At 42.3% G+C, this 117614-nt stretch overlaps 6 protein-coding genes across 9 annotated transcripts; 1 reads left to right on the top strand and 5 right to left on the bottom strand.

Annotated features, from left to right (window-relative positions):
- The first annotated feature begins 1006 nt into the window (after positions 1 to 1006).
- On the top strand, positions 1007 to 47977 carry LOC101482755 (regulator of G-protein signaling 6). 4 transcript variants are annotated; one of them, XM_004540746.5, is made up of 17 exons: positions 1008 to 1475; positions 3896 to 3991; positions 27571 to 27670; positions 29628 to 29678; positions 29765 to 29871; positions 31222 to 31273; positions 31784 to 31848; positions 33007 to 33083; positions 33629 to 33710; positions 34092 to 34166; positions 40950 to 41051; positions 41181 to 41353; positions 41667 to 41792; positions 42020 to 42206; positions 42769 to 42858; positions 45456 to 45512; positions 45810 to 47977. In XM_004540746.5, the coding sequence occupies exons 2-17, from the start codon at positions 3908 to 3910 to the stop codon at positions 45858 to 45860; spliced, it is 1479 nt and encodes a 492-aa protein (XP_004540803.1). In that variant the 5' UTR covers positions 1008 to 1475; positions 3896 to 3907; the 3' UTR covers positions 45861 to 47977. The 4 variants fall into 4 exon arrangements, with proteins under 4 accessions (XP_076734011.1, XP_004540803.1, XP_004540802.1 ...); XM_004540745.5 differs by having other exon boundaries at positions 1009 to 1475; positions 45453 to 45512; XM_076877896.1 differs by lacking the exons at positions 45456 to 45512; positions 45810 to 47977 and adding an exon at positions 44568 to 45290 and having other exon boundaries at positions 1007 to 1475.
- A 2105-nt stretch (positions 47978 to 50082) lies between these two features.
- On the bottom strand, positions 50083 to 74788 carry LOC101482268 (zinc finger protein DPF3). The gene is made up of 11 exons (XM_004540741.5): positions 74694 to 74788; positions 63725 to 63885; positions 62856 to 62963; positions 60625 to 60752; positions 59670 to 59765; positions 59430 to 59490; positions 56148 to 56189; positions 55412 to 55552; positions 54883 to 54996; positions 53927 to 54785; positions 50083 to 52095 (listed from the first exon to the last, which is right to left on the bottom strand). Exons 1-10 carry the CDS (start codon positions 74723 to 74725, stop codon positions 54625 to 54627), a joined length of 1044 nt encoding a protein of 347 aa, XP_004540798.3. The 5' UTR covers positions 74726 to 74788; the 3' UTR covers positions 50083 to 52095; positions 53927 to 54624.
- Positions 74789 to 75036: 248 nt separating this feature from the next.
- Positions 75037 to 84541, bottom strand: LOC101481978 (zinc finger FYVE domain-containing protein 1). Its single transcript, XM_004540740.3, has 11 exons — positions 83061 to 84541; positions 82467 to 82971; positions 81281 to 81495; positions 81061 to 81167; positions 80851 to 80959; positions 80630 to 80727; positions 80332 to 80449; positions 80056 to 80226; positions 79661 to 79841; positions 79426 to 79539; positions 75037 to 77544 (listed from the first exon to the last, which is right to left on the bottom strand). Exons 1-11 carry the CDS (start codon positions 83568 to 83570, stop codon positions 77312 to 77314), a joined length of 2361 nt encoding a protein of 786 aa, XP_004540797.3. The 5' UTR covers positions 83571 to 84541; the 3' UTR covers positions 75037 to 77311.
- A 3098-nt stretch (positions 84542 to 87639) lies between these two features.
- LOC101476365 (rho-related GTP-binding protein RhoV-like) lies at positions 87640 to 91162 on the bottom strand. Its single transcript, XM_004540884.3, has 3 exons — positions 88593 to 91162; positions 88454 to 88512; positions 87640 to 88369 (listed from the first exon to the last, which is right to left on the bottom strand). The coding sequence occupies exons 1-3, from the start codon at positions 88750 to 88752 to the stop codon at positions 87920 to 87922; spliced, it is 669 nt and encodes a 222-aa protein (XP_004540941.3). The 5' UTR covers positions 88753 to 91162; the 3' UTR covers positions 87640 to 87919.
- An 8359-nt stretch (positions 91163 to 99521) lies between these two features.
- LOC101481696 (glutathione-specific gamma-glutamylcyclotransferase 1) lies at positions 99522 to 101620 on the bottom strand. Its single transcript, XM_004540739.3, has 3 exons — positions 101192 to 101620; positions 100988 to 101023; positions 99522 to 100342 (listed from the first exon to the last, which is right to left on the bottom strand). The coding sequence occupies exons 1-3, from the start codon at positions 101360 to 101362 to the stop codon at positions 99926 to 99928; spliced, it is 624 nt and encodes a 207-aa protein (XP_004540796.1). The 5' UTR covers positions 101363 to 101620; the 3' UTR covers positions 99522 to 99925.
- A 2109-nt stretch (positions 101621 to 103729) lies between these two features.
- Positions 103730 to 109143, bottom strand: LOC101481403 (delta-like protein 4). The gene is made up of 11 exons (XM_004540738.4): positions 108716 to 109143; positions 108384 to 108635; positions 107871 to 107928; positions 107038 to 107301; positions 106203 to 106263; positions 105852 to 105982; positions 105549 to 105718; positions 105068 to 105287; positions 104234 to 104975; positions 104037 to 104145; positions 103730 to 103935 (listed from the first exon to the last, which is right to left on the bottom strand). The coding sequence occupies exons 1-11, from the start codon at positions 108767 to 108769 to the stop codon at positions 103930 to 103932; spliced, it is 2067 nt and encodes a 688-aa protein (XP_004540795.1). The 5' UTR covers positions 108770 to 109143; the 3' UTR covers positions 103730 to 103929.
- Positions 109144 to 117614: the final 8471 nt, after the last annotated feature.

Here is a 117614-nt window from a genome sequence, read left to right as displayed (position 1 = left end):
TATCTGTGACCTCAGTTTCCCTTGGTTACAACATTTACAGAGAACAGTAGCAGCTTCGGGTTGTTCAAATTTTAATCTGCTCTTTGCCTGAAGAAACACACACCGAACAAATTGTACTTCTAATAATGAGAAGTGCGGCTTTTTATCTCTCAGGCTTGATTAAACCTGCGTGTTGTGAAGAACATTTTGAAGCTTCCTCAAATATTTTCAAAAAGCAACGAGGAGAGGTCCGTGCCAAACAGCACGCTGTGGAAAAAACAGAAGGAAAAGTGCAGTGAAGAGGAGCAGGCTACACAATTCCTTGATAGCTGGTGAACCGGCTTTGTCAAACCCAGGCATCTGTGTGTGTGTGTGTGTGTGTGTGTGTGTGTGTGTGTGTGCACACTCTGCACGCGTGCACTCACAAATTGGCCATGCCATGTATTTCTGGGCTGTGTTTCTCGGGGGCTTTCGGGATCTAATTTATGGCGGACGGGGGGAAAAAGAAAAAGGTTCATTCGTTTGGGTTTGCCATTTAAGCTTGAATGAGTGTACATGAAGAGAGGACGGGAGGAGAACATGCATTTAGAATGGGTTGAATGGGTGGAGGAAGAAACATGAGAGGATGTTCGGCGTACTCGAGGACATGGAAAGTGGACTTTGTCCGTGATAAAAGAAACACACCCCCACCCCACTAAGAAATACAAGAAAAAGTCTAATTTTGGGACCCGGGCGGCTTCTCATACATGAGCTTTGAATGCATAATGAAAGCATTTTCTCTGAGGTTGCTTGCTCAAAGAGTCTGGGATATGTATTTATAGCCAGCGTGTGTGTGTGTGTGTAAGTGTGTGCTCACTAACTTGTTTTTATATTAGCATTTCAATATCCGCTTAATGAAATGTTTCTTATTTTCAGCATCAGTGGGCGCTGCTGCTGCTGCAGTGTGCATCTCTCTGTCCTCCTTTTCTCTGTGCTGTGCATCCACTTCTCTCTCTCTCTCATGCACGCACACCCTCTCTCGCTCTCTCTTCCTGCCCGTCTTTCTCCTCCCTCTGTTTTCCTCTTTATATTCTCTTTAATTCCTTCATCCCTCCCCCCTTTTTTTCAACTTGATCTCCCTCCCTCCCTCCCTCCCTCCCTCCCTAACACACTCTCTCTTTTGCTCTCGCTCTGAGTCGTGCACATGCAGACAGAGGGAGAGGGGGGATGAACGAGGTGCACACATGAGGATCTCCTGAACTGCCGGGGCAAGGCAGGGCTGGTGAAGAGAGAAGAAGAAGAAGAGGAGGAGGAGAACTAGAGGAATACTGCAGTGGCCAACCAGCTTCTTTTCCCTTCTGTATTTCTTTCTCTCTCTCTCTTTTCTCGCTGCTCCACTGCTTCCATCCCCTTCTCTCTCCCTGTGCCAATTATACCATGAACCTGCCTGCTGCTTGTTGCTAAGGGGAAGCCAGCCAGGGGGAGCCGAGTGGACCGGGCGATATTTTGTTGTTAAGGTAATAAAACGCTTCAGTATCAGCAACTGTCAGGTGTCACAGATGTTGCACTGCAGACGTTCGCCTGCCTCAAGTGAACAGGGCTTTGGGACTCGCTGTTTTTATGGCTCTGGCTGTAACTGGAGCACGGCTTGTTGCGTGGCTCTTTCTGCAAGCTCTCTGCCAGTTTTATTCCAGTTTGTTTCAGTTGACCGGGCATCTGTGGACTCACAGGGGGTCTGCCTCTGTGAATATGTGTGTGTGTGTGTGTGTGTGTGTGTGTGTGTGTGTGTGTGTGTGTGTGTGTGTGTGTGTGTGCAATGTCCTTTTGTGTTTCCTCATGAATTGGATTTTGCTGCGTGCTTAGATTTGTGGATATGCATGGGTAGAAACACACGCACACACACATACACACATGTGGTGTACATGAGGGCATATGTGGCCTACTTGGGTTTCTTTCAGCAGCTCTCAGTATGCCTGTTTCATCTGTTTCTCTTGGACAGGCGTCTGTGGGTTTGCATGTTTGAGCAGCTTCATTAGAAGGAAGTTGCTCTCCAGAATTACAGCTTTGAACTACTGGTACACTATTGTTTTCTTCGAACAGGTGCTATGCAATCCATACCTCCTCTGTCTGTATACGACCCTTGAGGCAGGCGCAAAGATTAGCTGTCTAATGTGCTCAGACTCTAAAAAGAGCACAGACGTGTTAGCCAATGAGGAGTGCTGCACTCTGCACTTCTGGTGGCAATAACAAACAGTGAGGAAAGAGCGGATGATTACTTATTCACTCATGCGCATCACCATGCTCTACGGTGTAATAAATGAAAGCTACAGTGACGAAGCCACCTTGCACGGCTGCTGCCGTTCGAACCGGTAACACCGATGATTCCCCCCCCCCCCTGTCTCCGTCACGGCTATTGTCTTCAAAAGTTGAAGTAAGTTGTAACATTGCGAGTTGCAATTATATAATACAGCCACTCCAAATCCCCCATGCCAGCTGCAGGTTTAATGTATGAAGGTTTCATTTGAGCACGCTCACGTGTCCCTGTCATAAAATGCCATCTGTATCCACTATTCTTTGCCCCTCGGTAGCTTATCACAGCTCTGTTTAAACACGAATAACTGTCAACAACAATGAATTGCAGCTTTCTTCTCTCACACCAAAAATTAAGGATGTGTTAAACTATGTGATCTACTTCCTCACCAGTCTCATCTCCCAATTAAAGGACCAGCAAATGGTTAAAAAGCCATTTTACATTTTACAGGTACCTCGAATGCAAAAGGAGCTGAGAGGGCTTGTGAAGCACCAGTCACCAGGTTATGAAAATCCTTACTTAAGCAGAATTAATTCCGTGTGTGTGTGTGTGTGTGTGTGTGTGTGTGTGTGTCTGCTTAGAGAAAGTAAATAAATCCCTTAACAGCGGCTCTCAAAGCATGAAGCCTGGGGGAGGTTAATGTTGGGAGTGCAGGCAGATCAGAGGTAACCATTGTATGATTGCAGCTAATGGAGTCAACATTTACTTATGCTTAGCATAAAAACAACAACAAACACAGTGGCCAGCGCTAACCACGCTCAAAGCCACTATCGGTATCACCTCGGTGAAGGTTCATTCATTATGAACATCAGCTTTCTGTTAAGATGAGTCATCAACGTCGCAGCCGCACTCAGTGTGTGCTGAGGACACCGACATCTGTGCTTTATACATAATTAGTGCCTTCCTGATTCCTCCTTGCTGACACACTTTACTGCAGTGGCAGTTTTATATAAGATGAACTCAGATGAGGTTATCTAATAGTGTTAATTGCAAATATCTTGTGCATCTACCTGTCTGCATACGTCAGTGTTTTGTTATGCTATTGAGCCCACTACTCTTCCACATCAGCGCTTCTTCATTGGGCTACTTTGAGTATTTCCTTTGAGGTAATTATTAACTATTCCAGTTGTCCTTCCATTATTTCCAGCTATTTATTTCAACCTTTATCCACAAACTGTTGAGCATTCCCAGCTCAACTGTTACCACATCCTTAGCACTGACTTTATTTATGTAGTTACAGTCTTTATTTTTCAAATTAAACAGAGCTACACGGCAACCTCTCGCACAGCCCCTGGCAACTGCAGAAACACCCGCTGAGGTTAAGGTATTGTGTGTTCACGATCTGGCTTTGTGGCTTATTTATTATTCATCCTACATCGGCCTACCTGGGCCCTTTTATCTGCCTCTGCTATGACAGGCGTCCTCTTTTCTTTCTTTTTTTTGCTTTTGAGACAGCAGCATGCGTTTTGACAGCTGAATGTCACTCCGATAAAGGCTGGAGAACTTTTGGTTCTCGGGGGAAATGCAGTTATCGTCTGATGTTTGTCGTTTTTCATTTTGTTTTCTTCGACCCTTCAGCGGATGCCGGATGCTGTCTTCTAATGGTGCGTTTGCTTTTCTTGACAGGATTTAGAGAAAATGGCAGAAGGGTCCAAAGACCAGGGAGGAACGGGCACCGCTGATCCCGAGGAGGACTCCCCCAATATGATCGTCTACAGAAAGGCAAGTCTGCGTGTGCTTTCTGTGAGATGGGAAAAAGACTTTGCTGAGAGGCAGTGACCCGTATACGGGCTCCTGACAGCTCACTGGTCTGTATGAATGTGTATCTACCTCACACACACTGGTTTCACTGTCAGGTGTCAGGAAGCCTCTTTCCACTGTCTTACAACAAGCTCCTGTCTCTTCGGGACCCACTTCCTACTACTGTATCCCAACACTGGCAAACCCGAGCCCAGCAAAGTTTTAATAAGTTTTCAATCCCTTCGGTGGATGGTTTTGGCAGCAAGAGGGCCTTCGGTGACATGTGTAATTACCACATCCCCATAGTGCCTTCACTTCCACTAGCTGCTGTTTGATTGGAAAGGTTCAGCAGTATTGGAGGTTAATGGTGTCGAGTTTTTCGGCTGGGGAGAAGCGGCTGATTCTCCAGGGCTGGTTCTTTCTCCTCAACCCACGAATTACTTCTTTATTCCTTTGCGAGCACTATGACAGCCCACTCAACAAAAAAGAAAAAAAAAAGAATTATACAGCTTCTTTTGATCATTTGATCAGACTTTAACTACAGGATCGGTCTTGGTTATGGTAAAATATGAGCTACGAGCCTGCCTCTGTAAGCTGCCCCCAGTCTCGTGTTTCATCCTGCTTTTAATCACCGTCCCTTCATATGTCCAGGCAAACAGATTAGGGAAGAAATCCAGAAGAGCAGGTGCGAAATAGATGTTGACAGTAGCGGCATCGCTTGATAAAAATGTTTTCCTTTTAGGCATGTTGTTAACTATGTGCCACTGTGGAGCTTTAAGGCCTGGTGACAGCCTGAGGAAATCTTTGTAATAAACACTCGAGTGTGCCACTCACCTGGAAAAAAGTGTCAGGCTGAATCTTGATGAATCACTTCTCATAATGATGCCGTTGGCATTTTGTGCTATGATGGTGTCACATGCATTTGGCGAGATAAGAGTCGGTGGAAGTGCATTGCCAGCAACAACTCGGTCGTACTGTAAACACTCTGCCTGCTCGGATAGCAGCGGGGGCGTTTTACAATCTCCCATAATGATCGTCAAATCAGCGCTACCAAACCTAGATTTCATGCCATGTGTCATAACTGTGGCTCTTCTACACGGCAGCAGGTTATTTATGCAGCGTTGTTCATGTTCATCCATTCTGAGAGGCTCTCGAGTTGGTAGAGGAGAACATATAGCTGCGGTAACACCGGGTACTTCCACGGATTTCACTGTACAGCTTCGTTACGTAATGCTACACATGTCTGGAGGCGGCGTATTTAAGAGGCTTGTTGGGATGCTGCCTTAGGGAATATTCATCATTCCATGTTTTACTCACATGCAGTGACAACAGACAGATGATTCAGATGACAGGATTTTCCGCCTTTCCTGTTTCCTTTTTGAAAAGGCGATTTTTGATTTGAAGCTTTTGAGAAAAAAGCCAAGCAGCCGGATAATCGAAGGTATCTTTGACAAAATCTTGGAAAGGATTAAATACTAAAAGCATTCGCTGCGGTCTAAACCTGGTGGAGTTTCTTGCATCGTTGCTTTACCTACGTGCCTGTCTAATTTAAGATGTCGAATAGGTCAAGCAGAATAGAGAGGTGCTGGGACTTTGAGGGCTCAGCACGCATGGCCTCTGGACTCAGTGGGTGGGCAGCCTGGCTCAGTGTGAAGGTGCTGCATGCAGAGAGGCAGATGGCCACCAATATGTTGCGCCGCCTGGGAAAACACTGGCAGCCTCATCCTCAAGGCTCAAACCCACAGCTGGGAGACATCAGGATGTTTCTGCAAGGAGGACTGTGCAGACTCGATCAAAGGATAAAAATATCGCAAAGAGAAAGTGCAAAATGCATGGATGCTTTAAAACGCCTTCCCTTCTGCTGCCACATCTACTGCAAAAAGTGTTAAGTTATCGGTGTGGGCAGTTAGACAAAGGTGAAAGTGATGTATTTAGCCATTAGAGAGGCTGAGTGCTCGCAGAGAAGAAGAGGAGGTTGTCTCTGTCCGTGCGGCGTAGGTGCTGCAGTACTATCTTACTCTGTCTCTGTCCTCCTATGAAAAGAAGGGGAAGTGAAGCAAAACAATCCAATAACTGCAGAATGTCTTATTACCTCGGGAGCTCGCAGGAAAGGGGAAAAAAGACGTACACACCCTTGGAGACAGCTTGATGCACGCTACCTGTTCATTGTTGTGTTTTCCTCTGCCACGCTCATATGGTGGAGATGAACAGGACTGGCACTGAGGGGGGGGGGGCACAAAAATGAAACTCCAAGCGCCACGAGAAACACTACAGTGCAGGGAAATGCAATTACTCTGAGGAGAGAGGCCACACACTGCTCGCAAACTATTAATAGCCAACATCTCTCGTCCCTGAGCGTGTCGTTCGCTTCTTCTCCTCCACGCTTCGGCCCGAGACTCTTCCGAATTGTGACGCCTGCCTGGCTTTTGACACACGCAGCTAATTAGACGAATTAAAGTACCCCTGTCCTGCCCAGGGAGAGTCAAGGATTTGACTGCTTCCCACCTCCCTCTTCGCTTAAGTCAGGCTATTAAATGTTAGATTGGATAATCCTTGGCAGTCTACATGTACCCAAAGGCGAGTTTTACAGCTTTTTGTGTGTGTTACAGCCCACGAGACTTATATCTAGATGGAATTAAGGGTGGCTTAGTGGGGAAATATTAGTAATGAACCATCATACCAGGAAGTTTAAAGACACTACTTGGTGTCAGTGGACTTTTGGGATGTGCGTGTAAGCTTTAACAGTCTGTTAAGAGACAGTGCAGTCTGGTTCCCAATTACAGTGGTGAAGACACTCCAAAAGTTTTCATCATTAGTGCGAGAAAAGCCTCACATAAGATAAAGTACAGAAAATCTACACTGTCAAGGACAGTGAGGGGTGGGTTAGTGAATGGATGAACTGTCTGTCAGATATTTTTGGTCACCTGAAGCGCTGCCTCATGGTGATTGTAGCCACAGTGGTCTCCTTTCTCTTCAGTGGTCTAGTACTGATCTGTGTCCGATCAGTTATTTAATCACTGCATCTACAGAGGTGGATGAACCTCAGATACTTGTCTACACTGGTGGCAGTACTTTTATTGTGCTGATGTGTTTCTTTCAATCAGCCGGTGCGCTATAATCTCCAAAGCAGCTGTTAATTTTCCTCCATATGGTAAATGGTAAATGGCCTGTATTTATATAGCGCTTTACTAGTCCCTAAGGACCCCAAAGCACTTTACATATCCAGTCATCCACCCATTCACGCACACATTCACACACTGGTGATGGCAGCTACATTGTAGCCACAGCCACCTTGGGGCGCACTGACAGAGGCAAGGCTGCCGGACACTGGCGCCACCGGGCCCTCTGACCACCACCAGTAGGCAACGGGTGAAGTGTCTTGCCCAAGGACACAACGACCGAGACTGTCTAAGCCAGGGCTTGAACCGGCAACCTTCCGATTACAAGGCGAACTCCCAACTCTTGAGCCACGATCGCCCCAAATAGATCACTGGGTGCTTTGTTTTTAATTTTGAACATCTGAGGTCATAAGTTGTTTATATGTACTACTTGTGTTTATTATCAAATACCAGAAATGTTTTCAAAAATATTAGCATGCTATAATACGAAACTACAGTGAAAGTGCCACTTAGCCCGGCCTAGCAGAGCTGCAAGCATTGCCGTAGACTGTCGACTTTCTTTTAGTTTCCACTGTCCCTATTTCTTTATTTCAGCCTTTCTTTTGCTTCTTGATGATTAATAATTAAAGTCCATTTCAAGCATTCCATCTTGGAAAAAAAATCGGGTCCTCTGAGACATCATATCCCCTCTCTCACCGTTCATTTATTCATACCGAGCACATTTTTTTGTGATGGCTCTGTATTTTTGTTCCTGTGTGTGCTTCTAAACGTGAGGAGAGTCGGACCGCTGGGGGAAAAGAAGAGAGGCTGGAAAACAATATATGTATAAGCATGAAGTAGAGCTGGGCGATATATTGAGGTTTTTTTTAAAAAAAAAAATCGATATATTTTTATACGAGATATAAGATGTGACAATATCCTTTATATCGATATAGTCTATGTTACGTTATAATTATAGTTGTGGAGCCGCAGGTTTGCCTCTCTTTCGTCTCTACGCAACGTTACTCTGCCTCGCCCCTCCTTCACTGAACACAGCTCCCCCTCCTCCCCCATCGCTTCACCTGCAGGAAGCGACATGATGGACACGGCAAATCTCCGTTAACGAGTTATTGCGCATCGCCCCGTGCGTGGGGCTGGACGCCGTCAACGTGTTAACGAGCTAACCACGCTAACGCCATGCAGCCCAGAGGGGCTGCACGGCCTAAAATCCTTGCATTCTCTCAATAGTTGACAGCGCGCCTTTTGTATGAATTCTGGTTGTGCTTGATGGCCGCGAACCGATCTTATGTGGTACACGGCGCTCAGCAATCTGTCAATAAATGTTTGAGTACGACTTTGCTAAGCTACGGTGCTGCACCGCTTGATGGATTGTCGGAGCATTACGCCTACCGAGGAGCTTCGCGGAGTGATACGTACTGTGCTTCAACGTAATATTACCCTACTGTGTATAAGGACTATAAATGGCACCTGTTAAGAGACGTGGTTACGAAGCGGATTTCAAACTCCAGGCTGTCAGTCACGCAGTACAAGTTGGGAACAGAGCAGCTGTGAAATCTGTCTTTGTTATTGTGCTCAGCGTCTGTTAGTTTACATTCTGACTGCACAATTGTGAGCTCTTTGTTATGCACAAAAACAACATTGTTTTCTTTTATTTATGGAGCATTATTATTTAATAAATGCTCCTAATTTATTTTTGAGTAGTTTTTTTCATGTACATCTACGCTGTATGTTAATAAAAGTGCCTGTGTGACATCTGGGACACAGCTTTGACTATGAACTCTCTTTTTGTTCTTACTGTATGGCTTTAAAAATTTATATATATCGAGATATATATCGTATATCGCCATCCAGTTAAAAAAATATCGAGATATGAATTTTGGGTCCCAGCCCTAGCATGAAGGGTTAGAAACTTGCGTATCTGGATCGTTTGGACACATCTTCACATTTGCTTGCACGTGTGCAGCATTACGATACGTCATGATGGGAGCAGTAACAGAGTAATGTCCGGTTTAAGACCTTTTAGAAACAGGACAGGGGGTCTGCTCCACTCCTACATCATCAGTGTAAAATTACACTAATCACACGACTGGTTGGACATTAACTTTCCCTCAGCTGGCAGAAGATGAAATTACTGTAAATGGCAACTTCCTGAACTACTGATTCCCGAGCTCTAGCAGGGAATTACTGCAGCTTGGATCTGAAGGGGCACGAGGACACTCTAGTTGCACTGGTCAGAAGGTAGCTGCCCGTGCGTCACACTCTCTTGGCACTCTTAAGTGCCCCTGGGGGCCCGTGAACGGTATATCTCTCCTCTTTTAAAGCTAACCTCCATCCGAAGTGTCTAGAGCCACTATTTACTGTTCCAGTATGCACTCAAGATAGAAAGGCCCAGCCAAACACTCTGGATATCAACTACCATTTTTAACACTGTCTCCCCTTGCAGCATGGGAGTCTTTATCTGAGGCGCTGGCATGGGCTGAACTGTCAGGGTCACGCTGAAGCCCGTGTGCCTGTATGCTAAGTGTCAGTGTGGGTTGCTTTCCTAGTTGGGTCAATAACATAAAACAACAGTAACAGCACAAAGCTTTATCTCTTATGTAACCAGCTCCGGTGTGTTTAATACGTAAGCCAGTCTCTTCTTTCCAGTAAAGCAGATGGAGCAACACATGAAAATCCACCGAAATCAAATCATAACTGGATAATAATTTGGCGTTTTTGGCAGTCTGCCCCTCGTGTTGACAGGATTATTCACCTCTTCCATAGAAAAATCGCTGTGACTAAAATAAAAGGCTTTTCTCCAGTGAGGATAGTCCTCCCTGCGCCAGTGCCTCTCCTGCTCTGCCCGTCTGTTTGAACATCGCTAACAAGGTGCTCTTAAAGAAGCGCATTTAATAAATGCGGCCGGCGTTGAGGTTTTTTTTTTATTGGGCTCGCAGCATAAAGCTGTGTATACAGAGTGACGTTAATAGTGAGTTTGATGGGGTGGATCGGCTGGCGCTACTCACAGCTCTCTAGCAGAGCGGATGACATGGAAATACTGGAAATATGAATAAAATTACAGCAATTGACTCAGAGAGGATTTCCACAATAGATAAAATTCCCATTAAGTGGGGGTTGATGGTTAATGGCATCAGTGAGGACACTGTTGTCCAGTTAAACCGCTTTTAATGACACTGATATATAAACTTAGCATAAAAAATAAGGAAATTTGCTTCCTTTATGGCGATAAAGCTTATATTATATAATTGGAAAGTCTGTCTATGTCCCCTTAAATAGTGCCCCATTTGTAAGAAATAATCGACCAAGCACAAATTTCCTTACGTTTTCTGCTAACTTTAGAATCAACTGATGTATAATCACAGCTGTAAATCCTAGTGGGTTACTGAAACCAGCTGTGACATTTGTAAGCTGCGTGAAAAGTTGCTGGTTCTCCACTTGATAATCAAGCTGTAGCCCCACGGTAGCGCTGACACGCTTAATTAGGAAAATGTAAAGAGAGAGCAGGCTATTACTGCACAACATGGTTTTGTCACATTTTTCAAAACAAATGCATTCATTGCGGCAAAAATAATAATTTCTGACACATCTGTATTAATATTATCTTAAGTGTGCAAAGCGCTTGTCAGGAGGACAAGCGATTAAAAGGGATGTCGCAGATGAGAGACACATTAAACACAGACTCAAAGACGATTACTTCTAAAGTCATGGTAAGAGCCCTCTATTTAGGGATGTCCTCCTGAGAAACATCACACCTCATGAGGGTGGGCTGAGAAGCAGCCACGGGGATCTGTAGCCGGATTCTTGCTGACACAAAAGTAAAAAGTCAGCTGTGGATTGATGTGGTCAGACTGAGCCATGCTCGATTTGAGATGATGTTGCCAAGAGGTGAAGCGGAGACAACAAAAGAAGCAGAGAGACATGAAGGATCCTGACAGGTGACATCTGCCCTGTGAATTTGTTTTTTCTTACTTCCTTTTGAAAGATCAAAATGCATTTGTAGCAGTAACTTATTGAATTTTGCTTTTATGTGCTCTTATTTTTACAACTGCTGTCATTAAGCCAGTGATAGATTCACTTTGTTAATTTGTTGAGCAAAGGTGATTCAAATGTCTCACCAGACAAACAACTCACAGGCTATTTTATTAGGTACATGTTGCTGGTGCTTAATTCTTCATGACTGAGATTCAACAAGGTGCTGGAAACACTCCTCAGAGATACACAGCTGCAGCAGGTTTGCTGCTCTCATGATGTGAATCTCCTGCTCCAGACTCAGGTTGGCATTTAAATAATAGCCAATGCGTGTCGAGAAATTATCCTCTACATTATTACACCAGCACCAGCAGCCTAAATGTTGTTTATCCCAAATTCTGACCCTGCCATCGGACTGTCAGAGCAGAAATGGAGACTCATCAGACGAGGCAACATTTTTCCAGTCTCCTGTGTTACTTGTAGCCCCAGTTTCCTGTTCTTAGCTGACAGGAGTGGCAAGTGTAACAGGTCTTATGCTGTTTCTGTTTTCAGAGATGCTCTTCTGCACACTTTGGTCACAACGAGTGCTTTATTTAAGTTACTGTTGCCTTTCTATGTTGCATCTGTTTGGGAAAATCAAAGTGGATCAGCAGTTCCTGAAATACTTGTGTCATGTGATTGGTTGGACAGTTATACCTGTATTAAGAGGTCAGTGAGTACATTTGTGCATGCAGCGTACAGAATGAGAATAATTAGCCATTGGTCACATTTGACTTAAATTAGCCAGCTGATTGGCTAATAAGGATGCACAAGCAGACCGCTCATTTGTCCGAAACGATCTTTAAAGCCACATTAAAAATCAATGTCCATAGTCCACTGTGGAGATTTTCCACATTTAAAGATGGAAAAAGGATCTGAACATTTCCTATGAACGAGACCCTGCGACTGTATTCTTCTACCGCTCCATTCTTCCTTTTTTACAACGTTATCTTCTGCATGTGTCAATTTCAGCTGTAACTGTCACCTGACTTTTTCTTTAAACCCAGTGAGACCTTCTCTAGAACTGCTCCATGCTCCATCTTGTCCCATTTTCACGTCTCATCAAAGTGGAATGAGGATTTTATCACTGCAGACAGTTTTTCTTTTCCACTGATGGTGTATTTAATCCTTGTGCCGGTGGATCGGCAAGTGATGAATATGTCCTCAATATGCTGAATCAAGCTGATGAAGTACGGCTCCCTGATGGAAAAAAACGAAGCTCGCTGCATGTGCCATTTCACTGAATGCTTCATTAGACGCCTCTTTCTCTGCTCAGACTCTTAAAAGAAGCGTTCAAAGAATGAAAAACAACAAAAGAAGGCACATCTTTCAAATGGCCGTTAATTACTTCTGACAAAGACGAGCACAATGCGGCACCTTTCAGCCTGCTGCACAATTACAACTTTGACATATACCGATCGACAGCACTTTGAGCAACCGTACAAATGTACTCCAATTGTGGCACCATCTGCACACCCATTTATATTGTTTACAGACACATCTGATGGGTCGATAGAGAGACGCGTTGCTCAGAATAAAAGCTCTGACTCAGATGAGCAAGAGACAGACGGCGAGTATCATCTGTGTTCTGCTGATTCGCAGGTAATGATGGAGTGTCAGTTGGTAGAGTGGTGTGACTCTGTAATTGTCTCTGGGTAAAGGCTGAAGCAGGGATGAGTCACCCATGCCCCAAGTGTTAATTACCCTGGCTAGCTCGTCTGACTAAACATGGCTTGGAGGTCGGACCAGACCATTTAGTTCTGTTCCAGAGCAGGGACCTGCACCCCCCAAAACACATTCCCCTCTACTTGGGTTCACTTTAGACCACCCCGATTCAGTAACTTTGCCTCTTGGGATGCCTGTGTTGAGCTGTGCACTGTCACGACACTTCCCCATCACTTAAAAATTAATTGGCCAAACGACTGAGATGTCCTTGCACGTCTGTCCGTTGCAGTTGCCGCCAGAGTCATAAAGGTCTAAATAACCCATTTGTCAAAAGCGACTCTGTTGTCCCGCGGTACGTGGGGGGATTTCAAACTGAATCTGTGACATTAGGAAGGCTGTACAAGTTTCCATTATGTTAGATAATCACTGGCACATTTCTCCTTGTTTCCTTTTTTCAGCTCGAAAATAATAGAAATGTCCTTGCGGGAGACCTTGCTGTGTGCTGACTCCTATTTCCACTCCAATTGTTCTGTCAATAACTTATACAGCAGAGGCCCCCGGTGCTTAAAACAAAGCTGTGATTACTTTTATCAAACTAAGTGAGAGGAGGGAAAGTGAACCTGAATCTGAGGCTTGGGTGAAAGTTAAACCTGCTCTTAAACTTTGGTCTTTCAGGGTTTTTAAAAGTAGTTGTTTTGATCTGCTTCACGCCTTCCTTTACAACCAGTTACTTGGATGCAGTGTGAGCTTAATTCATTTAGACACTCCGGCATCCTGCCTTTAATTTGACACCGCGGCATTTGCTTTAGTTGCAGATTGGTCTTTATTAGCAGAAAAGAGAGGAAGGGAGTGCCGAAGCTTTTAAGCTCGTCGTAATCATCAGAATCGATCAGGCTCGGGGCAAGAGGGACAAAGGCGGTGATGATGGTGGAGTAGGATGGTATCACCAGAGGAATCCAACGTGGTTACTCCCACATTTTGGAAGTGCAGCTGGTGGAAGGCAGAAAACGTGTATTGATAAATGTGTGGATTTGTTTTCCACAAAAAGAGCTGTCGGCCGCTGTTGCTTTTGCTGTGACGTTAATGTTCTCCCAAAAGAATCAGTCACACAATGCTGTAAGAATTACTCTCAGGGCAGCTAAGAACATAGCAATGTACTTTAAATCATGCAGTCTGGCTTCATCGCAGTGGCTGGATGTTCAGAGGCTTTTTCCTAATCATAAAAATGTCATTGCCGTCTACTCACAGCACTGCCTCCAGACCTCAAGGACCGGTGACCTGCAAGGTTTTAGGTCTCACCCTGGGTCAACGCACCTGAATCAAATCACTAGTTCATTCCCAGGCCTCTGGAGAACTTCAAGACTTGTTGAGGGGGTAATTCAGCCATTTAAATCAGCTGTGCTGGATCAAGGACACATCTGCAGAACACCGGCCCTTGAGGCCTGGAGTTCCCCCACCCCTGCCTTATGCGGTTCAGGCGACGTGTTTGTCATTTCTAACAGCTACAGTGGAGGAATCACAGTGACTTGAAAATAATGAAGAGTCTACTAATCCATGCTTACTTCACACAATGACAAGCCAGGCGCGAACATAAGAAAAACAGATATAGTTTTGAAAAATAGTCGCAATCTGTTGTAGATCAGCTTTATTCAGCTCCTTCCATCTGTTTTCGCGTGCATAGTTGACAGCAAACCTATGAATGCCTTGTCTAACAGTGTGCATTGTTATCACCAACTGCATAATTTATCTCCTCTAAGATATGCAGAAGAGTTCTTGGCGAGAGTTTGCGGAGGCACGGGAACGCAGCCAGAGAGAGGCTTCATTCAAAAGATTTGTTTTCCTTTTGGACATAGCTGAGCCTATAACACGATATAGCAGAAAGATAAAATAAGCTTAAGCTTTTTTTTTTTTTTGTGCATGGTGGCACAGAGAGAACAGCTGTATGCAGACGAGGCCATGTTCACATGCAACATGAATCACTTGTACTTTGATTAGTGGACATAAGTGGACTAATACAAGCTGGAAGAGGTAAAACAGCGTTTCCTTTTTCTTCTATATAGTCTTTAATCTGTTTTATATGTATATAAGTTTGAGGCAATAAATAAATAAATAAATATAACAAGCCTGAAAGAATAGTGTCCAAAAAAGAAAAGGCGCACCTCTCCAAGGTGTTTCCATGGAAATGACGATGGTTAAAGTTTAAACAAAGTTTAAACATCAACATAAAATAATTCATAGCCGATTACAGCATGAAGTTACTTTTAGCTGCTCCCTTATTCACATGAGGTTACCACAACAGGTGACTCCGCATGTTTGCAGATTTTTATGCTGGGTGCTCTTCCCCGACGCAACCCCCGAAGGGATTTGTGCGTCCTCTCAGGATCATACCGGGGATCTTACGCTTGTAAGGTGAACGTGGAAGCCATTGCACTACAGAGCTGCTAATACCCTAAGGCCTGGTCAAAGAAGAACCTTCATGATTTAACACTGTCTAGGAAATAGTAAGACAATTCTGATGTCCTCCAAAGCAAGTGTGGCAGAGCAATCCCTCCACAATCCTTCTCAGCATTACAGCCTGCTGTCACAAGCAGATAGCGTGCAGTGGGGGGAAAAAACACTCAAACGGACACCACTCTTCATTCTGAAATATGTTGAGAGGATTTTAGATCACAAAGCATGCCTAGTCTCTTCTTAAGAAGCCTATTCAATAATTCAAGGGGGCTGTGATGGTAAGGTTGCAAGTTCTAGCTTTGCAGGCGTAATAGATGGTTCATTTTTGGCTCGCCTGGGGTGAAACAATAAAAGATTTATGAGAAAATTTGGTTGCTTCCTATTAATGCTTTGGTTAGCAGTAAAGGTGGTCTGTTGACGTTATAGACAATCGATGAGCAGTAAGTAAAGATTTGATGCTATAAAAGACTGGAGCTTCTGTGTTTTACTATCTATTGATTTCATTATTCAGTCAATTAGCCAACATAGCTCTGTGACATATCCTTTTTTGCCTGCAATGCAGTTGTGCGAGCTTCCTCAGGACTCATGTAGTTTCATTAAAAGTCATTAGTGGATGACAATTGGACGAGTGGTGTGTAAGAGCGAGGATGACAGGGTGACAAAGGCCAGAACTGTGAACATCTCTGTGGCAGCTCCTTATCAGGAAGAGGAGGCATGGCCTCAGGGACTGAGTGCAGCAAAGAACATTACGAGTGTACGCCGCCGCTTGATGCCCCACGGCACTGCGAGATGAGATTTTATCACCACATGTACGCCCAGCTGCCTGGATTTCATCACCTGTAGCTGCAAGTTGGAGGTAACAAGGCTTTATTGCCAGCGAGAGTCGAGTTGTTTTCATAGCTCTTCGGCAAACTTGAAATACTCCTCTAAGAAAAATGGCCTAATGTTGCATGATATTACAAATAAAACTGCTGGTGAATGTGCTGTCTGATAGCAGGATGGACTTGTGTGAGTGTCTCAGCATCTGTGTGGGTTCTAAAGTTCATTTCCGCCTCCACTGTGTTCCACAACACCTTCTCTTTCCTTTATGGTCCTTTTTCAATTTGTCCCTCTGTTGTCACTGTGACATCCTTTACCTCTAAAAACCCATCAGGATCCTTGTGCATGAAGAGAGGCAAAAAATGTGTGGATGACAGAAGCCAATGAGGAAAAATGGAAGGGCATGCAGGGGAGGGCGCTTAATAAAACAAAGTGCTGTTGTAAAGAGCATCTCCTATACATCTTTAGAGGTCAAGGGCCTCTCTTTCAGGAGAATTTCTTATAAACATAGGAATTCAAAAGGAACAGAGACGAAAAACAGCATCGTTATGAGCCGAGGTATAAAACGTGTGGAGGACTGAGCCATACTCTGTGTCCCTGGAGGGAAAGAATGTGGAGCAGTCGAGCAGATGGCATTATAGAATTATGACATGAAACGAGAAAGGGAGGAAAAAAATCCTTTGGATCAAAACTTGGCTAAGCTGATTAAGATGTGATACATCATTTGGCTGTGAAGTGTTGCTATATGCCAAATGCACATGCATGCATCACTGATTCAACAGTTTTCTGGTGATAGGCTAATACAGAATATGTACGGACGATGTAGGCGTGAGTGCGTTTGTGAATTGGATAGATGCGCATGTGGATGAGATGGGTTTGGATCGAGTTCAGAGAGTCGACTTTTATTATTATACTGTTACTAAAGAACACTATGTAATCTCAACTAAAGCCCCAGGGAGCTGGCTCCATGTCTTTTCTGTTGCAGGTCGATCAAATATCAAATTATCACTTTGAAAAAGGAACATGGAACAAGTCAGTGTTACTTCCAATTTCTAAAGAAGGAATCCAGAGTAAATATTACAAGTAAGGAGGAGGTTCATTGGGGAAATCACAGACTCCCTAATGAATTTGTAAGTTTGCTTATCTGTAAGTTTAATGGCAGTTTCATTTTACTGGAGAGAGACAGAATATCAACCAACATTATATTTTTAAAAACCACACACACCACTTAAAAGTTACAAATTAGTTTGCATGCGGTTGACTGAAATAAGATTTTGATCTCCCTGTATGCCCCAGTGGCTCATATAATCAATTATCAATCAATCAGTCAACCAACCAGTCAATCAATCAATCAATCAATCAAACAACTAATCAAGCAACCAACCAACCAACCTCAGGTGTTCCTATTCTCAGCTTTTGGATATACATAACACACCTGTCCACCAAATCAGTTTCTTCCATTCCAGCCTCTCCACCACTGCGAGCAGGACCATGGATTAAATTCTTGCAGGCCCCCTGTTCAAGAAGGCACATGTACAGGCCCATCATAGGTTTGCCACTGAACATCTAAATGAGTCAAAGAAGGCTTGGGAGAAGTGCTGTTGTCAGATGACACCAGAGATGAAAAATCAAGCTCTTTGGCATCAAGTTGATCCACCATGTTTGCAGGAAGAGAAATGCTGAGTATGACATAAAGAACACCATCCATACAGTCAAGCATGGAAACATTGAGCTTTGGGGCCATAAAAATCTTGGACGCCAAACTCCCTTCCTCAGCCGGAACACTGAAGAGGAGTCTTCCAGTATGACAATGATCCAAAACATACCGCCAAGGTAAAATGGAAAGGGGAAGCACATTACAGAAAATGTGTGGAGGGAGTTGATTTTGAGTTTTAAAAGATTTAGAGAGTTTCTGTAGAGAGGAGTGGACCAAAATCCCTCCTCAGTTATGTGCAAACCTGATGACCAACTTGTTCGCAAATATTGATTTCTCCATCAAGCACTAAGTAATGTTTTGCTTGGGGATCAAATGTTTATTTCACTCAATAACATGCTATGCAATTTATAGATTTTATGTAATGTCTTCTTTCTAAATCTATAGTTGATATTCTGTCTCTCTCGATTTGTAAGTGAGAATAAACCTTCAAATTCAGCACGGGATCAAATGATTACTCACTGTTTTCAACTTCTAAAGCTAAAACATGTCATCAAGGCACCCCCCCCCCCCCCCCCCCCCCCCACGGCCTCTGGTTTCCCCCTGAGAAAGCTTTGCATTGCAAAGTCTCCTGCGTCTCCCACATCAAGAGCAGACCTGTGTGTCCACTGAGGGACAAGGCCAACCTGGGCATGCCTCATCCTTTTCCTATTAACCCAATTCCCACCAGGACTTAAGGAATGGGACTGAGGACTCAAAGAGTGGCATGTCAGGGGGCAGTGACAACATGAATATAGAGAGATGGTACCACCTCAAACCAATTACATGCGGACATTATTACACAGTTGCAGTGCCCCAGATCTGAAGATGAACTGAGGCTATATTGATCAAGAAGATGAGAGCGATTCAAAGAGAGCTCGAATTCAGCACCACCTCTGTCTCACACACACACCAGACCTGAGCCCCTCCACTCCCAGGTGCTTTAATCGCTGCGCACCCTTAGAATAGCGCAACATTTCATACCCTTTTCATCTCCACTTTTACAGTGAACACTCTGTGACATGGAGGCAAGCCTTAGACTCCGGTGACTGAGAAGTTACGGCAGCGAGTGCACGAAGAAATCAAAAGCCGCTAAATGACAGAAAACCCTCTCTTCACAGATCTTTGAAACTAGCAGTCAGGGAGACAGTCGCAGATGCTTTCTGTGTGGTGCAGGCTGTTAGCTTTCTCTGCATTTGTTTGCATCATACCACCGCCCTCTCCGCCTCTCATTTTCATTTCTCACATGCCACAGCCCTGTATTGCTTTTCTGTCTCAATTAGAGACTAGAGACCAGAGATATTCTCCTCTCCTGCTCCCACATTGACATACACCGAGTCCCTCGTTTAAAATGCAGGTGCCGTTAGAGGTGTTTGCATTCAAAGTTGCACCCCTGCATTTAAATTGCCATGAGCAAGTGATCTCTGAGGTAAATCTCGCAAAGGAATGAACTGCAGGTAATACACAGTTCACTCCCAGTGGGGAAAATTACCTTTGCCCCACTGGTCCTGTGGCTGTTGCTCATTTCTGACATGTCTGATCTCATACACAGCAGAGTATGAGCAAGCCTGTGAAAGCAGCTAGTCCAATTCGAGGCTGCTGTTGTCCTTCATTTGAGGCAGTTTTTGTTTTAAAAGTAGCCCCTGTATCTGTGCAGTGCACTTTGTTTTTAGAGTGGACAATCTGTTCAGAGCAGCAGCAGACTCCTTTCCCCCCCCCCCCCCCCCCCCCCCCCCCCCACTGCACTCGAGCCCTTAGCAACCCATGGAGTATCTAACAACAGACATTTACAAGAGGGGAGATGATCTTTTTCTGTCCTCCTTGAGTCTCATCAACAGAAAGGTGACCTGATGAGTCACTATGGTTTGTGGGCAGGCTTACGCTCGCCTGACTATAGGCTGTCTTAGCCAAGCCGTCTTTGCATTTGCAGTTTGCTCACAGCCCCAAAGCTTTGATTTGTAAGCATCTCATTTGACGCTGGAGAACAAAAAAGTAGCTTATTAATTCCTATTAAAAAAAGAAAGAAAACCCAAAAATGTAAAAGAATGATTTGAAAACAAGATTATCCCTCTTGTGCAAAGAAGTGGATCTGTAATTGTAATTTAGTCAGGCTGGCACGCTGCCCAGCATTTGAGCTTAACTTGGCAAACTTTTAATTGCTCTGCTCCTCTTGACACCAGTGTTGCCATAGAAACGTACGCCAGTTTCCATAAGGGATCCTCGACCGGCCCAAACAAGCAGCTAACATCCTCATCAACACTTTCTGTTCCAGCACATGGGTCTGACTGGTTTAAAGTGAAGCTAGGCATCACAGTTGCACACTTCTGGATCTCATCAGTTTCCCTGAAGAGCATCCGGCAGTATGGGCAGCCCAGTACTGGCTAATTGGACTTTCCATACAACCCTATACCTACGTAGTTCTCCTTGACAGGAGCTCAAGAAACTTTTAATGTTTGTTACGTTTTCATTTGCAAATGAATCCACCCAGCTGGAGCAAAAATTCCCCTGAAGGGGCAGGGTGTGTTTGCATGGAGAGAATGTAAATATATATATATTTTTTAAAATCACTAAAAACTAATTGATTAGTGACAGGTTCACAGATCGTTTCACTGATCCACGGACGTGCACACATAACGTTCAGCAGGCTTTCATGAAATAATGTTACTAAGAGTGCAGATTTGAGTGAATAGGGTTCATTTTCTCCGTGTTTAGCAATTAACTTTAGTGCATTTATGATCCATTATCGCTAATGATTACAGGAATTACGTATGAAAGGCGCTGGCAAAAGTGAAAATGGCTTCACTAGGGTGTAAAAAGCTATTTTTTTTCAGCTGCAGGACCTGATGGGAAAACAGTTGTTTATTGCAGAAAAGAAATGGCTTTTTCTGCAGGGCATTCCCATGGAGATGGCAATTTAGAGAAGAAATGGATCGCTGAATATGTCTGTTTCGGGCCGCCGACGCCTCAGTGAATTGCAATACCAGACGTAGCAGGTGATTTGGTGTCTTTCCTGTCCACATGACTGCGCACAGCTATGTGCCAGTGTGTGAGGGAGTTCACTCAAATGTGATTCATTAACACATCTCTAAAACCATCCAAGTTTCCAGCCATCACAATTTCCTGGCAGGGCTTTTCCATGGGAAAGAGAAGGGGCGTCTTCTTTCTCCAGCAGGCTTTATTCTCACCTCGTTCCCCAGGGCACCGCACACCAGCTGGAACTCGCTTAATTATGCACCCAGTTTGGCGCAGAGGTCAAAGTGGCACTCTGAGGAGTATTATATGACAGTCTAAGTTATTTAGCAACATCCACCAAGTTGTGGATGAGAACACTGATTTTTATGAAGAATGTTGCAATTGTTTTGCAGTATATATGTGCTTACATACATGTTTAAATTGTGTTCTTTATTCATATGAGAGCAACTCAACTCTACTCAACCAGCCAATATTAGGTACATCTTGCTAGTACTGAGCTGGACCCATAGATGCCCTCATTGTTTTGGAATAGATTCAACAAGGTGCTGGAAACCTCTTCAGAGATTTTGGTCCATATTAGGTTGATAATATCAGAGAGTTATTGCAGATTTGTTGGCTGCGCATCCGTAATGCTAACTTCCTGTTCCACCACATCCCAAAAGTGCTCCACTGGATTTAGATCTGGTAGCTATGGAGGCTACTTGAGTACAGGGAAACCAGTTTGAGATAGTTTGAGGTTTCTGACATGGTAAAGTGTCCCGCTGGAAGCAGCCATCGGAAGATGGGTACACTCTCATTAGGAAAGAGCCCTAAGTGTGCCAAAAAATATCCCCTGTACCATTACACCGTCTCCAGTCTGAATCAATGATAAAAGGCAGGATGATTCACCATACCAGCTGAATGTCAGAGCAGAAATTGAGACTCATTAGACCAGGCAACGCTTTTCCAATCTACATTGTCACATTTTGGTTAGCCCATGGAAATTGTGGCACACACCAGGAGTACCTGGTGTGGTCTTCTAATGCTGTAGCTCATTTGCTTCAAGATTCAGTGTCCTGTGCATTCAGAGATGCTCTTCTTTGTTCATAGTAGGTGAATATTTGATTTACTGTTTCCATCCTTCAGCTCGAAGCAGTCTGGTCATTCTCCTTTAACCTCTGGTAACAAGGCCCTCACCAAATAATTTCTCTTTTTCACACCATTATCTGCAAACCCCTGAGATGGTTGCACAGCAAAATTGTCAGTTTCTGAAAATCTCAGAACAGCCAACATCACGCCATATCTATTTAAATAACCTGTTGCCCTCATTCTGATGCTCAGTTTAATCTTCAGCACAGGCTTAAATGGTTGGTTATCGTTAGCATTTATTAGCAGTTGAACTAATAAAGCTAACAACTACTAGTCGTAACTGGCAACTAACAGAACTTATTGTTATTATTTGATACTGCAGCTAATTCAGCTCCAGTATATAGGAAATAAAAGTTAAATATTAGAAAATAATTTTGTATTAAAACAATTATCTTACTTTAAATCTTATAAGTCCAAAATACTAAAAGTTAGTGGTAACAGAGATTATATATGTAAAATGAAATGGAAGGATGCAGGCCACATTAATATGCCAGTGGTGTCCTGCTAGCCTGCAAGTGTCTGGAAATGTAGGTACTGCAAAATACAGAGATTATAACAACACAGTTGGAATGAAAGCAGCATGAAGGTCACTGTTCTATGATTCAGAAAAGGGGTCAGTGCAGCCATCTGCTGAGAAGGAACAGAGTTCAAGTTTAAAGCAGTGCACAGGCACACAGCAGCAGAGCGCAATCCAGAACAATATGTCGAAAGAAAGTGTGAACGTAGTAACCGAACGGACACGACAAGTGATTTGGAAGTAAAAAAACAACCAGTATGCTGTGGGGCAATGGCAAATTAGCAGCTTTGAGGGAAGCTCTGTTAGGATAAAAGAAAAACATAATGATGACACGATGGTGGCCATCTTTAGCCTTTTGATGTGCTAATCCTGGCTAGTCATGAAAAAGCTTTGTTTTCTGGAGGTTTGTGAAGAGACAGATGTGGTCTTGACTTTAGATCGGTGGGTGAAGAAAGGACGAAAAACAATAAGGTTTATCGGTTTATAATGTGTTTGTGCTAAGGTCAGATATTTTGTACTATTTCTGAGACATATTCATATTTTTTCAGACTGTTGAGGTCCTGGTAAAGTCAGCAGATTGCCTATAGATTATAGTAAAATAAGTAAAGAAATAAGGAGTGGATTTTTATTTAGTCACATTATAGGAGCATGAAGTTGGCAGTGAAATCCAGCTGCTTTCACTTACAATATCTTTTTTCATAATCTTCTGTAGTGAGAATGTAATGCCATCTCCAAACACAAATGAATGCTTGGATACTGAAAAGAAGACAAAAGCAGGGCTGCTTCAGGGAAAAACTTGAAAACCTGAAAACTTTTCAAAGCCTCATCACTGTTTCATTGTCACACACCCTAACACTGATGTCAGAATCATCTCCAGGCCAGACATTTTTCTTCTTTGCCCACCACCTAGACATCGGTCATTTTCCTCACTGCCCCCAAATCTCTTCCAACAATGACACAGTATGTGCCCGAGTCTCCTGATGACTGCTGAATCTTTAATGGCACTATTACTGCCGGATCCGTCTTTTAACAGCGGCGCTCTTATTTCTCAAGGCTGGGCCAGTTTTAAATAGCTTCATCTCCGGCCATTTTTGGAAAAAGAAAAAAAAATGGGCCCAGATTTTCAATTAGTAGGAGAAATGAATGTTTCCACACTTAAAGCCCAGCAACATATTGCATTCACATGATGGTTATTTATGCCGCTGATGCTCCCATTTGCTTTTATGTCACTTCATTAAGCATGTTCTTTAAATAACGTGGAGTAAATGGGATTTTTAAATTTTTAATGTTTTTCTGATGTTCTTGTTGTGTTGGCTTTGCCATATTTCACCTCAAGCTCCATCGCACTTTCTCCCTTCATCCTTAACCTGCTACCGGTGCCAGACAAATTACTGGTCCTGCCTTAAGATAAGGTGGACAGGTGACAGCATTCATACACTGGCACAAAGGTGCACGCACACACGTGCTGCGAATGCAAACATACAATATGGTGGCAGGATACACAAGATAGTGTTCTCTTGATAATCATTTATAGAGCTCGGTGGCAAGGGACAAAGTGCTGTTATCGCTCGCGAGCAGCAATGTTAGGTGCTAAACAACCCTCCACACCACGCTGCAACGCCATTAGCCTGTGCATCAAGGAGATACAATGTGCACTTTCTGTAGCTGTGCCAAGAGCTTCTTGTCTGCTACTGGGAGGTAATGAGTTCTGTCTATGGAGAAATACTCAAACCAATGCCTGTAATCACAGGAAAAGAAAAGGAATTAACGTGTTGTTGTGCCTCAGTGGATTTGAGGAGTCCTTCAGAGTTGATTTCAAAGTTTTTCTTTCCTGCTCCTTTGAGCAGAAAGTTTCTCTTCAACATTGTGATGTTTCCCATTTCTAATCCCTGCGCCCTGATTGTGCTGTTTGGGCTCACGTGCAGGTAAAAGCAGGTTTAAACGAGAGCAGATGCAGCTCCTCTAATCTCTCCCTGCTCCTTTGTGAGAGATTTATGAACAGAGATGAAGCAGTCAGTCTCCATTGTGGATGCTCAATAATTTATGCCGAGACTCTCTTATACTTATGGTGAGAGATTGGTAATTGTCTTGCCACACAGTCGTCATGCTTTCAATCATCTCTGTGCTCTGCATTATGTATGATATTAATTCATATACATCTGCATCTTATATTGTAGATTTATGGCGTATGTTTATGAACCATCCATTTAAAGCTTTGCCAGGGAGGATGGTTACCTTGTTTAAAGTGGTTGAGTAGGCAGGAAGTACCGTGGGAAAACTCTCTGCTTGTTTTCTTTCTCTTTACACTCCGGGGCACGTTTCTGAAGTTTTGGTGGTAATCTTAGTAAAGATATTCTGCTAAATTAAGAAAATGTCAAGAAATGGTTTTGATCTCACAAAAAGGTGAAATACAAAGTACACAGCCACCTTTATTCAGCTGATGATGGACAGCTGAGAAGATAAAATCTACTATCTGGTTATCCCATTAAAGATTTAATCACTTTGCAAATATAAATTGTGCAAAAGTCTCGTGGCACCCCTCATTTCTTTGTATTTTGCTAGAAAACTGCAAAAGGCTCAATAATGTTTTGATACATTTGCAAATAGAAAAGGAAATACAGCATATAAGATAAACACAAAGTTTGTATCGTTCTAAAGAGCTTCAGAGTCAATATTTGGTGTGACCACCTTTATTTTTCTCACATCCTGAACTCTCTTAAAAAGCTTTTTTGTAGTTTCTTGAAATTTGCCTTCGGGAACAGTTCTCCAGGCTTCTTGAAGGACATTCAAAACTCTTCTTTGGATGTTTGCTGCCTTTTGTTCTGTTCTCTTGTCGATGTTGATCATACACTGCATCAGTGCTGTTTGCATCTGGACTGTTTCACCTCTCTCCCTGACCTCCTCCGTACATAATAATGACAAGTTGAACCAAACTTTTCAAATTTCAGTCTAATTCTTGTGTAATTTGGCGTAAAAGCCCTTTCTCCCCGTTTCTCTTCCTTAAGAAAGCCTTCTTGACAGGCACTCTTCCACTGAGACCGTTTCCGATAACGCTTCAGTGAACAGTAGATGGATTAACTTATGGGTCAGATGTATCTCTCAGGTCCTTTTTTAGGTATTTGCTGGATTTCTTTTTCTTATTTTTAAAGGGCATGACTTTCAGATAGTGTTCATCTGCTATAGATTGTTTTTTAGGGCTACCACATTTTCCTTTGTCCTCCACATGTCTAGTTTCACTGCATGCCATATTGAGATATGCCAAGTTATTGGAAATCACTTTAGTGCTGCAAAAACGCTCATTACGCCTGTCAAATTGTGTTATCTTTGGCATTTTGTTGGCATGTTTGACATACAATTCAAACCAACTCTTTGCAAAGTTGTCTGTCATGTGTAGACACAACACTAGTGTTTCCCTACAATTAGGTGCATTTTTATGATTAAATTATTTATAGCATGTTGACATTTGCTAGCACAAGAGACAAGATATAGCCTAATCTTATAAACTGCATTCATAATAATTTTGCTAAAATGTTATCATGCCTACGAGTTGGACACTCAGAATTCACCTCATCAGCTTTTTTCTTACAGTAGCTGTGTGCATGATTATGTCTGTGAGCATTTCAGTGTGTTTACTTACTAGACAGAAGCTAAGAGAGCCATAAAGAATTTAATAGCCATCTAAACAACCTACATTTGGCTGGTTGCTCATGAACCAGTTAAGTGTGCAAAATCAGCTTCTTTTGGACTCTAGTGAGACTCCACCAGGCACCACAGCACTCACTGCTCAATACATGACCCGACTGTTCCTATAAATTATGGACTCTGTGACTATAATTGACCTTTTTTTTAAATAAAAAAAGAACAGTTTAGTGTAAATTTCAGTTTCTTTAAGTGTGTGTTTGAGAATGGATGTTTGCTTGATTCTGTATATGTTCTCCCTGTGGAGCAGCAGCATGATGTGCTGTGTCGCGCAGTCGAGCGTTCCTAATTATAGGCGGCTGTTATGTGATGTGTTTGGGGGTATAGCTGCGTCGGAGGTGTGATGTTTATCTCTACCTCCAGGAATAGCTGTGACATCCTTTTTCAACTGATCAAAACCTCTGAATAATGCTGCTGTTGCTGCTGTAAGTTTTATCACAGTGTGCTTATATTGCCATTCAAATATCGTGCCTGCATATGTTTCAATAAATACTTGAATTCTACCAAACCTCTGGTCCAGGTTTGCCCTGTTTTGCAAGACTGAGCTTTATAGAGTGGAACATGTCACAGGGTGCCAGTTTATGTCAATGTAAGAACTACACATCTACACATGTGATGATTCATGATCGTGGACTTGGATTAGACTGACCTCAGGTCATTTTCCAGCATCAGTCCTTCCAACAGGTATTAGATGGCATTTGTGTTTGGCTGGTTGTCAAATAATAATAATGATAATAACAATAATAATGTGTTTACTACTACTACTTGTTATGTTGCCCTCAAGTTGCAAAGTGAAGCTTTAACTTATTCATGCTGCCACTTTTAGACTGGTTTTGATTACTGTCCCTTCTAGTACTATAATTATAGTAGTGCTGGAGGCACGCCTCCTTTCTTTACTCTTTGCTTCCAAGAAGCCAGACTCAAAATTTCACTAATTTGGCTGAGGTATGACAACGCCTGGACTGAATATCAGCGGCAAATTTAAATGCTTGGTTCAAATGGTTGTCGCTATGTGCAGAGTACGACACGGAGTATCTACAGCCATCTGTAAAACAGACAGGAAGCTCTGTCATGGTTTGGGACTGCATTCAGCCCGTGATGTTGTAGATCTTGTCAAAATTGATAGAATTATGAATGCAGAAAAATACCATCAGACTTGCATGCTACTCCACCATGCAGTACCATCTGGTGTCCAATTGGCAATGGCTTCATTTTGCAGTATGACAATGAGCCCAAACACACTGCCAATGCAGTAAAAGCATACCTTGATACAAAAACACACAGTGGAACACTATTGGTCACAGACTGTCCTCCCAAGACCTACATTATTGAAGCAGTGTGAGATCATGTTGGTAGAACAAAAGAAGGGAATAGAACAAAAGGCAGCCAACATATTTTCTTTCAAACTGTGTTACTCTATTTTTTGTGTTAATGCTGGCTGTTGTAGAAAATCTATTTCATTGAAATCCTCCATCTGGCCTCCCCACAGATTGAAGACATTGTTACACGAATCCAAGATGAGAAAGCAGGAGGTGTAGCCATACGGACTGTCAAAAGCTTCCTCTCCAAGATCCCAAGTGTGGTATCAGGTTAGTATTTGTGTGCAAAGGTGTGTGTGTGTGTGTGTGTGTGTGTGTGTGTGTGTGTGTGTGTGTGTGTGTGTGTGTGTGTGTGTGTGTGTGTGTGTGTGTGCACGCACCTGTTTAGACATCTTTGTGGGGACCAACAGTCACTTATGAGGACAAAGGTGCCTGTCCTCATGAGTTTAAAGGCATTTTTGAGACTCAAAATGTGGTTTTAGTGTCAGGGTTATAATTTGGTTATGGTTAGGTTTAGGATAAGGGTCAGGGTTAGGCACTCATTTTTGATGGTTAGAGTTAGGGTAAGCGGCTAGGGAAAGCATTATGTCAATTAGATGTCCTCACTAAGATATTAAAACGAGAATGTGTGTGTGTATGTGTGTGATCCCCATTGCTAATCAGCACAAACTTGTCCCAAGTGATTTATTCTATGATCAAACATAACTATCCATCCCAACTCAGACGACAATGTCCACCACCACAAGGCACAATGGTTTGGTGTGTGAGTCACTTTGTCAGATACCAGATGGGACACCATATTGGGGAGTTGGGAGATTTTTGGATCAACCTTTTAGTCAGTACTCTATCACCACCATTAGTGTGACACAACATGAGGGAAGAATACCGTACCATCCTTTCTGAAGAAAGAGGCTCGTAGAGTCGATCCTAAGGTACGATAAAGCTGTTATTGGTGGCACATGGTGGACCAGCATCTTATTAAGACACTTTATGTTGGCTTTTCCTCTAAATTGTCCCCCCATCTATACAAAATCATAAATCAGCAACTGGGGAAAAAAAAAACAAGTAAACGCTTGTTAGTGCAGTCTAACTGGAAGCTGTGTCTGCACACTTTGGCTGCTGTTGACTGATTTCAGATTGTTCAGCTCAAACACAATCAGTGACTAAAAACAGAACATAGGAAAAGGTGGGCTTAGGGATTAGGGTTGGGGCATTTCAAGCAAAAGCACTCCTCCCTATCCACTTGGAAAAATTCGACTAATCTTCCAAGATTGCCCCCAGATGACTTTGCACAGACTTGTATATTTGCCAACTTTACCTATGCTGGGCCTCATTTAGCGGACTTTGGCTTTGCTTTTTTAGAAGAGCATTAGATGCTACCATAGATTTAAGATATAAGAACAGTTGCATAAAATATTTGATATTTTTGTAATTGCAGTATTCACAAATGTCAAACATCCCTTGCAGGAACACAATGCAGACTCGCGCCCTCTCCTCTTGCGTTTTGCACATGAAGGCAGGTGTCAGAGTGAGTTTCTGTGGTCAGGGTGGAAGCAAAGTGTGCCTGCCACTCTGAAATGTCACCTTTTTGGTTAAGTAAGATAATACAGGTTAAATGGATCTGTTTTTTTCAGCGGCTGTTTATCTGTGTGTGAGGCAGTCAGTGAAGAAAGCACGACCTTTTGGGCTCATTTAAATTGCAGCTACTACTGTTAGAGGCAGATGATGTCTTTGCCAATAAGACCTTGGCCATTGAGGAAACTGCCCGTGGTGCCGTGCTGCCCTTGTAACTATCACAGAAAAGCTCCTCTCTTCTTTCTCTCTGTCTCCACAAACTGTACTCATTTACGTTTGTACTCCTGTGTGCCCGTGTATGAAGTGAGTCACCCCTCACGGACGAGGGGGTTGCTCCCTGTCCCGAGGCTGTTTCTGAGTCACTCCTTCACATGGCTCCCCCAGGACCGACAGCCTCGCGGTTTCTCTCTCCAGCCTCTGCTATGTGTAAGACGGGGCCAAAAAACGAGCCGTCCAGGAGCGAAAAGAGAACGAACCGCACCCTGATTACTTAACTTTATATTTACACACCTATTCAGCTTTGACCCACAGCTTCAAAGGGACGTGAATCACAAAGCTTATTTGTGTTTTCCACATTGCGGCTTTTGTTGAAACTGTTGCAGAGCTGGAATTGTGACGCCTCTTCTAACCCGTGTCCTTCTGTGAATAACAGGGGCGGACATTGTTCAGTGGCTGATGAAAAACCTCTCCATAGAAGATCCAGGTAAATGTCAGTACATGTAAGCACAGCAAAGCTTCCAATCGAAGACGACGGCAGCTTCACGTGTCTGCTTTCTTTCATGTCACCAGCTGAAGCCATCCATCTGGGCAGTTTGATCGCTGCCCATGGATACGTCTTCCCCATCTCTGACCACGTTCTGACACTTAAAGATGACGGAACCCTTTATCGCTTCCAGGTACGAAAAAAAAATCCACCTTGGGACTGTCCTTGATATGTGTTAGAAGGCCTTTAAATATAGAATAATGAGCTGATGGCAGTTTATCAGAGGGATGTGTTTATTGCGTGATACTAATGAGAGCAATCCCTCCTAAGCCTATTACTCATCCCACCAAGGTCGATACTGTGTACCCCTGCTGGATGCTTCATCAGAGCAGGAGGTGGCCTGTAGAACTGGGCCGATGGGTCAGTAATGCAGCTTGTCAGTCTGGTGGTTTTGTTTTGTTTTTTTTCCTTTGCTCCTTCTTCTTCTTATACAGCACGAACACTGACAGATCTGTCTGATGGCTACAGACTCTGCTATGACTCATTACTGTGACTGGGCCATTAGCATCTTAATCCAGCAAGCAGGCTACGCCAGGCAAGCTCCCCTATGGGAAGCGCTGAGCTGGCTACACGCTGGCTCTGCACTTTTTGCTGTTGCCAACCGTCCCTCGGCCCCTCCTCAGTCTACCGCTGGATGCATTTATCTTCACCTATTGTTCAAGATTAAAAGCCATTATTGCGGCTGTGCAGCGAGGGCAGCGAATGCCGCGCTTCCTTATTCAGCAGAGGCTAAAAATATTCCCTCTGATGTTGTCGTGATGCAACAGGCTCGCGTCATCGGAACCTCTGAAAAGAGTCCACAGTGGATTTGAAATGCGCTGGCCAGCCTACATTGCAAGAAATAGTGTCAGGGGGAATTTTGAATTGCTAGTCTACAAAAAAAAAGAAATTTTAAATATGTGCTACACCAGGAGAAGACCCAGATTTGATTATGTGCCTTCTGCTGTTTGTCACAAATTCACAGTTTTGTGCACAGAGTGGTGACTTTCTTTTGATTTGTCATAATTTCTTCCTCTCTGAATCCAAATGACACCGCTGAATGAGAGCACGTTAACTTTTCTGTTCATTACATTCAAACCAGCACACTCATCAGTGCCGGGCCTTTGCTCCCGAGCTAATTGCTTTTATGACAAATAGTGCGAATGAAAAATGTCCATGATAAGTTCTAATTTTGCCCTGTTATTAAGAGCGTATGATAGATGTGAATGATCCATTAATAATGGACTTGAGAATGAACTTTGAATGCATAATATCACTTGTAGTAGACTTTAAGATAGAGAGACTGCAGCTACCATTGCCATTGCAGATCATTACCTGGAGCGCGCAGAGGTCAAAGGTCACAATCAAACAAAGAGTACTCATCCATAAAAGGGGCAGGGGTGGTGGAAGTATTTGCTGTTTTTTTACTTGATGATAAAAAAAATTGATTATTTGTGTAAATAAGCAAAATCTTTTTTTTATTTATTCTTCCTGCTTTCATCAGTCTCCATACTTCTGGCCTTCAAACTGTTGGGAACCCGAGAACACAGACTATGGTGAGTCACACGCTATTCCCTGTTTCTCCATCAGTGAGATCTCCCTAATGCCTTCAGCTGTCTCATTTTCTCCACAACTGACATCTGTAGCTCTGTGGCTGACACTCACTGAGTATTGATCCATTCCCTGTAATGTATCTGGCCCCCGAGGAACCCCACCCCCGCACCCACCACCACCCCCTTCCCTCCTAACACCACCAGGGAGAATCCTGTGGGATACAATTAGCTTAACAAAATAAAGGGACAGCCACTGCTTTGACAGCATCTCTGGCTATCTGCATGGCATTTACTCGAGGTTTGGTATTTCAAAAGAGAACACATGGCCTGCCTGGCTGCTCTGGCAGGATGTGCATTAGTTCACACAGCTGCGGCCTTGGTTTAAAAAAAAAAAAGCAAACAAAGAAATCCCACCATGCATTGCAAGTATTCTTTTTGTTGTTGTTTTATTGTAGTTATGACAGTGCTTATTCCCCTCTCTATGTTTCACTCTTTGTCTTTGTCACCCTGCAGCCATTTACCTGTGCAAGCGCACGATGCAGAATAAAGCCAGGCTTGAGCTCGCTGACTACGAGGCTGTAAGTAAACTGTCGTTTTGGTTTAGCGATCGCCAGAAAGCTCCTAATTCAATTCCATCATAGTGCATGAACCATAGTATGATGATGCTCTCGATTTCCTGTTTTCCTTCACTTTGTTGAAAAACCAAAAACGTGCTGAAGCAGTCTCTTCTGGGCTTTTAAAATAACAAAATGTATTTACAAGAGGATAAGAAAAGGAAAACAAACAAACAACAAAAAAGAAGAACAACAACATCAAATTCTGAAAGGTAGATTTCTTTTCCAGGAACACCACTTTGAGGAATACAATGCAGTCATTTACCGGCCCCCAAATGTAAATAAAAATATCTTTAGGTATACCTGCATCAGCAGATCGATACAGTCTCAGGAGGGGCATTGCTGCAGTGCTGATCTCGTTGTTACACAATAGCAATCCGCTACACTTTAATATTCTAAATGACTCTGCAACTATTGTCCAGTGGACTTCCTTTCACTCCTATTCAGGTCACTTTATGCCTTCAGGCCTCATTGCTTTCACTGATAACATGCCTGCTTCTGTAGTTTTTTTTCCCCTCTGATTTTGTAACAAGCTCACATACTGTATTAATGCTTGAATAGCTTTTTGGAACCCAATGTTCACTCACAGGCACCAAAAAATGCAATTTCTACAGGTAAATACTGTTTATGATCATTGTTATAGTAATAAATAAACCTGAGAGATAAACAATCCACAAAAAGCACATTATCACCTCTCTTATTACCACAGGATACCTTGATTGGTTAGGACTGTAAACCCTTAACTCTAATGTTATGTTTTAGAACCAAGCAACTTAAATTTGTTTCATAAAATGTTAAAAATTATTGATGCAAGTTAATTCCCGTGTATGTCAGGTCTTGAGAAAGCATCTACTGTGCCTAATTATAAAGCGCATCTAACTTTCCCACAGTTATCCCTGTGGGGAATGCGTTTAATCATTGCAGTTTACTGGAGATGAAATCAATGATGTATACTGAAACAATATACCTGTGTGAAACTCACACTACATGTGGTATCGGCATCTTGTCATAAAAGTGAAGGCATCAGAGTGAAAAATCCAAGGGCCTTGAAATCAAAGTCAAGCCCTTGAAGATAAACTCCTTAAGTCTTCCTCTTACACCGTGTCTGATTGGCTCCTCCAGGAGAACCTCGCCAGGCTGCAGAGGGCTTTCGCCAGGAAGTGGGAATTTATCTTCATGCAAGCTGAGGCTCAAGTCAAGTGAGTATATCAGTTAATTTTCTAACTTCAGCACTAATGTGACAGGACAGATGTTGATACAATCAGGTTTAGAGAATGCTGAGCTTTGGCTGCCTGCACAGTGTTTGTGTTCTTTGTAAGCCTGACACCTGGTGGCTGAAATGTGCAAGTGCAGCGATAGTCCTGCAGTTAATGGCATACAGTAGCTGTCCTTTCTTGTCTTTTAAAATAGAAAATCAAAGTCTTGGCATCATTTAGTTGTTGCTGCTCTGTGGCTGTAAACGTGAGGATATAAAAAAAAGTCTTCTTATGTCTGGAGAGTAACGACAACAAGCAAATGCCAGCTGGTAAATGTCAGTTATGTAAGAGCTAGGTCCCACCAGGCCTCTCTTGGTGAACTGAGCAGACAGGTTAAGACCTACACTCCTGAGTTTCTTTGCTCTTTTGTCTGGCCTGTCTGTTTTTTTAACGTATGCCGGCAGCAGAGAGCAAGTATGGACCTTAGAGGGTTAATATTTCAGAGCCGTGAGCGTTTTATTTTAAAGACCTGTATCCTCTGCTCTCAGGATTGACAGGAAGAAGGACAAGGCGGAGAGGAAGATCCTTGACAGCCAGGAGAGGGCATTTTGGGACGTTCATCGGCCAGTGGTGAGTAACAGCCAAAATAAGGAAAAGAAAAAGTGCAGAAAGGAAAAAGAGAGTCACATGGTTCAACTAAAAAATGGAAATGAACTCAACAAAAGAACAGAAAAGAAGGGATGTTTTGTAGGTAGACAGTTTTAGCATTTAAACACTGAAAAGAGCAGATTTAGCTCCACATACTGTCCAGCAGATAGCCGTGTTGTGTTGTTGGTAGCACAATCAGATTTGGTGCCAGTCAATTTGCATAAGAGTCTTTTGTGAGTGTGGCGTTGCTCAATAGAGCACCAGCACCGTATTGTGTGAGCAGCACAAGTGTAGACAATACATGATGGAGAAACAGTCTTATCTGACCCAGAAACATGCTTTGTCTGCTGCTGCCTCCCACAGCCAGGCTGTGTCAACACCACAGAGATGGACATCCGCAAGTGCCGGAGAGAGAAGAACCCACACAGGGTAAAAAAGGTGAGAGGAAGAGACAAGCTGCCACCAACCACGTTCATTTTTAAATGTAATGTTTTTTAATAACTCTGCTGCTTAGTCATATATATATATATATATATAATATATATATATATATATTATATATATATATATAATATATATATATATAATATATATATATTATATATATTATATATATATATATATATATATATATATATATATATATATATATATATATATATATATATATATATATATATATATATTAGGGGTGCAACGATACACAAGATTCACGGTTCGGTTCGATACTTTGGTGTCACGGTTCGATATTTTTTCGATACAAATAAATGTTCATGCCTTTTTAATTTGTCATTTATTAAAATTATAAATATATATTTTAACTCAAAAGTACAGTTTTTAAATTTAATGTTGCTGAAACAAAAGTAATTAAAAAAATAAATATATCTCAGGGCTCGCAAAATTTCAAAATCCCTGGTAGCCCTTCGGGCAGGGACTCTTCAGTTTTTGGTAGCCCAAAATAAATGTAAGTAGCCCGAATAAAAAAGAGAGCAATTTTTTGATTGATGTTTTGTTTCCTTTACAATATTATACATTAAAGTATAATATTGTAAAGGAAACAAAACATTAATCAAAAAATTGTTGAAAAACAAATTACAACATTGTATAAAAATTACAATCATCAACTCAAATACTTGGTTCTAATTGAACAGAAATTTCTATGAACTTGTAAGAACTGTGTAGGACATGAATCAGTCTGTGTCAGATCCTGAATTTGAAATTTCCACTGAAGTCACGGGTAAGAGACAAGTGGAACCAAGATCGAGGCCGTTTGCTTTTTGAAGTTTGCAAAGACTGCTAAATTTTGCCAGTGGTAGTTCACTCTTTGCAACATAGTAGCTGTTCTAAACAGATTTTTCAGGTTTATTTTTAGTATGTTATTTACAATTGGTGTTTGTTCTGGGAAAGATATTGCAGACTGAGCAATAATGCATTTCTTGCATTTCTCATGGCTTCTAATGGGGGGCTTTCTTAAAATGACTGGTCCCAGTAACAAAGGCGCTTGTCGACTCAGAAATCGAGAGAAAACCAACAACACACCCGGCAGAACATTATGTTATTTACACGGGTGCACATAAGTGGTCCGCATGTGCGCATTCGCTGTCAAAATAAAAGACGCACCAGATAAGAAGTTGCAACGCGCGTTTGCGTCCATATAAAAAGCACTGTTTTTGTCTGCTAGAGTGGGATTTTCACGGCACATTCCACACCACATCTCTGTGCGTTCATTATTTGTTTGAAGCCAGCTCACCTCCTGCAACCACTTTTCCGAGAATATGCTCTTCTTTTGTGGTTCGGACTCCTTCTGACATTTCTTTGGAGGTGGAGGAACACCAAAGTAATTGGTTAAAGGAGCTTCTTCGACATCTTTAAGAGTTCTAAACTTTAAGAGTCTGTCCTCCTCCAGAAAATCTTATGTATGCAAACACACGTTGCGCGTTTTTGTTTTGTTTTTTTTGACAGCGAATGCGCACCTGCGGACCACTTATGTGCAGCCCCGGTTATATAGCTCGTCATATTGCAGCCACAGAAATTCTTTTGTCCATGAAACCATAAAGCTGCACTTTCTTTTTGCCTCATAGTCTGATTTGTCATAACTTTTCCGTTTTGTGGTAAGCTTTTCTTTGGCTGTCACTTCTTTACCCTGACCTGTCAGCAGAACTAAAATATATATCCTGCTGCTTTTACACGCGCACTCACATAACGCTCAGCGATTCTCTGCGCGATCAACCTCTCACATGTTTAAGCTGCGGGAGATTTCACTTGTCATGTTTGCATAGTAAGCTAACGATTGATAAGACGATGTCAGAGGAATTGGTGCACAAATTATCATCACTCACCAATCAGTGCTGTCGCTCTCTATACACAGTTCATGCGATTGCAAAGTGAAAGCAAAAAACAAGCGCAAATTCAAAGGCGACTTCAATATCAGAATCAGAATCAGAATACTTTATTGATCCCTGGGGGAAATTATTTATGTCACATATTGACAGTGGCTCACCCAATGACATAATTACCCAGCTACATTTCTGAAAGAATGCAAAAGCATTGACATATATTTTTCCTTCCTACAATAGCCCCACGGGCAGGGAAGAGATAGATTTTGGTAGCCCGACTGGAAAAATCGCTAGCTCCGGGATGTCGGGCTAGCAATTTTGCGAGCCCTGTATCTGATTGAGGAATCACTCATCTTTGGAAAAGAGAGTTTATTACAGAGAAATGTCTCTTTCCAAAATAAAAGCTATACTATCCGCTTCTCCTGGGCTATATTCTCAGCAGGATATTGTAGCGGGTCAGGGCTGTTCTGGGTTCTGTTTGTACAGTTATGTTTTGTTTATGTTGCCATAGTGACGGGTGACCCCTTTCGCCGGACGGTGTGTCCTTCCGGGGTCAGAGGGCGCCCTGTGTGTTGTTGTTGTTGTTGTTGTTGTTGTTGTTGCTGCTGCTGTGCGGTTGCTGTGCTGAACAGTTAGCTAGCGGCAGTGTTCTTCTGTAGATGTCAATAAACAGCTGTGCTCCCTGGCTAGCTCACGGGAAGCAAGACCAAACGACACCTCCGTCTCCTCCTTGTTTGAGAATCATGTGCTAACGGCTGTCTAAATGACTCGGGTAAAGTTTGTAGCATGCATGCTTGTTGTTTTTGTCTGCTTCCACTTGTCTTTGCACTAGGATGATGTCGGAGTAAATGTGCAGTCATATTCTTGTGTTCCCACTAGTGCTGTCAGCGTTAATCTCGTTGAAATGACGTTAACGCCACAACACGGCAAATCTCCGTTAATGAGCTAACTGGCTAACACACTAGTTCCCACCCATGTAATTGAGCATTGCGTGGCACATCCAACATACTGTTTTACTTTAGTCCATGACACGCTTACCTTCAGGGTCATGTATCTGATTGAGGAATCACTCATCTTTGGAAAAGAGAGTTTATTACAGAGAAATGGCTCTTTCCAAAATAAAAGCAATACTATACGCTTCTCCTGGGCTATTCTCAGCAGCATAATGTAGCGGGTCAGGGCTGTTCTGGGTTCTGTTTGTACAGTTATGTTTTGTTTATGTTGCCATAGTGACGGGTGACCCCTTTCGCCGGACGGTGTGTCCTTCCGGGGTCAGAGGGCGCCCTGTGTGTTGTTGTTGTTGCTGCTGCTGCTGTGCGGTTGCTGTGCTGAACAGTTAGCTAGCGGCAGTGTTCTTCTGTAGATGTCAATAAACAGCTGTGCTCCCTGGCTAGCTCACGGGAAGCAAGACCAAACGACACCTCCGTCTCCTCCTTGTTTGAGAATCATGTGCTAACGGCTGTCTAAATGACTCGGGTAAAGTTTGTAGCATGCATGCTTGTTGTTTTTGTCTGCTTCCACTTGTCTTTGCACTAGGATGATGTCGGAGTAAATGTGCAGTCATATTCTTGTGTTCCCACTAGTGCTGTCAGCGTTAATGTCGTTGAAATGACGTTAACGCCACAACACGGCAAATCTCCGTTAATGAGCTAACTGGCTAACACACTAGTTCCCACCCATGTAATTGAGCATTGCGTGGCACATCCAACATACTGTTTTACTTTAGTCCATGACACGCTTACCTTCAGGGTCATGTATCTGATTGAGGAATCACTCATCTTTGGAAAAGAGAGTTTATTACAGAGAAATGGCTCTTTCCAAAATAAAAGCAATACTATACGCTTCTCCTGGGCTATATTCTCAGCAGCATAATGTAGCGGGTCAGGGCTGTTCTGGGTTCTGTTTGTACAGTTATGTTTTGTTTATGTTGCCATAGTGACGGGTGACCCCTTTCGCCGGACGGTGTGTCCTTCCCGGGTCAGAGGGCGCCCTGTGTGGTGTTGTTGTTGTTGTTGCTGCTGCTGTGCGGTTGCTGTGCTGAACAGTTAGCTAGCGGCAGTGTTCTTCTGTAGATGTCAATAAACAGCTGTGCTCCCTGGCTAGCTCACGGGAAGCAAGACCAAACGACACCTCCGTCTCCTCCTTGTTTGAGAATCATGTGCTAACGGCTGTCTAAATGACTCGGGTAAAGTTTGTAGCATGCATGCTTGTTGTTTTTGTCTGCTTCCACTTGTCTTTGCACTAGGATGATGTCGGAGTAAATGTGCAGTCATATTCTTGTGTTCCCACTAGTGCTGTCAGCGTTAATGTCGTTGAAATGACGTTAACGCCACAACACGGCAAATCTCCGTTAATGAGCTAACTGGCTAACACACTAGTTCCCACCCATGTAATTGAGGATTACGTGGCACATCCAACATACTGTTTTACTTTAGTCCATGACACGCTTACCTTCAGGGTCATGTATCTGATTGAGGAATCACTCATCTTTGGAAAAGAGAGTTTATTACAGAGAAATGGCTCTTTCCAAAATAAAAGCAATACTATACGCTTCTCCTGGGCTATATTCTCAGCAGCATAATGTAGCGGGTCAGGGCTGTTCTGGGTTCTGTTTGTACAGTTATGTTTTGTTTATGTTGCCATAGTGACGGGTGACCCCTTTCGCCGGACGGTGTGTCCTTCCGGGGTCAGAGGGCGCCCTGTGTGGTGTTGTTGTTGTTGTTGTTGCTGCTGCTGTGCGGTTGCTGTGCTGAACAGTTAGCTAGCGGCAGTGTTCTTCTGTAGATGTCAATAAACAGCTGTGCTCCCTGGCTAGCTCACGGGAAGCAAGACCAAACGACACCTCCGTCTCCTCCTTGTTTGAGAATCATGTGCTAACGGCTGTCTAAATGACTCGGGTAAAGTTTGTAGCATGCATGCTTGTTGTTTTTGTCTGCTTCCACTTGTCTTTGCACTAGGATGATGTCGGAGTAAATGTGCAGTCATATTCTTGTGTTCCCACTAGTGCTGTCAGCGTTAATCTCGTTGAAATGACGTTAACGCCACAACACAGCAAATCTCCGTTAATGAGCTAACTGGCTAACACACTAGTTCCCACCCATGTAATTGAGCATTGCGTGGCACATCCAACATACTGTTTTACTTTAGTCCATGACACGCTTACCTTCAGGGTCATGTATCTGATTGAGGAATCACTCATCTTTGGAAAAGAGAGTTTATTACAGAGAAATGGCTCTTTCCAAAATAAAAGCTATACTATACGCTTCTCCTGGGCTATATTCTCAGCAGGATATTGTAGCGGGTCAGGGCTGTTCTGGGTTCTGTTTGTACAGTTATGTTTTGTTTATGTTGCCATAGTGACGGGTGACCCCTTTCGCCGGACGGTGTGTCCTTCCGGGGTCAGAGGGCGCCCTGTGTGTTGTTGTTGTTGTTGTTGTTGCTGCTGCTGCTGTGCGGTTGCTGTGCTGAACAGTTAGCTAGCGGCAGTGTTCTTCTGTAGATGTCAATAAACAGCTGTGCTCCCTGGCTAGCTCACGGGAAGCAAGACCAAACGACACCTCCGTCTCCTCCTTGTTTGAGAATCATGTGCTAACGGCTGTCTAAATGACTCGGGTAAAGTTTGTAGCATGCATGCTTGTTGTTTTTGTCTGCTTCCACTTGTCTTTGCACTAGGATGATGTCGGAGTAAATGTGCAGTCATATTCTTGTGTTCCCACTAGTGCTGTCAGCGTTAATCTCGTTGAAATGACGTTAACGCCACAACACGGCAAATCTCCGTTAATGAGCTAACTGGCTAACACACTAGTTCCCACCCATGTAATTGAGCATTGCGTGGCACATCCAACATACTGTTTTACTTTAGTCCATGACACGCTTACCTTCAGGGTCATGTATCTGATTGAGGAATCACTCATCTTTGGAAAAGAGAGTTTATTACAGAGAAATGGCTCTTTCCAAAATAAAAGCAATACTATACGCTTCTCCTGGGCTATATTCTCAGCAGCATAATGTAGCGGGTCAGGGCTGTTCTGGGTTCTGTTTGTACAGTTATGTTTTGTTTATGTTGCCATAGTGACGGGTGACCCCTCTCGCTACATCACATGAAAACCAAAATAATTCCAAACGCCAGATCTGAATGAGGGTGGGGGAGGTTTAATTTGCCATGTTGCAAGGAGAGCTTAACTTCTGTCTTGCTAGCTTGCCCTGCGCTCTTCCTTCTGACGATGCTGTCTGTGTTGAACGCTCAGTGGATCTGCGCTCGACAGTGCAGCCTAGGCGGAGTAGTCGAACACAGATTCACTGAGCGCTCAACACAGACAGCATCGTCAGAAGGAAAGGTGATAAAATAAATTACAAATGTTGTATTGTTCGATACATATGCGTACCGAACCGAAAGCACTGTATCGAACGGTTCAATATCGATACGAGTATCGTTGCACCCCTAATATATATATATATATATTTTGCTTGTTTGGAATATTATAAACATGAGAATCAGTTGCTTGGAGTATCATCTTTTGTGTGTTCAAAAAAACAAACAAAAACCTATCGGCTGATCAGATTTTTAATTCAACACATATCGTTATCAGCATCGGTCTCCTAATAAAAAAACTTCTAATAAAAAATTAATGGCATTTTTATTATTTCTATTAAAATTAATCTAAAAATATTTCCTTTTCGGTTTTGTTTCAAAGCTTACTAAGTGGTCTTTGTGTGCAGCTGTGAAAATGTCCTCTTCGACACTTTAGATCCCTTATTCCCTGACACAATACTGAGTCCTGCTCCCAAAACAATCACCAGACATACATCAAAATGGGGTTAACAACATGGCAGCGGTAACAAATTGAAACCGTGTCCCACGTGTGTCTCCACTCGCCCGCTCTAGTCGGTCTATGGAGTACCAGATGATGGCCAGAGCCAACCGAGTCCTGTCCACATCGGCTCCCAGCCGACCAGGAAGACCACCAAAGACGATGTTCAGAAGGAGGTGAGCCAGGGCGTTGTTACCGTCAGCCTGCCTCACTCATCCATCATAACATAGCCGCGGTTGGGGACGTAGACCGATGAGCCGTTCCCTTATTTAACCTCCTCATTACTCCTCCTCCCTCTCCCACAGATTACCTTCTTGAACATCCAGCTGGAGAGACACTGTATGAAAGTTTCCAAAGTGGCCGACAGTCTCATGACCTACACCGAGCAGTTCATGGAATATGACCCCTTTGTGTCAGCCGTAGAGCCTTCGAACCCATGGATCAGTGACGACACTACCTTCTGGGACTTGGAGGCAAGGTGAGGCTTGAAACGGGGAAAGCATGTTGGGATGTGACCTGAGAGTGTGCCAGGAACTAATGATGCTTTAAACCCACACTAAGGTCAGGTGGAGTGTAGAGGTCTCAGTGCTAATGAACTGTTGCTATCCTGAATTAGCTGGGATCTGTCTGTTTGGATCTCATCTCACATGAACACTAACACTGGCATTCCCAAAGGTTCACTCTGTCCTGACTTGCTGGTCGTGACTCTCTGTAGGCCAAGTGACCAGACCTTCTATTCTATTCTATCCCATCTTATTCTGTTTTTTTCGGATGTGTTTCAATGTGAGCAGTCGCGAACCCACCCAGCAGCGTGTGAAGAAATGGGGCTTCTCCCTGGAGGAGGCGCTAAAGGACCCAGCAGGTCGAGACCAGTTCCTAAAGTTCCTGGAATCAGAATTCAGCTCAGAAAACCTGCGGTAAGAATCTCTATTATTTGACTTCTGTAAAGGTTTATGTTTTTTTGCAGTCTGGTATGTTGCAGTAGCATGATGCTGCTGCTATAAAATGCAGAGCTATGCTTTTTAGTGGCTAAAGAAAACAAGGCATGTGTGATAAGAGTGAAAGAAGTCATAAAAAATGTAAAATTGACACTGTAAACACATTTTCTGGAAGTTGTTATTGACTGTGTATGGCACTGTTGTAGGTTCTGGTTAGCAGTGCAGGATTTTAAGCGACGGCCACTCCATGAAGTTCCCTCCAGGGCGCAGGAGATCTGGCAGGAGTTTCTGGCTGAAGGAGCTCCAAGCTCCATCAACTTGGACTCTCACAGCTACGAGCGCACCAGCCAGAACCTCAAAGACCCCGGACGATACAGCTACGAGGACGCTCAGGTGGGGGGGGGACAGATGGACTCACGTGGCTTTACGTGCTCACTTTTGATTTATCTTGGCGCTCTTCTTTGCCCAGATCTATTTTGAGTTCACCTCAAATTTACTTTACACTGCATCCCCAGTGACAACGCACAAACTCGTTTGCTTTCCCTCTAATTGGCTAAACTCTCCATACTCATGTTACACAACGGAATGAATGAGGGCAAGGATGAATAAAAAGAAAGAGGAGAAGGGAGGAATGACAGAGTGTGTTTGTGTGGGGAGCTAATGAGCCGACTAATTCCATGAATAGGTGGTTGAGTCGGTTCACAGTAGATTCCTCTGCATTCAAAGTGCGTCGGTGATGTGTGACGTGCAACGCCTCTCACTGGCAGGACATTACTCAGCTCTGTCTTGCAGGACTTTGTTGCTCATGTCAGTACTCTCGGTTTGCATCACCTCTTGCATGCATTGCATTACCATAATCAGGCCTCTCTTTATTTTATTTTATTTTCTTTACCACACTTTCTCCTTTATCACTCACAGACCAACGCGCGCTTATGTGGCCTTCTTTATCTTGCAGGAGCACATATTCAAGTTAATGAAAAGTGACAGCTATGCACGCTTTTTGCGATCCAACATCTACCAAGACCTCCTGTTGGCCAGAAAGAAGGTGAGCTGCACTCGCTGACCATGATTTCGGCTCCACATTTAACATGATGCAATCACTCTTTTTGCGTTCCTCATATTGGTTTGATTTTATTCTATCATTTAATAAACATGCCAGGTTTATAATCACTTTATGTATATCAATCAAAAAGTAGATATTTTATCTATACTATATGCTGCAAGGTAAATGGAATGTAAATTACTACGTTTACATTTCAGGTTTTCTGCTTCATTTTATATTAATAAAAACACACAATCATCTTTAAATAATGATACAATGTCATGTTATGCAACATTAGTGCTAACTACAAATCATTGGTCCTTATTGGTATTATATCTGTATATTGATACACTACACTGTCAAGGTTTGAAATATAATAAAAATGTCATCTGGCCTTTACCAGGTTTTAGAATTAGACAATACAACTTCAGATAATTAACAACACATGAAATATTACACTGTGCCATTATTTTTTTAACAAAATTAAGCCAAAATGTTGAAGCAGTGAGTGAAAAACTAAGCGAACGCTTTCTGCTTCCATCGGAATTTAGAGGGTAAGTAGCAGCCAGGTCCTGCCAATCAAATATACTCGACTAACTCACCAATCTGCAAGTGTTTTGTCAGTTTCCAGGTCTGGGATGTTAAAGAATGTATTAACGCAATGCCAAGGAAGAAAGGCATGAACAGCGACCTTAGAGAAACAATTCATCAATCTGGGAAGGGCTGTAAGGTCATTTCCTTCATCATAATACAGCGAGGAAGATTATTCACACGATGAAAGCATTCGTGACAGCTGGGAATCTTCCCAGGAGTAGATTCACATTTGCAATGCTCTGAGAAATCTCAAAAAACAAAGAAACAAAAAACATGCTCATATCTAAATGTTCAGGTTCATGGCATACAATCAGAATGAGACTGAACAAGTACGGCTTGTTTCAAAGATTTGCCAGGAGAAAGCCTATTCTCTTTAAAAAGATCATGGCAGCGTGGCATAAGTTTGCAAAGTTGCATCTGAACAAATTGCAAAACGTCCGGAACAATTTCCTTTTTACAGAAAAGGCCGAAGTGGAGATTTATGCCCCTAACGCTCAGCACCGTGCTTGGCCAAGCCAAACACACCACATCAGCACAAACAGCTCATACCAACTGTCAGGCACGGTGGTGGAGGGATGATGTAAGCTTGTTCTGCAGCAACAAGACTTCGAGTCGACCATAAACTCCTTCGTATATCAGAGTATTCTGGAGACAAATGTTCATTTTTGTAAATGAAATAATGACACAGTGTAATATTTCATGTGTAACTGTTCGTCTGGTGTATATTTAATCATTTTACAACCTGTCAAGGACCAGCTGATAATTTTTATTATGCCCTCATATGTAAAACTTTAGAATTGAGGGTGTACTTCGTTTTTTCACATGACTTTAGGTAACGAAGTCTTTGTGGTATTGTTGGATGTAATGATCTTCTTCCACCACTAGTCAGTAGTGTTGGGTGATATTGCACTTTTAAACGTGATGTTTTGTTACTGTAGTTTCTATTAAAAATGTTACTTGATAGGGTTCTTTTATGCTTCCACACAAAACCTCTGAAAAACTTATAATCAGGCAGAATTTACATTATAATGTTCTTCTTGTCCTTTTCACCCATAAAATGACAAAAAAATTTAAATACTTCCTCAATGTAAATGCTGTCCTTTCTGCTATCTTGCTAGCACATGCACACGTATACTAGTCCAGTATGCAGCTCCCTTCCAAAAGCACTAGGAGAAAAACAAAAGGAAATATGCATTTTCTTTTTTTTTATTGTTTTGCAGTAACAAAAAAATTGCAAAAGATTCAGACTGTTTTAAAAAAAGAAGAAGAAGAATATATGCATGGGAAACAAACATATTCAAACAAGCAACTCAAGGTTTGGGACTTACTGAAGTATTTGGATCACATTGAAATAAAGTGGGTCATTTAATGTCACGTAGCAGCATTTCACAGCTCTTAATAAGGTCTTCAAAGCACCGTAAGGCTACAAGCAGAGCCCCAAAAAGGCACAACCACTGTGCCCAAAATGCAGGTGCAAGGAAACTGCTAAATTATTTAAAATGTCAACGGAACAGTCTTGAAAAAAACATGAGATCATATGCCAAACACAGACAAACCGCTGTGTAAAAGAGGAACAACAGCCAGCCTGAAAAAGAAACTTACAGAGCACAAGTATTACCGTGTTATATAAAAATTCTATGCTACTTTTGTCTGTCTCCTTCAGTGTAACCTTTAAATCTCATGTAGCAGCACTCATTTAGCTGTTTAACTGTAATGCAGAGCTTTTCAGCAAATCACAGCTTCTCTGTTCATGCTAGCCTTTCTGCCCTTTCCCCCTTTGGACACTGCTCCTTGTGCTGGCCTGTCACTGATTCCACTTCATTCCCTAAAAATAATAAATGCAACCCCTTGCACTCTCCGTTGGCCCTCATTTTTTATTTTTTATTTTATTTTGCAATGCTTGGCCCCCCTTTTTTCCCTCACTAACAACATCACTCCCAACTCCCTCGTCAACACCCATACCTGACCCAAACACTCACCCTGCTTCCCCCCCTCCAAAACAGCAGCCAGCAGACACTGAACAGGGCCGCCGCACCTCCTTGGAGAAGTTCACCCGCAGTGTGGTAAGTCATGTGGAGCTGGGGGCTGTTCATATCACAAACCACACTGGCTGGCTCACTATCAGTGGCTTGTTTGCAGTTATAACCATGTTACACTCTGTTGTGAATTTTTTTTAGACCTTTAATAGGACGTGTGTGTGTGTGTGTGTGTGTGTCAATAAGTTAACACCCTAGTCACTTTGAATGGTCACAACCTAACACTTTTTGATCAAACCACATTGCTGGTAGAGATTCTTTGTGTTACTTTTGCTGTCGGAACCTCAGACTGGTAACGAGTTTTCGTTTTAATCTACTTTCCAGGGCAAGTCATTGACGGGAAAACGCCTGACAGGCCTGATGCAGTCATCCTGACACAGCCTGTGCTGCAGGGGCACAGCCAGACCCTGTCGGGTGGGTGGCTGCCGCACAGGGGCCGGGGCACGGGCACAGACAGTGGAGCTGGGCTGGACAGGGCTGCTGTGGAGGCTCTCAGACACTGCTCCGAGGACTGCTGCCATATTGGTATTGCAGCACTGGGCTTGCTGGGGTGAACACCCCAAATTGAAACACTGATGATGAGACAATGTCGACAAGGGGAACCTCAGCCAACACACAGCACGGCATGCAGCGTACAGTACAAGCAAATGCAGTGCAGGGCTCTTCATCACTTAGGCGGCAAACTGGTTGTGAGTCTCGATGAAGCTGATCAGTTTATTGTTTTCAGGTTGTTTTATATTAAGCGTTATTAGAAACGAAAAGAACATCTGCTAAATATTCTTTGATAGGACTGCGTGTAACTCGCCACAACGTTTGCAGTGATGACTATCGTCTTATGATTTCGGGATCCAAAAATAGCTGCAGCCAATCCTAACTCGGACATAAATACAAAGTCTAAGAGGCACATCAGCACAGACACAAATCTGTTTGACATTTGCCTCTGTACTCACAAAGCAGCCAGCAATAAATAAAGCCTGTCCAGTTTTTTTTGATTGTTTTGTTTTTAGAAATATCCAACCTCTTTTTATATCTTTCTATTATATTTGTGTCCTAAGCGAAGCACGTGTCAGTTAAACAGCGAGCACAGCTTTAGCACTGTGAAAAGGCGCAGTACAAAGCCTGTATTCTCCACGCTGAGAGGCATCTACAAAATGGATTTTTAGAGGTATAACTTTTCATGCTTCATTACATTCCAAAATTTGACATAAGGGCTTAATGTAGCATTCACACTGCACCGTGGCGTGCTTCATCCAAACGTCTGTGTTGAGAATTAATGTTTCATTTCTACAACACTGCTCTGTAATGAGACGCGTGGCGATGATTAATTTCTTCTGGCTGGCAAATTATTCATTTGCTTTGAGAGGTTCAAAAACGTGGCTGTGCAAACAGTTGTGGTGTGCAGCGCCGTTTAGTCACAGCCATACGTACACAGTCACAGGCCAAATAGCATCTCCGGTTTTTTTTAGGCTTCTGCTGTAGTATTTAAAGTATCCAGTGCCATGGGTCCATCTAGTGGTGGCTGAACCACAGGACCAGAAACCAGAGTGTTAAAAGACTGAACTGTGCTGTCTTCATATCATGATATCAGAACAAGTTGATCTCCCGTCTTGGAGACGTTACAAGGCCTGCTACTCAATATAGGATCACTTATTGCTTTTTTAAAACTGCATGAATATTTTTTAATCACAAAATGTTACCTGATCATTTAAAAAACAAACATTTTTTTTGTTGTCTCCACGAATTATCTGTCGTGTTTTAATGACTATGGGGGGAAAAAAAGAAATATTTGCATGCTGGACTATTATGGAGTGCTAATTTAGGGAAGGATGGTTGGATTCTCCAAAGAGGGCACACAGACAGGGACCAGCCCTGCACCGGAGCAACACTCCTCAGCGAATCAACATCTAAGCCCCGAACTGCAACTGGGAACAATATTTGACCCTCGATAGACGACGCACACCGAAGATAAAAGGCCTCTCTGCTCCACTGTGGCTTCAGACTCCTTCTACATACAGAAAGTGCTTGGACTGAGGAGATTATGGTCTCACAGCTCCCCCATGAGGCCAGTGACTGCTATAGAGATAAACTACGCTGCTGAATGAGTCAATCATCTATTCTTTTGTATTAGAGTCGTTGCAATGCACTGTACAGGTCATATTAGTAATTATTGTTAACATAAACCAGTAACCTCGTTGAGTATAAGGTAGAGAGATATGCTTAACTCGAGTCGATGTACCAAATGTTATCCTCAGCACAAGACACAATGACACTATGTATCGAGTGCATTGTAAATGTAAATTGGCTAAATTTCATTAACCAAAAGCACACTTTATTATGATATGGGCACATTACTATGCATGTAACATATTCAGGGCATTTTGTGCTTTTAGTTTCGCAATCAGCAAGATAACTACTGGCACTCTGAAACACTCAAGCACCTGCTGTCTATTCATGGGTACCAAATAATAAATACTATGGACCTGTCTGCTTTGTGCTGCTGTCTGGGTGTTTTTACTGCCTTGAGCCATAAAGCATAAAAGATTCTGGCAGAGATTTAGAGAAGCAGTTTTCATGCCGTAGATATGTGGAGTCAAAACGAGCCATACGTTTGTTGTAGTTTTGCCTTTATATACACCAGCGTGGATTTTTAAGTCAAACAGTCAAGATGAGGTTGAAGTGCAGATTTTAAAAGGTGTAACAAAAGTGTTACATTAACTGTTTAGGGATTGTTTTTATACGCACTCCCCAATGCACTGTAGGGGTGTAAGGAAACAAAATCATGAAGAAAAAAAACAAACCATTAGGTCCAAAATGGAAATATGGACCTAATATTATAACATCGATTCATCATCTTGACATCACTGAATTGAATTACTAGCTAAAGGAATCTGAAACAGGCTTTTAAAGAGACACTGCATTGGCATTTTTTAAGCATAACAGTTAGTTTAAGTGGTGTTGTGTAATAATAAAAATAATAATAAACTTTATTTATCCCCTCTGGTCCTAAAATTAGTTCATGGGGCCATTAACAGCTGTTGACTGGAAGATCTCAGACGTGTAGGTTCTAGAAGGTCACACAGGGCTACAATTTTATAATGAATTCTAAGATATACCGGTAGCCAACGTAAAGAGATTAAAACTGGAGTGCTGTTTCTTTCGTGTAGCAGCAGCATTCTGTACCAACTGGAGACGGTCAAGATCCTTCTTATTCAAACACATAAAAAAGGCTGCTACTATAATCAAGACAAGACGAAAAGAGGAATGAATAATCATCTCTAAATCCGCTTTTGACACCAGAGTTCAAAGCTTAGAAACATTTCTCATGTGGGAAAAAAAACAGTTTCTGATTAATCCACAAATGATGCCAAGGTTTCTGAGGTTTGGTTCGACAGAAGAGGGCAATAGACCAAGGTATTGCTTGATTTCAGTTATTTGGTTCTCTCGGGGAATAAATAGGGTTTCTTTTTTCTTTTTTATCAGAGTTCACCTACAAGTAGTTTTCAGACAGACTCTGGTTAATACTACTAAAACAGTTTATTACACATCAGAAAATTGCCTGATTATTTGGCCTAGGGGCAAAATAAGAGAATAGGTCCCAAGACTGAGCCCTGTGGTACCCCACACAGCAGGCTCTTGGAGACTGGTTTGCAAAAACATTGAATGTTTTGCCAGAAAGTTAGGAGGTAAACCATTCTAGAGGCCCACCTGATAAACCGACTACATCCCAGAGCCTGTTAATCTAAATACTGTGATCATGTTCGTTATGCTAGAAAAACTGGCAAAACAGAGCACTAAATACTACATCTGGATAGATAACATTCAGTGCAGAAAGTATATGGAGGATCAGCAACAACTGAAAATTATTCATGACTAAAAATCAATGACTGATAGCGATCCATTGTGGGTTTTTCTATGTGAGTATGCTGCTACTGGATTGGCAGTGTTTGGGATCATTGTCATGCTGAAAAATGAAGCTGCTGATAACCAGATGGCATTGCATCGTGCCATCTGAACTGTGCTTTCTGTACACACAGAGGAGAAACCTAGCTTGGTTTCAGCACAGTTCAGATGGCATTAGCATGCACGACACAAGAAAGTAGTATGTTTTGGAGCAACGTGCTGCAATCCCAAAATTTTACAGAGTTCTGGCTTAAAAAAAATAAATATTATTGACGTTTCTCGTATTGTGATCTTATTCCTACCTGCTGCCTAAAACGCTGTTTTACTGCCATTTATTGGAATCGTTTATCTCCTCTGTGTACCACAGTTAACATTCAAATGATGTTTTTGCCACCAGTAAACATTCCTGTCAGGAGACGCTGTTACTCATCCCATTTCTTCAGACTCACTTGTTATTTATCAAGCAGCACCTACTGATCAATAAGATCTCTGTGAGCGAGATCTACTTTTGTTATCTTTGTCTTATACAGAGTCCAGCACTGCCTCCTGCTCTCACACACTCAAGAGATGTTTTTCCTCTCGCTCTGTCTGCTCACAGATTCTGAGTCACTCCAGCTTATCGATCCAGTCTAGGAATCCTGTGCTTATCAGAATGACCCATCTCCCTTTTGCAGAAAAACAGCATCAAGCAAAAATATTCCTTTTTTTGTTTATTTTTTTCAGAACAATAAAAATAGTTTAACAAAGACTTCATTCTCTCTTTTTTGACTATTTACAGCAGAAGATGAAAAAAACAAAACAACCAAACAAATTAAAAATAAACAAACAAAACCCCTAAAACGGTCATGTCCATTTCATCTCCTCTTGGCTCTGTTCCCACCCCGATCCTCCCTCTCCACCCTCCTTTGCAGGCTTGACAAGAGAGTACCAGGGCCTATTGCTGTCTTTGACGAGGTATACAGGCTATTCAATGATTGGTGACACGTTAAATTACGGAGGCATCGCTAACTTTTGCACTCGGGAGCTTCTCCTTTTGTTCAGAACTGCACCGCACTTGGCCCGTTCATGTATACGGTAGGTAACACTTAGCAGATTATGAGTGATGACACATGCTTCAACTTACTGGCATGACTGACTTAGGAAGATAAATGACACGATGACCCACTTTTTTTCAGTTTTTCTTTTTTTAACTGTGGAAACAACACGTAACTGAGGAAAACAAGACAACCGACATGTCTCAGATGCATTCCTTGTCCAGTGGAGATAAACTGCTGTGTGTGGAGGGTCCCTGAGGGAAGTGAAGAAAGATGGTTTGAAGCACTTACGCAAGTCATAACAGACACATCTAAGATTAATGGTTAGCTTCAAAAACGGAGCAGCTGTTATTACATTGCAGCGATACTGAATAATCACATGGAAGAAAACAGACCTCTCAGACAGCATGTGCAACCAGCGGACCTAAAAAAGCTTTTGGATACAGTACTTCAAGCTCCTTCTAAATGTCATAAAGCAATTAGGCCCTCTAAAGCACTCAATGGAAATGTCACAAGTAACTTGGATTTACACTTGTCACTTCTAAGTAAATAACTGTATCCCAGCGGAGTAATGTCACTCTAGTAATGATAATTCCAAATGCAAATCCGAGATGAATCTCACTGTGTCACGATCTCTGTAGAGTTTTTGCATGCCATGCGTGACAGCAGGTAGAACGAGCATAGAAGAGACAGAGCTGAAGCTTATTATTGCAATGTTTTCCTATAGCATGAGACTGCAGTATTCCCAGGCCCTACTGGCAGTCGGGATCCACGTGTGTTACTCTGCCAACTGAGAACAATCACATAAAATCAGGGCTGAGTGGCTGAACAATCAACAGCAGATGAAGTGAAAAGATGCCTGAGTAGTTGTGGCTATTATGCACCTGATCAGGACAGAGGTATCAATACAGTCTGAGCAAACGCAAGAAGTCATACCATCAAACTTTAAAACATAGAAATATTATACAACAGAGAAAATATGCAACAAAAAAAAGTGAGCTAAATCATCCATTTGAGATCAGAGAGGCAGAGGAAGAAGGGAGCAAAAACAGGTTGAGGGCCAGAAGCAGAAAACCTGTGTCCACACCGGGGTATTGTTACAGTAGTCCAGAGGTCTGCATGTAATAGTGGTGAGTTTGAGCACCATCTCTATGGCTGCAGGTCAGAGGGTCACTGGTCCAATCAGGTTGGAGGGTCATGGCTGTCAGAGCTGATTTCCAGTGCAGAGCGGCAAGCTGGCACAGTGATGAGGATAATGACGTCTTAGTGTCACATCGGATCACACAGCAGACACACAGTCGCAGAGCAGGAGTGGGCAGGCTGGGCCGCAGGGGCCCCAAATGCACCCGTTGGGCACAAACAGTCCAAAGGCCTGGCCTTTAGTGTTCCCATAGTTCTGAGAGGAGCTCCAGCACAGTGCAGAAAGGATAAAATGAAGCCGGATACTCACATTTCAAATGTTCACAAGGGGTCGATATATACTGTCAAGGGAGCAGTTGCTTCAATTAAGCCACATGGCTGGGAGAAGTGATGGATGCCTATTCATCCGTTTCAGTCAGTTATTTCAGGCCCAAATCAGGAGGGACATGAAGGCTCATTAGTTTTTGAGGGTTAAAATCCTCTTCTTCACTGGTCACCCCCCAGCCCTGGGCCACATGCCAATGTGCTGAGTGCTCCTATGTAACACAGACAATAACAGTAAGCCTCACGCATAATATGTCTGAGCAAGAGTTAAGATCTGCAGCCATGCTAGCAGCTTTTCAAGTTTAAACTAGCTTAGCACAAATACAACAGGAGCAGGGCTGTCAAAACATCAGATTTCTACAAAAAAATTGTCACGGCCATAATAATTGATAGCGGATATCTATAATAAAAAAGAAACATCAAATCTTAGTTATGGAGGTACCCAAATCATAACAACATTTTTTTGCTATACGCTAATAAGGTGAAGTCCACAGAAAACCTTCAAAAATTACAACCCCAATTCTAAAAAGTTGAGACAAAATGTAAATAAAAACAGAATGCAATTATTTGCAAATCTCATAAACCTATATTTTATTTACAATAGAACACACAGAACATGGGACATGTTTCTCTTTCAAGAAAATTATTTGCTCATTTTGAAAAGCAAAAAAGTTGGGATGGAAGCAACAAAAGGCTGCAAAAATAATTGGTACTATAAAGAAACGGCGACCAATTAGATTCAATGGCAACAGGTCAGTAACATGATTGGGCATAAAAAGAGCATGTTAGAGAGGCAGAGTTCCTCAGAAGTAAAGGTGGGAGAAGTTCACCACTCTGCAAAAAATGATCTACAAGTGAAGATAAAGCATTTCATCATCTGTAATATTTAATATTATCAAAACATTCTGATAATCTGTAGATATCCTCCAAGATTTCAGTATTGGATGCCTGTAACCTTCAGGCACTCAGACAGGCATGACTGTCATGGAAATCACTGCACAAGCTCAGAAACACATATAGAACTCAACTGTTTAGTGTTCAGATGAACAGAAATTTGAATTTCATTTTGGAAAACATAGATGCCGCCTCCTCTCTTCTAAAGAGCACGGCGTTCTAAACCCTGCTGCTCTGATGGTATGGGGCCGCATTAGTGCCTATGTAACACATCTGGAAAAACATCAGCTATGACATATAAAAGTTTTAGAGCAACATATACTCCCATTCAAACAACATGTTTTCAGGGAAGAGCTTGCTTTTTTCAGCAAGACAATGCTAAGCCATACAGAATCTATTACAACGGCATGGCATGTTAGTCAAAGAGTACAGGTGCTGCCTGCAGCTCTGACCTTTCTGAAAACACGGGTTTATGAGATTTGCAAATCATTTCAATCCATTTTTATTTACATATTTCAGAGTGTCCCAGTTTCTTAGCAATTGTGGTTTTACGATTTCCGATAGTCATCAACATAATTACCCTTTTAAATATCACTGCATGTCAAAGAAACATAAGTGGAATATTTGCGCCATCAGCTCTGGTACAATACGATGGGAATGCCATTTATTTTGCATAAAGCAAGTTTTTGGACAAACTCAAAATATGAGGTAATTAAAACTCTATATTACCAGACAAATTTCCTGGCAGTTCATCAAATATTTCTTCAGATAGTTACTAAACACACAAATGTGAACTCATTGTGCTACTACTACTACTACTCAAGGCACCAACGTTATTAGGATTCAACTTCTAAGCGTCATGAATGGATGCATCAAATGTCACGGCAGTACATCTGTGATTTGTTGGGAGATTTCAGTCTGGACCACAAGTGGTGCTCCACTGTGCCGTGTTGCAAGCATGTCTGAAAACTAGACCAATGTTGGACTACAAAATGCTCGTGCATGACCCTTAATTAGTTTTATTGTCCAGTACAATGTGCAAAATGCAGTTTGTCTAAATCAGATTTAAACTGGTAACAATCACTCGCATACCATCTATTCTTGTCTTGTAATCTACTTGTTCTCTGACAAGGTACCACAAACGCTTACCTTCGATTTGATTTGTCCCCCTTGTGTAAAGACTATAAAGGTTTCTTCATCCAAACATTTCCAGTGGCCTGTGGCACTCCTTTCATTGGTTCCTTCATTTTCATACGTTCAATTCAGAGTTAGAGCAGAAGAAGAGGTCTTCATAGTCACACTGACTACTGATTCAAAAATATCCAGTAGTTCTGCAATGCAAGTATGGGTCTGCAATGACATTCAATCATCTACCAAACTTATCATTCACTTAAAAAACAGAAAGTCTTGTCTGCAATTTTCCAATTTCTCCAGTGTTTTTGTTCATAACCCTTCTGCTCCAGTGAGGGAAGAAAAAACAAAAAAGCCACACTCCAAAAACATCTTCCGTTCTGCACGGAGTCACTTGTCAGGAAAAACTGACAGTCCTTTGTAACCTTAAATGTCATATATATATATATATATATATATATATATATATATATATATATATATATATATATATATATATATATATATATATATATATATATATAAAAGAAGGTGTTCATAAATTAATTAACAATGTTCAGTAGATGAAATACCACTTGCTTGCATTTCTGTCCTGAAATCATCACTTTGTGCTTTCCGCAAACAAAAACAAAAAACATTGAAAAAGAAGCAGCAGATTTTTGCCAGAGGTTAATCCATATTAAAAAAAATGTCTCTTTAAATCTAAAAGATTTTCTTTATCTGTGACGGCCGGGTATCCCATTGCCGTTCGCAGCCGGCTCTTCCAGCTCGTCGTCCTCAAAGCCATGAAAAGTGGAAGTGTCGCTCTCTGAGGTGGTGCCGAAGAGCTCCTCAGCTCCAGTAAAAGTCCCGTCTTCCTTCTCTTCTCCACAGTCAGCTGGAACACCGGACAGGAGAGCAACAGAGTCAAGAAAGAAAATCATATGGCAATCATCACAGCATAATAAATCATGCAAAGATATATGTGAACATACTTGTGCACTGGCAGGCTGAGCAGGGAGACACAGATTTACCCGTTTTCTTGTTTGAGCCCTGGCATTTATTACAGTAACTGTTGGGAATGCTGGTCCCACCTGGACCCTTTGGACCTAAACAGGAATTTCCAGAAAGAAATCAAAGTTTTAATGACAGTTGATTTAACCCAGATTATGTTAGGTACCTATACAACTTATACAAACAGAATATAACTTAAGTGAAAACCAGGTGACATTTGTCCTGAAGAAGCCAGTTTGCAGAAAAAAATGTTCTACAATTTTAATTGCATTAAATAAAATTACATTTAATTTAATTACATTTGTCTACACCTAAAAAAAGGATTAGGATTTTGCATTGGGATAAAAACAAACAAAACAACCCCCCCCAAAAGAAAACAACAACTTTAAAATATAACCAGAACAGGGTTGACAAGAAGCAAAATAATCGGGGTGAATATAACTTAAATATAACTTAAAGTGTTAAAAAAGAGGAACCTAAACAGGAGCCACAGGTGTCACATTTACTTACGTTTGTGTCTGTCAGTCTGTGGTGCAGTGGGGGGTTGGGAGGCAACTGTGCTCCTTTCCCCGGCTCTGTCCTCCTCTGCCAGGTGAGAATGGGTGTAGTGGTAACTTAGTCCTGTGCGGTTCCTGTAGCGCTTTGCACAGACTGCAAGAAACACAGGGGAGATGATCAGTCTCACTACTGTGGCTGCGTTTCATTATATAAATATAATTCTGGGAACACAGCATTTCTAAACGTGGAGTTGGGCAGGTGTTTTCCCCCCTGCATCATCTGGCCATTTGTTTTTAGGATTATGGCTGGTTCTCATAGAGACCTTCACAAAGCTTTTGAGTTAAAATTCCACAGAGCATCTGCTTAGATGGTAATAATGTCAAAGAAACATAGCTAGAAAATATTTGTATGTACCCTTTTGTCTTTATAGGCAACAACAAAGTGCAGACTGATAGCATCATTGAGCATAGAAGAAAATGGAAGAAATTCTATCTAATGGAGCTAACTATTCTACTTCTGGCACCAGCACTTTAAGATCTGATTACAACAGTGAGTCAAATAAAACACCAAGCCACACATCATAATAACCGTGGCTCAGATTCAAAGCACCAAGGGCACCTTTCAGCTTGAGAAAAATAACATAATGTAAGGGCTAAATCTATAATGGCAACTCTTGCAACAATACCACTCAACAACCGATCAAAATAAATATCTACAGAACTACAGTCAGAACAACAAATCAACGTACCTGAGGTTGAAGATTTGGAGTTCTGCCTTTGTTTGTATCTGTCTGAAACAGAAAAGACAAAAACACAAGAAGAAAGAGAAAAGATGAGGGTGTGTTTTTCCACACAGAGTCAGCAAATGGAGTCAAATCCAATACCCCTTACTTGGATTTTCCACATGCAACTTGCATGTACAAGAATAGCTAAGACTGCAGTCGCAGTAGTTCACAAAGTTTTATCCTGTTAAGTCCATAATTTGTTTTGCAAAGACACATTTTTTGTAGTTTTGCCTCTGTGCACCATCACCGAGTGGATTTTAAATTAAACAATCAAGATGTCGTTGAAGTGCAAACATTCAGGTTTAAAATAAGCAGGTTTTACAACAATTGTGCATCAACTGTTTAGGAATTACAGCCATTTCAATACATGGTCTCATTGGTAATTGGATAATTGGCTGACAAGTACTTGTCTTGTTATTTTATGACTAATAAGAAAGCAGATATAATCAGGGATGCACATAAGTGGTCCGCATGTGCGCATTCGCTGTCAAAATAAAAGACGCGCACCAGATAAGAAGCTGCAACGCGCGTTTGCGTCCATATAAAAAGCACTGTTTTTGTCTGCTAGAGTGGGATTTTCACGGCACATTCCGCACCACATCTCTGTGCGTTCATCATTTGTTTGAAGCCAGCTCACCTCCTGCAACCACTTTTCCGAGAATACGCGCTTCTTTTGTGGTTCAGACTCCTGACATTTCTTTGGAGGTGGAGGAACACCAAAGTAATTGCTTAAAGGAGCTTCTTCGACATCTTTAAGAGTTCTAAACAAATGTCTGTCCTCCTCCAGAAAATCTTATGGACGCAAACGCGCGTTGCAACTTCCTATCTGGTGCGCGTCTTTTATTTTGACAGCAAATGCGCACCTGCGGACCACTTATGTGCAGCCCTGGATATAATATTGGAAGCTCATTCAAAGTGTTAAATTTCTATTTTTTTTGTTCCACTGTGATTTTAAATGAGATGTTAATGCAAGTGAGTGAGGCAGTCATGAGGCTGAAATACCCCCCCCCAAAAAAAAAAAAAAACATTCAGAGAGATGGGAAAAACTTTCCAAGTGGCCAAATCAACAATCTGGTGCATGATTCAAAACAATGAATGCACTGTACTGGCAGCTCAGCAACACCAAAACCTCTGAAAGAACACAGAAAAGCGCATGATGACAGAATTATTTCCATAGCTCAGAAAACCAGCTTCACATCTAGTCAGGAGGTAAACTAGACACATCGTTATCAAGATCTACGACCATGAAACGCTTTCATGAATCGAAAAATAGCGCAGGCTGCACGCCAGTGGTTACACTCAAGATTACAAAGGTCAGATTAGACTTTGTGAGAGAACATCAAAAAGAGTTTGCACAGTTCTGAAACAAAAAATCTCTACAGATGAAATCAAGGTCAACTTGCACCAGATTGACTGAAACAGAAAGCTATGGAGAACAAGACAAACAACTCATGATCTGAAGCAATCCACATCATCTATCAGTATGGATGGAAATCGAGAACCGGCTCCTAGCAGTCGAATTCCTCGGAATTGTTAGTCTGCCCGCCTATAGATCCCACTTATCAGTTCTTGCACTTCCGCTACAATCTGCTGATGTCAGTTGTCGGAGGAGGTAAATAGTTGAGCAGTTTAAAGAGTGGATATGGACATTACTTTTAATTTTATTGCACTAAAGGACAAGAGTGTAATGGTAAAGAGCAAAGTGCATCCAGGACAGAAGTAACTGTATTAAACTGTTAACACACCTTCGGTCTTAGCAAGCAGCTGTACAGACAGCATGCTAATGCTAAGCTATCCAAAAAACCAGAGTGGTGCTAAAGCCGAGTGAATGACGATCCCAGCCCAGGACTGGAGTCAAGTAATTCGTCATTTGGGAGCAGCGGTGAAGTCAGTCGCCGCTAAACTTCCTCAGGTAACAAAAGGATGAGCAGTCAAGCTGCAGCCTCCGTTTCTACCTGTTCATGGGACGTAAAATCACTGTGGCAATTGCTTTGAAGTCTCTTTGTGCTTCATTTTTGCTTTGTGCTGTTTGCTTTCTGTTCATACCTAAATACTAAGAAAGATCATATGTGTGGCCTCATTAGGACAGGGATTTGTTTTTGTGTGTTGGGCTGTAGCCTCAGGTTTATATTGTTTAATGATAATGAACAGACAGTGTGCTTCAGGTCATTTTACAGAGCAACATGAAAGTAATGTTATAAGTAGTATAGTGAATTATTTTCTCCTTAATTAAGTAATGTACTGCATTACTTTTAATAAAAGTGTTCTGTGTAATATGTGAAATAAATTATTCACAACAAAGAGAGGAAATGCATCCAACACGCACAAACAGTTGATCACACGACATGCAATTAATTGGCACGAATGTAATGTCTTTGATATGATGGCAGTAACTCTGAAAGCACAGCTAGTGAGAGCCCAATGAGAATCAATGGGAGAATTGACAAGGATTCGAATCAATAAGTAATATCGATAAAGGAATCGGAATTGCTAAATTCTTATCAATTCCCATCCCTTTCTGTCAGCTGTAGTGGAGATAATGTTATAGTAGGGCATGTAGAGGTGCTGGTAGTATTGGGTCACTGGTGTTAATTGATGATGTGACTGCTGATACACAGACAGGACGAATTGTAAAGTCCACTGTGGTGGTGTACAATAGCAAACCTACAAAATTGTTAAAGTTTAACAAGTCTAGCTATATTGTTGGTAACTGACTTTGAGGGTTGCTGTTGACCATGACAGAATTTTGAAGAGGAAATCTTGATCTGTAGGTGCTCTTAACAGCCTCACAACCAAGGAAAGCCTTTTTCTTATCCTTTCTCACACACAGCAAGACAATCTCTGCATCAGACGTGTTCTCGCTACTGAAAATACCTAGCTTGGTTTAGGTCAGAGCTCGGATAGAGGGTGTAGGAGGCAGGACACATGATGCCCACTCACAGAATTCATCAAACAATTACCTGCTCCTTTTTTCACATGAGCTCATGAGCAAAGTGTGAAAGCGGCTTAAACATTATTCTTCCAATTAGGTCTAAAATATAAACAGACTCTGTAAAAAGCCTGTCCAATTTATTTTATCAGTGAGGAGTGTAAACAGTAGTACTCTAGGAAACTGTTAGTCTCGACTGTACAAGGTTACAACGTTAGATAACAAAATGAGAAGAAGAAGAAAGAAAAGAATTCAGCAGATTATCTACAAATCATCTGTATGACGGTTAAATGATTTAAGAATTTGTCTCGACTTACTATCACAGACATATGGCTTATCATCATCTAGATCTGTCCTCCTGCGACCTGAACCCCGACCCTGAAGAAAGGCAAAAAAATAAAATAAATTCAATGAGACTGTCTGCTATGGAATCTGTGTTTTTAACATACAGACGTAACACATAAAAGATCAGCCTGAGTTAACTGTGATTTGACTTTTTTGATTTTTCTAAACTGCATCTCCAGTATGTGTCCATCATCGTTTCTCCAGCCACTTACTCTTCCTTTTCCCCGATGTCTCCGCTTGGGAGTGTCCACCTCGTAGTCGTCATCGTCATTGAAAGCATCTTCTGCTGCATCTGCCTCCAGAACCCTCTGGGACAGAGAGAGATAGAGTAATGGATGATCAGTACTGATTAGAGCTTAGCTAGCTAGAGGAAAGGGGGGGAAATAAATAAAAACACTGTGATGAGGCAACATTTTGATTTTGATCACATCAGTTGCAAAGCCTGTGAGGATTTGGGTCAACAATGCCCTCAGCCCTAACCTTGACATCTTAATACATCTCCATTTTCATTTCGATCCCAACAACAAAGCTATACAGCTTTTCAAAATCTTAGTTTAGAACAAACATTTGAAGCATTAACAAAACATTTTAAGCACATTTCTCCCCCCCCCAAAGATTTAATGTCTTTATACGTGCAGTTGTTGTGACTACTGAAAGTTATGGCTCTCCTCATTTATTTGGAAAGGGCTTTGGTCTTGTTCACGCAAAATAGTATTACCAGAGCGGCTGCAGAGTGGCAAGATTTCCTTCTGAAAGGACTTGGCCATTATGCTCCAAGCACCCTCTTTCCATAAATATGAATGTTTCCACAAGAGTATTTTAGTGGAATGTGTGATGCTAGGAGATATACCTGCTTTTGACTTGCAACAAGAAACAATAAAGATACTGACTTTTTTTCACAGGCAGAGCTACTGCATTGAACACTCAAGTTCTATACCTTCCCTTTTCCTAAAATGCCTCTCAGCGAGACAACAGTCATCTAACAAGCACCGCAGGTCAGCTGAAAAAACTTGGCAGGTTGCCTTGGCAACCAGTTGGGGCACTAAACATCACTGTGAGTGCCAAGGCCTTCGATCGTTTAACTGATACCACACAAGATTAACATTTTAAAATGTTTACCGGATGCTATGAACCGCACTGATCCACACGCAGTTTGACTGGACCCACCTGGATCTCCAGCAGGCTCTCCTCGTCGTTCTTGGAGGCGTTCCTCTTGTCTAGGCCCTCTCCACGAAGCAGAGCTTCCAGTGTAGTGCTCTGAGTCGGCAACGTGTCCTTTGACATGAGACCGCCGTCTGCATGAAGACAAATAACAGGCAACATGTGATGAGTCATCACAACACCGGCTTAGTGTTTGTCAACTGTGCGCTTTAAGTGAAAACGTCAGAGTGCTAATACACAGCATGTGCAGTGTATCACCATCAAGCACTATAATTTCGATAGGAACCAGCAGTGTCACAAACTGTGACCTGCATGAGCAGCTTTTATCAGCATAATTCCATTATCTTCCTTCTCTTCCACTCTTACTAGAACTCATGAAAGCATGTGGCAATTTGGTGTAGCATTTGTTTTTTCTAATGCTTATCATCTCTTTGTCCTGCAGCAGAATGTGTCATCACAGCCATTTTTCCACAACAATATACTGCTGGAAAACAACAAAAAACAAAACATACATGTACTGGCTCTGAGGAAGACTGCACAGTCACTGAGCTCTCGGTACTGTTGCCCTATGCGGACATTATGCTGACACAGGAATGTACTTATGTGGCTTATCACTTTAACTTGAACACATGCAGATATCTCCTCCTACACTGACGATCTAAACAAACAATGTAGGAGGCGAGCAGGTTGAGCAGACAAAGCAGAACAAACAAAAGCTTTGACAGCTAGTCGGATCCACACATCTTATTTGCACAATCTCCTCTACAGAGAGCTTCATGATCATCCAGTTGCTTTGTGGGTCTATGAAGAGGACATACTTCAAAGCCCCAGCTTTTGCAGAATATTGAGCACGTAGGACCTGAAACAGCAGGACTGCATAGGTGAGAGGCAGGCACAAAGAGATAGGTACGAGAGGGAGAAAGCTCTATGCTTCTTAAAAATTGGCCCTTCCACCATGTGGCAGCAGCCCCTCACCATTGTGTCTGCACACGTTGACTTTCAACTCTCCGCGACGAGACAACCCCCCCTCACCCCCCTCCCTCCCTCTCTCAACCCATGGGAGCTGGGGGGGGCTAAAAATAGAGCCGGCAGCAGCCTGCAGCAGGGAGCTGATTCTGCATGCAACCCCAGTCCCTCTAGCACACCATCAGACAGTGAGACAGACTCTGGTTGCTGCCCTGAGCTGGCCACCTCTGGCCAGCTGTACAATGTGCTCCATATAAGAGACGCCAGGTTAAATCGGGGTACGTTTCCCCTCTGATGGGCACTCACACACAGCGCATACCAATCCACTTTTTATTGGAGAAGGGAAGGGACAGCAGGGTGGTGGTGTGGTCTCGGCAAGCACAAGCTCAGTGGAAAACAATAGGCTACAATGGGATGTGTTTAGGAAACAAAGGCTTTGTTCACATGCTGTCACTACATCTTGGTTTCTCTTTCCAGTCTCTCTCGCTCTCTCTCGCTTCCTCAACATCCAAACAATTTTTCCTTCTAACATGCAAAACACATAAACACAGCACCACAATCTTGGAGGTTTCTGTCAAAACATTATGCCATTTTCTTTTTGCAGAAACTACTTGAAAGAGAAAGATGTAACCTTGCATTTCTGTGTTTATTCCTTAGGATAGTGTAACCTCCCAGTGGGTATGAAAGCTTTGGGCACAGAATGGACCTGTTACTCGGTGTTGAGAAAGACTGGCCACCAAACACAGACACACTGCGTGGCAGGCTACAGGGAGAGAAAGATGAAAGAGTTGCCAGAGAGAAAGAGACAAACCCAATCAGCAAGGCAGGTGGCAAGTAGAAAATAAGATGGAGTGAGAATATAGAGAGGCTAAATGTGTTGAGTGAGCTGTTTCAAGTGGCAGTCAGAGAAGACCAAACTTCATTCCATAACATTTATTAAATACTGTCTGCAGTGGCCAAACTCTGTCTCGCTGCTCCCAGCAGCGGTAAATCTAATTACATGTTCTACTTCTCACAAAACAAGTTTACCAGCCGTGGTGAACACAGCCACATTTCATCCTCTGAAAAATGACTGGCAGCCTGCTCTGCTCATTGCGCTGAGACTGACTGATATGCTTTTAGTGAGATTATTCCAGATCATCACCAGTAATCACATGAGCTGAAGGAGGTGGGTGGAGATCGAGGGGGAGCCGGCTGAGTGGGAGGAGAAGCTGAGTGGAGCAGAGAGCGGTGGGCAGGTGACATGCCGAGAAGAGGCTGCAGGGTCTTACCGAGCTGGAGGCCGTAAATGCCCAGGCGGGGATCTGTGGAGTTGTGCAGCCGTCTTTTCTTTCGCCAGCAGCGGGCGGGGTACGTGTACATCTGTCCGGCTGCAACACCTGTAGAATGGACGCCATGAATGAAAATTCAAGTCTCATGGCAATTTGTTTGTTTCGACATAAAGTCCTTCAAACGTTTTGTTTTTCTCTATGCCTGCACCAATTTTTCTGTCTGACACTGACAGGACAGTCTCCAAACCACCAAACCATAACAAACTAAACCAAATCATGATCATTTACTAATCCTAGCCAAGTAGTTTTGTTCCCTAAACTTCACTAAAAAGCACTTAATAATGTATTTTATGTCTTTTAGCTGAAGGTTACTTGCCACTCCCAACCACTAATACCCCTTTTCCATTAGTATATACTCTGATTGGCTCGACTCGTTTTCCACCGAATATGCGTAGGGCTCATTACAGTAACGTGACCGAACGTCCCATGACATCATTTGTTTGGGACACAAATGCCACAACAAAGGAGGAAGTCGAGGCGATGGCATAACTGCTGCTCGGTCTGTGGCTTTTTGTCAAACTTTTTTTGTGTAGCCATTTCTCTCACTGCTGGGCTTCAAGATCGCCGTTTTGATTTTCATGAAGGAGACGCTCTCATGACTCATCGAGTGACGTCACTGACTATCTAATCGGTGGAATTCAGTCTGTTGATGTCTCCTTTTCGGATCATCTCGGATCCCTTGGAACCCCGGTCAAGTAGGTACTTGAAAAGTACCTGGTACCAGGTAATAATGGAAACACTAAAAACCGTGTCGAACTGATCCAAGTCTTCTTTCTTTTTGCATGCATAGTGTGGGTGTTTTCACTCACCGGGGCTGCGATGGTGACGTTCCATCCAGATGTAGCAGTTGTTCTGGGCCACCCCGGTTTGAGAGTCCAGGAATGGCAGGCGGACGCTGCGTTCAGCGCACAGGCGGGCATTGTAGCTGCGGCACTGCTCAATGGCCTCTTTATAAAACTGGTCGCCCAACCTGTCAAAAATAAGCAAAGATCAATGACAAGGGTAGATATGGTTGGTTAACTTTAACTAATTGTAAATGACATCACCTGCTGGTTAATGAACTCCTGTTTTTAACCTACGAGCATTAAAACACACCTTCACTACATGGGACTACTAAGGGGTGGATGTGACGAACATTACTTGCTCAAACAATACCAAGCGATCAATCAAAATGTATGCTTGCCTTAAAGCACATTCTGCTTTATCATTCATTTTGACTCTAGGGGGACAACAGACAATGTGCAAACAGACACACCGTGTTGTAGAGATGCACCGACTGATCAGTCAGGGACCAGGATCGGTCCAATCCTAGCATGCTGACCCCTGACTAGGGATGGGTATCGAAAACCGGTTCTTGTTGAGAACCGGTTCCCACTGTTTCAATTCCTTGGAATTGTTTGCCATTTTTGCAAACGATTCCCTTATCGATTCCAGTCGCCCCGAATGACGTCACCACGTTGCGGAGCGTCATTTACCTGGCAGGAAACAAGGCGCCTAAGCGGCTCAAACGCTCAAAAGTTTGATTATACTTTATGAGAACCGATGACAACAGGGCAACTTGCAATACTTGCAAAGTAGATATTTCATTTAAGGGAGGAAACACTACGAATATGCAAAAGCATTTGCTCACAAAACACACGATGACACGTGTTTTTAATTCCGCTCCGGACTCGTGACTCTCAACCCAGCAGCAGCGGTAACGTTTGCACGTCCTCTCCCGTTAATGCGGCAGGTAAATAATCAACTAACAGTGCATATTATGTTAGCGCGATCTGCCTTATTACAAGACCTGCCATTACTGTACATGTAGGTGACCATGATGAGACAGAGTCTGGCTGGCGCTCGCTGGCAGTTCTCGCTGCAGTCTACCGGTAGCGTCTCCTTTCAGGCCAGGATAGACGAATGTCACCGAGCAGTGTCTAAGTTTGTGGTCAAAGCCTTGCACCCATTTGCCACAGCAGATGCCCCGATTTTTGGTAAGTGAATGTGTTTAATTGTAGGCAGGGACATTACTGGATATTCTTGTGTAATTGCTACAGAATAATTTATGTTATACTTTGTTATTGCTACAGAAGAATATTTATTTTATTATTTTACATTTACAATTTTTTTTCCTGGGGACCCTGTGACACCCCATTGAAGAGCCGTAGGCTGGATCTCTTAAGATCTCACTGTTGGGTTTGTAAGGCCATGTTACTCCTAAATTTCTATCTTGTTCAAAGAGAAGATATAAAACAAAGTTCTAAGCTAATCGACCTTAGTGTTCTCCTTTTTTAAAAAGAATCGATAAAGAATCGAATCGTTAAACAGAATCGAAAATGGAATCGGAATCGTTAAAATCTTATCAATACCCATCCCTACCCCTGACCCATCTCACTTATGTCCAATTAGAAGCCGGACTGTTTCGTGCACAACAACATGAGCAAAAAGCAATTCACGTGCAAACTCACAGCCGTGTGCTAAGATGTCATCAGAGTAAACTCACTTCACTGTGAGTGAAGACACAAAATTCACACCTGGTGAAATCTATTGCATTTGCTTTTGTTTGGTAAGATAGAACATGGTAGGTAAAGGTGCATCTCATTTTCAGCACTTTTTTGTCAGGGGTTTAAATGAGAGGAGATCCAGGAAGTTGCTGCAGTTTGGGGAAAACTGTAACGTGTACTAATGTCTTTTAATCTAAAAAAAGTTACGCGAAAGGTTCATAGAAAGAAAATTGGGATCAACAAAAATTGGTACTGACACGCTATCAATTAGGGCTGGGCGATATGGCCTAAAATTCATATCGCGATATAATTTGAAGCACGTGCGGTAACGATATATATCGTGATATATTCTGTTCTTCTGTATAACGTATTTTCCACACTTAAAATCCTTTAATTTTCTCAAAAATCGAGAGTGTGCCTTATGTATGAATTCTGGTTGTGCTTACTGACCTCGAACCGATTTCTGCGTGCAGAAATCTGTTAAAAAATGTTTTAGTACAACTTTGGTAAGCCATGCTGTTTGATGGATTGTCAGAGCATTACGGCTGCCGTAGTGAGAAGCTTCGCGGAGTAATCTGGGTCCAAAACTCCGTCCCTTCAGGTCCCAAAATCAAACGAACACTGAGAGTTAAAAACTGTCAAAATTATTTCATCTTTAATAAAATCATCAGCGTTGCTGCTTTACCAGGTGCAACAATTAAGTTTAACATCCAGGCATCCATGAAAACAGAAGTTATTAAATTTAACGGAGTTAGAAGTTAACAGGAAGTTAGCTCGCTAGTTTCCACCTAAACATTTCATACTATGTTCTAACTGAGAGATTTTTGAAGCTAATTAAAACGTACAGCTCTGCTACAACTTCCAACATAAATGAAGACAGAAACTAAACAGCAGTGACGTTTGCAGGGTTACTGAAGTTGGACTACCTGGTATATAATGTTGTGCTACGTGATTAATGGTTGTAGCCGCTGCGATGCTTTCAACCAGGGGTGCCCAATCCCAGTCCTCAAGATCTACTATCCTGCAGCTTTTAGATGCATCCCTACTCCAACACAGCTGAATCAAATGGTGTGATTACCTCTTTAGCATGCCATCAAGTTTGGCAAAGGCCTGATAACAAGCCATTCAGTTGATTCAGGTGTGTCAGAAGAAGGATGCGTCTAAAAGCTGCAGGACGGTAGCTCTCGAGGACTGGGATTGGGCACCCCTGCTTTCGACCAAAACAGGCACAGCTTGATGACATCATCAACATGCGCTATCGCGGTAGAGCGGTATAGTCAAAATCTCTATATCGTTGGCCAAATTTATATCGTTTCTATCGTATATATCGCCCATCCCTACTATTAATGTTACATTTTTTTTAGAAATTTAAATCAGCCAATAAAAACATATTGTATTCAACAAAAACTAGGGATTGAGACCATAGCCCCAGCAGTAAAGTGTTTCCTGTACATGAATATGGTAGAGCAAATGTGTCCTTTTGCATATGAATTTCCACACAGAAAAAAAACTCAACTGCACATCGCTGGATGTGGGTGACCTGTGTGTTGGTTGAATGCTGAATGAATGACAAGTGGACCCAGACAGGGAAGGGAGTGACAGTGGAGTTCACCGGGGAAAGGCAGTCTAAAAAACTCCATCACAGAGCCAAAAATACAATATGAAAAGTACATACTGTGGCTGCAGTGGACACTTCATTGCTTTTAACAGTCTAGGTTTCACTTCAGTTCTTTGTACAGTGGGGCAAAAAAGTATTTAGTCAGCCACCGATTGTGCAAGTTCCCCCACCTAAAATGATGACAGAGGTCAGTAATTTGCACCAGAGGTACACTTCAACTGTGAGAGACAGAATGTGAAAAAAAAATCCATGAATCCACATGGTAGGATTTGTAAAGAATTTATTCGTAAATTAGGGTGGAAAATAAGTATTTGGTCACCTCAAACACGGAAAATCTCTGGCTCTCACAGACCTGTAATGTCTTCTGTAAGAAGCTTTTCTGTCCCCCACTCGTTACCTGTATGAATGGCACCTGTTTGAACTCATCATCTGTATAAAAGACACCTGTCCACAGCCTCAAACAGTCAGACTCCAAACTCCGCCATGGCCAAGACCAAAGAGCTTTCGAAGGACACCAGGAAAAGTATTGTAGACCTGCACCAGACTGGGAAGAGTGAATCTACAATAGGCAAGCAGCTTGGTGTGAAAAAAATCAACTGTGGGAGCAATCATCAGAAAATGGAAGACATACAAGACCACTGATAATCTCCCTCGATCTGGGGCTCCACGCAAGATCTCATCCCGTGGGGTCAAAATGATCATGAGAACGGTGAGCAAAGATCCCAGAACCACACGGGGGGACCTGGTGAATGACCTGCAGAGAGCTGGGACCAAAGTAACAAAGGTCACCATCAGTAACACACTACAACGGCAGGGAATCAAATCCCGCAGTGCCAGACGTGTTCCGCTGCTGAAGCCAGTGCATGTCCAGGCCCGTCTGAAGTTTGCCAGAGAGCACATGGATGATACAGCAGAGGATTGGGAGAATGTCATGTGGTCAGATGAAACCAAAGTAGAACTTTTTGGTATAAACTCAACTCGTCGTGTTTGGAGGAAGAAGAATACTGAGTTGCATCCCAAGAACACCATACCTACTGTGAAGCATGGGGGTGGAAACATCATGCTATGGGGCTGTTTTTCTGCCAAGGGGACAGGACGACTGATCCGTGTTAAGGACAGAATGAATGGGGCCATGTATCGTGAGATTTTGAGCCAAAACCTCCTTCCATCAGTGAGAACTTTGAAGATGAAACGAGGCTGGGTCTTCCAACATGACAATGATCCAAAACACACCGCCCGGGCAACAAAGGAGTGGCTCCGTAAGAAGCATTTGAAAGTCCTGGAGTGGCCTAGCCAGTCTCCAGACCTCAACCCCATAGAAAATCTGTGGCGGGAGTTGAAAGTCCGTGTTGCTCGGCGACAGCCCCAAAACATCACTGCTCTCGAGAAGATCTGCATGGAGGAATGGGCCAAAATACCAGCTACTGTGTGTGCAAACCTGGTAAAGACCTATAGTAAACGTTTGACCTCTGTTATTGCCAACAAAGGTTATGTTACAAAGTATTGAGTTGTATTTTTGTTATTGACCAAATACTTATTTTCCACCCTAATTTACGAATAAATTCTTTACAAATCCTACCATGTGGATTCATGGATTTTTTTTTTCACATTCTGTCTCTCACAGTTGAAGTGTACCTCTGGTGCAAATTACTGACCTCTGTCATCATTTTAGGTGGGGGAACTTGCACAATCGGTGGCTGACTAAATAATTTTTTGCCCCACTGTATGTTAACTTCTCCACAGCTGGCCGATGGACCAACAAAAGTACATCAAGAGTAGCCCACAGACCGGTTGCACCACATACTTTGCACACTGCCTCTATGGACAACAGAACACTCTCTGCAGGTAGACGGGCACTCTACGACTGCCCACGGACTGCCTTTGTGCTACCACTGCTGAAGTATAATTTCAACATCAAAGTATTTCTTCCAGAATACTTTTTTTTACAATCGGTGGAGTCGCTCTCTGCTGGCCACAACCCACAAGACCCACAAGCTACATCCATCTTTTATATACAGTCTATGTAGAGTAGTGGAAGAACAAAAAAGGAGCACAGAAAAGTCAAGAAAACAGTCTATATTAAAAATACTCAAAAGTTAAAAAAGCTTAACAACTCTTACAGAACAGATCGGTTTATTAGCAATTCATATTACAGCTAGCACCAGTGGGACTGAATTTAATAATGATATATCCAGTAAACATGCAATATTTGCCTTTGCACTATAGTGGAGTAGAAACAGACTGTAGAAAATGGGGATGCTCTTTTAAAGTGCAACTACTAATCAGACTTGAGTAAATCTACTCTTGTAGTTCTCACCACTGTTGACACAGCTGGGACACTGATGTGGAAGCTTCTTTGAAGAACCGGTCAAGAAGTGCTGTGCTGCTAACAATAAGGGCGACTATACATACGCAGCATCTGACATCCAAGATGTTCATCATGTACAAATGCTACGATAAAGGCCTGTTGCTTTGCTGGCTGCAGATCACTTAGCTGAAGCAGCTATAAGCTGATAGAAAGCCAGATCAAAACAAAACAAGGGAAGAAACACGTTGCTTCTTTAAAAAAAAAAAAAGACCGCAAAGATAAAGTGCATCTTTCACACTATCTGTTTCCTGTATATTCAAGTCCCCAAGAACCCAGCAATGCTGTTAGCATCAAACCCTGTTCAATTTAGGGATCAAACTGACAGCTGAGCTTCTCACTGCTGTCTCCACCTTGCCAACAGGGGGAATTTGTGGAAAGAGAAAAAAACAATGCATCCCATTTACAACAGTTCGACCACTCTGCTGCTCCCACTCCTGAGGTTAAACATATTATTACCTCTGTGGGCTCTTTGTTTGATCTGATTCAAGACAGGCTGTGAGCTACACTGACGCTGACTGTGTTAGATTATCACGCAAACACTGAATCTGGGGTCTGATATAAAGTCACTCCTCCGACCAGCAAGCAGCCAAGACTCTCGCACTTTAGTTCCACTTTTCTTAGTGCTGCTGAGATTTTGGCACTCCCCGAGGGTTTCAATGTTAATATTCAGAGTGAAATGGGGGAGGAAATTTCACATTCAAGCCCTCAATCGCTGCCACACGCCTGGTATGGTAATTAGCCTACTTAATTAATCTCAGCAGAGTGCCTAGCACAAGGGCAGGTTCTAATTTGACTATATCAAAGACGAAGGTAACTGCTTCAACTCTGAAATCATGACACGGTACTTTGGATGCGTTTTCTACAGTTTGCTATTATATCACAGGGCCAAGAGGGCCCAATAATAGCTACTGGTTCTTCTGGTATAAACATCCCCACATCCAAATAATGAAGTTCCTCCATGTGTTCTCAATTACAGCATTAGAAGGACGGCCATTTTGAAGTGAAACTAATGAGCTGCGGGTTGTGAGTCGAGGCTGGAATTTTAAAGCGGAGGTAGAGGTGCTGGAAGGCTGATTTGTCAGTGCTGCTCGGATCCCACACTCCTCCTTTACCTCCGTCTTTGCCACCACCCTTGAGACAACGTCCAGCTATGCATTTGAGACAAAACCAGATTGTGTGTGTGTGTGAAGTTTCCGGGAAGGACAGGCTTCGTGTCAGTGTGATTGAGAAGAGTAAACAGTCGCAGGTACAGAGCTTGCGCAGGGAGGGAGATGAAAAGGGAGAGGGAAGGAAAAGCTAACAAGCAGATCATGACTAATAAACACAGGACTTTATTCTAATGAATAATTGCATTACTACTGCTCCCTGCCTAATAAAGACGTAGCTGATTGATTTGCGTTGCATACAAAGCCAAAAACAACAAATTTCTCACATGTAGCAGGGCTTTCTCTGGCTTTAAGGTGCAGGAATTTTTACAAGCGTATTCACACAGGGATAGACTCAAAACAGATTTGCCACAAAGCATGACCACACAGGATCAGCGGTTTGACATGCTTGCTAGTAGCTCATGAAAAAAAATAATAGCATGCGGCTTGCTAATAAAACGCATAAATTAGATTTGTCAAATGTGTACCATGTGCGGAGTGTCTCGTTTCCAACAGTAAATCCCTGTCAACCTAACCTGTGTGCTTCAGTGGCATTCCTTGATATCAACACACAGCTGCGATGGGGCATAGTGTGACATATCAGTTTACTAAAAGCAGATCGGCTGCGAGTGCTCCCCGAAGTCAGCTACGGGCGCACGCTAGTGCCAAGAAACCCCTGCGATTACTCGAGTTGAATGAAGGCGGGAGAGGATGCCGGTTGGTCTCAAGTGAATCCTGGAGTGCAAGGGGGTTTGAGGAGGGAGGATGGTGGAGCATCTGAACATGTAAGTGGGTGAAAGACTTCTGGTGGTTGCTAGCTGTGTGCGCAACAGCACGAGCTGCATCAGAGCCCTGCCTCCCCCAGCAGCAGGTGTTCCAGCTTAGGTGAGAGAACTTTCTGACACCTGTAATGAGTGACAAGACCCACATGTCCAGCGACTCAGGAGGGGGGTGGGGGGGCGCGCACACATACAGACACCACCTCCAACTCAGTATTCACAACCTTCCGCCTTGTTCTGAGAGACTAGTCTGTTGACTTGGCTGAAAGATAACTTCAACTTTATATTTTTGGACATTATTTTCATAATCGAGTTAAGATCAGAGAATGAAGCAACAGTTTGAAGAAGAACTGATCACACATGCGCAGTTAGATGATTGGATAAAGCTTTCAAGTATGCAGCTGAATAATACAATTATGTTCTGACCAACTACAGACAACTAAAATGTATCTCTGGAGCCTTAGAGAGGTGTGCAATCCACTGGTTTAGACAATCTGGCTACATTTTTAGCTTGTCTGTTTTCTATTACAAGACACAGAAGAAAAATACACAAAAATGAGCTCAAATTTGCACTAAACCAGATTTAGCTGTTAGAATTAGCCATAAACACTTGAGACTTGTGTGCATGCCACAGCCTCAGAGGTATGTACAACACATCCCCGATGTCTTCCAGCTGAGCAGAGAAGGTGAGTGTGCGCATGAGGGTGAAGAACAAAAGCAAATCTTGTGGCCAGTGGGGCCTCCGCTATCAGCGTGTTCCTGTCAACGGTTCACCGTGTCACATGGCTGCGTCCGTAATGTAAGCGTGTGTCAACTCGCGTTTTGCATATCTAACGACAAACTGAGAGAGCAGGAGAGCTACGAGTGAGCTGCAGTCATGACAAAAAGCTAGTGCTTTACAATAGCCCGGCTTGTAAGGAGAATATGTAAGAGCAAAAACAAAACAACAACAAAAATCTGATATAAAACAACTTCTGTCTCGTGTGCTCTATTTAGAAGGTATCTCAAACTTGCAGGTGCACTGCTGCTCCACAGGAAGCAAGAGCTACCACATAACAAGGGTAGGGGGAGGGCCTACAGAGTGACTGCATCCTGATAGCAACCTCTGATTACACCAATCAGAACAACACAGTCTGGCTGAGGGCAGGGGTAAAAAAAACCAGACCATACACCTCCACACTGCAGTACCAATAAACAGCAAGCCTGACTCACTCAAAGTCTACTCAACAGCAAATGACAAGAAAGCTGACAACACGAATCCGGCGGGTGGAACGTCAGGAGAGCTGCGGATGGAAGATGTGTCCAGGCGGCAGATAAACTCCAGCTGTGGCTCAAATTTTAATGAGCAGCTTTATGCGCTCCCCTTATTAATTAAATATTCCAGCCTCCATTTTAATCAGCAGATTCTGGAGATTACTGTCGTCCAACAGAGCTCAGAGAAGGGGACAGACCTCAACCAGGCGTGCGCGGGCCTGCATGCTCCTGCTCCATCAGCCTCATCCTCACAAAGTCAAACTAGCAGTTCCATTTCCCTGAAGTGAATCATCTTAATACAAAAAAAGGTCAAACTGGTCTACGGGAGCGACATCCAATTAGTGTCAAGTGTGACTAATTATAATCTGACAAACGTGTGAAATGAAGTCAGAAACCCGAGACAGAGGCTAATTATAGCAGATTGAAACACTTCATTAAGCACAGCTTATAGCAAGGAGACATTCCACATCAGAATGCTAAAACGTCAGTGAGATGAAGCAGCGGCTTGACAGCAGACAGATACCGAGGCTTGCTGGGACACAAGAGAAATGGCCCAACACCGGTAGTCATGAAATGCACCTCTGCGTGCTCTCGTGAAAAGGCGTGAGGTACGAGAACAGCAGCAGTTTAGATGGGGAGGGAATTATTTATTGAACATTTGCAATGAACATCGAGTGTGTTCGCTGAGCTGCTCAGGTGCCAGCAGGAGGAGGCTGTGATTGCACCGGGCAATTCCCCGGTGAGTAAAACTGTTGAGCAGTTTGAGCGAAAATTGAGAGCATGCGCAGTCGACTGAGGAGTACATAACGATTCAACATGCCCCCCCAATTTCTTTTTTTTTGTGTGCAGGGAGGTTATCTTACTAGGAGGCCACTTTACTGGATCATCACAAATACATATACATATATACTCTGGATGCTTAAAATTAACTTCTCCCTAGATGGTGCAAAAAACACCATCCTTTCCAGCATCCTTTCCTAGGTGTAATAATGCCTCAATAACAATGGCAGCATGGGGTGCATGGATGTGCAAGGTGCTGTGAGGTCCACTCCTTGTGCTCACAGTCCACTGAGGTGGCAGGGTACCTCTGTGAAGGAGCAGATGGTTCTCCTGCTTGTGCCCAACACTTCCTCTCTGTCGGAGCATCTCTCTGACAGATGGGCCCAGGATCCTGGACCAAGCTAATCTCCAGCACTCCTCCACTTAAAGGCACAGTGGAGACAGCCTGCACTATACCTCCACAGTCCCGTGATTATAACACATCAATACAGGCGGACTGCTTGGTGACAGCCGCGCAACTTAACATGCATTTAAAGATTTAACAGACCACAATGTGCAGTACAAAAATGACAAGGAGCGAGAGGCCAAGTGTGTCTAACTTGCAGTGATACGTCTACCAGTAGGAACTGGTAAAACAATACAGAAGAACAAAGGAGAAAATGGGAGGGAAAGGTGGAGTATTTCTTTGAAGTTGAGGGACAAAAAACGGCCGTGCATGCACTATTTGAGCGCAGGGTGACAGCCTATTTTCAGCGGCGGAGTCAACTGCTGTCACTTTTGTCGATTTCGCCAGCAAGCATGCAAATACAAAATGCCTCCTCCCTTGCTTTACCGGGTCCTGACCACGTCTGCGCTCGGAGGAGCCAAAGTTGACATGTCGACAATTCACACCAACTATAAAGGACTTTCGGAATGTCCGATGATATTCCGCCGCTATGCCCCACCGAGCGAAGGAAGAAATTCGGCTTTTTAATTATTCGTAACGGCGCAAAGGCACGTTGTGGACAGTTTTTTTTTCCAAATAAATTTACAGCCCAGAAAAAGACGACACTCTCCCGTGTTGTATGCAAAGCCGTGTAGAGGAAAAGCCCCGCTAGTACAGCGAAAATGTCAAGCAGCCGAACGCACGTTGTTTAAAACCAAATGTTGAAATGTAGCGGAATTAAAAAAATAAAAAAGAAACTATACGAGGTTACTTTGTCATGCAAGAAGTACACAAAATGAATTTGGACAGCTTAATAGCTCATATGCACACGGCTGGAAATGGCATGCGCTAGCGCTCAGTTTAAATGTACGACTTGGCAACAAAGTAGATATTCACAATTTCCTCAATGTCTAAATTACTTACGCTTTTAGTGGATTCTGAATGACAGCCGCCATTTTGCTACAATGTAACGCAATATCGGCGTCTTGCAGTTCTGAGGGAAACCTACGGAAATTGACCAATCGGAGCTCAGGGTGAATTCGTGGACCAATACATCTGCAGCATGAGCGGATAGGGCGTGGCTTAATGGGGTAAACTGTCAAAATTATTTTAAAGGGTTTTCCCTTGTATTTATATTGTACACAACTGAATAACAGCACTTTTAAAGAGACCCTTACTGTAGCTTTGGATAGATATCACATGCAACTTCCTCTATTGGCTCACTGATACCATGCAGTGTATTGGCACAGAATATCAACATGGAAGCTTGGGTTTAATTATTTATTAAAATAATTATAAATCATTTATTATTATCAATAAGCACCAAGCAAGTATTACTTGATTTTTTTCTCTCGTTTATCTGAAACTGCAGTGCTGGAGGGAATGAAAGCAAGGCTCATAACACAAGGATGTTGCACACGATCTATTCCTCCCACATACAGTACAGTAAGTGGTTTGACACAGGGAGATTTAAACCCCACACACACACACACACACACACACACACACACACACACACTTAAGACATGGAGGCAGTTGCAGATTATGTTTTAACAGACGGGAGCTGATACAACTTTAATCTTATGCAAATCTTCCACCATTTCTTCAAGTTAGTTTCCAACAGTTTAAATTCTATCAGTCATTTCTGCTTGGTTTGGAGTCTGTAGGTCAGGAGCGTTGACAGTAGCACCTTACCCTATTAAAAATAAAGGGATCAAATGTACATCTCAAACACTATAACGGGTATTTGAACAGTCTGCAAAGATATGCATGGCAATGAACTCCAGTACTAGTAATCTGACATAATGCATTTCCTATTCTATCCTGTGCAACATTGGCATCTCAAAGGAAGGTGTGTGTGTGTGTGTGTGTGATGAAACACTCAGACAGATAGATCTATTTTGAGACAAGGCAGACACAACATCTTCTCATCAGACATCAGAACCAAAAAGTTCCACGTTACGCAAAGGGAGAATTAACTTTATCTACAAAGCATACAATCGACAAACCCCTTTTTTTCCTTGTTGCTTTTTTTTGACAATGAAATATTAGCATACGTCTAAAAGGCATCGCCATGTACTTTATATGATAATGGTCTCAATACTCAATAAAACAAAACTAGTTAATGATGAAAGACACAATTAAAGCTCTCAGTCGCTACATATGGGCCGACGTCTCGCCTTCGACACATTCGAGCATTAGTATTTCTGCGTAACGCTGAAACACAAAAACAAACAAGACAGAAAAAGGGTGGTTCACAAAGTGTCACTACAAAGTCTATAAATATACATACAGTGAATGATGTCAACCAAAAAAAAGCTAAAGCAAACAGTTTTCAATAACGGATGTAAAGTAACAGAAAAAACAAGTCATTATAAGCAGAGCAAAAATACCATTGTGCTTTGTCAAGAGGCTTTATCATGACAGACTGCATCTACAGCGACCTGGAGGCATGAGTGGAATAAGTAAAACCAGTTTGAAGACTATTTGTGTATCTTTGAGTTCTGAAAGACAACATCCATATGCAACGCAGGCAGGAACTGCAAATATTAAATATTTATATAATAATTCAAACAAAAGTTGTCAATAAAAACATTTTGAACATGAAGTACATGTTGTAACATAAGAACACTGAAATGCCGCTAAGTAAAAGAGATAGTGAGGTTTATTCAGAGACCGTCCTCTGAACAAATTAAAGGCCATGATCTCTCACACTGTCATGCATGCCAGAGTGCTAATATATATATTTTTTTCAATTGTCGATACTTAAATAACTTTCAACATTTCCTCTAACATAGTTCTACGTCTTCATACGACCACATATTACATGATAAAATACCAGCACAGACACAGTGACCTGAATGATTTTTGGCACGCCAGATATCCAAACTCAAGACCTCCTGCGGTAGATTTCAACTGAGTTTGCAGCGACCGCTTTGTCACCTGGATATCTGGCTTTTTGGCCATGGTAAGCAACAGCCTATAACAGCTGAACAAGGCGTAGTGCAAAAACTAAAATGTTGCAGTACATGCATGCAAAGGAACCTGCAGTCAGCTGCATATGTTTAAAATATCTCTTTGCCATTACGTGTATGACATCAGAGAAAATGCTCAATAACAGGAATTGCTGGAAACTAATCACACCAACCCATCCAGCATTCTCAACTAGCTATTATTATTATTTAAATTATGTTTTTCGTTATATTTTCTGACAGTAGAAAAATAGCTCGACAGCCTTATTACATGTAAAATTAGGGATTCGTGTCAATAAGAATCAAAACATTGACACCGCAGATGATCAGAGTAGAAACGCAGGTTTCACACTCGAGTCGAGTAGCTCACACGTTCTGGCTGTTCTACAAAGGCCACGGGAACGCTGAAATCCCAAATCTGCTAAATGTCCTACATATATGCCTAAAAATTTCCCTTCCACTGATACGAGACAGAATCGGTAGAGCAAGAGAGGTATACTTTAGCAGAGACAGGCTGCTGAGTTAGTGAGCGGTTCAATACGGTGTTCTGAGGAAGGAAAGCAGTCCCTGTTAAAGTTCTCCGGGTTTCTGGTTGCAGCTGGTGCACACGCGCACAGGGTGGTCCCAGCCACGCGATGGAACGGCTCGGCGCTCGGGGGAGCAGTCGTCGCACACTCCTTGGCCACAGGCGCGGCAGTGGTGCTTGGACAGCTTGGCAGTGAACTCGCGCTGGCAGTTGTGGCACGACAGGATGTCCTGGTCAGGAACCCAGTAGGCAGGACGAGCTGCGTCTTTCACTAGGCCTAAAAGGAGGGTGGAAAATAAATGCGCCACACTCACAGGTCTGGAAACTTTATATGACACCACATCCTGTTCGCTTAAGTTTATACTGCAATATAACCTAATAGAATCTCTGTCACGCAATAATTGTCTGTAAAACGATATCTGCATATGAATATGTAGAATATGTAGGCAAGGGACAAAAACTGTGGGACCAAATTCTTTCAAATTTTCACTTGTAGTCTTGTTATAGTAATACTGACCAATGTCAGATCTAGGCTACATGCAGTCTGCATTCTTGAAAACATTCATCCAATCGTTATCCATTATTTTTTTGCATTCTCCAACACTGAACAGCTGGTCAGAGCTGACTGAGCAGTCCTGGCCTGGATATCTGTTGGCAACACTGGAAGTTCCCCATAAACTATGTCAACAGATCCAGCTGATGAATGCTCTCTAATTTGATCTAATTATACCCATGATTAATTCATACAAAAATTTTAGTAAAACATAATGTTTTATATGGGGTTAGTCCCAGTCGCCTTCTTTTAATGTTTTCCCTGAATTTCTGTTGGGTGATCAGCAAGTGGTCAGTAAACACTCACATTAATCTCCTTTAAATTATTCCTTTCAGTCCTGTAAATTTAAAACGGCTTAAATCTTTTGAGCTTTCCCCATGTTTAGCTTTCCCCAGTACTACCTGAAGTGCAGCCCTGTTTCAAGTTGTGACGGGAACACAGAAACAAGAGCTGGGTTTAAAAGTAAGTTGGCTAATTTTGTTGTGATTGGAGAGGACGTCACTCTGTGGTATTTTTGGGGTAGTCACAGATATGGAGATATCTTCAGCGAGATATCATGTGGTCCAAAGCATAATTATCTATGCCCTTTACCAGTAAATTTAGACCTGCAGGTATATATAGTATCTTCACATCTATAAATATTTAACTTGTGTTTGGATTACACAAATACTTTGGTTTTGAATGCTAATAAAGAAATCTGAATAAGTTTGTGGCCTAACTGAAAAAGTACAAAAGTTGACACTCTCTTCTTATAAAGCAGAACTTGTTCTTTCTGTTGGATAATCCTGGCAGAATCCTGTCACACTGGCTTAACAAACACACTTAACAAAAGCTTTTTCTCATATCCACTGGCCAAAGTGCATCCTGGAGGTTAGTTCAAAGGGTACAGAAATGATTGATCCCTAGTAGTTAAACGATCACTGAGGAATTCTCACAGATGTATGCTGTGTAGGCAACCTAACATCAATATTAAACAAGTACAAAGCAAAGGAGACTCACAAGCCTGGCAAAGTCTCATAAACAAAAAGAACAATATAACTGGTCATCGATCACATCGCTGCACTAAAGACATCTGGTAGATACAAGAACTGAAACACTGGCAGTGTTAAACATTAGATGGGAGAGCACTTCTGCATGGAGGTGTTGCCACAGATATGTCCTGAACAGAGTGTCCAAGGCGTTTTTAGGTTCGGTGGCCAGTGTGTGTGGGAGGGTTTCAGTTTTTTAGCTTATAAATATTTTTTGCTGGCAAGAGGAACTAGTTACAGGAAAATGCAATCTCCATATAAATGTAATCATTTTACTGCCATTAACTTAAAACACTTCAGATGGCTCAACTGTTTCCTTGATTTGCGGCATAGAGACCTGCTTTTCATAGCAGTACATGTTATGTTAAAACTAGGCCATTAGGGCATCTCATATTCCTGGCGAGACTCCAGTATGACATAAATAAAGGGAAAAGACTTCATTTCTTTTTAACTGAAATTAAGCAGAATGGGCCTCCGCCACAAGAGGGCATCGCTCTGGTGTACTACCATTTACTGGGTCATTTGTTTAGGTTGCATAACCCTTCCCCTTTAGGTTTTGTTTCGGGGAAACATTCACCTAGTGGGATGTCAATAGCAGTGACCACGACTCCGAATGTGTTGGTGACAGCTTCTCCAACCTTCCTAGCAAGCGTTCCACCTTCTTCCTCTTCTTGCTCTGCTTCAAGTAGTTCTGGATAAATTTAAAAAAAAAAAAGACCCTTACTAAAGCCATGCTCATAGATGTTAAATGGCAGCATAACAGAGGTTTGAGAAAAACAGAGGAGATCTGACATTATTTAGAGTGTGTGTACCTGCATATGAAGATCTCTGCTCAAAGCAGACATCACACACTCTGACAGGGGCAAGACCCCAGCCTCTCTCGGGGACGGGTGCAGCTTTGGAAGAGCAGCCATCACAGAAGCCCTCCCCGCAGGCACGGCAGTGATGCTTGGTGTCGTTATCCTGGAAGACTGTGTGACACTTGTGGCACACCTTGCATGAGAGAAAAATAATCACAGTCCGTGTTGTATTGAGCAAGAGCTAAAAGAGTGCGGATGCAACACGAATCCAAGTTTCATCATGAGACGTGCAAATGTAGATTGTGTAATAGGCACACCGCAGACAGTAAACATCCTTGTGAACATGAAAGTGTTGACTTGGCCGTTGGTAGCTGGTGGCAAAGGATGGGGCTGTGTGTGTCACTCACCAAGATGAGGGAGTTGGGTTTCCAGTAGGCTGGGGCGATCTGATCTGTCAGCCAAGAGGTGACGGCCTTGGCGGGTTTGACACTGAGCTCTGACACAGACTGGGCCACTAGGTTGACTCCATCCAGAAGCCGCTGTGCAGCATTGCTGTTGTCCTTTAAAAAGCCATCCGACTGCAAGAAACAGACAGGTTATCTGTAGCCATAATTAAGGTCTATGCAAATCAGTGAAATATAGTCTGCATCTGATAAATAAATTAAATACTTGGCGTCACTTACTCCCGGCCAAACATGTTGGATCTCGGTGCGGACAACTGTATCAACAGGATCCTGATTTCCATACCAGTACTGTCGGCTTCGATAGATCACTCCACAGTTGGGACATTCAATAACATACCTGAACATATATTTAAAAAAATGAAACTCATTTTTTGTGACAATAATCTGGTATGTAATCTGATGTGGAGCATGCATGTTGGAGTGACAAGAAGAATTTAATTTTAGGCCAGAGCTTTAAAATGATGTTAACCAAAGCCTAGGTACAGATGCCCTCGCAGGTCATTTCCTTACTACTTACCCAGACCAGGCATACTTTGCGAGGCCCATCCATGGAGAATCCGAGGAGGCTGAGGTCTTTGGGACTACTATCACTTCTTTTCCTCCTTCATAGCAAGCCTGATTTGATGCACAACATAAATGATTTCAATTTAAGGCTCTTTGGCAATGACACAGAAGTAATTACAGTGTTATGGTCAAAACAGAGAAAGCTAAAAGTCAAAGCTGAGTCACCACACTTACTTTACAGGTGTAAATGCGATTATCATACTGAGCAGAATAACGACAGCGATGCTTCGCCTCGTGGCGCACTCCCTCTCCTAAGTGGTTCATGCTGTTCTTGCAGCCAGAGCTGAGGTAATCGTATTAACACAGAATGTAAAACAGCAAAAACAGAAAAAGACTGAAGCAAAAATGATTAAAAAAAAAAAAAGACTGGCAAGAAATACTTACCCACAACTGAGGCACAGGCTAGAGCAGGTGAAGTATTCATCAGGAAAGAAGCAACTGTGTGCTACCAGCTCACCTGCGATTTCCCCACTGAAGCGCTCGCTCAGTGCCTGCAGGGAAATTAAAGATCAGCAGATATTAATCCATAAACTGCTGTCAGACCAATTCAAAAATGCATTTCCATGTGATGCAGAAACAAGCAGACTTCTAAATGCAGCCCTACCTGCAGGGCTTTGAAGATGACCACAGGTGTGCGTGGAGAACGGGTGGCGTTGTTATCCAGGAGCTGCTCCAGTTTATTCTGTAGGCCGCGAAAGTCAGTAGGAGGACTGAGAGTCTGCGTACCCCAGTAGTGGACAGAACTAAAGGCCTCTGGAAAGCGTGAAAGCTTCCTGAAGCGCTCCAACAGCAGCCGATCTACTGACTCGAATGACTTATCTACAACAGGACAAAAATTTAATGATTATTAACATCAGCTAAAATATACTGCAGATATATTTAGCATTTATCGACAGTTCTTAAAATAGTGTGCTTGAAAGAATGCATGTGACATGTGAGGGGAAATAGACAATATTTGCCTTATAAGAAATACAAATGTGCCTTTCATTCCAAAAAAACAGAGTGGGTAATAAAATGGCCTGCATCTACCAAAGAGCAATATATGGTAAGCAAGGTATACCACATATAATGTAATACCTGAAATAAACACGAATAGAAATGAAGAAATAAGCCCTGAACAGGAGGAACCTGTGGAGATTTTTTAGAGCTCATCTTGGAAAAGCAAAATGTGTTTGGCACAACGGTGAATTCAAATCACAATTCTGAATGCAAAAGCTGCCAGACAAACAGGATTTTTTTTTTTAAAGAAAGAGTATGAAAGATATGAGACTATGGTAAAAACAGGCAGTCTTCCTCAGTAAAAGGGCTTATCTAACTTGAGCAAATTGCAAGTCTCTGCAAGCTGATTATTATACCAGAGCGAGAGGAACACAAACCAGTAGATACTGAGGACTGGAAAACACATCATACTATTAGAGTTTAGACAAATTCAAATAATGATTCCCAATAATGTACAATACCTGGTGTTAAAACTAGATGTAAATGTGTAAAAACTGGTGTGACTACAGCTATAAATGTACATTTCTTTATCATTTCCAGATTTAACTAAAGTTGGAAAGCTGATTTCGACCTCCAGATAACAGGGATAGAAGGCTAATATTTGCTAAACCCCAAATTATATGCAATGCTTAACCCTCAGTTGACTTTAAAGGGGCCACTTGTAGTCCTTTGATGCAATGATCCATAACTACTGTATATTCAGAGTGTCAGAGTGAAAATGTTAAATAAAGTTATTTTTAAAAAGGTTTAAGTTATTGCATTGCACCCTTTAACAGGAGGAGGTGTTTTACCTGAACCCAGCAACTTAGTGTGGACTGTTTCATGGAAGATGACTACAGCGGGACCCAGGGTGGACAGTGGAACATCCAGGCCACAGCGTGCTGTCGTTGCCTTCAGTTCCTTGGTGAAATGCTTCAAATATGCGTCTGAAGCATCTCCGAGGAACTTGAAGAGGTCATCGTGGAGACGGTCAGCATGGGTGCGGTAGATGATGAGGTCAGAGATGGCGAGCACCTTGAGTAAGAGACGTGTTCTCTGGCCTTGTTTGGAACTGTTCCCAAGCAGCCCCTCTGTATCAATGACCACTAATTTATGGATGGGATCAAATGCTGCCCACACTCCCACTGTGCATGACTCTTGTGCAGGAGAAGTCTTGAACACCTCTCTGCCCATGAAGAACGTGTGGTTTAAGGTGTGAGATTTGCCCTCTCCAGTGTTACCAAAGATGGACACCACCTTCAGCAGCTGGTCGGGCGAGCAGCTGAGGCTCTTCATGAAGGAAGCTTCATCTTTTATCTTAGGACAAACAACAAGTGTAAAAACTTTAAAGCATAAACAAAGAAAATGGAATACAGTCCTATTTAATGCCCACTTGCACAACTTACCTGCATTTCCTCATTCTCATCAACCAGAAGAAAGCTTGATACCTTCTCCAGAAGTTTAGCCTTCTGAGATTTGGTCTCATCGGCTATACAGACAGCAGGCTGGGCAGATGTTTGGACAGAGTTGCCTTCTGCAGGTTTGGGTGGTGGAGGATAATGTGTAAGCTGGTGTTTCTTCTTGTTGCCTCCACTGTGGGTACGTTTCTGACAGTCCTGACACAGGTTAACTTTGCAGTTCTGGCAACGGACCACAGACCGATGGCGCGTGCCACTATCCCCACTACCTCCTTTACAGTTGTCACAGTATGGGACATGTCCAGGACCTAGCTGGACCCGCTTGTGGTTCTTTAGCCGGTCATGACTATGGAGGTCGAGCTCACAGCGAACACACTGCAGGCTTTTGCAATCAACACACTCAAATGCCGCCTCCTCAGAGCCACCACAGGAATAACTCTCCTGACATATCAGACTAGTATTGACTCCCTTTTCTGAAGATGAGCCATACCCATTCATCGTTTCTTAAGGAGTGAGCTTGAATACAGACTGGCGCTTATTGGAACAGCTTTGACAACAGCACCAGCTACTTCCAATAGCAGTTAATGAAAAATGCACAGTGCAGTAATACTGAAAAACGCAAATACAATGAAATAAACTTAAGACAGCTGCACGATAACAGGGCAGCTATCACACTGATTTAATACAAAGTTTAAACACTGATGTAAGTGATCAAATTAGTTTTAGCGGTATGAAATTCAGACACCTAAACGGGTTGATCTAATGCCATTTAGTGCACCTAACAAAGGCAGTGAAGTAAAAACCGTCGTCTTCTTCAGTAACGTTTAATATCCTTTGATCCTGTTAGCTTGTTCATGCATTAAAGTTAGCATTTAGCAGCAATATTACCTAAAATATATATCTAAGGCAAGAAAGAAACAGTTAGGTAACACATAAGTGTGTACAGGTAACCAGTACCTAACGACACAAAGAACCCTCCTTGGGGAAAAAAAATACCAAAACAAAAATGAGCAAATGTTAATGCTAACAACAGGCTAACTAGCAAGCTGACCCTCTGTGGGTCTATACCTTGCAAATTCAGTAAATTACTTGGCAACCAAATGTGAACAGCTAGCTTAGAGCTAGCTACTTTAGCCGGACAATTTCAACTTTTCCCCCCCACCTCAAACAAAAGCTGCAATTAGCGAGCCAGCAAACCACCACAGCTCACAGCCGTCCAAGCAAGCAGCTAGCCTCCAGTCTGTCAACTAAACAGCAACAACATATCAACAAACAACAGCTAGTCGATGTCAAAAGCTCGAATATCTGTGGGCTCTTTCACTAAACACCGGGAGGGAAATCGGCGCGATTCGGTTTTAAAAGTCTTTAGAAGAGTTACTGTATTTAAATTCTTCCAAGCAGTGTCATTGTTTTGTTCTTCAGCCCCCCTCCCTGATAGATTGCTCTAGCTACGTTATTTTGTTGCCAGGTCAGATCAGCTGATCAGATTATTTTCAGTCACAGGGTCAGAGCAGGGTGACGCCACGTTGCATCATGGGAAACGTAGTTCTTGCTAATAGTTTGCTCTGTTTACATTCTGTGCAACTCCTAAAAGCTCACATATTAAAACGTTTCTTTTTGAATTTTTTGTATAATATAATATAATATAATATAATATAATATAATATAATATAATATAATATAATATAATATAATATAATATAATATAATATAATATAATATAATATAGCCGGCGAGCACTGTGAGGGTCATGTTTTTTGACTTTTCCAGTGCTTTCAACACCATCAGGCCGACCCTCCTGGGTGATAAGTTAGCAGCGATGCAGGTGGATGCTTCTCTGGTGTCCTGGATTGTTGATTACCTGACAGGAAGACCACAATATGTACGTCTCCCACAGTGTGTGTCTGACAAGGTGATTAGCAACACAGGGGCACCACAGGGGACTGTCCTCTCCCCCTTCCTCTTCACCCTCTACACCACAGACTTCAGCCACTGCACAGAGACCTGCCATCTTCAGAAGTTTTCTGATGACTCTGCGGTGGTTGGATGCATCAGCAGGGATGATGAGACAGAGTACCGGGCTGTGGTCGACTCCTTTGTCACGTGGTGTGAGCAGAATCATCTGCAGCTCAACGTGGCAAAGACCAAGGAACTGATCGTGGACTTCAGGAAGACCAGGAAACACTTGACCCCTGTTTCAATCCAGGGGGTCAGTGTTGACATTGTGGAGGACTATAAATACCTTGGAGTACACATTGACAATAAACTGGACTGGGCTAAAAACACCACAGCACTTTACAGGAAGGGCCAGAGTCGTCTCTATTTTTTGAGGCGACTGAGGTCCTTCAACATCTGCCAGAAAATGCTGAGGATTTTCTATGAGTCTGTTGTGGCCAGTGCGATCCTCTATGCTGTTGCATGCTGGGGGAGCAGGCTGAGGGTCGCAGATGCCAACAGACTTAATAAACTGATCCGTAAGGCCAGCAATGTTGTGGGGATGGAGCTGGACTCCCTCAAGGTGGTGTCGGAGAGGCGGATGCTGTCCAAGATAAAGACAATGTTGGATAACACCTCCCACCCACTCCATGACATGTTGGTCAGTCACAGGAGCTCATTCAGTGAGAGACTGAGATTACCGAAAAGCACCACTGAACGACACAGGAAATCATTCCTGCCTGTGGCCATCTCCCTGTACAACGCATCCACTTAACACACTGTTTGCTGCTACAGCTACACATGTTTCTTTTCCAAATATTTATTTATAAGTGACTTATGTATGTATGTATATATATGTATATATTGTACTATTCTTAGTTAGCGTATTGTCTGTCTTGTCTTAATGTTGGTTTAAAATGGAGCACTGTAACAAAAAATAATTTCCCCCAGGGATCAATAAAGTATTCTGATTCTGATTCTGATTCTGATAATATAATATAAACAAAGTTTAAAAAAAAAAGTCCAGAAGAGAGGAGAGAATCAGTGAGCAGCAGTATGACTTCATGCCAAAAAAAGAACACTACAATGTGATGTTTGCTTTGAGAGTGTTGATGGAGGAGTATAGAGAAGGTGGTAAGAAATTGCACTGTGTCTTTGTGGATCTAGAGAAAGCTGATAGGCAGGTACCAAAAGAGGAACTGTGGTACTACATGAGGAAGTCAGGAATGGCAGACAAGTATGTGAGGGTTGTGCAGGGACATGACAAGGACAGGAAGAGAGTGGTGAGGTGTGCAGTAGGAGTGACAGATGGCTTCAAGGTGGGGATAGGATCGGCTGTGAGCCCCTTCTTGTTTGTAGTGGAGACGGACAGGCTGACAGATGAGGTGAGGCAGGAGTCTGCATGAACTGTAACATTTGCAGATAACACTGAGATCTGCAAGAGATGATATCTACTGGATATAAATATGGATATAAACTGGATATAAATATGGATATAAATATGGATATAAATGTCATATAGACCAGGTGTGTCAAACATAAAGCAAAAACTCCAATTTGGCCCAAAAAGTTATATTTCTGTAATTTTACAATTTAAGTCCAAAGAGTAATGTTGGCAGATTTCATTAGTCAACCACAGCATTTCTTTATCAAGTAGAAAAACTGAAACATACTCTTGAAATTGCACTTCTTTTTATTATATTCACATACTGCAGGGATTAATTAATTTGGGATTTCTTCCAAAGACAAGAACTAACAGACTTAAAAACTCCTTTGTCCCACACGCCATCAGACTGTTTAACTCCTCTCTGGAGGGGAGAGGGAGGGGAAACAGGAGGACAAAGGAGGGGGGAACAACTAAGCTGTAGTGCCTCTTCACTTCACTGTGCAATACTTTTGTTAATAGTCAACGGTGCAATAGACTTGAAATGTGCAATTTCACTTGTATTTTTATTTTTATTCCTATTTATTCTATTTATCCCCTTTGTATATTTTATGTATATATGTCTCTGTACTTATATATGTGTATATATATATATAATATTCTGTAACTCTGTAACTTCTGTCGGTGCTGTGCTTTTTTGGAAACCAAATTTCCCAGAGGAACCCACCCGAGGGATTAATAAAGTTTTATCTTATCTTATCTCTCTCTTATCTTAAAAGTGCATTTAAATTACCGTACACTGACAGAACAACCAGTTGGTCTAGCCCATGGTCTACGATAATGTCCTGTTAAGCACAACATTGTGAAAAGCTCTAAATATCTCTTTAAATTAATATCTAATCCAAATCTACCTGTTGCTTCTAGTTGGCCAAATCTTATCCTTAATCTAATCACTGAAATTAAAACTCCATTACCAATCATCGCCATAGCTAGGAAAATGTGGGTGGGTGTTTTAAAAGTAGGTTTGGGAAACAAGTCCCATCATCAGGCTTCAGGCTCAGGATGGATTTAAATGGCTTTTATCTTGTAAAGTAGCACTTCAAAGCAGCAGCAGGGGACCATTTGTCCTAAATGCCAGTCTGCGCTTTCCCTCCGTTTCTTCACTGACAGTAACTTCTAAAGGCAAATCCTTAAATTTGATGTTGTCTTTTTGAAAGCAAGCAAATCACAACCACTGCATTTCTTAATCCATTTATTACAAAACTTACCTAGCACACAGAAATATAAATAATAACAACAACAGCCAAAATATGAAACAAGAAACACAAAGGTATAAAGAGAGGAAGTGTAGCTGGCTGAAGTCACCGTTTGTCCGGTTTGTCACATTTCACACAAAGATGGAGATTTTGAGATCAGTTCTTTAAATCCACAGCCCACAATTTGTAGACAGACACTTTGTTTAAAAAAACAAAAATCATGGTTTGTTACGGTCGAGTGAGGATACCCGCTCTGCACTTTGGATTTCAGATCACAAGAATCTAAAGATTTTCCTCCATCCACCATCATAAAGAGACTTTAAACTGTTAAGCAAATTGATCTTTTTGTATTTAGTGCCACCGTGCTTGTGCTTAATGGCAGCAAATACAGCACAGTCAAAGGCGTCTTTAAGGTTGTGCTGTGTGAGAGCCGAGCACTCCACGTAGTCATGAGCTCTGATCCTGCTCGCGAGCCGTCTGGCCTTGTTAAAGAGCACCGGTCTGGTGCCCCGCTGGTTCAGATGAATGAGGACGTCCACACTGTGTCGAAGGTCTGACTGAGTTCCAACCAGAACGATGGGGGAGATTGGGTTGGCGGCTCGAATCTGTGGGATCCATTTGGAGGTGATATTGTCAAATGAGATGGGGTTGACGAGGCTGAAGCAGAGGATGAAGACGTCCACATGGGCATAGCACAGAGAGCGCAGATGGCCAAACATCTCCTGATAGATCAAACATTGAGAGATGAGAAGCACTGGACCCACTTGTCTGTTTAGAAAAAAAAAACTGTGATATGTGATAATTACCTGTCCAGCAGTATCTATCAGCTTAATGTGGGTTGGGATTCCATTCACATGAACTAATCCTGGACGTTAGGTAGAGACAAGCAGGCTTTATTGCTGGGTGAAATATCTGACCTTTAAATAAAAGAGCTCCTTCACTTACCTGTGAAAACATCAAATGCAGTTTGCCTGTACTCAGTGTTGTATCCATTGAAGATGTAACTGATAACCATGCTGGTTTTTCCCACTGCTCCATCACCAACCAGCATGCAGCTCACTTCTTCTCTCATTCTGTTTGCTTTATCAGTTCTATGACAGGCCATCTTCCCTTATATTATCACTGCACTATCTTAGAATCCCAGCAGTGCGAAAGTCTATGCAGGAGTGCAGCACTAATGTAAAACATGTCTTCTTCCACCCCGGGGGCCTGTTAGTGGCAATAAAGGGAGAAGGCCACCTCGATTTGAAAGAACAAAGGCGCCCAATCAGATGAGTGACCTCTTCTCAACACTTTGACTGTTTCCGTTTGATGCAGATTTACATAGTCACTCCCACCAAACACTCGATGTGACTCATCCAATAAAGGTCACTTAACTGGACGTTAAAGACGGCATAAGAGGATAATTAATTTTATTTCGCAGAGTGCTTGTTTGTAAATGTGTAAACTTAACACACACAAATTTGTGGAAGACTTTACAAACTCTATACATGCCCAATTCTGAATATACTAACGTGAACAGCTGTAGTAATAACGTCGATATTATCGCGAGAGTAGATTTACGAACTCCTAAATTCTCTTCTGTGCGGAGATGCATTATGTTCGCGCGACAGTGATGTAATACCATCGCCGGCCACTAGAGGGCAGTGTTGCTCCAGCATGGAGCGGGTACTTCACGGTGCTTCACTCAGGTGCAGTTTCTTGATTTCGTGAAACGAACCAGAAAAGGTAATTATTCTGACTCATTCACAACTTTCAGAAAATTATTTTTTATTTTCTGAAGTGACAGAAAATAAGCTTACCGTTTTTTTTTTCATTTTAATATTCCTTTAATCAGTACACAGCGAAATATTCAGCACCCAGAAGCTCCAAACAACATTTCTCAGGCCGGTTTGTTTTCATTGGGTATATACATTACATTTCAATACCAGCTTTACTCTTCCACGCAAAGAGCAAAGAGCAGAGCTGAAGGGAAGTAGTGGAGGTCATTGTTTGTCATCAAGTCCAGTTCATAGTAGTGATGTCAGGTCCCATCTGTCTTTTTTTTTTTTCAGGGTGACTGGGTTCATAAATACACACACACACACACACACACACACACACACACACACACACACACACACACACACACACACACACACACACACACACACACACAAATCCCAAATATATATTTTTTAAATCTCATATTTACATTTCCTCTGTTGCAAACACACTCATACAGACTGCATCTGCAATTCAGCGACTTCCACATCTGCAGAAACTCAGCATATTACTCTGCTAGTATAACTAATCACAGTACGTTAAAGGAGCTCACACTGATAATTCTTTGATCACATGCTGGCCTTAGTTCAGGGGAAACTGCTTAATTGTGAAGTCTGTAGTTTGTCTGAATTCCCATCATGCATTTGATTTGTGTTTCTAGGCAGAAATACCAAATGCATTAAATAAGTTATTTAAAGCATTTTAAGCCTGACGTTATGGAAGTTTTGACCAAATACAAAAAATCATAAATTAATAAAACTTTGGCTTGGAAAACCTCTTCTGCACAACTGATTTATAATTGGTTTATAATGCAGCTGGAGTCATTTTCTTATGATCCAGCATCTAGATTACATTACGCCACACTTTTAAGGCCAGTCTCTGACCTTACAAAAAAGCCATTATGGTAATATTAGTAATGTCTGCAAAAATAATTGGTTATTATCTTACTGTACTTTTCCTTAATTGAACTTGCTATTGCAGTCATGTCTTGTTGCAACATTTGCACTGAGCCTTGAGCTTGTTTCCCTCGCAAACAATCCAAATTTTGCACTCCAACATATCACAGCTGTACTGCAGAAGAATTGTACCAGCAAGCGGCGCAACATATTTTAGAGCCCGGGAAACGTTTGGGGGGTTGAAACTGCAGCTTTAAACAAAGTGTTGCTCCTTATCTGTCTGAACCTGCAGGAAACTCTGCGAGCATTGTGTTGTAAGGTCTCTGCTTCCTGTTTGCCGTTGTTTCTCACTTACTCTTTCTCTTCTCCCTTTCTCTCCCCCCTTTTCCCACCACCTGCGGTGCGAGTGATAGAGTTTATTCCCCGTGGTAGGAGGACAACATCTGGTCCCCACCCCACCTCCTCTCCATACAAATCATTCTGCTTGCTCAACTCCCATGCTACACCTTTGACAGCTGTGAGTCACAATGTGCTGTTCCTTAATCCAAGGTAAATGTCAAATGCAGGAAGTCGTCTTTAAATACCCTTGCATCCAAAGATTGTTTTTCTGTAACTTTCTTTTATCATCTCAGATCTGTCACAGAGCTTTTCAAATAGAAGCAAATGTCTGTGAAAGGCTTGCATCACCCTTAACTCGTGCAGCAGATGTCAGCAGAGTGTTAATGGCTCAGTGTCCTGGGATGCATACGTTGCTATAAACATGTTTAGTCTATGCATTCCCACGGTCTATTTTTGTATAACTAGACATGCAGAAGTGAATACCGACATAGATTTATTTAGGTAATCTGCTTAGGAAGAGACTCTCTGTGTGTGTGGCTTAGGAGAGCCCTCTGGCATGCATAGAGCTCACTTCAAATTCCACACCTTCAATATGTAGTGATAAATCTTGTCAGTGTGCTCTGACTGCAGTCTATTTATTTAAAGGCATAGTTTGAGATCAGCACAAACGCATCCGTCTCGACCCAAACTATTAGCCCAGTATTTTAAAAATAAACTCAACATCTGCCTGCACTTCCTGTCTCATATCAAATCTGACAACAATAGGGAATCTCTGCCAGATAGGTGTTAAAAGATTATGCTGCCCCCTAAGCCGGAGCTCAGCATGGCACTCTCAGGCCACAAAACAAGTGGCTGATGCCGACATGGATTGATAAACAAGCCATTTGCATAACATTTCCTGTATCTCATTTTAAGTAGATGAGGATTAGAGCAGGAGGGGTGCATCCATCACACTCCACATAACAGGAACACTTTACCTTATACGTCATTAAACTTAAGTTGTTCTAGTATAAACCACTGTTCTCTGAAAAGTCCAATTACAAACACTCACAAAACAGTGCTTTGTGTGTTCAGTCTTCTCCGTGCGGCCCTCACTAACATGCTCCACTCTGAATCTATGAGAAAACCTAATCTAGCAGCTGTACTAAATACTTTAATAAATGCTAACTCCCAAAGCAGATATGCCAGACAATCATAAAAACTAACATGCTAAGTTAAGGAGGTACATTTTTGACATAACTTACTCTATTGCTTCAGCATATTAGTATAAAAAACACAACCTCGAGGTCTCTGTCCAGAAGAGCGAAGCTTGAGGAACTCACACGTACCAGCTCAAGGGAGTGAAAGGAAGATTTCGTCCTGATGTTGTTGACACCATCTCAAAACTTTCAACTTTTTATTAGCGCTAGACAAAAATGACGAAGGAAGTCTGTGCCAGGCACTGTTCATATAGTAGGAGTGACCTTCCAGTTTATAAATGAGTTTCAGACCTGGACTTGTTTTTAGTAGTGCAGGGATAGTAGGGAGCTGGGTTAGTGTGATGATACCGCTTCAGTTTTTTTGCGGCCCTCTTCTCAGTGAATCTCAAATTCTCGCACCTTATGCTCACCACACAAAGTGATTCACGTTGAGACTTGTGTGGATTTCGTCTGTTCTGCACATGACCCTTGCTTGTATTCTTGCCTTGTTGCCAGTTATTGAGATGCACTGTGGTATCAGTGCATTTTCAGTTAATCTGGATTGACATTGTAGCCATTTGGATCTGAGCCAGCTTATGGTAAGTCATCCTGCCCCAATTTTTAAGTAAAGCTTAATGATTTTGGGGGCTTTTGTTAGCCAGCAAGAACCCATGCCAATTTAGTTACCTCTGCTCCATTAAATCCTTGCTGGGGTCCAGAAGCAGCAGACTAATCCCACTTTACCCTCCAGAGAGCATCGTAAGGGGTCTGTCCTCTGCCCTCAGTGAAAAAAGAGCTGCTCTCCCATGAACCTGTTCAAAAACTAAAAAAAATATTTATTTGTCTGCACCATGGGAATGTGGATTATTAACACACATTTAAAAGCCCTGAAAAATGTTTTCTAAATCATCCTCTATGCAAAGTGGCTTTAGGACAAGTTGATGAATTTCTGTAGATATCGATTGATCTTCTTTCTGCAACACGTTCTCGCTCCCAAAGCGTAACATTTTACGCTAGGTGACAAATCGTCAACACATTACGCTTTCCGCTACCCACCACGTTCCTAAATGACGACCTCGGAAAAAAGAGGACATGAGAACCGTCTGGACTCCGTCTACACATGTTCGCTCTTTTTCTTCAAATCGCTTCGAAACACGCTATTTAACATCATTATAGTCCTGGTTAAGATCAGGAATAAGGTTATGGTTAGGGCTGGAACGTCCATTACCGCGGGAGCGTCATTGCACTGGATTCCAGCCATAACCCGCCGCGTACCATAAGAACGCCGAAGGTCTCCTTTCGCGTTCCTCAGGAACGCTGCGGGACGTGACAAACATGTTACGCCTGCTGGGACTTTACATGAGTCACAACTGAGCAATATTAAAACTATGAGAAGATTTTGTTGTCTGAATTAAAAATAAGAATTAGATCACTCTAAGAAGGATAAATAATAGCTTTCTTTTATGTTGATTCACATGCATTTACTAATCAATATTTATGGATGTTATATCGATATTTGCAGAGAAACGTTTAGTTTAAACTAGCTCATGTGCAGCCTGGCAGTTACACATTTACTAGCTTTGTAGATATGAATGAAAAAAAATACTGAATGAAGTTCTAAAAATCAGTCAGCTAATGCTGATATTTCCACACAGTGGACTCCATGGTATAGTTTTGAAATTCCTCGGAACTTAGTTGAGAATACTGATACTGAACTTACATTTATGCAGTACGTATAAAGGTACGGCCAGCAGGTGACCTGGCTCCGTAACAAAAATATAAGCTGAGCTAATATATGTTTTTCCTAAAGTACAAATGTGGGTTTACACAGGTTTCTGATTTTTTTAAAGATGCTGGTATATATTCTAGTTTTCACACACTTCCACGAGAGAAGGATGAAGAACGGATCAGATCTGAACAAACCTCAGATTCACAGGTGTGTTTTAGCGTCACCATGATGAACCATACATGTCCATGTTCAACATACTGCAGGGAAGCCCCCAGCTGCCTGTGAATGGGCACATTCACATGATCATCCTCACACTGTGAACATGTAATAAAACTCGCAGGTTGACTAAATTTGCAGAAACTCGTGTGAGGAACATTGTGAACATTTGCAGTAGTTCGGTTACTTTGTTTTGCCATTTTGTAGTTATCTTTACCTGCAAACAAAATGTTTTCTGGCAGACTCTCTCAGACACTTGTTAGGAAAAGTTTCCAGCTGCTACACAATGCAAATACAAAACCAGCTGCTGGATATTCCCATGTATTTTTTATGGTTACGTCACATAGCTGACAGCTTTAATCTGGATTGTTGACTGCTCTCATTTATAGAAATGGAAAACCTGAACCTTTTAGTTTCCAGGTGAGTCACTGATGGCATCATCTCAGTCTTACTTTTGCCATAATATTCAGGAACCCTGTTGTCAGAAAGGCCTGCAAATCACAATAATTCATTTATGAAATTGATAACAACATCAACAGAGGTTTCACCCTTTGGCCTTTGGAAGCATCTGTGCTTTCTCCTTATTTTAGTTTCAACTGGCTCCGCATCAATCCACACAGCATATGTTCTCCCAAGGCCTGATTACAATCTCTTCAAACAGGAAGCTCTGCTGTAATTGGCTGACTAACATGAGAACATGAACTTTCCAAATGGACACAACATCACAGACAAACACAGAGTATCATTTGTGGATTTCACTTCTAAGATTACACACTTAAATATCATGTCAAATATCACAGCAAAGTGAGTGAAATGCTCGCACTATCATATGAACTACACAGTTGGTTTTTATTAAACAGCGCTAAATAAGTCCCTTATAAATCCATGAGTACCTAACTCGTAGAGTTCTGCCCCAGCCCCCTGAAACCCTGAATGGATTTATTGGAAGATAATGGGTGGATGGTTGGTTGGGTTTAAAGATAGTATTCCCTCTAGAAAACTTCAGACCAGCATTTTTGGTTAAGCACAGTCTTTCAGATTAAAGACAAAGTTACAGTGACCCTGCAGCTGCTTGATTATTAACTGCTGTCCTGTAAAATAGCACTGATATGGAACCTCTGTGAGTGTGTGGGAAACAGAGCAGCCTTTCCTGTTCTTTGAGAGAAAACACTCAAGAGAAAAATGGCCGGAAACCTCCAGGGCCTTTTGATTCACTCTGAGAAATCAAGTCAAGCTACCTGAGAGCTTGGAGACCTCGTAGTGTCTGAAATGAGCCAGTAGATGAACATATTTCATCAATTAAAATATTTCTAACATTTTGAGTTATTTTCCAGTGTTAGAAAATCAGCACTGCTCAGTGTTAGTCTTTGTTGATCTTCAAAACTGACTAGGTTACTTTTAAACATATAACACTGTCAAAAGTGTTCATTTAACACTCAACAGTGTTGTATTTAACACTCAGAGGTGTGGACCCATATAGACACTCTCCAGTGTTAATTTAACACTGGAGATTTTGCTGTGTGGGTGAACTTCGTTTTTGGTTTTCTTGTTTGTTTGTTTTGCTTTCCAGTGTTACGATGCAGTGACCAGATGCCAAACCTGCTACAAAATGTTCCAACCAAAAAATTCCGATGACTCAGGCGTTGTTTATGTAGTATTTGTCTGTAAGAGTACACCCTATAATTAATTTGTTCCTTCAAAACCAATTCTGTTCTTTGTTGTCAATGCCAAGTACCACACTCCACCGATACTTTTTTGGTGTGATGTGTGTCAGGGACAGTACATTCTGGGTGTGACTGACTGAAGCTGCCCAGAGCATCTGCCAGTTCATAAAGACTGTTTTATTTGGAGTAAGAGCTCGATCGAGCCACATTAGAGCACTGATAATTTACGACTGCCTCCAGCAGCTCTCATTATAGCTACAACAATAAAGATAGGACATTCAATAACTGCTCCCTGCCACACTCTTTGCCAAAGAGTAGAGGAAATATGAAAAGTTGTATTCACGGTGTCACTCAGAACAGAGTGCAAACATCTGTGACATTTCTTTCTTTTTCATTTCCTCAGTAATTACTCAAGAGCAGCTGTGCTGTGTGTGTTCATTGCTCGTTATTAGGATGGCAAATAGACTGGCCCTGCTACCACTGGCATCCCGATTCATGATTATACATCACACAAAGCAGCGTAGAGTAATTTTAACAGTTATTGTGGTGTTTTGGATTTAAAGTCAGATTGCGTACATTTAGAAACTCTCACCTCAGTGCACAACACCCCTCGGCCAGACCAGTGACACCGCGGTGAGTTTGGGTGTAAATGAGATTAGGGAAATGAAATTAAGTGGTGCAAAAGTGACGTTCCTCAGGGATCGAGGCAGCAGGTCCCCGTTCCTGCTCTGTGCAGATTGAATTAAGAGATCCAGCCCACATGAGTCATGTTCTGCTTTGACGAGAAGAAACACTTTTCATGCAAACTGCTAGTGATAATGAATGAGTTGTGTTGATTGCCGCACAATGATGGATGAATACCAACTGTGATCTTTCTCTTCTGCCACATGTAACCAGATCAGACGCAGCTCAGGCCCAAACCAGAAGTCAGATTTACGCTTTTGATCTGAGTAACCTGAAAGCTTTATATTTCGTATAATGCACTTACTACGTGACGTACGAGCTTCTGCGTCTATTAGACGATTGAAACATTATTTGTGTCTTATTAATAGATGGTCTTCCTGTTTCGATGAAGTTGCCTTCCCAATCAAAAAAACACTCAGGTCCTCTCATAGAGGGGTGAGGTGACCCTCAGGAGACAGAGCTGACCATCCAGTGTAAGAGGGCAAGGGCTCTAAAGTGGATGGACTCCATTAGCGGCCTAATCACTTTCTCTTTAACATATTTCCAAGATGACCATCAGCCATTGACTGACCAAACCAAGGTCAAGAGTTCAGATTGAGTACACATTAGCATGCAGGTGGAGGCTCCAAACACAAGAAACAGTGTTTTTTTAGGGATGTGACAACTGTTCTGTGTAGTGGTGGATAGAACAGCTTGAACATGCTGAGCACATGACCTCAGTCTCTTTGTGTTATTGTCAATGTTCTTTACAACTAGGGCTCTTTTTTAACAACATAATTTCCTAAAATTGTGGTTCACAATGCACATGGAGCACAAAATATGCACTTTACTTTTTAATTTACTTATTAAAAGAAAAAGCTTCATAGAACCAATTCTGTGGGCTTAAATAGCAATGCAATTAAGAGTAAAAAAATAATGCAAAATGTCAGACATATGGAGATGTTTGCACATATGTTGGTGAAGAATTACCTCCTAAGAATATTGATCCCAGGTCTCACATTTCCTCTGCACTTTGCCAAACACTGGTATGGTAAAGAGGTTTTATTGACTGACTTATCTTTATTGTTATAGCCACAGTAAGCGGTAAATCATGCAGTCATCTGCTTTGAATGCTATCAGTCCATTAAATGTTATCTGTTACCAGTCGTCGTAGCTCCCATAATTATACTTTAGATTGAGCACACAGCGTGTGATTGCCGATGATTCGTGTGACTCAGGCTGTCTTGAGTTTTTGTAATTAAATGCATGGAAAAACTGATCAGGTGGTGTACAGCCCAGCGTTAGACCAAAGCCTGTAATAGACCTCAGATCCATGTCAGTGTCATTATTTCCTTAGCTTAACTGTGAAAACAACCCTCCTACAACATACTACAATAACTACTTTTCCCAAGTAGTTTTGATGCTTAAACCTAACCAAGCACAAAAATGAATAAAAACTCAAGAATGAAAGAACTTTATGATAAAGGCCTGCTGTGCCAGCTGGAGAAGGATGCACCCAACAGGTATTAGTGTCTTCAAATCCTAACATGGCAAGAAGTAGAGGTGCAGCCTTACTTATACGTTGAAGAATAGACTGGAAGAAGAATAAAATCTCATCAAAAAAAGAAGAAACTGAATGCTGTGCAAACAGAAACTCTCGATTCATTTAGCGTCTCTTTCTTTAGTAAACTCATGAATAGTAAAAATTAAAAGCATGTTGGGCGTGGACTGAAGGGAAACGAGTACTCATATTTTCTGAGTCATCACGGTCATCTGACATTTTTGTCATGAACAGCTTGTACCAGGACTGCACAGTACCAGGTTTCTGTGTACCACATGTGACCACATGGGGTGTAGAAAACCACTAACAAACACATGACTCTGTCTTGTTTATCTGGATAATCTCATTAGTTTTAATGAAAACGCCACGTCTCAGACAACACTGATAGCTCGCTTCACTTTACTGTTTTTCTGCAAACAGTATCTTATTGGGTCACTGTATGGTCAACCCCGGCTTATCATTTGGGTGATGCTCTTTCAGGTACTATCGTTGTACCTTGGACAGTGGTTTGTACCTAACAGAGACCAGCGCTGAATCTCGAGGAACACTTTTGTTCTTTAATGTAATGCTGGAAAAATTAAGCATAGTAACAACAATAGAAAGTGCATGCTGGGCGCAGGGGTAATCACTTAGAAACAGAAACAAAGAAACCAAAGAATCAGACCAAGCTCGGTGAGAATAAATGGCACACAAAGATTTGGACCCAGAACTTCATCCCGTGTGACCGTAATAAGACAGATACAGAATCAGATATGTCAGAATACACTAAATATGTTCATTTATAAGTTGAAGACTTATTCATTATTATTATTTGTACCTAATCTCCTTTTCTGTAGGACTAAATTCTGACTAGCAGCTGACATGACACCTTAAAAGTCTTGAACAAACTGTGAAAATATGCAGCCTTTACTGCTTTGTTATGTACCTTTTTTGGCACTTGGAAAACATAATTTACGGTTCAGTAATTCGTCCGAGGGAGAGCCTGCACTTGTATTGACAGAAATGTACTTTCACTGAAACCTTTATCTCTGAGAACAGAGTTATGTAATGAGTTCTACAGATTTTTCTACCTGAGAGGATATTCTGTCTGTTTTACATGTTTTGTGCATGTGAGATCTCTTTGCTCTGCTGTTTTCATGGCTCTAAACCTTTGACCTAGTTTGGGACTGAGTTCTAGGAAAGCAGAGCAGTGCGACAGAACTGTGGCTTGTTTATCCATGGAAGGAGCCCAGACAGGGAAAGAAACCCTATCTGCACCCCACCTGCCCGCAGAGCCCCTAACGCTCCCTCTATACTGTAAGGACTGTGGGTCCTCTATAATAGCTTATGTGCACTCTGGTAAACAGATTATTCCCAACGCCAACACCACTGAACATTGCACCATGTTTATCAGTATTTTGCTATTTTTCACCGTCAGTTTTCTTTACGACGGTTAAAAGACTTTATGAGGTTTTACAAAATGAGATGCTAATGCATTTTGTGTGTTTGAGGAATGCCTTGAATTAAAAAATGACCCTTTAAAGCTGGACCAACCACTGTGCTTGGAACAATTTAAGAGGCATAAAACTGGGAGCAGCAAGGAAAATAGTTTTAAAGCATTCTATAAGTCACAAGAATCTGCATAGAGAGGCTTTGAAGTTTCTTACATCCAATTTAATATAAATTCACAAAAGAGTGTCTTAAAGATTCTTGGCCCATGCTTTTAACAGCTCTCTGAGGAAAACTAAGCACTTTCATAATGCCAGAGGTGGCTTTCTTTGGCGATATGATGTGGGAATATGAATCAGGAGGGTCTGTATGCACGGACAAAATATAAGAGATGTATATGAGACTAGATAAACAGGGAAGGAAATCCCGAACACAATTTTCTCATACAGATTTGTATGTTTTTATTCAAAAACTTTATTTTAAAAAATGTGCATTAACATTTCATAATATTAACAAGGTTACAATATCATAACATATCATAAAAATGTCAGACCTTCTCTGTGGATAGTGTGGAATCTTAAAAACATGACGTGCTGATTTTTGTGTGCAATATGAAATACAATGAGAGTCGCCTGCATATTAAAGTGAACAGTTGAAAAATGAGATGAGATGAGAATGTCATAGATTTCCGAGTGACATGAGATAGTTTTCTCCCTTTTAGTTGAAACCAAATAAAGTATTTCCTTTTAAAGCACCATTTACCCTTGAAATATTTACCAAGACTTCATTTGTTTTTCCACTAAAATGAAAATTATTTTCATAAAAAGCGGAGTTTACTCTTTATATAACTTCCAGCAGCAGGGATTTCCTGTCGTTGGATCTGAGCTCTCTGCAGTTGCTGAAAATGTTCAAAACAGCTGTCTCGATAGAGAAAAGGTGCTCATCCTCCACCTCCGGACAGTGGTGCCTCATAAATTCTGCAAGGCGGACCAGGTACTCAATGTTGTGGCCGGTGTTGCCTCTGCAGATGGCAATCTGGGCGGCAATCTCCCCGTCCGAGGCCGGCCCGAGGTAGATGGGGTTGTCAGGTGTGGCGATGTAAACAAGGGACAACACTGAACCGTGACCGTCTTTAGGAATGAATTCCACCATCTCTGTTATGTACCCGCCCTGGACAACCTCTCTCATGTTTAAATACTGAAGAGACGCTTCGACCTGGCACTCAGTCACTTCATAGGCCACGCCCCACGTGCAAGCCTGCAGAGTACAAACAGGTGGAGGTTGACACACTTGCAACACTTGCAAGACTTGACTTTGTGAACATATTCAGAGAGAAAAACCTAAAAATAAAACTACAGTGTTTTGGTTTGTCAAACAACATTGATTGAGCCTATAGGATGTTATTTAAAGTCCAGTTTTTACTTGACCCAGTGCCAGAATTTAATAGAAATTAGAACATTAAACAGTAGAACAAACAGTAGACAACCAGTAAATAATGGGTTTAACATTTTCCCTGTTTATCACGCCACAGTTACAGTTTATTGCAACACATCACACAAAAACTCATAATCAGAAAGGTGGAAAGTTTAAAATAGCAAAGTTGTTCTTTTAGTGTGATTGGCCGGTTAGCTAATTATTTTCTGAGCAGAGTTATTACTTGTTATTTGTTTTTATTTGTCACTTGTATTGCAATACATCTGAGAAGACCAGTGACTCACAGTCAGACATTCCAGTCTGAGTAAACAACACAGCCTCATCGGGCTTGTTGTGCTGACATTTAAAAAAAAAAGAAGAAGAAGATATTTTTAAGATATTTTAGTTTTAGTTTTGCTTTTTAAGGGTTATAGAATTTCTGAATCCACTGCTTTACTTACACATTCAATATTTAAGTGGTTCACTCACCTCCTCATCTGCTATTAGTGTGACAACTCTGGCTGGCTGTAGAGAGCAAAAACACCGACAGTGAGAACTCAACAACCAACAAGAAAATGCTTCATACTTCACAACAACATACTGTAGCCTACATCTAAAAATGCACGAGCGAACTCCTAAAGGATCAGAATCAGCAGGAAATACTTGTGTTCCAGGTGTGGCTGCAAATCTCACCTTTTCCTTGTCCCCTCGATGAAAGTCATCTCCGTGCCAGAACCGTCTCTTGTATCCTCTAATGTACCCTATTTTTCTTCTCTTGTGTTCAAAATCGGGTTTCCACACTAGGGAGCCATAGCCAAATATCCACAGGCTGCTCTTTTCCTTTATAATGTCCTGAGGTTTCATTGTAGGCACTTAACTTCGTTTGGGAAGAGAAAAAACAAAAGTCCACAAGTAGCTGCTCGATGTTATTTCCAGTCTTCTACGACCTCATAGAGTCTCATACATCAGGCTGCTCCTATATATAGATATATAGATAAATAAAGCGCTGAAAGGAGGAACCATCTTTCACGTCACAATGATCATTACATCAGTAATTAGTCAGTGTCATCAAAATGCAAATACTGTCCATTCCTCCTTAGTATACCGACGTGCACACATGTGTATTTGTTGATCAAAGTACGTCAGAGAGACACGACCTTGGCCAATTAAATAGAAGGGGCGGGGCTCTTTTGTGGCGACGCCTCGCCTAAGTTTTGAGTCGTTGCGCATGAGAACACGCAAGCACCCGGGGCAGGGAAATAAGAAGAATAAGCAGATATATTTTAAAGAAAAGAAGAAAGAAACTGTCTTTGTTTCTAACGTTTTAATCTTTATGAGCACTTTCAATATACAGCATAGGGTCAAACTCATAGTGCAGAGGTAATCACATTACCTATAAATAGCCGGGACTGTTATATCTGTGCTCTCTTAAGCTCATTAGGTGTCTGTGTTCTCTATAGACGAGCTTAACACCGCAGTGGCTGATAACTGAGATCAGTTTGTCCTCTATAAGTCGGTGAGGATGATATTTGATGGGTTAAGAAAGGAGAGAACTACTTTCTTGTTACTTCACATAAAACCTACTGCCACCAGGTGGTTGTGAAAGACATGGCTCTTTACTTGAGAGAAACATCAGCCTGGTGCTTTGATATTGGCTGAAGGCTGGGTTAAGTAAGTAAAGTGTTAGATCTCCAAAGAGAGGGTGCAATTGTTATTAGTCCCTGTGTGCATCATGGAGCCTTGGCTGCGGGGCCCTTTGTTTGCTGTGATCATGCGCCATTAGTTCGAGGACATATAGATTTTCTCCGCGCACTAGTTTTGCTGTGTTTCTCACACCTTTCACCTTTCAGTCAGCTACAAGAATCAATTATTGATCATTATAGACGCAGATATCAAGAGATGCAGCAGTTCCAAGATCCATTTAAGCAGAAAAGACAACAAGGACTCTTTATTATGACATACAGACTTTTAAATATATATATATATATATATATATATATATATATATATATATATATATATATATATATATATATATATATATATATATATATATATATATATATATATATATATATGTTTGAGTATTTTCTTACATTTCCTGCCAATTACAATGCTGCCCACTGAATGATTGCTAGCACAATGATTTCATATCACGCAGACACAGATCTCATAGACATAGTATCATCAGAAGAAGCTACCAGGCCAAATATTACTGCATCTATAGACAATGACGTCACTTTCACACCAGGCGACACAAATAAAGCTTCTAGATGATTCCAACATTTAATTTAGGATCTCTATTCGACCAGATGGACACTCAACCGACGAAGACCGACAAACAAACAGTGTACCAGATATGTAGTTCTTGTTTCTTTTCATAGCAAAAATAATAACAATACAATAAAAACACCAAAACAAAAACACTTTAAAAATATATTCACCTTTGCGAGGCATCAACTTAAAAACAGATGTACAAGTCATACTTCTAATCTCAACATATAAATATACACTATATACAAAATAATCTTATAAAACATAGAAAGAGAAAAATCAGTGCTTCATATACTTAAATTACTAATGAAATACTAATCTTACAAAATAACATTATTGATTCAGTAATTTCCATTAAAGGCGTTCTCGGTACGATAGTCACAACATGTATTTCTTTGTCTTGATTTAAGGGGGATTTTGCATAAAGTAAAACAAGGCCTTATTATGAGTTTTCCCTGCACGGCGCTTTAGCATATTGCATCATTTGATCTTTCACACACAAAGAAATCAAGATAAGCAGGGCACAACAATTCCCTTTAAAAAAGGGGGTATAAGGCTTTGTGATCAAGGCTGAATACATTCTTTATAAAACGGATTGAATTTTCAAACGATAATCCTAAACATCTCTCAAAAATGAACCGTTTTCAGTAGTTTTCTTTTTTTCAGTCCCTTTTTCTTTTCTTCTTTAGCACAATGCTGGTTTTTGTTTGCATAGCGCGTCGCAGGTCAGATGAAATGGAAAAAAAGCCGGCTCCATCCACATTCCCGTTGGCGGTGAGTTGATTTGTTTGATTGCCGATTACTGCAATAAGATGGAAAGCGTCCATCGGGATAGCCCGCTTCTTCCACTCAGCATGCGGGCACACGCATCTTGGCCCGTTGCCCTCGGAGGAACTTGAACAGAGCGGACGAGGTTGCGAGAGCAAGCCTGATTGGCTCATTATTTCCCTTTTTAAAAAAAAAAAGAAATCCCAGTCTTTACATTCGCACATAGATTAGTAGCTTTACTTCTATTGCATTCAGAGAGCACACAAGCTCTATCCAGTTATCAAGTTTTCAAGAGCAGCAACTTGCGTTTAAATAAATCCCAGTCTTTCCACACTTGTAAACAGTCCACAAGAAATCCAATGTTGACGATGAATAATATATTCAATTTATTATACCTGAAAGAGACAGAGTCCAAACATTTAGTGACAATCACAGCAACACCTGCAAGATCTAAATGACCAGTTATTAAAGGGCTGGAACAAGTAAATAGATTTACCTCAGTTGCAATGATGCATTCATTTTTCTCTTCTGCTATTACAAAGACAGACTGGTACATTGAATCTCCAGAAGAACTTATTGTAGATATTCTACACTCTGGTCTCTCACTGTAAAGACACAACATGTCAGGCACACGGCACAAAAACAGTGCATGGTGGTATAAGTCAACATATGCATCTCTTCTCATCCACCTACCTGTACATTCTACTTAAATGTTTCGTGTCTTCTATTGACTTTTCACAGTTTTCATCTTTGTCCACAAGGGACAGTTCATCCTTGTACCTCGCGGAGGGTTTATAGTCCAGGTGGTAGTGGTTGATGCATTTGTGATTAGACTTTTCCCTGGGACAGTCCACCTCCAATTCAAACTTTTTATTGGTGTTCTTGAGCTCTAGAGTAGAGATGAGGTTCTCCTTCTGAAGGTCAACCTTGGAGAGGTTGTTCATGGTGTCCGAGTCCTGCTCCTTATCCTTCTGCTTCTTGATGTGCCCCATCACTGCCACTGCCATGCACAAAAGCAACAGAGCAGCCACTACGCCCACACCCAAAACGATGGCTACCAACTTTTGCTTCTCACTGGACTCCCAGCTTATTGTGGGGCTGGGGGTGTTGGCTTGATGCTCACTGTTGAACTGGCACTGAGGGCCGCTGTAATGGGCCGGGCAGATGCAGGTGGACTGGCCTTTGGCTCCTGTGGTGCAAGTCCCTCCATTGAGGCAGGGTTGAGAAGCACAGTAGTCTGTGGGCTTGTCGCAGTGGCGGCCTGTATACCCTAGGGGACAGGTGCAGGTGTAGTCGTTGATGCGATCTATGCAGGTGGAGCCGTTTGCGCAGGGGTTTGCGGCGCACTCGTCGACATTGATCTCGCAGCGCGGTCCCGTGAAACCTGAGCGACAGCTGCACACTCGGAGGTTACCGCGGACCACGCAGTGTCCACCTGTGCAAAAAACACCATCATTATTGATTACTGCTGATGTAGAAATACAGCACCATACATGCTTTTGCAGTGATGTGCGTCTGGTCTCTTACCATTGGTGCATTGCAGTGAGGTACATTTGTCCACTTTCTTCTCACAGTTAAGTCCAGTGTATCCTGGTGGACACTCGCATGTGTAACTACGGCCATTATCTTTCTCTTGGCATGTGCCACCTTGGAAGCATGGTTTGTCTGCACAAGTGAGCACCCTGTGTTCACAGTGTTGTCCTTCGAATCCCTGCGGACACTCACACCTATACCCATCCTCAGAGTCCTGCAGGAGAAAAGATATAAGGTTTTTTTTTAAAAAACCCTCCGTGTCAGACGTTTTTTATCACATCCTGTTCACGACTGCCCCAACAAACCCCATTATCCTTAGACCAAATTCTATTTACAGTACATCGTCTGTGAACTGGGTCACCCACTGACTTGACAATCGATAGCATCCTCCTGGACAAGCAGATAGACGGAGGCAAAAACAAAAACAGGAAAGCCTGTGTTGTGGGAAAGGAGAGAGAGAGACTTCCGGACTCACCAGGCAGCGACCTCCGTTGTGGCAGGTCTGCCTGTCACATTCCCTGACCTCCGAGTCGCAGTTAACCCCGGTGAAGCCTGGCAGGCAGGTGCAGGTGTAGCTGCCCTGGCCTGTGTTCAAGCACGTGGCCCCGTTTGCGCAGGGTTTATGGTGGGTGCAGTAGTTCAGGTCTGTAAACAAACAGGAGAAAACGTGATTACTGGAACCAAAAGGAGGGATTGCATCAAATGAGCCAGACATTTTCTGCTTTTTGCATTATCCTTTGAGACAAAGACGTCTGGAGTCGCTTTCTAATTCACTCACCTTGGTCACAGAAGATGCCCCCCCAGCCTTCTTTGCAATTGCACTGCCAAGCCTCTTTACAGGTACCGTGTTTACAGGACGGGTGGATTTTACACACATCACAAAAGAGACCCTGCCAGCCCTGTCTGCATCTGTTCACACAAAATATAATAGCTGGATCACACACAAATCAACTTTCATCTGCTCACTCACATACAAGAGCTACAACAAGCCTGACAAAAGGGGAACAATAGTGAAAAAAGGTCCCCTTGTGCTTTGAATACTTTATATTTCTCATGACTAGGGTTGACTTTTATTTACCCTTTTCGTTGGCTAATTGTGGAGGGACACCAAACCAAAGTGAATACTCACTTGCACTCTCCAGGTAATGTGCAGTTTCCGTTCCTTTCATTGCAGCCTTCAAGACAGATTGCTGAGAGAGAGGGGGGGGATAATTTAGTGTTATTAACTTATTAGGCAATTATTAAAACAGTATTTATTTATTTATTTTACTCGCTGGTGTATCAATAAAAACGATTTCCTGTTGAGTGTCGCGAGGCACACTGACTTTGCATGATTTTTAATTTTTCATTAATTTATTTTTTGCACTGTTGGTTAGAGCGGAGCAGATGTTTGCTCTAAAAAAAAAGAAAGAAAAGGGGGGGGGGGGGGAGCAGGACAGCTGCCCCATTGTTACGGGCGCACTGTTCGAGCCCCGTGTGCAGCTGCCGCCCCACACCGCCTCCACAATAGGGCCTGCAATTTAGTGGCGCGTGGCGGGCGATAATGCCGCGATTAACCCCGACGCGTGCTGCCGAGCGACCACCGCCCTGGATTAAATCTCACGCGCCCAGAAAGAAAGCAGCATCAAGTTAGTTGTCGTCAGATTTCACCTGAACCTCACTTGTGCGCAAATTGTGCCCTGCTTCCTCGCGTCCCACGCACACCTGTGATCATGTGGCTTAACAGGTCATTTAATATGGGCCAAATGAAGTCAAGAAAAAGAAAAATTGGAAGGATTGAGAGAAAAACAAATGTACAGAACCTCCCTTATCTTCCTTTGTAACTACCTAATATAAAGCTGTTAATGGCCTGTGTTTTTTGCTCCATTTAGGACTAATGCGCAAGCAGCCTTCCTGAAATCTGACTCATGACCTTTTATACAAACAAAGAAAAGTGCCCATATGGTGTCTTCACTCTTGCTTACGTTCTTGGCAGTATTCTCCCCTCCATCCCGGCAGACAGGCTTCTTCCCCATCAGGCTTGCAGGTGAAGTGGCCAAAACGGTCGTCTCTTGGAGCGCATCTTTTGGAACAAGTGGCCCCGTAGTAATTTTCATTGCAGATGAACCGGTATGAGTAACGTAGCTCCGTCTGCCTCCCGCTGAGCACATCCTTGGACCACTCACGCCCTATTCCCAACTGCCTTTGGATGGTAAAATAACTAATCAAGAATTCGGGGTTGGTGGTATCTGTGAATAAAACAGAAAAAAACATTTAATCCTATTTAGGCCACAAACTGGCTCACATGAGAGACTGTTTAAAATTTAGGCTGCTCTATGACGTTAACACATCTAACAATTATAAATTTTAACACGATACACAATTTAAGAGGCATACTTAAAAGGCCTCCTCAAATTCCCCTTGCCGTCACTTCTCGCCATTACGCGCTGCGTTCACAGAGATTAAAAAGAAAAGAAAAAAGGAAAAAAAAGGTGTAAAATCCAGGAAAAGCCTGTCATGGGACTTTTGGCAAGGGTTCAAATTCTCATTTAAGCGATGTACACTTTCCCATGCCTGCCAAAAATAAATCAAGGGAAGTACGATTGTGTTTGGCGAGATTTGATTGCAAAGGATTGTCGTGTGACTCATGACATCCTAACAAACACGAACCCATGACGCTGAAACACCAGATGCGTTTGCCAGCACTTCATACGTTCATCACGTTTCTGATAAAAGCGGACTTTTCAGTAACAAGTAAAGCAAGTTACACCCACAATGCCTCCCTCTAGTGGCGAAAACCCAATAAACATCTCCTCACCTCCGGGCTGCTCCGCTGCAGGAGAATTCCAGGCTTCAATAACTAAGGAGAAAGCACCCTGTGGGGACAAATGAGGGAAACAATGGTCACAAAACAACCTGAAGATCTCATATCTTTAGCTTTGTTTGGATGAAACGGGGTTTGGGGCACAACACTTTACATATATATAAAAGAAAGCAGTTGCACTTAATTCAAATGATCCCGGCAACAGATATAGGGACTGGATTGTGTCCTACATGAGTTCACATAGTTGAACGCAGACTCAGTTTTAGGCAAAGGATAAAACAAGTCCTCTGACCCTTAAGCGTAGTTTAAATGGCACAAAAACGTTGCATTTAATTGGTGTGACAAAAGCTAAGTACTATATGCAAAATACATTTCAGAGTGTTGTTTGGTAGAAGCATTTTTCAGCACTTATCAGCTGTGAAGAGCGCATTTTTAAACGTGTAGATTTGGTTTGGTTTCTGCGTAAAAGCGTCAGACGAGTGCGCCCGACAGGACAGGTGCTCTTACCGGCCAGGTGAAGTTGAGCGGCAGGCGTAGCCTGGCGTCCGGCCGGATGCTGAAGGAGTCGGTGCCCAGAATAGGTGTGCTGGCGTTGGCAAATATGCAGTTTCCAGGAGACACCTCCTTCTGGAAATTCTTCAAACAAACCTTGAAATAAGTCCTGCAGCCACTCATGCCGCAGCTAAGCCCATTTGCCAGCAAACCTTTCGTGTTCTGAAAATGATTCAGCTCTATCTCGAACACACCCGTTCCGAAAACCTAGAAGGAAATGAAGAGTGAGCACAGAAAAATACATTTTTCCCAAAATATAAACGCAAAGATTTAAAAAACAAAAATACCTGAGTAGATACTGTAATAACTATTGCGAGGACAGATGTGAACCAAACGGCCATCCTTTAGTTTTATGTGCGTATCCTTAAAAAACAGTTTGTCCTCCCACAAAAAGACGCTCCTATTCCAAAAATGCAGTGATGATAAAATAAAGTGATCAGAATAAATAGAATCCTTTTCTTTTCCTCCAAAGCCTGTAGGACAAGATCCAGCTCCACAATCAGTATCCAGAAGAAGAAGTTGGGAAAAGACCGAGTTATCCGTGTGCTTGAGGTTAGACAAATATCAGTAACGTCAATATCCACAAGTGACTCATTCTGCGGTCTTTATGTTGCCCATCCATCGTGCCGGTTAGTTGTTGTTTGAGTTTGCTGTGCTGATGTGAGCCTTGTTTTGCCAACAGTGATGCGGGCATGTGGCGGAGCATCAGCGCATAGTGACTCCCAGTGAAGGATGCTTGACGTCCCTCCTCAGTTTTTATACGCCGTTACAGACAATGTCAGTGGGTAAACACCGCCCACTCCCCTCTCCACTTTTTTTTTTTTTTGGTGTGTGTGTGTTTCTCTTTCTCTCTCACACATGGAGTGTCATTAACATGTATAATGATTTTTAGAGGAGTTTGTTGCTTAAAATAAGCGATTTTCTGTGCTTTCATACGCTGTTTATGCGTAAACTAAAATTCAATAGTAGGTTGTTGGGGGGTTTTTCTGGGGGAGGGGGGAGGGGGGTTTCATAGTGTTAATATAGATGAAGCTTTCAGGCATCCAGAATTTCTAGATTCACTGTTGCTGTCTTCAGGGGTCACTGCTTGTGTCTCTTTCTTTTCCCCTGTGTTTATTTTAGAAGATGGAGCAGGAGACAGCCCTCCCCAAAATGGATTTAAATGTTAAACACGTGGTGTCACTCATAAATCAGATGAGGAACCCACGATTTTTGAGACCAAGACCCTCATATAAAGTAAAACATTAAGTCCATTTCTATAAATGGGCAGTTATCATGTGAAACGCTTATGTGTGGACAAACACAAAGCTGAGATTGTCCTCTAGCTGAGCACTGTTTGTTGAACTAACATCCACATGGCAGCTGAAAAACAGTCTTCTTCTTTCAAGTGTGTGCATAATTGTTCCAAGAGGGAAAAGAAAAATGAACTCAAAGCAGTATATGAAGGCGACAGAGCAAATAAATTCACACGCCATATGCAATTTTATCTCATGAAAACTCACGCTGAGCGCAGGCATTGTTACCTTTATCACCCCTGCAGCAGGCCAACTTGTCTGGGAGGATTTACAGTGAGGGAACAGGATTTAGTAACCGTTCCCTGGCCATGAAGGTGTGTGGCTGAACGGCTCTCCTGCAGAGATGACATCATCTTTAACCCCCCCCCACCTTTGACTTATAGGTTTGAGGTTCCACTTTTGGGCAGAGACAATGGACTATTGAGTTTGGAGGAGTGTGAGTAATAGACCCAGACATCTCATACTTCTCCTGTATTGAAGCATTTGGCGTTCCCACCATTGACTGAATCACACAGATCCTGCAGTGGTGCATCAGTGCAGCCTCGTACAGTGCCTGCTTTCAACCATGCACTCTTGCTCTGCTTTGTGTCAAAAAGGACCCGAATTTGCTTATCTACAGGGCATCTCGCTGGTATATATGGCTTCCACAGACTCTAGAGCCTCATCAATCTCTTAAGACATGTGTAATGGTGTGCCTGCCTTCCCTTCATACACATCAAAACACCCGTACACTTTAATATTTGATGGAGTCTGGCTAAGGTTTCTCAAGCGCAGCTCAGGTTTCAATTCCTTGTAAAGTAATTGGACTGTGCTAAACACGCAGCGATGCTTGGATTGGAACGTCTTGGTGCAACGCAAGTGAAAACGCTGGCTTGGTTGAAATACGGGGAAGTGCCTTTGGGGTGATGCACTCACCAGACTTTGTTAATATTTACAAATTGTGATTTTATCACTGTCGTTATATTATTATTGTTACTATTATCTAAATGGGGAGAAACCCTGACCTCGATTAATACGGACATTTTAGTCCTTAGCTCTATGAGTTATTTACTCCTGGCCAATGCAAACAATAGGATAACAGAGTCTTTTCTGCTGTGCTGCTCTAGAATAAACACAACCATGGAAACAGACATCGGCCCACCGCAGTTTCATCTGCGGCCTTGCCTGGGACATCATTTTTCTTTGTGACAGTATTTTGTAAAGCCGACTCGTGATTGTTCTATGTATATATTTAGCTGGCATCCAAATCCTAAAAATAACATTTTGACTGGAAAATGAAGAGATATGAAAGCGGCTGCTGACTCATTTTGGACTTATTGGCAAGCTGCTATTGGTGAGAAACTGCTTGATGCAATTGTTTAGATCATCGGAAGTCTCAATTATTTATTCATTTTGTCCCAGGAAACCTTGCTCATACGTTATAGGTTTTAAGAGGCCGGCCATCCAATCAGGTGTGCACTGTTTGTACGTTTATAGAGCAGGTTTGCTTGTTTGTTTGTTTTTATTAAATACGTGTGAGGATATGAGTCGGAGCATGCTTACTCAAAAGTATGCGACCACTGTCAATACACTGTTGTACTTGTTATTTACAAAACACATCGAGCCTATTGTGTCCCTCATGAAGTTAACAGAGATCAAAGACTTTCTTAAATTAATTTTTCATTCGCTAAATGTCACTAAGTATTTACTGTAAATTTGCACTGGACAATGAACCTTATACCTAAGTGAAAATCCACTTGACTGATATGAAAACATTAAGCTCAGTGGGGTCATGTGTCAGTTTTAGATCCAGTTGGAAGCATTTTTTTTCTTTTCATTACATTATTTTGTCTCATTATACCACAGTCTTGGCCATTGTTCCAGTAGTATCAACAATCTAGTAAAGTGCAGTAGAAAGTTACAAAGCTAACAGATGGCCCCCTTTTAGTTCAGATATCTGGCCTGTTTAATGCGCAGCAGTTTAACACTTCTTTACAGCACATTTGATCTCTATGCCCCAATCTGTCCGGCCAATCAATGGGGCTTTTGATGTGCGCTGCCAGTGGATCTGAGGCTTCTAAGCATGCCGCGCTGGGAGGAGAAATCACCTGCTGTTGCAATTAGAAAAACAAGGGGTGGTTCCATTCTCTCACAGCACCATCCACAGCCTAAGCAGCTCTTATTTTTACGCTAAACATACAGAAAATACCCCCTTAAGGATACAAACCCAAATTGTTCAAACGTTACTGTAAGTCTGGGAGACTTAAAAAAAATTTCTAGAGAGATTTTATGTGCTTACGCCAAAGATTAAATGCTTCTAGCTGTAGAGAAGAAAGCATGATTGTGCATGTCTAGCATGATGAAATATAAATCAGCGTGATTTATGTGACACTTTTGGACCTGAGAGTCATTACTGATCAGCTTCTGCATATGTTTGCAAGTTTTTGAACATATGGCCTAAATTACCATGTTAAATATTGCTCTGCATGTCTGTTTTTACTCAGTTTAAACCTTCAGCTTTAATTTAAAGCTCCTGACATTGTGGTTGCCGGTTTAATAACAGCCCGAGGGGCTGTTGTGGAACTTTCCAGCTACCATCTTCGAAGCTGTTGACAAAACAAAACCATCCCCCACACTTGCACCACAACAATCAACACTATGTGGTCACTGGCACCATGTCGTGAACCATGGAGGTGTCAATAAAGGTTTTTGCTTTGCTGAAAAGATGTCTGTTAGCTAAAAGGCATCCTGCATGCCTTCAGTGTATGATTTATGACTCAGGGCCACGCCTTTTCAACAGGTTCCGCTCAGTTTGAAGCGCTTAAAATGGACCAGATCATGTGTGTAACAGCTGTCTGTGTGCTAGTATGCCCCCCCAAAAAACGGCATAGCACACTCCGCTCTCCCACCATGAGGGTCTGTGATTATTCCAACCACCCCCTCAATGTTCAGTATTGATCTCAACAGAACAGCTCCGCCTTTGACACGTGCAGAGATGCTGGATAATCACCGCATCTGTCAATGTGAGCTTAGCAGTGTCACATCCTGCTGCATTTTTAGCAGATGCATTTCCCTTCTGCCGCTGTATTTTTTAACCATTGTCCTCAAACAGACAATAAATATGAAAAGGACACGGCATGAAAGCCAAACATGTTTTTGTGTCCAGGCAGTTGTTGCATGATTGCCAGTGCAAGGATAGTTGTTTGCGTGGCAGAAGCTACTGTAGCCTTGAGGAAATCCTCCTTTCCCAAAGTCAAAGCATAATTGCTTTACGCAAGCCAAAACCGCACAGCAGGAAGAGGAAAGAGATAAATGGATGTGAGGGAAGAACGTGCTGGTGTGAAGAGGGTTGTTAAAACCACAAGAGCGAGCCAATCGGGGACACCAGACAGAGTATGAATTGGTGTCCCACAATTCACACACTAACCTCATTATTATTGGGTAGGCGAGAACAGGTGCATTAACCTTAATGTTCTGTGCAGTACAAGCTTTTTAATGGTTCTTATTAAACACATTTCACTGAAGTTACTGTGCTTTGAGAATCGGGAAACTGCCATCAAAGTAATTGGCAATATTAATCTTCAAAGATGCAAGAGTTTTGGCCTCAGTGTCACCGTAGGGGAAATTCTCAGTAATCACTGAACACCATCAGTGTGATTAGCGTCTGGTAATTTCACCTTGGCATGCCACACTGTTAGATGCTGTGATCTTGTGTGATAAGGGTCTGTGGTTCTGGTTTAATTATCAAGAGACTTAATGATCTCTTATCTGCTGTTCTTCCTCCACTTCCTGAGCGGGCAAGGGGGGGGGCACATGACCTCTAAAGTACACTACACTTTATTATTGTTTATTTATATAGACGGACCTAGGAATATTTTAGGAGGGTCCGTTGTTTTTTCCTTTGACGATTTGAAGTTCCTAGTTGTCCTTTTCCTTTTCGGTGTATGTATGAATAGTTTCCTACCTTTGCTTTCAATTTCACAAACACAGATTCCTGGGAATTTGTCCCGCTGGAAGTTACACGTGGGAGAGTTATGTTTGTGTGCAATGCACTGAGATGAGTGGCTTATTAGGCGAAAGGCTCAGGTAGTGCGAGGCCTCGCTGTGCTCTCTGGTCCTACCAGAAACTATCAGCGGCCGTCAGAGTGAAATGTGACCTTCTGTTTGGATTCTGTTTAATGAGTTGAACTGAAGTTGACCTCATCACACACGCACACACACAGACCCATCTCCACTCTGCAGGACAAACAACAGATGCAAACCCTTTTGTATAAAGTGATTGTTATCCACGTCAACTTAAGGCTTGGCTGTGATATTAACAGTAGTGCAGCGCACAGATTGCACATGTATACATTTGCACGTCCAGTTTGTGTTCCTGTGGACAGCGAATTAGTGGGCGCTATGCCATGTTTGACATGATTTAGGCCCACTTCTATGCTTACCCAGCCTCAAAACGTGACAGCAGGGGCTTAGAGGGTGCTTGAGTCTGAGCACAGTGGTCAGAAGTCTGTGCGGAGCCTGTTTGTCCAGTAAAGGCTCACTGAGGTTGAATCCTTGCAGATGAGCCCGTGTAGAAGGGCTTCATGTTTACAGTGATGAATATGTTCTCACAGTGTCTTACTAATGGGCTTCAGCAGTGATACACCACTGGGCCTCTGTTCTGATGTCAGGCCTGTTGCGCGAGAGGCTCCCTCGCTGCCAGGCCCTAATAGCTATGGGCTGTTGTTCCAACTTGACCCCACGAGTCCCAAGTTGCCTCCTTTGATTTGCCTCTTACAAGCAATTTTCATATCGCTGTTCAATATCTGACATGTCTCAAGATCTCTATTCCTTCCAGACCATATTCATACAAAAGATGTCATACTTTTAATATAACCTAATTTTAAAAATGCATCGCTCTGCTTTCATTGCATTTTAAAGAAGTAATTTCTCCCTTATGTGGGACCCCCCACCCCCACCCCCATGCAAATCCAGAGGGTAAAAATAATGATTCCTCACTGTCATTTTGTGGCATAGTAACGGATTGATGCATTTGTAAAATACACAAATATGGATTTGCAATGTTATTGTTTCTGGTAGATTTAGATGAATAATTTACTGTACTGTGCAAATTAATCTTTCTACACAGAGTTTGTGTTCTCATACACTCCACAATGATTTAGTAGCAAGGGTGATAAATGACACTGATAGCATATGTGTAGACTTAGCACATTAGGGCTGTAATTTATTTATCTTGCTGCCCAGCGCTGTCGGAGTGGAATTCTGAACATGTAGCACACATTTCTTGTAAATGGGGTGCCTCTACCAATGTTATGGTGAGTAAAATGCATCAATTCTATTTTTCAAAGTGACCAAAAAGGAAAGATCTTTTATAAGATATAAGATTGTATCTGTCTGCAACTTGCATTGGTGTATTTGCTTTAATGTAATGAATGAATATTATATATATTGTCAGAGCAGATAAGTCTACCCTCAATCCATCTATTAATTCTCTACTGCTTATCAGGGTCCAGGGCAGCAGCCTACACAGAGGTAGCCAGACCTCGTATACCTCCACCACCTCTAGTTGCTTCACCTCTGAGGATCTAAAAGCAATCACAGACACATATGAAGATGAACTTTGATTGTAACCCAACTGAGTCTTTCAAGTGTCTGATCAGATGCTGGCTTGATGTTAGCCTGTCAGATCAGACGTATATGGGCTTATATGTGCATTTGTGTAGCTTATTTGAAGAACCAAATCAAAAATGCATTGTTCGAGTTGGTGTGCTGGACCATTAAGAGTTGAATGCATGGTGTCCTTTAAAGTTTTACATCCTCAGCAAACAGGTATTAAGATTTAATGAGATCTTTGATCTTTGAGATCTTTTCTCTGGTCGTAGAGGTAAGAAGTGTCCACTGGTTACTTTGTGTCACCCACACTGCTAACAACCATTACCCTTCGCCCTCCACCTCCCGCCCTCTCACCCTCACCCCATCCTCGGCCTTACCCCAAGCCTGGGAGCGGAATTCTGGGAACATTTTTCCATGTGAAATGCCGAGGTCCAGTCAAGGGGTGTGACGCCAGTGCATTGTTCCAGCAGCAAAAAAGGAACCGCTTGTGATGAGGCCAATTCCTGTTGGTCCCAAAAAAACAGGCACTTTCTCACACTGACTTCCTTCCTCATTGGACAGCACAAAACAATCCCAGACCAACCAGCAAAGTGAAAAAGAAAGAAAAAGAAGGGGGAAAAAAGAACAACAGTGGAGGTAAGCTTTTGTGGAGAAGTATTTTCACCCTGTGCAGGTTTTGTGGCTGGAGCTGGAAACGCACGACTGTCTTGTCAATCTCCAAAATTCACCTGTCTGTCCCATTGAAAGGCGAACGTCCTTTATCTGCAGACACAGACCCCCCCACAAAACAAGCTTACATTATGTAATCCCAGTGGCAAACAGCCGGTGTCTTATCTTTACTGCGTGTGTGATTGCAATCACTTCAGTGAAACCTCTGTGCTTCTGCTATTTACTGTCCCGCAATGTTTACGTTTAGCAGGCAGTAACTGTGGCTGAATTGTGATTCGACCTGAAACTCAGTAAAACTTTGTAGCCGATTGAGAAAACACAAAAAGGAATGGCGATCGAGTGAGAAGGGCAGTGGGGCTCTACTGATTGAGCGAGCAGGACTCAGGAAGCACCTGCCTGCGCAGAGAGCTGAGCATTTATCTGACCCTGCTCAGATCAGGTGGTTTCCTTGTTTACGTTATCTCCGCGCAGCTCCCTGTGGCCCAGCCCCTATTGGCTGCCCCGAGCCACTCCTTTTTCCACCGCATTCATTGATCTTGAGAGGGCTTGCCACTTCCTCGTTTCTCCTTTTCCCACCAGCAGCAATGAAACTCACCCTTCACCACCCTGGAGCTTGTTGGCAAAAAGACAAACTAGTTTAATAAGCTAAAAACTCGTCAGAGCTCCTGCCTGACCTCTCACCTCTGTCCTCGCAACACAAACATGGCAGCCTTGAAGACTGCTTTCCTTTTCCTCTTCTTGCTTATACTTGGGCACAGTGAAAACAACTATACTCATCAATTAGCCTGACTGATAACCCTGATCCTGCTGTCCTCCACGTCCCCTGTATTGCTCAACCTTAACCCAGCTGGAAAGATTTAAAGACCGATCTGCCTCGGGGGTCGGGGCTTTACATGTTTCATCCACTGGGTTTCTGGTGGTTCATTATTCCAGGAATTCTGTTGAGACAGTGCTCTTCCTCTCTTGATGAAAACATGGCAGCTTTTTTAATAGTAAAGTAATTGAGCTGTACTGCCTGCTCAATGTTTCCTTTTTCCCTTGTTGATATAATTATGGTTAAATTGCTGCTTGGCATTCATAATAATGACTGCAGGTGGGCTAGACACAGGTGCTGTGTGTAATTACAGTGCACATGAGATCCAGAATTGATTATCTGGACTAAATACATATAATCAACCTCAGCAGATGTGCATCTAAACTGTTTTATCAAATGCTTATTGTCACCAGGAGGAAAGTCCGAGCATTGTGTGCATGTGTGTGTGAGATTGGGAGACACTGGCAGTGAAAACAGTCTCTTGTGTGGCTGTGTGTATGTAATACCCACCCACACGTGGCCACAGATCCCAGCTTGGTGCTCCTACTACCCTGTTGGAGTATTTGTTCTGGCAAGGTTTTAGCTGATTGTCACAGTTAGCCATAGCACAGTGAAAGACGCTATGCTAATGCTAACCTTTAACCCCTGTCATACTATTCTTGTAACTAGAAAGAAAAGACATGCGTTCAATATGAGGATGTTCATTTTTAGTGGTTAGCCTGAAGCGAACCTTCACACTGCTGACATTTACCTACATGGTAAGCACCCCCCCTCTCTCTCTGCAGTCCTCCACATGGCCTTTCATAGCCCTGCTTT

Source organism: Maylandia zebra, linkage group LG19 (genome assembly GCF_041146795.1).
Source record: "Maylandia zebra isolate NMK-2024a linkage group LG19, Mzebra_GT3a, whole genome shotgun sequence".
In the NCBI taxonomy this organism is placed as follows: Eukaryota; Metazoa; Chordata; class Actinopteri; order Cichliformes; family Cichlidae; genus Maylandia; species Maylandia zebra.
This window is presented reverse-complemented; position numbering and strand designations above follow the sequence as displayed.

Coding starts and splice junctions, on each gene's coding strand:
- LOC101482268 (XM_004540741.5), bottom strand. CDS start 74,725: ATGGCGGCTGTCATTCAGAATCCACTAAAAGC. Junction 56,190..59,429: donor TAAGCCATATGTCTGTGATA/GTAAGTCGAGAC, acceptor TTTCTGTTTCAG/ACAGATACAAACAAAGGCAG. Junction 54,997..55,411: donor ACAGACTGACAGACACAAAC/GTAAGTAAATGT, acceptor ATTCCTGTTTAG/GTCCAAAGGGTCCAGGTGGG.
- LOC101476365 (XM_004540884.3), bottom strand. CDS start 88,752: ATGGCCTGTCATAGAACTGATAAAGCAAACAGAATGAGAGAAGAAGTG. Junction 88,513..88,592: donor TGCATTTGATGTTTTCACAG/GTAAGTGAAGGA, acceptor CCTAACGTCCAG/GATTAGTTCATGTGAATGGA. Junction 88,370..88,453: donor TGATAGATACTGCTGGACAG/GTAATTATCACA, acceptor TTGATCTATCAG/GAGATGTTTGGCCATCTGCG.
- LOC101482755 (XM_004540745.5), top strand. CDS start 3,908: ATGGCAGAAGGGTCCAAAGACCAGGGAGGAACGGGCACCGCTGATCCC. Junction 27,671..29,627: donor GATCCCAAGTGTGGTATCAG/GTTAGTATTTGT, acceptor TGTGAATAACAG/GGGCGGACATTGTTCAGTGG. Junction 42,859..45,452: donor TCCTGTTGGCCAGAAAGAAG/GTGAGCTGCACT, acceptor CCTCCAAAACAG/CAGCCAGCAGACACTGAACA.
- LOC101481978 (XM_004540740.3), bottom strand. CDS start 83,570: ATGAATGGGTATGGCTCATCTTCAGAAAAGGGAGTCAATACTAGTCTG. Junction 80,227..80,331: donor TCCAACATGTTTGGCCGGGA/GTAAGTGACGCC, acceptor TGTTTCTTGCAG/TCGGATGGCTTTTTAAAGGA. Junction 79,842..80,055: donor AACCCAACTCCCTCATCTTG/GTGAGTGACACA, acceptor CTCTCATGCAAG/GTGTGCCACAAGTGTCACAC.
- LOC101481696 (XM_004540739.3), bottom strand. CDS start 101,362: ATGAAACCTCAGGACATTATAAAGGAAAAGAGCAGCCTGTGGATATTT. Junction 101,024..101,191: donor ATCGAGGGGACAAGGAAAAG/GTGAGATTTGCA, acceptor TGCTCTCTACAG/CCAGCCAGAGTTGTCACACT. Junction 100,343..100,987: donor CACTAATAGCAGATGAGGAG/GTGAGTGAACCA, acceptor TGTACTCTGCAG/GCTTGCACGTGGGGCGTGGC.
- LOC101481403 (XM_004540738.4), bottom strand. CDS start 108,769: ATGGCCGTTTGGTTCACATCTGTCCTCGCAATAGTTATTACAGTATCT. Junction 108,636..108,715: donor TTATTACAGTATCTACTCAG/GTATTTTTGTTT, acceptor ATTTCCTTCTAG/GTTTTCGGAACGGGTGTGTT. Junction 105,983..106,202: donor ACATTACCTGGAGAGTGCAA/GTGAGTATTCAC, acceptor TTGTGTGAACAG/ATGCAGACAGGGCTGGCAGG.